The sequence below is a fragment of the Pinus tabuliformis genome, chromosome 7 (genome assembly GCF_031772625.1).
Source record: "Pinus tabuliformis cultivar Carrire ecotype Pingquan chromosome 7, CPIR1, whole genome shotgun sequence".
NCBI lineage: Eukaryota > Viridiplantae > Streptophyta > Pinopsida > Pinales > Pinaceae > Pinus > Pinus tabuliformis.
This window is the reverse complement of record NC_142293.1, coordinates 913,840,495-913,984,673: the sequence shown is the minus strand read 5'-3', so window position 1 is coordinate 913,984,673 and position 144,179 is coordinate 913,840,495. Positions and strand designations below refer to the sequence as shown.

Genomic DNA, 144,179 nt, shown 5'->3' with positions numbered 1-144,179 from the left:
AAAGGAGTCCTACTGCCTCCCCCGACTCAAAACTTGCAGATGATGAGGTCTGAGCCACGCAAGGAAGATCCAAACGTAAATATAGTGCTCTGAAGTCGAATCGCGACAGGAGATGACAAGGGGAAACAAGAAGAAGAGAGTACCTGGGTTTGCAAAGCCCTGATGAAAGAGGCTAAGTTTGATTTGGAGCGCACTCCGGAAACCTTCATGGAAGCTAAGGAGAGCTTTGTTGAAGCCTCCACTTCAGGAAGCAATGATAAGCCCGAGCCAGAGATGGACCCCTCCATGCTCACTACTTTCCTGGAAACCTGTATGAAGTTAATACACGGCAGTAAGGTTGTGAAAGGGTTACAGGAACTTATCAACATATGTGCTAGGACTGCGCCAGGTGAACCGCACGTAGTCTGCAAGATCGGAAAGAATAAGACAAGGACAGGGCGTGAAATGAGACTCACCGTGCAGATCGGAGAATACGAAATGGATCAAGTCATTTTGGATTTGGGATCAGATGCGAATGTTTTACCGAAACAGACATGGGAATGAATGGGGAGACATGCGCTGTAGTGGTCTCCAATTCAATTGAGGATGGCGAACCAATAGAAAATCATACCCATGGGGTGGTTGCAGGGAGTAACCATGGCTATTGAGGGAGCGAGCGCGCTGGCAGATTTTGAAGTAATAGAGATTGTTGATGACAACAATCCCTACCCCGTGCTCTTGGGAATTGACTGGGCTATTGATATGGATGGGGTAATCAATATGAAGAAGCCAAAGATGATCTTTGAGAAGAAATCATTGCGCATAATAATACCGTTAGATCCTGTTATACAGAACCGGTCTGCGATTATGAGAGTGATGATGATCTGGACTACATCTATAAGATAACAACGTGAGACCAAGACTGGGTGAATCCCACCATGGATGAGTGGATTACATGGGAGCGCGAGAGTTCCTGCACTTCAGATTCCGACGAAGAAATAGAACGCTGGAAAAATCAGTTGCACGAAGTAACTACATTGAATTGCAATATGATGACCCAGTCGCTACATTGCGTGTTGTCAGAAGTAAGAAATCTACCTACTTATGATGGTCTAACTAAGGTAGATACCTTCTTGGATGCATTTGAAAGGGAGGTGCCAGAAAAGCAACGCTTCCAGGCCTTGGATTGGGAACTGTATGCTACGCCCGCAAGATGGTGGGGTACGCACAAAGGAAGATTTGATGATTGGTGTGAATATAGGAGGATGATGAGAGCATGATTTGGGAAACCTAAGATGCCACTGACAAAAAAGTATGATGGGTAGGATGATCCGCACTCGCATTTGGTCAGATGGACACAAGCTTATGGAGAAAAGCCACAACCTAAGTGGGTGCACCTATTCTGTCACACCCTAGATCTTGTCCTAATGAATTGGTATATAGAAACAGAGCTCCGCCATGGGACAGGTGAATGGGATATCTTGCGCGAAGGATTAATGATGACATCCAGTTTTGAGGATGGATTTGAAAGCATTGATGAAGCGCTACAAGAGGTGAAAGCAAGCATCTTTAGGATACCACAGGGTCCTTTAGACCTAACTAAGCCTGAATGAGCTACTCAGTTGAGTCGCGTGCTGGAATGTTATATTGTAACTGCTGAAGAGGAGGATGAGGATCCGCGGAAGATTAACATTCTAGAAACAGAAGGCCACTGCGAGGTTCAGGGACCACAGATTGAGAACCCTAATATAACCGCACTGGTGAGAACTCAACAGGTAAACATTGGTACGGAGGCAGAACCCAAATTCATGAATATTGGAGACTACTGGGACGACGCGACAGTGGATAAGGTCGCTGAATTGCTTCGCGAATACCAAGACTTATTCCCTTCCAAGTTTATGGATTTGAAAGGAATAATCAAAGATCTAGTAGTGATGAAGATCACGTTAAAACCCAACGCGAAGCCAGTTAAGCAGCGGCCTTACCGCCTAAATCCGAAATACAAGGATAAGGTCCGCTTAGAGCTAGACAAAATGCTAGTGGTAGGCATCATTGAGCCTGTGGAAGAGTCTGATTGGGTAAGCCCAATCGTGGTGCAAGAGAAGAAGCAGAAGGATGAGATAAGGATATGTGTGGATCTTAGGAAGCTGAATGATGCTTGTGTCCATGATCCTTTCCCAACTCTGTTCACAGATGAAGTGTTGGACAATGCAGGTTGCCAGGAAGCATACTCCTTCACTGATGGGTTCTCTGGGTACCACCAAATCAAAATCGCACCGGAGGATAGGAGCAAGACAACCTTTGTGACTGAGTGCGGTTGCTTTCAATATATTGTAATGCCGTTTAGGTTGAAGAAGGTGCTTGCTATCTTTTCGCGTGTGGTTGTTGCAACATTCAAGGAATTTGTTCATAAGTTCCTGGAGGTATATTTTGATGATTGGAGTGTATTTGAACTGGTTAAGCGCCATGTAGCGAGCTTGCACTTGATGTTGGATACCTGTCGAAGATACCAGATAGCACTCAACCTCAAGAAGTATCTGTTTTGCATTCCTTTTGGGAACCTATTGGGGCATGTGGTTTGCAGACAAGGGCTGATGGTAGACCCCGCGAAGATCGCAGTGATTCTGAACTTGGAAGCGCTGAGAAGTGTGAAACAGTTGCGCACTACTCTGGGACATACAGGATATTACAAAAAGTTTATCAAAGGCTATGCCCAGATCAACGTGCCGATGGAAAAATTGTTGAAGAAGGATGTCTCGTTCTGCTAGAACGATGACTGTAAGAAAAGCCTGGATATATTGAAAGAAAAGATGGTTACCGCGTCGATTCTAGTCTTCCCAAACTGGAAGAAAGAGTTCCATGTACATGTTGATGCGTCATGTATAGCGCTGGGAGCAATACTAACACAAGATGGCGAAGAAGGCTTGGACCACCATATCACATTCGCAAGTTGCAGATCATCCAAAGCAGAGAAGAACTATTCCACCACTGAGCGCAAAGGGCTAGCTATGGTGTATGCACTCCAGAAGTATCGACACTACTTGCTAGGAGGCCACTTTAAGATGTATACGGATCACTACGCGCTAAAGTACCTAGTCAATAAGCCTGTGTTGGGGGGATGAAATGCAGATGGATTTTATTGTTCCAGGAATATGATTTTGAAGTTGTTGTGAAGCCTGAACGATTAAACACGGGACCAGATCACCTATCGTGCATTGAGACAGGAGAGGAACCCACTGATTTGGAGGAAGGATTACCTAATGCGCAGCATTTTGCTGTGCGCGTCACAGATGGATATTTTTAGGATATAATACACTTTCTAACAACTAGAACTGCACCAGAAGGATACTCTGTCCAGCAAAAGAAGGAATTAATGGTACGCACAACAAACTTCTCTGTCATTGTTGAGCATCTATACAAAATGGGGAATGATGAAATACTGCGAAGGTATGTACCTGAGTTTGAACAAAGCAGCATCCTCGCGGACGCTCATGGGGGCGCCGGCAGAGGACATTATGTAGGGAGAGCAACCGCATAGAAGATTCTACGCGCAGGGTTGTGGTGGCCAACCCTTCATCAGGATTCAAAAGCATATTGCAAGGCGTGCGACGTCTGTCAAAGAATAGGTAAGCCATTTCGGAGGGATGAAATGCCTTTGAATCCACAAATGATGTTGCAACCTTTCAAAAAGTGGGCAATAGATTTTGTAGGACCTATTCAACCTCAAGGGAAGACAGGCGCGAGGTACAGTATCACTGTGATTGAGTACTTGACTTGTTGGGTAGAAGCGTAGCCAGTGAAGGATTGCACAGGCATAACTACCGCGAAGTTTCTATTTGAGCATGTACTGACGCGATTTGACTGTCCAAAGATCTTGATGAATGATCATGGTACACACTTCCTAAATGAGACAATCAGTGCACTAACGAAGGAATTTCAGGTGTATCACTAGAAGAGCACACCTTATCACCCATAGGCTAATGGGACAGTGGAGGCGTTCAACAAAGTGTTCGAAACCGCGCTAACCAAGGTTTGCAATGATCAACAAAGTGATTGCGACCTACACATACCTACAATATTGTGGGCTTATTGGACAATGTGCAAGAAGTTAACAGGACAGACACCCTTTAGGCTAGTATACGGGGTTGAAGCGATGATGCCTATGGAATACATCGTGCCTAGTCTGCGCATAGCAACGCTCATAGGTATGATGGATCGCGGAGCCCTGGAAGAGAGGCTCGCGCAGTTGGATGAGCTGGAAGAAGAGAGATTTTTGGCTGGATTTCACCAGCAGGTCCAAAAGCAGCGCGAAAAAGCATGGCATGACCGACATATTAAGCTGCGCACCTTTAAGGTGAATGACTTGGTGTTGTTGTATGACAGTAAGTTTGATAAATTTCCAGGGAAACTTAGAATGCATTGGCTGGGGCCGTATGTTATTAAGGATATTACCGACGGTGGCACAATCCAATTGGTTAAGTTGAATGGAGATCCCTTCCCAGGAAAAGTGAATGGCAGTCGTTTGAAGCCATACACAGGTGGCCCAGCCATCTAACTATTCAACAGAAGCATAGTCTTAGCACTCCAGGCAGCTAAAAGGAGGCGTGGGACTATAAACTACACTATCCGGGTTGGAGAGCTACGCGAAGCAACGAAGTGTCACAGGGTTTGCGGCAGTGCGAAGACAGTTGCGCTAGCGCGTAGGTCTGCTGGAAAGTGACCATTAAAGTCACTATTCACGATTTGATGGTCGGTTTGAGACCAAATGGAGCGGGCGGCAGGCATTTAAGACGAACTTTATGGCTTAAATTCTTAAAAATTTGCCACCAATCTAGCATTAATGAACCAAATGTGGGGGGAACAGTCGAATTTGAATTCCAAAGGCCCTATAAATTACAAGTGGTTGTCCAACGAACAACACTTGGCATTTTGAGAACTGAGTTGTTGCACGCTCAAGTATACATAAACCGAGATCTCTTCGAGACACTGAAAGTGAATTCATTGTTTGAGCAACTACCAAAGACACTGCAAGAATTGTGGAATAGCGCTATGTCAGAACCCACAGAAGCCATGGACACAGAAGTAGTAACAACCGAGGAAGTCGTGCAGGAAATTGTGGTAGTAGAAGCCCCAGAGAGCGCCAGAATAATAGTTGAGGTCCTTAAATCACCCAGAACACCGAGACCTGAGAAGGATAAGCATGCTATGATACCGGTGCACGTCTCACCAAGAAACCCACAGAGGAACAAGCTCACCTTGCAGGAAAAGGGGAAGGCCATTAATCTAGAGGCAAACAAAGAGGAGTCTGAAGAAATCCTGGTGGATGAGGAGGGCGAGGAAATGGAAGTTGAAACCCACGGTGTGGACCCTATTACCAGGCTACCAGAATATGTTCCTCCATGCAAGGGCAAAGCCAAAGTGCCAAAGGACATAGATGAGAGCAAGAGCTCTCTGCAAACTCCACTGCTCCTAGACGTTATTGTTTTTTAGGGACCGAACTTGGGGCGAGTTATTGTGTTGAATTTTGAAGATTGGTACCTCGTAGACCACGAGAAGTTCCCGCATTTAGTGACTGAGAAGCTAATGCACCAGAGGATTGGCGCGACTACTGGAACAATTCAATTATAGCTCGGACATGGCTCGAAGGTGTAGAGAAAGTCAGGTTGCTAAACATGCTTTGGGTGCCACATTACCACCGCGCCCCAATGACCATTTTCGTCATCAGGTAGCTGCTCTACTTAGTGCATGATGGGTGTTTGTGGTTGGAGGAGCCCATTCCCATCATAGACCACTTAATTCATCGGATTACACGACTGCCTTACTCAAGGGAGGATCTAGCCAACATAACAGAAGGAAAAGGTGGCGAGTTGGCCCTCGCGGAAGCAATGAAGAAGAAGTTTAAGTTGGAGAAGAAGAAGCGAGGACATGCCATCTCCAGCATTAACAACCCTACAGTGGAGGTCGCGACACAAATACTAGCAGGGAAGGTGATGCAGAAGTGTCGCGTAGATGAGGTGCCCACGCCTATGGTTGCACTAGCAGCCCAATGTGCGGAAGGAGTCCAGTTCAACTAGGCGAACTATCTATGCGGCGAGTTCCTTACGAACTATTGTGAGGCATACGAGCAGGGAAAAACGTTTCAATATGCATGGCTCTTGTTGTCAATAGTACTGGTGGCATGGGAGCTGCCCGAAGATAGGCAATTCCCTTCGGTCCCGCTGGACCTTCCAGAGGCAGCGAAGTACGCTTCACTGTGGGCGACCAAGGAGGTGCAACGAATCAAAGAAAGCAAGATTTTTAGGTATTAATCGAGATGAATATGTGGATGGAGATCAATCGCAAGCCGCGGTTGTCGCCCACATTATACGCCAATCTAGAGAACTTTGTAGAGTTCAAAGCAGATTTTCACCATGTTTTTATTAGGGTGCGGAAGGACCCTACAAAGACATGGCATAACCTACCATACCTAGTGATTGATGATGTAATTTTCGTAGTCCTTGAGTCTTGGCCGCCAGAGTGGCACGCTCTAGCTGGCTCCGCGGTGGAAACAGACAAGTCCCTTATGCAGTGCAAGAAGGAAGAGACAAAGGTTCGAATGGTGCAGCTGGCAGAGAAGTGCATAAAAGAGGAAGCAGAGGCTAAGGCCCAAGCAGCGCGCGACGCTGCGAAATTGGCCGGACAACAAAAAAAAAACAGGAGAAGAAGAGCGCGAAGGAAAGAAGTCACCTTTGCCCGGGAATGAACCAGAGACAGAGACAGAACGAGGTGGAGTGGACCCGCATATGACATCCACCCAACTCAAGCGTCCGCGACCACGAGAGTAGGCAGTGCCATGAAAGAAAACGAAGGCATCTAAGACATCTTTCGACCCAATTACCCTCACTGAGGGGGATTTGCATGACATCGGAGAAATGGTGAGGGATGTCACCACAGAGGCCCTCCAACAATTTGAAGAACAACAACAACTCATATTGGGGGTGCTTTGAACAAAACTACAGGAGTTGCAGGTTCCCACTCCACAGGCTGCATAGTGTCCACTAGCCTTGCGATCGGCACTTCAGCTGCCGAGGGGATGTTGCACACACGGGTGACCAACACGATAGTGCTACGAGATGGAGCACTCACTATAGAGAATGAGGCTGACAGGCCCGTGGTCAGCAGTCTCAAAGGGGTAGGATTAAATATGGTCGCGCTCCCTCGAGAGACGCTCTATCTCTTGTAGGATGGAGTCATTGTAGAACTTTAGGCCAGGGAGAGTCACACTCTATAGGTAATGAGCGAGCAACGCATCAACATTGAGTAGTTGGGCCTGCAGCACAATGAAGCAGAATAAGCAGATAATGCAGGTAGTGTAGGAAGCCTACCGGATGGTCCTGGAGTTGGACATTTAGGCAGAAGAACCAGTGGAGGCATGCATCCGTAAGTTGGCCATAGGGGTGCACGACGCTTGAGCAGAGATGGCCAGGGTTCAGCTAGAGCTGAACCTACAAATCGCAGAATTGTAGTTGAAGGCAACTTCGCTGAAAATTAGGGAACAACGTACCACTGCAGTTTGACAGTGCAATGTCAGACTGCATGCAGCTTTTCGAACAGTCATTTGAGGTCCTAACCACCCTACAAGAGGACCCGAATGTAGAGCGCCTGGAGATAAAGGCACACGAGCTATAGCAGAGGTATGATGAGGTAAATGGGAGTGCACAGACAGTTGCCCTTACACAAAGGCTTGCACGGATGCAGGAGGTAAAGGCGCTCAAGGAACAGGTGGATGTCGCTCGGCACAAAGAAGCGGTCTTAAAAGCACGCTTACAACCATGGACAGACGAGGCTTACGCGATCACAACCTCCATTAAAGGAAAGCTCTCAAAACTGCAGGCAGCTCAGAAGAATATTCAAAGCAGTAGTTTCAGCAACAGTCACCGAACAACGCGTGGAAGAAGTTGAGCAGGCAACTGCTCAGTGCATTGTCGAAGTTGCGGTGATCCAAACAGAGCTGGGAGGTCTTCGCGCTAAGATCTCAACACCTGCAGAGTGACTCAAGGGCGAGTCACGATGTTTGTGTTGGGGGCCTGTTGGGCGCAGGAACCCCCAAGGGAAGTTTTGGGGCTTAAAGCCTATATTTTGGTCCAATTTTGTAATCCAAGTGTAAAGATTCCGCATTTTGTGGCCACGGAGCACATAGTTGTTAAAGAGTCACAGGGTTGTCCGCCCTTATTTTGAAAATGTAATGTCGGTTATAGAAGATCTACCCATGTTCCGTGGATCATGGATTCTATAAATAGAGCTAAGCTCTAAGTAGTTAAAGGCATAATAAGAATGGAATCAATGATCAAACATGTATGAGGCATAGCTCTGAAGTAGAAGTATAAGTTTTGGGTCGTAGCGTAGGTAGAGGCTCTGCAACTGAGTGCGCAGAGGCCTAGAAGTCCGCAGCTGAGTGCGCAGACCCCTACAGCTGAATGCGCAGGGCGGGTTGAGTCTGTAACAGTCTAGAATTATCAATAAAGAGAAGTATTCTACAATTTCTATGTATTTATTTCTTGTTTGTGCATCTGTTATATTGGGTATAAATTTCAATTATAATGCTTATATGATGCGGGAATGTATGTAAATGTATTGGTTAAGAGAACACAAGTAAGAACATCCGTTACACGAAGCTAACTAAGATATGTTAATAAATCAAGTAAGATACTTAGCGTAGTTTGTGAAATATCACAGTTCGCTGCCCTAGCAGCGCGAAAGCATATCAGCCTCGAGTTAGGGTTACGCAAAAACCAATTGTACCGTTTCGCGAAGGTGCTAAAGGACAAGTAGAGGGTTAAGCAACCTGCGCGTAGGCAGGTATAGCTAGGATAAATTGACATCACATCCATCTCAAGGGTGCAGAAACTTGGTTCCAACATCCCCCCATATTGCTTTGGGTGAGACTTAAGTCTGTCCTCTGTGGGCTAATGCTGAAAGGGCCAGTAGTGTAGGGATTTGTTTGGCAAACTAACGTTGAACCTGGGTCAGGCCCCCACAAGCCAACAAAAGCAGATAACATCCATGAGCGAAAAAACGAGTTGATTCATAAGTGGGTTTTCTTATAGTAATTTCAGGCATCTAGAACTTCCCATGGCAATAAAAATTCATCCATAGATGGTGTTTAATCAAAAGGGGGATCATTCTTGAGTGTTTGGGCATGTTATATCTTGAGTTTGAGTGCTAATTCAAGGTGGGTGGACTGCAAATTTGATGTTGGTTGGGTTGGAAAGCAAGCACTTGGAAGGGAGGTAGCTGAGGGATTGCATTGGCAGGTAAGGGACTCTTTTGTGTAGCTACAACTAGTTGGGAGGACATATGTATAATTCATATAAATCTTCACCCAATAGGTAAAGGGTGATTTCCATTATTTTCCTATGACAGAGAGTGCCTTTCACAATTTAAAATTCTCTTTGGAACCTCAATTTCCCTTAATGGTATCATGGCTCAGCTAGGAGGTGGTTAGTGGTAGGCAAGGCAAGCCTAATTGATTCTTTGGTTGGGTGGAAAGGTGCACACCCTTCTTCAACTGTAGGCAACTCCTTTCAAATAAGTCCATGCAATTGTTTTTGAATCTGATGCTTTTAGTTGTATATATACCTAGTCTATTATTTATAATGATGTTACCTATTGTGTATGATTCTTGATGATGGTTTGTGTATCATGACTAAATAAATTGGGTCATGGAAGAGTGTTTATGAAATTGTCATTGGGTTGATTTTTGGGTTTCAAGCTGAATTCCAAGTTTTATAAGGAGACTAAGCGGGTTATAGTTGTCATAGAAGATCTAATGTGCAATGAAATGTATTCACTAATCCACTCAATTTTACTTGCAATCTTGTTATAGGGGCTAACGTAGGTTGTTGAGCATGTGGGAGTGGGGTATTATTCTTTAGGGTCTCCTCTATATTGCCATAAATCTTTCTCATACACTATTCCTTAGCCAAGGAAAGCATTGAGCTAATGGATCAAGGCTTGTAATGGTAGATTTGTTGTAGAGGTGAAGAGCCTTGAATGATACCTTAAAGAATCCTCATACCCAATTTACTAACAATGGAAGACAAGCCATTAACCGCCTTTTTACCTTACAAGAAGACATCATGACCTTGCATAATGTACAATAGTCTTTGCTTACAATTTGAATGTCCATATTTTTAATCATGAGCCTCGCCTATAACAAGACTAGTCTCTCAGGTTCGTTATATGAATGTAGTCTACCTGTATGTACATGGTCACAAGTCTTCTAGTTGAATTCTTGAGAGATTATAATTTTGTGATATGAGTCGGATTTTATGAGTGGAAATTGACCTTAGGCAAACCCTTTACACTCTTGCTTTAACCTTTGTACTCATATCTCATTGTAACTTTGCCTTATGTGCTCTCAATGAGGGTTTCCAACACTGTTTGAAGGAAAGAGAATACACGACTATCTATTGGAAACTGCCCATATCCATCTACTAAAGATTTGGTGCCCATGAATCATGTGTTGGGGTGGGGGACTTGAGATGTGTATTTAATTTTGGCTCCCTTGCATTGAAAGCTAAAGAAGAGCTAGGCTTCACCATTTACTTTGAGCCTTCAACCTCAACCAGTAATGGCATGAAGGGTCAAGGGTCACTTTATAACACACCCCCACAAGGTTTAGCTTGATAGCATTGGATTTAATTGCACCAATATTCTAAGTTTTGTTTCACATGAAGTTTTTTTGTGGGGTCCAAGTTTACAATTATGATCTTCCCCTCATGGTTAGGAAATTGAGCACAAAGTGCTCACAATATTCATGTAAAAACATCGTTCTGTTGGCCAAAAGAATCAATTGTATCTGACTTTTTGAATATAGGCTGCAATGAACAGTTTTGATATCTCTATAAGATTAAAGAACATGATTCCCAATCTTCTGACACTAAGAAGTGAGGCTCAATTGTTCATCTTTACTACTATTTGAACATGAAGTGCTACGGAAAAATCCCTAACTCCAAAGTCTAGACTGCAATTTAAGTACATAATTTAATTCAATAATCTCAATTAGTACACTATATAGCTTGATTATCTAAGTAGAATTCATGCAATAATTGTGGCAAAGGCTTGGCAAGTGCCACCAAAACTGCATTGATAAAAAATAATTTATAACAACAAATTAAGGGATCAATAGAACTTATACAATGTCATTATGGGGAAAAGCTCGATGAATGCCTCTTAAAATGTGTTGATGAAATATAGTTTCAAAATGAGGATCAATGGAAATATGAAACTTTACGATGACTATTTATTGCGTAACTACATTATCCATTACTTAAACCTGGGACCACTAAGAACAAATTTGCAATTTTCATACAATATTTATAAGTGTCTATTTAAGATCTCCCAAGTCTTGTGGAACACACGAGTTCCTAGCAATCACAAAGTTACATCTAATTACCTCAAAATTAAATCTGAATGATTTCATTTGCATACAAGCAATAAACTTGTTGAGATTGGAAATATCTAGGCCTTGTAATAGTTCACACATGTGAAATAATTACTATCATCATATGAAATAAGTGACATCAGAGAGAAAAAACACAATCACATGGCATATGTCATTTTTTTGTTTCACTAGTTGGATGCTTTTACTTGTCTCTTTGATTTGACATTATGGTGTTATTGGTTACACTGGTTTGCATTGCATCATATTTCAGAGTCTAAATAACCCAGAGACCATTGCAAAGATCAAATGTAGGTGTAACTCATTATAACAAGGAACAACTTCATCTTATTATAATAAGTCATCCATAATGAAGCCTCCACATTAGCTCCAAAGTATTACACAATTGGACATTTCAAGACAAATTTGTAACGTTAATATGAAACATTTGAATTACTGAGGACAAAATTAGGATGAGTAATTCCAAACATAACAATTTATCATAGATATGCTCTAGTTAGTTGTCCCGTAATACTAATTTCCACAAAGAAGACTTTGCAGGATTTTGCAATTCTCTTTATAACACTTCCATGTAGACTCTAATTGAAGTTTTCAAAGCCATTGTCTTTGACAATATTTTAAAACGGCTTATTAGTTATCATTTTCTAAAAGAACAACAATATAAGGAAACCTAAATGTTCAAAAGCTACAACTAAGCCCACAACATTGTGCAATACTACAACAAGATTCGCAAAATTGAAAATAGCTAGCTTCTTCTTCACACCATCACCTATTTACCAAACTTGGAAAGAAGTTCCTAGCAACAAAATGACACCTTTGGCTTCATAGTTCCACCATAGCAAGGAATTTATGATAATGGATGCATGTATTTGAGTTTACTAACGTTGCAAATCAATAAGATAAAACCATGAAATTTAAGGCTCAAGTTTAAACTATATTGATCATGTGATTAAAACAGGGTTTGCAAAGCTGTTCTTTACTCAAAGAAACTTGCATTTGGACTTATATCAACCCATAACTATTATAGTCACCCAAATGAATTGCAACACTTGTAAATGCAAAGAGGGTTGATGAAACAGAGCATTCGAAGCACTTTTGAACTACTGTACAAATCGTATATGGGATTATTTTCTAAAAATCAAAACATCATAACACTTGAAACAAAGTACTCCACATGACTTGTAAGCGACCATCATTTCAATGTAACAACTTTGTTATATGAGTTTAACACAATTTTTCTCACCCAAGACCATAATCTTTAAGTTTAGTTTAACCCAAGATCGTAGCATCCTTTTTTCTTTAGGCTTTAATGGTATTTGTTGTTAACAATCTCACACATACAAGTGATTGGTGTTCAATCCTCTTTTCTTGAACTATTTGCCCAAAAGAAAAAAGAAAAAAACACATTTATTTAAGAGATACAACTAGAATATGCCCTAGACTATGAAAAGTCACCAAACAACAAAATATTGCAACCCTAGTCTAAATCATTGTAACACAACCTTGTACAATGTAAATCTAGAAATAAAATGCCTACTATATGAGGGTATGAACCATGGTCTACAAAATTGTGTGACTGTCCTTATTCATTGATTTATGGTTTCGTTTACCAATGGGGTATTGAAGGCACCCGAGGGTAGTATAGATAATTGATGGACTCGCCTTATACAAGATTTTCAACGGTAGAATGTGCACCAAAATGATCATGTGTCAAGATCTCCCCTGTCTAACAATGTAAATTATATGTTAAGAAACTAAGAAGGTGTCCGTCCTATAAGATAGTATCAAGTTCAGGTTGCCCTCCTACGGGACAATATCAAGTTTATCATATCTCACAGCAGAAATCATGCACAATATTATGTAAACTAATGTATCCACATTATTATAAACCTATACACAATGCTATGTGATCATCATATTATATGAACCAATGTCATATTTTTAGGCAACTATGAACAAGCATGACACCCCACACACATTTTATAATTTTAGTGACCACAAATTATTTATGCACATACAAAACATGAGCAACTCATTATCCATACCAATTAATTGTGACCACATTTTATAGGAAATTTACTGTACATATTCTTCTTCTTAAATACTAATGGGAAATGGAGTTTGGGACAATACTCAACTCCCAACTATTGACTTGCTGCAATCCAGCCCCTTGTGCAGTTGTCACCCCTGGGCTTGACTTCAGGGCATGAGAAGACTATTCCAAGATCAAGCTTCCATATGTGTTAGGGATTCCAAAGGTTTAGTTTACCTCCACCATTCAACCAAAGAGCATTTAGTTGCAAGCTAATCCAGGGACTTCATAGGTATGCAACCTCCACACACTAGCTAATTTATCGCCACGATAACTCCACGCAATGAAAGGAATATAGAGTTACATGCTAGTTCAGGGACTCCAGGGGTATGTAACCCCCACCCATTAGCCAATTTACTGCCACAACAACTCCACCCAATGAAGGGAACCCAAAGTCTACTACCAAAATTGATTGAAATGAACAAGAGAAAGTTGGGATCTCTCTCTACTTTCTAGGAATCCAGGGTGCTAACTCCACTTGGCTGTCTAGGGAGTCTAGAGAACACTATCCCCACCCTATAGCCCCAAGAATCCTGAGGTTTACATCCTCACCCAGAAGAGAGTTTGCCTATTCTCCTCTATTCAAATATCATTTCCTCGTCTCTTATGAATGTAGTTGCACTAAAATATTCCTTTTGCTCTATTCTGTAGACAAAAACTCCCACTAATGTCCATGAACTATTTTCCTTAACTTCCTAACTACCATTTGATTCAAAAATATATTCTACTAGGATTATTGTGTGCTCCTGGTGGACAACCTCCAACTGTTCTCTTTTCTCTACATATATATCTGATACCTCAGCTTTAGTTATCTTTCTCTCTCTATATCTCCATTTCTACATAGCTTGTTTCCCTCCCTCCCATTTCTCATGTTGAATCTTGCCTGCTAGTAATTAGTGTCTAGTATGGCCCAGGCCTTCTAGACCAACCAAAAATATTCCACTTGTCCTCTATCTCCAGATTTATTTATTTATTTGTTGATTGGCCCTATCATCATTGATTGGTTTTGTGTCTACTAGCCCAATCTTGCAGGCCAATCAACCTAATGCCACTTAGCCTTTTTTTCTCCTTTCCTATTATTTGTCAACAACAAAAATGTGTCTATGCAATAAAAAATATTATGAGTCTTGAAGTCAATTGTACCTTTTTTTTTCCCTTTGCCCATGTGTCTATATCCTCATATATATATATATATATATATATATATATATATATAGGGAGAGGGAGAGAGAGAGAGAGAGAGAGAGAGAGACACACACACACACACACCATTTATATAAAATACAAAATGACTAGAGAAACATTCACCCTATCTACGAGAGTGCAAAATGACCCGACAACATTTACAATGTCCTCACAAGTACCAGACAGGGTGTACAACAATATACATATATATTACTTCGAATTGTTTACACTATTTATGCTAGTGCAAAATGACGAGGGAAAAAATCACAATTTCTACAAAAGCGTAAGATGATTAGGGAAATATTTACAATGTCTACACAAGTGCGAAGTGACCAGGGTCATTACACACTTAAAGTAAATGTGCATCTTCAAAGAAGTTCTTTTTGTATTGCATAATGATTGTGAGCTCAATCTTCCCTGTGAAGTTGATTTGATAAATATATGGAAGTGATTAATTGTAGTAGGGGAATACCTTGATTGTGGCACAAGTATGGAGCATGTAAGAAGGTGTTTAAAACACTTAGTGCCATAGAAGTGAAACTATGATGAAAGACAATGAAGAATATGTATTGGGAAAAATGAATAAATGTATGGAGATGAGTGTTTATAGTGAAACTTTTCTACACCATATTGTAATGCAAGTTTTCATTGAATTAATATTCTATAGTTCTAAAGATTTTGGGCATGAGAATGGCCCAACGAAGGTCCTTTCCTTAATGATGTGAATCGAATCTTCATAGGCCTTTCAAAACCACATTTTTATTCAGTGATTCAAGCCCCAAGATGCAATCTTTGCATTTGCTTCTTTTTATTTTTTGAATGATTTGGGATCCCCATCAATGGATTTGCAAACCCCTAGATGATAAATTTTGTATCTCTAGAGTCATAAGTTGAGTATTAAGATTGATTCCATATCACAATTTAACTACACTTTGGAGCAATCCTCATGTTGGCAAACACACCTTTGGTAATCTTCCTCTTGGTGTGGTAAGCCCACGTTCCCCATTCCTCATTGGAAGGTGAGATTACCATGATTTCTTAAGCAAGTACCCCTTACATTGGCACAAGCCAATCTTTGCCTTAGAAAACCCATGTGATGGCTTGAACGACCTTCAAGTGTAGTTTTGTCTTCATTGTAGAGTAAACATCATAACCTTGCATGTTAAGAATTTTTTTCGTATCATTGGTTAAGTTTATACTTGCACAATATGTATCCTTCATCACTTGAGGAGTGGAATTTGGCACAATACACTATCCTGTACTGCAACAGAGTAAAAGTTGAAGTGACACACGTAGCTAGATCATATAGAAATGGAATTGTAGAGTGATGAACTCTTTCGTGCCTCCGAGAAGTTTAAACTCTAAGAAGAAATCAAGACCACAACCCTTAAATTAATGCACCCATAAGGACCATGCCTATTACAATTGTGCCCATAAAATCTTAGCGAGATAAAATTTGACTCATGCATAAGTTAATCCCCTCCCCACACACCTTGTTCACTACAACCATAGATTCTTTCTCATTCACTAGTTACTCAATCAAGCACATGCTAATATGTTTTCAATCACATAATACTATTCCACACACACACACACCTTGTTCACTACAACCATGGATTCTTTATCATTCACTAGTTACTCAATCAAGCACATGCTAATATGTTTTCAATCACATAATACCAGTCCACTTGAGGGTGAAGTATTGAAAAAAGTTTTGAATAAGTAAAAATGGTGTTATGCAACCAATTCACAAAATAGAAGAAAAGATAGAGCAACGACTTCAAAATCAACATCTTTGAGGGGGCAACCTCCTTTACATTACACAAATGAACAATTCTTGGATGATACAAATGACAAAACCTCCTTTCTATATATAGGAGTCTAAGGGGTCATAATATAGTCAAAGCCGACATAACAATAATAATGTAAGGGCACAACAATAACAATAGTGGGCTTCTATGAGGCACAATAATAACAATATGAGGACAACATGGGCACAACAATAACAATAAGGGCTACGATGACGATAATAATAAGGGGATACACTAGTATTATAGGGGCCAGCAAATGGTTTATGAGTTTATATATATATATATTACATGTTTTACTTTAAAAATGCATAATAACTATTTTGAAAAGTTTTCAATAATAAAAATGATTTATGATTTTAATAATATATTATATATTTTTTTATATTTTCATAATACTATGTGTCTATTTAAAAAATGCATAATAACTTTATTGAATACAATGACAAAATGGTGGTGAATTTATAACATCACATATGTAATTGAATTTTTGTCATATTTAGGGGGAGCCAGGAACGAGAGGGGTGCTTTATGGCCCCGATGGAAAAATGGAGAGGAAATTTGCTTGGGGGTTGGGAGCAACATCAAATAACCAAGCAGAGGTCTTAGCCCTCTAGCAAGGACCGAACATAACAACCTCGAGAAGAATTCAACAGTTATGTGTAGTAGGAGACTCAATGATCACAATTCAAAAGTGCCAGAATCTCTCCAAAGTCCTCGAAGATAATCTGTCACTGATATACTATCAAATTTGGATGCTTTCCAAGAGATTTGATGCTCTTGAATTTTATCATGTAAAGAAGGAGAACAATCAAGCAATGGACGAGCAAGACAATAAGGGAGTGAAGCTTGGGCAAGGGGTCATTATAAATGACCAAGGTGAAACAAATATATCTCATATTCCACGAATATGCAGGGTGCATGGTTTGTGTTCCACTCTACAAGGCAACAAAGAGAACCATGGGCTAGCAGGCCATTAATGATCTCCCCAAAGCCCAAGACAATGTAGGCCCTCGAGGAGTGAAACAATCATGCGTAGGATAACAAGGCTAAATGCTCCATTTGGAAGCCATGGTATAAAAATTTCATGTTGAAGGACATGTGGATTCTACTATGGGAAGTATTAGATCTTCACCTTAGACCATGCATGGTAGGTACTCCTTTTGCTCTAGAGAAGTTAGTTCTTCAAGTAAGTATAGAAAGAATGACTACAATAGGGACGGCATATCGAGAAAATTTGGTTCCGAAATAGAATGCCAGCATTCAATACACAAAGCTCAAATTTGGAGGAGGTTTGTATCACAATATGTATTATAAAGGAAGCTTGCAACTCACCAGAATGTTGCTGGTTCGCATTAGAATCAAAGCAATTGGTGCCATGGCATCTTCAATTAGTAATGGTGATGGGAACGTGATAGAGGAACAATTGGAGACGGTTAAGGTTGAGTTGTTGACTCTTATTGATAAGGTAAGTGAATAACTCATCTCAGAGGCTTTCTCCCACTTCGTTCTGGTCACTCATCATCTGGAGGATATGTGCGGGAATGTAGAGCATCTTCAACTTTTAGCTGATAATTTGGCCACCAAACTGGAAAATATCACCAACAAAGTGGACAACATTAAGGTAACAGTGGAAAATGCAACCCTAGGTGTCCTTAAGGAGGTCTTTGGAATAGCGAAAGATTCTCCTTAGGATGATCATGATGCTTGGTAGGCCGTTGAAGCCCCTAAAACGACACCTACATTCCCTCTCCATATGGAAATTAGCGAGGAGCCAATGAAAAGATAGGATGTTGAAAAGGTAGGAAGCATGTATATTTAAGTTTAATATGTAATTTTTTTGAATGTTCTATAAGTATGTAGTAATATGTGGAGTCTTTTGGAGGCTCTACAAGGTGACCGTTGTAAATAGCATAGTTAAAACTAGGCAGGGTAGATGCAGGTTTTTTTTGTGAACAAGATTGGAACTTTGATAATGAAGAATTGTCTCTGATTGTAAAGGAGCTGGTCTATTTCCAGTTAGATCAAAATAAATCTACCCGTTTCTTTAAAAAAATTGTAATCTTTATAATTGTTAATATATTTATATTTATTTTTCATATATATTTTTGTATAATGGTGATATTAACTTATGGTGCCTTATAAATAAAGGTGAAACTTAAACTAAAACGTATCACATGTTATTAATAATGTCTTACCCTCTATTTCATAACATCTATCATCTCTTGGTCCAATTTTTTTGATAATCATTATGTCCCATTTTATGTTCCATGATTTCCATTACATCTTAACCTACGTCTCATGATGTTCATCATGTCCAAGATACTTATTATTTTATAATTGGACCAAAACCTTGAACTCCATTATAATATTTTTACATCATTTAGAACATAAATGCATCATAAATTAACTCACTTAAACTACCACTTATTAAAATAACCACATTTTTTTTAAATCTACATATTCTATTAATTCATAAAACAATTACATCGTGAAGAGCTCGGGTTCAAAACGTCATCAACCTCATTCCTCCCAAACTTGTTGGCCAGATGGTAATGACAAAAAAAACGCTGAAAGTAACAACAAAAAACTTAAGGACCATAGACAGTTTGCCCAAAGTAACGAGAAACGCCCAAGGATCAAAATACAACCCACAATCATTTTTAATCAGTTAGACTACTCGAAGTCGAGTCATCCAGACCATTTCCATGTGGTAGACGAAAAGCTTTGTGTACGTGTGCCTCCATATGAGCCATCATACCTTCAAACTTGTCCAACCTCTCTTAAAGCTGCTTCTATCCTCGACGAAGAGAGATCAATTGATCCATTATGTGCCATTGATTGTGTTGGAGGTCGTTCATAAGGGAAATGATCTCATTACAATCATCACGTTGGTCATGAGCCAACTACTCCACCACTGTTGAAACCTGGCGTATATGTGCCTCTAAAGAATTGAAGGGTTGAGGTAAGTCATCTCGTCTTGACGAGGTGGCTGCCTGCTGCCCTACCCCTTCTCCATCAGCATGTTGCTCCACTCGATGCACTACCCCTTGGTTGCGAGGACCAATGCTTCTCTGAGCCCGTCCTTGCTGGTACTACATGGTGCTCCAGTTGGTCACCACACACAACCCACACAAAAAGTCCAAACTAGAAATCCAACTACCAAGAAGGATGAACTTCCCACATAACTAAGGCATCACATCGATTGACTAGCCTAATCCCCTCTCGAACAACCAAATTTCATAATTCCCTTTGTTGCAAAGTCTATCACCCTTTGACCCCTAAATCACATCAAACCAACTACCCCGCTCTCTAGACCCAACCCACCAACAACAATGCCCCAAACTTGCACTACTATAGGCCCCCCTACCCAACAATAAACATTCGAACCCCTCCACGTAAAATGAAATTATGAGAGCTCCCAATTTGCGCTCTGCTTCTCCAAAGACAAATGAATATAGAGACAAGGGGTGTGAGCCACACATGGACTTCCACCAACTTCTATGGTGTTAGGCCCCTATACTACTAGTGTAACCCCTTATTGTTATTAGTACAACCCCATTATTATATTGTTGTACCCATGTAGTCCCCATATTGTTATTATTGTGCCCCATAGAAGCCCACTATTGTTATCATTGTGCCCTTACATTATTATTGTTATGTCGGCTCTGATTATATTATGACCCCTTAGACTCCTATATATAGAAAGGAGGTCTTTTCATTTGTATCATCAAAGAATCATTCATTTCTGTAATGTAAAGGAGGTTGCCCCCTCGAAGACACTGAATTCTAAGGCGTTGATCTATCTTTTCTATCTTTTTGTGAGCTAGTTTCATAACATTTGGTATCAAAGCTTTGGATTCTAGGGTTTCGCTGCTCCAAATAGGTTATCGTGGCATTTTCGCTATAATTTTTTTTTGCGACATTTCAGAAGTAAACAAAAAAAACCCATTTGAGAAGAAATCACGCTGAACCTCGTGTCCAAGTTTCAGAGCTTTTCGTGCTAGATTTGCGGAGATATGATCTAAGGAAGTTGGCCTTTTTGTAGACTCCCGAATTACATTCCAAACATGTGACCTTGGGAAAATCATCATAACTATCTCTCTGGGCATTAGATTGCAATTTTGTAAGAAGTTACAGAAAGAGGACGAACTTTAGTTTCTTGTGTATAATTTTCAGATCCTAAGGTAAAAATAGTGACACGTGGCACTTCATACAAGTTCGCTCTTCTGAAAAGCTATATAATCAGGTCATGTTGGGAGATTGTGCATAACTCTTTCTTGGAGAATTTGAATTCGATCAGACTGGTGGCATTGGAAAGAGGACGCAGAGGGCTACAGCAGGTCGCAATTTCAGAACTTAAAGATCCGAAAGTACAGAGTTACAGTCGTTTCAAGATCGAGCTCCTAAAATCAAGAAAAAGCGAGATGAGTAAGTTTGATGGAAAGGATCCAATAAATTGGATACTACAGATGGAGAAATATTTCGATCTACATGAGGTGCAACTATTACAAAAGGTACATATTGCATCTTCATATTTAGAACCGGATCATTTTTTATGGTATAAAGGGCTTTGTTCTCATAGACCACTTGTTATGTGGTCAATTTTCACGGAGAAAATGATAGCACATTATGAGGATACAAAGAGAAACTCCTTCTTTAGCCAATTGATAAATCTCAAACAAAAGGGTTCAATGGAAGAGAACATTGAGGACTTTCAAAAATTGAATAGAAGGGTAAATTATATTCCAGAGAAGCAAATGATTGATGTCTTCATAGGGACTTTAAAGGATAATGTTCAACATGAGGTTCGTTTTTGGGAACCTGATTCATTGGAGGAGGCATTCGAGTTGGCAAGAAAATTTGAAAGCGAAATTATGGAAACAAGGAATCCCACCACTCATGACTATAATTATGAAAATGTTTCTTCTCCTAACCTTCCACAACCTACAAGGATTACACTGCAACAATTGGAAGAGAAAAGAGAAAAGGGGCTTTGTTACAATTGTGATAACAAATCCACTAAAGGTCATAAGTGTGCTGAGAAGAAATTATTTTACATAGAGTATGAAGAGGAGGAAAAAAAGGATCAAGAAACATCAAAAGAAGAGGCTATACGCTAGGAACAAACCCCAGAGAAAGAAGAAATGAATCTGACCATATCTTGTAAAGCATTGACAAGAATTACCACTCCTCAAACTCTCAAGATAGAAGGACATATCAAGAAGAAAAAGGTTCAAGAAGTGAGAGATCATATTGAGAAAGCAAAAATGAATCCAACCATATCTTGTAATGCATTGGCTGGAATTACCATTCCTCAAACTATCAATATAGAAGGACATATCCAGAAGAAAAATGTTCAAGAAGTGAAATATCACACCAAGCATCAAGAAATGAATCCGACCATATCTTGTAAAGCATTGGAAGAAATTATCACTCCTCAAACTCTTAAGATAGAAGGACATATCAAGAAGAAAAAGGTTTAAGTAGTGAAAGATCACATCGAGCATCAACAACAAGTTCTCCAACTTTTAAAGGATAATGCCACTTTGGTGCAGAATCGAATGAAACAACAGGTAGATCAACATCGCAGTGAAATTTTTTTTGATGTAGGTGATTGGGTATTTTTATGGCTACATCTCAAGCAAGCTATTTATGAGAAGGAAATGTTGGCAATACTACATGCACTTAAGAAATGGCGACCTTACCCAATGGGAAGACACTTCAAGGTAAAAATGGATCATGATAGTCTTAAATACTTTTTAGAACAAATATTATCTTTAGAAGAACAAAAAAATGGGTCACAAATATGTTGGATCATGACTTTGAGATCATCTACAGAAAAAGGAAGAATTTTTTTGTTTCAGATGCATTGTCAAGAAAGAATGAGGATGTGGAAGAATTGTTTTGTGCTATTTCTATTATCCAACCAGATTGGATAAACGAAGCAAGGGATGAATGGAAGAAGGACAAAGAAGTGTGGCCACTCATTCAAAAGTTGCAGAATATCCCAATTCAAACAATATTGCCAGAACTTGAAGAGGAAGGAAAAATCATATTGGAACCTGGAGCAGTCACAGAAACAAGAACCCGACAGCTAGGAAATCGATCAATTTCAGAGTATCTCATCAAGTGGAAGAACTTACCCGCTGAATATTCCACATGGGAGGACAAGAATTTTATACAGAAGCATCAAGAACTACTCAAGCGTTCAGGCAACACTTTTTGAAGGAGAGGGGCCTGTTTGGCCCCTATACTACTAGTGTAACCCCTTATTGTTATTAGTACAACCCCATTATTATATTGTTGTACCCATGTAGTCCCCATATTGTTATTATTCTGCCCCATAGAAGCCCACTATTGTTATCATTGTGCCCGTACATTATTATTGTTATGTCGGCTCTGATTATATTATGACCCATTAGACTCCTATATATAGAAAGGAGGTATATTTCATTTGTATAATTAAAGAATCATTCATTTGTGTAATGCAAAGGAGGTTGCCCCCTCAAAGAGGTTGAATTCTAAGGCGTTGATCTATCTTTTCTATCTTTTTGTGAGTTGGTTTCATAACATATGGCTACCTCGACCAAACACCACTACAAAGACCCTACCAAGCAAAAGTTGAACATAAATGAAAATCAAACAAGGAACTGTTACCTGCTCCAAAGAAAAAGAAAAAAATCTCCATGGTCGATGTGCAAGCAACACCACCACCTAGGTAACCCACACATTCCAACACCAACAATCTTCCCACAACTGGAACTACCCACAACGAACCAAAGTCCTGAATGGTTATACCTGGAACCATCTCATTGATAGAATTACCAACATTTAGCCTTGAATTCCTACTCAGTTTCGACCTTGCAAATTGGAGGGCAAGGTAGAGCTGTGATAGATAGCCACCTTGCACTCCAAGTACGAGAATCCGCTTCGATGTCTCACTGCCCATTCCCTGAGACCAATCGTCAAGAGCCGCTGCCAACCAAACTACACAAATAACTAGCACTGCTTCTCGAAAGTTTTTATCTCACTTGTCAGCGGAAGCTTCACCAACATGCCTCCACATTTAATTGCCGCATAGGAAGGGAGTAAATGCCCCCTCTTGAACCCCTATCCCGTCGTTCATCAGATAATTAAAATAACCACATTATAACAATATATATACAATCTAATAAATTCAAATCAAAATCATGACATTATAAATCACATGATAAGATAAATATATACCAACTAATAATTAAAAGTAGCTCTCATGTTATATGTTATTTTCATGCACAACAATATTGTAATGGCCCTAATAACTTTAGCAACTCTCAATGTGACTCAAAGTTAAGATGGACGTGTCTTACTTAATATACATAATTAAGACCTTTGTTCATAATGAACTTTTAATTTTCCATCACAATCATAAGTATGAAACCCATTCTAAAAAGAAGTGAGAGGGTGGGTGGGGTGAGTATTCATATATAGAGAATACAATATCTTATAATTGTCTATTTAAATTAATTTAGTGTCTGAGAAGGTGGGGTGGGAGAAAAAAAGTAAGTATTAATATATAGAGAATAAAGTATCTTATAATTGTTTATTTAAATTAATTTAGTTTATAGGGCATGTGTTCAATCACTTTCATATTGGAGGAAAACTAATTTTCTAGTCAAATAATTTCTCAAACTAGAATCTTAACATAGAAACACATCAATATAATAAAATAATTTGCTCAGAAATTGAATCTCAACTACAACTTTTAAATTCACAAACACTTTCTATATCAATAATGTCTTACTGTTTCCTTTTCAAAATTACAAGAAGCATCTCACAATCACAAGAAGTATATAAAAATCCAAAGACATCCAATTTTATTAAAATAACTCACATCATTATAAAAATAGTAATCACAAATTATTATTATTATTATCTAATTTTAAGATCACGGCCAGTGAATACACTAAAATTGGTGTATAAGACTCCTTTGTTTGTGGGACAAGGGATCCACCTTCGCGATTTGATTACTAAGTCTACAAAAATATACATATTCTACGCGATCATTTTGAATCTATAAACTCTTAGGAAAAAACACATGCTCTTAACCATTAACCCCACTCAAACTATATGATATCACATATCACATATCATAAACCTTAACATAAAAATTGTAAACAATATTAATACCAAGCACAATAAAGAAATTTCAATTTATGGAGAAAATTGTGCCAAAATTTTGAACTTGACAAAGGTTTTGGTATATGCTAGGGCTATTATCTATTTTATATTTTAACGCCTTTCTTGTAAAACAAGTTTTACATTTTTAAAGTTAAAGTTAATCACTGGTTAATACAATAATAAATCTTTACAAGAAGATGGTCGAAATGGTTGTTGCTGCCACGCGAATGCTAAAAGGTAAAGGTTAAAGCCGAGGGGACGAAAGCTTTTAGTTTTGGTGTAAGGCTTATGGCGAGATCGAAGGCAGGTACTAACAGTTAGTTAATTTTCAGAGGAACGGGCCGCGAAGGGGTCAGAGAATTCACATCCCGGCATTCTGCGTTTGTTTAAGGCTTTTCTTTGCGGATCTAGGTTTGTAAAATGGCCGCTCTCAAGTATCTGGAAACGCAGAGGGCAGCCCAGCCCGAACTGGCCGAATGGTACAATGCATTGGCTGATCTCTACGAGCGCAAGCTGTGGCACCAACTCACTCTCAAGCTCGAACAGTTCGTAGCCCTCGCAGTTTTTCAGGTCGTTGCTTTAAAGTTTTCCTTGCTTATTTTCTTTTCATCTTTTTCTGGAATTCTCTCTTTTTGCGTCTTCTTTGAAGTTTCAGAACCCTCAGTCAAGACATTATAAACCCTAATTCGAGGGAAAACAAGAATGTAGTCTTTATTTAACGTTCATAGAAACCCTAATTCCAAACAAATATGTGTTTCTTTCGGGGCATGAAACCCTAACCACTTCGCTTTGTCACATTTCATACATTTTAGGCGTTGGCCAGTCAAAGCATTAACGAAGCTGTTGTCACTTGCTAGACTCCACACTCCACAACCTTTCCGGAGACATTTTCTGGAGTTGGTACGATAGAATATTCTGAACTTGAAATTGTACTGTGCATCTTTATAGAAGAGGGAGAGAGAACACAACAAACAGAATAAAATAGAAATAGATAAGTAAATAAATAAAACTCATTTTCTAACGCCATATTTGGCAAGGTTTGCTGAACCAGTCAGTTTTGGCTTGGTACAATATATGTCTAGGTAAGAAATTCAAGGTCAAAATGGAGTGGCTCTTCCAAGAGCAAAGTCACACGAGAGTTTGGGGAGTTGATACCCAGCCCTTAGGTCTTTTGACTTTACATACTGAGTTTAAGCCTGTTGTTGCAGTCTGTCTGGATTTCCCCTTTCTTCTCAGGAACTTCCAGATGGAGGGCGGCTCAGCTCTGGGCTTGACTCGTAATTGAACCTGCGGCAGATGGCCTCACATCATTCTTTGGTTGGATGGTTCAATAGATCTAGCCGACGCTTTGGGCACTTCCACTTATCAATTCTTACGTCATGGATATCAGTGAGATCCTCCAGAAGATAAAATTTGAAAATTTGTTCAAATTTTAATGTAACTTATTTTTCTTAAGATTAGGGAACGTGAGGCCCTTATGAAATCATGCTGAAAATTTCTTAACTCTCTTCATAAGATTGTTTACCAAGGTGTCAATTTGGGTTATCCTGGGTGGTTGGGAAAGGAATGGAGTCCTCCCCTTCCTGGTTCAATTCCCACAAGTGACATGATGGATGTTAATGCAACTTGTGGATGTTAATGCTATTGGCAGTATGTATATTCCTCATATGGAATATTCGGCGTTGTAGCTGTGAAAAATAATTGTGTACCAACTACCAAGGCAAGGAGGATGAGGATTTGGTTGAACCTATCATCCTATTCTTAATTTTTTAGTGTTTGTGTGCAGCTGGTTTTTGAGGAAAACATTTTTTTAACAGAACTATTGAAACTGAATAAAAATATATGTTTGTAACCTCTAGGCGGTAGGGCCAATACTTGTGACCTAGAATTGGCCCTCCAAAAGTTTGAACCTGCTTCTATTTTCTAGAATATTTTTCCCCTTATTTATTAACAATATATGGATAAGTCTATTATATATAGAAAGCATAAAATCATCAATCTTTCTGTTTTATATTAGTCTTTTGGAAATCGTGAGCTGCTTTACAACTGCCCTGAAGGCATTACAAGTTACAACTAACCCGAAGAGATTGTGCATCACAAGAGACTCACTTCATGGGTGAAACAGTCCCCAGCGGTGCACCATTAATCACATACACATACATTTCCATGTAGCTAAGATTTTGTGACAGGGGTACTAAAGTTCACGAGAGGATTTCACTTTCACTTAACCAACTTATTTAATCGTATACATTTCCATGTAGCTAAGATGTTGTGACAGCGGTACTAAAATTCACGAGAGGATTTCGCTTTCACTCAACCAACTTATTTATGTCTCCGGAGAATTGAACCTTGGTGGGTGGCCTGACATGATTTTTCTGCACTGCTGAACGACGATCCCATTGACTACAGTACTTTGTTAATTTGATGCTAACTGACTATGGATCCTAACTGGGTTGAATCTGTGGATAACTTAAAGTCGTGAAAATTTAAATTATTACTGGTCTTTAGACAGAACAAAATTAAAAAGGTCTGACCCCCCCTTTTGGAAAAGTTTGATTTTTATATTTTGGTATTGTTTGTGTAAGATTCTTCAAATTGGATATACTGACTCTGTAAGACTAAAAGAATATAATCAGCTTTGTGGATTTCTTTAAATTATTTTTTCCCTGGAAGTTGTCTCGATATTCTTTCATTTTATATGCTAGTCTGTTTGGAGATGTTTTCTGAAGCTTTTTCTGAAGCTCTATCTGGAACTTTCTTCTTGTCCTCATTGAAGGCTCATCAAAGTTGCTTGGCTGCTACATATATGTTTTACTATTTTAGTTTTTAACTTCCAAGTTTTATTGAAATGCAGTGATTTGAACTTGATCTATTTGAGGAGCTTTTGCTACTGCCTTGATTTTCCTTGCACTATTTTTTTAATAATTATTTTAAGGTTTTCATTTTTTTAAAAAATCATAAGAGAAAATAAATAGTTTCCTATCCTCAAACTAAACATCATGTCAAACAGCACTTTTGAGGAAAAATGTTTACTCCATAAATATGATAAAATATCACTTTTGGTGAGCAGACCATAAGCATATTATTTTATATTGTTTCTCAAAAATGCCTCCTTGTGGCAGGAGAGTGCATTCCCTGGTTTTCTCTTGTTCCGAGGATGAAGGGACAGATCAAGTATGTCTCTTGTTGCCCTTGATTTATAGGTTAATTTGGAGGGATAACCTCTCAAAAATGGGGGTGATTAGATATCCTTCAATACCATTGGGAATGGCCAACCATTACCTATGGTGCCTACAACCACTCCCTACCCCACCACCAAAAGGGACAAGAAAAAAGGGAAAAACCATGTAACTTTGAATGATTGCTTTCTGGTTATATGCAAATGATATTATTGAATTTAATAGCACTAATCTCTAGAGTGTAATGATTTAATAAAAGTCCCATTGTTTTATATGGTATTGTGGTTTACTTTCCTCCATGTCGGTGAAATCATAAGACTGTGATATTGCGATCATAGTTTTGCAAAATTATAAAATTGTATTTGTTATTTGTCAATTTATGAATGTCTAAGATAATTTTTCATTATGTACATTTATGATGGGTATCGTTTATAAGTTATATTTTATATCAAGGTTGTATGAAATCTCTTCCCTTTGTCTCCTTTCTGAAAATATTTATGGGTATCAGACTCCGAAACATTGGGTGCATTTTCAAGGCATTTTTGTTTATGGGTGATGTTTGAAAGATGTTTGAGACATTTCTTCTCTAGAAATACCATGTATAACTTGTTTGTTTGTAATAAATAACTCGTTTGTGGTTAGTTTTAACTTTTCATTTATTCTATAAAATCGGCAACGTTTTTCTTTGGTGCTATGTCTATCTTGAACACAAGTCCTTTTGTTTGGCAAAGCTGTTGCGACAGGTTGTACTCTATTGTCAAAATCACCTAGGACTTGCACCTCTCCAATCACTTATTCCTACTCTTGAGTGAATTGAACCTAGGTGGGTGCCTTGACATGCTACCATCTTTATGACTGAACTATTGGAAAAGCAAATGAGTTTCAATACTTTTGTTAATATTAAATAGTAAATGCCAGTGCCATGTTAATATTAACAAGATATAACATGTAACAAAAATGTTCAGTGTTTCAACCACCGTAACCATTTATGGGTACTAAAAATGATGTAATGTTAGATGGTATGGGTGATGTCTGATAATGTATTCAATACATGGTTAGCCTGAATTGAGTCAACCTTTTGTCGTAATTGCTGCAGCCTTTTTTAAAGAGTGGCAGTTTATTTGTATTAAAAAATGATCTGTGACTTTACTTGGACAACCATAAACAGTCTTGACAGTTTTTCCCAATTTGGTTCAAAATATAAAAGAAAACTTATCAAAAGAGTATTTCTTTTGTTCCAAGGAAAACTCTTGGGATCTCTTTTGTATCATTGGAATATCCATATGGAGGGTGGCTCAACCACTAGCCACAATAGTTGGTAAACCTAGCAAGGCTTTGTGAGATTAGATTGAAAGACCTCGTGATGAACTCCACCTTTGAATGGTCTGCTCAAATTGATTAAGCTAACCCATTGGGCATGGTACTTTTGCTAATAGTCGGACAGGAGTACAGCCCAATAAAATGTCCAAGCAAAAAAAAAAGCACAATTTTATTGTAAATCATAAAATAAAGTTTATTTAGACCCAGTACAGCTTCAAGGTCAAGAACCATTGGTTCTCATATTTTTCTCATAGTCTTTGGTATTTAACATTAGCAATGGGCTCCTCTTTGGATGGGATATCAACAAAGTTAGCCAGGTGGGAAATCAAAGCTTGAGCAATAGAAAGACCAGCAATGAGCTTATTTATCTTGCTATGTTGGAGTGGAAGAGTGTCTGTCAACTCATTTTTGTAGTTTATAAGAACAAGAAATATGTTTGACAATATCCTTGTAGAAGGTGCCCTTATTCTTGGTAGCTTCATCCAGCTTGGAATCTGTGTGCTCTCTCCACTCCATCTCAAATTCCTTAGTGAGTTTTGCAGGGATCCTATGGTTGCATTGCTTTTTCTCCTCAGTACTTTTTATTTCGTCAACATCCCTTCAGAGACACTGGACAACATGCACACCTTGCCATCACTTCCAAGCACTCCCAAGGATTAGAGATTGAAATCCAAACCAGAGCATGAGGGAAGGAGCACTCCTTTCTTCAAAACTTTCCTTCAACAAATATAATGAACCATAGGCCAAATGATAATGAAAGGCAACATTTTCAGAGATGGATTTAAATCTTATCGTAGGAATGTGAGATTAGATTAAGTAAGCTTCCTAATCAGAATAGCATGTTTAGCATAGGCAAGCACCAGTGGTTGAAAGGATGAATGTTTTGAGGCTTCCTGCCTCATACATATAACCACCCTCTCCTCCCTACTGTGTTACTGGAGTCTCCACTTGAAGCAATAGAGAGCAGAGGGTGCCACCTATTCGCTTGAGCTAATAACATAACATCACATAGCTCCTCGTTGTGGCTTCACTACTTATACATGACCATACCTAAATTAAATTTCATGCTGGAGTCGAAATGAATTGGATGATCTACAATGACTATAGTTGTAAACAACTATCTTATTCTCTTCGTATACAATTGCCTTATTAATCAACTGAGAGCCGCCATATGATTCTTCGCTTTGTTGTATATATATAACTGCCATTTGGCTCCAGCTTTTTAAAGTCATCCTGAGTAGTATGATTAGTAATCGTGTTTTCTGGCCTAGTCTAAGGTTGCAATGTTTTTCCTGTCTCTGAACTTGAAGTAGAATATGGAACTGTTTCGTTGCAAGGGATGATGATGTCTTTCCTTGCTTCTTCTGAAGGTCCATGGGGGCTAGAATGATTAATGCAACTCATGAATCATCACAATTTGTTTGGATAAACATTTGGAGCTAGTGCTCCAGCAATAAGTGCTGTGCCTTTTTGTGAAGAATTTATAAAAAGGAATATCATTGAGTATATTTCAATCAAAAGCATCCATGCCCATTATTGAAAGGGCATACCGTTTTGAATATATTAAAACCTTCATTTGGAGGGACTCCACATCAATGAAACATGAATCTCTGATCACTCACGATTAATCACGAGTCAAACTCTGCTCTTCCCTCAAACGATCTGATTCAACTATGGGCGAGTCAAACTCACGGTGACCATGTTTGACTTGTGGTCAACGCGAGTTTCACTTGCGACTCACTGATTAATTGCGATTTAGGCGGCGACTAAGGTGATTTTCAACCCTCAACTCGAGGGGCACGAGTTTTAACTTTTAGGGTTCCCACATTTTTCGTTGTGTAGTTTAGTTAGGTTAAAAATTAAAAGTCGGTCTGTAATTGACTTTTCTCACTGCTCAGGGCTACAACTCATACATCGAAAAGGTAATAGAGGGTTTCAGTTTCAATTTACTCCACGTAATATAGTCGTAGTGTAATAGAGGCGTAGTGTGTAGTGTGCTGATGCTCCATTGTAGATTCAACATGTGCTTGGTCAGAGATTTCAGTAGCAAACCATTATCGTATCATTTTAGCAACAATCAAGAGATTTCAGTTACTGCTTTTTTACTGATTAGTATGCAGTATTTTATAAACTTTTAGAAGCAGATGCTTCTGGTTTGATGTAGTCACAGGTTACCGTTTTTTTCCTTATTTTTTCCCGATTTTTCCCTGATCCAATTAAAACTCTTTGCTCTTTTGCCTCCCCGATTTATTGCCGATTCCGAGTCTGTTAACATTGCTCCACATAGGCACAAATCTGAATATAAGTTTATTAGATTTGAATATTAGCAATATACATGATATAATGTTTATGTCTAGCCACCATAATTCTGACTTAATTTGGTTATGGGATAACTTTCTTATTTCTTTCATATACAATTGCCTTATAAATCAACTAAGAGTCACTACATAATTGTATGTGTAGCTGCTGTTTGGGTCCTGAGTAGAATGTTTAATAATCATGTCTCCTTGCCTAGGCTGAGGTTGGTTTCTGAACTTGAAGTATAACAAAAGCGGATTTCTGTTTATCACAGGTCAGAGGAGATCACTTATTTTGTTTCCCATATTGAATATTTCTCCATGCTTTTGGTTTTAAGGATATCTGCAATTACTAGAATGCATACAATGGTCCATTGAACTTTTTTTCTTTGCATATTTGCTATAGACTATAGAGATGTGGGGGTTAAGAGGCTTTTTATGATCTATGATATTTATTTTGAGCTGTACTTTTGGGAATCTTTTCTTCAGGAGATGGGTTTCTTGATTGTGTAATCTTATCAGGCCACCTTTTTTTTGAATTTTCTATTTTAATAATATATATTATGGAGCATGCTTTCTTTACCTTGAATAGATGTATCTACTATATCCTGACTAAGATATTTCTGATATGCAGGCTGGTGATGCGCTTATCCAACTATATCACAATTTTATAACAGATTTTGAGACGAAGATCAATCTGCTTAAGCTTGCACATTTTGCTGTTATTGTTTCTCGTCAGTACACAGAAAGGGAAGCTGCTATCAGCTACTTAGAGGGAGTAATCGAGAAGCTTCGTGCCACAAGGGATACACGAATTGAGGAACCAATACTATATGTTAGAATGCAAATAGCTGCATTAAAACTTGAACAAAGTGAACAGAAAGAATGTAAAAAGCTACTAGATGAGGGCAAACATACACTGGACAGTATGACTGATATAGATCCTTCTGTTTATGCAAGCTACCATTGGGTCTCATCTCAGTATCATAAGTCGAGACAAGAATTTGCTGAGTTTTATAAAAGTGCTCTTCTGTTTCTGGCTTATACTACTGTAGAGTCTCTTTCGGAACCGTTCAAGCTGGTATGTGGCTTTCCATTTTATCTCACTGATTTCAAATGTAGGTTGTGGCAAGTTTATGCATCCATAATTGGACATGTGGCTGAATATTCAATTCAAGTTTCTGGCTTCAGGGAATAAACCTAAATTTGCTTCAATTATTAAACTCTTTTATCATTTCTACTATGCTGAAACATTTGCGTTTTTGCTGTAGTCATTAACGTCAGGCTAGTTATATTAGTGCATCAAATGCTTTCTTCTGGGTTGTCCTTTCACAACATGTAGATTCTGTTATTGATTTGGAAGTTAGTTCCATCCTTTTGCACAAACAAAAGGGAAAGGAAAAAAGACAACATGGAATGTATTTGGCACTTGATCATCATGGGGCCGAATTATTACATTGTTGGCCAGCGGGGGTGTCATAGAATCAATTATGTGTTCAAGCACATTCTTTTGGGTTGTACATGTGCAAAATGAATAGAGTATGCTGTCCATTTTGAAGTTGTTAATTCCAATTTTAATTGCTATTCTTTTGTATGCAGATGATGCCATCCTCTTATTATCTTTCCCTGAGGGTTTACAAAGGTAGCTTGTTGCCTTTTATTGATTTCTGCGTGCATGTGGTTGATGGTCAATCTTAGCAAGACTAAGGTCATGGTCTTTAATGCATCAAAAAATGCCATATCAGTTTTTCATTTCCTTTTTAGAGGATGTGAAATTAACATTACCTCACCTTATACTTACTGGAATTCCAGTTCAAAGGCAATAAATTAGTTCAAGGCCCACTGCTTGAACCAAATTAGTGAGGCCTACCACTTGGACCAAATTAGTTAGGTCACGCTTGATGTCTTGTTTGAATTCTGCTGAAGTCTTTTCTGCGAGAGTTAGGCATAGATGTTCTTTCCATATATTAGATTGACAAACTAGTTTGGGCAGAGCCACATTACACCATTCTTCTTCTAGACCTCAAGTGCTATAGAGAAGAATCTGTGTTGTAGGAAATGTGTAATCCACCCATGTATCAATGTCCAGAACTCTTGGAAATGCCTTGAGCTGTGCCGTATGGTGCTTCGCAATTTGGAAACAATGTATGGTAAGGCTCAATTCATCTCAATGCATTTTTTAATTTCTTTGGGCCCATCCAAGTGCCCATGAAGGGTGTGGGACCCATAAGAATTCTAAGAACCCCTATTTTGTGGGAAAAGAAACAAATTAACTCTTTTGGTTCTTATTTTCTTCAAGATCGTGAATGGGCTTTTTGATGAACTGCATTTGTAGCTCAATGTTCTTGTTGTGTTGATGTTGAATTGGATTTTTGGTTGGTTTGATGGCACTATGATAATAACAATAGAGGGTGGTCATATATTGTTGTTGGAATATAAACTCTTTGTTGAAGCCCATTGCTTGGTACTTTGCTTTTGTTGAAGGAGGAGTAATAACATATTGCTTCTTACAAGCCCAAGTGACAGGGCCTAAACCAAGGCTAAAAACATAATCAAGAATCGTTTTTTGATCATCAGGGTTGCCAACCTAATCTAAATTAATGAACAACCAACAAAGGTGTCCATCTTGAATTGTAATGTATCCCTAATTGAACTATACTTGGATTTAGTGAAGTATCCTTTTTATTGCTTTCTAATGAATTTCATGGGGTGTTTTCATATACTAGGCAACACGACTATAACAACAAAGGAAATATCAAGATGGGTAACTAATTGATGGTACAAAGAGGCATCAACTTTGGGCATAATGCAGTTTGCCACAAGTCTGACTCCAGATTGAAAGGGAGAGGGGCTGGTTTATAATCTTCTATGTGAGAGCAACAAAGGTGGTCACATGCATACCTAAATTGTGAAAGAGAAATTTCTTCCTTGGTTTGCAATACTTGGAGGCTAAAGAAATGATGCAGGTAGTCGAAGTCTATCATTTCAAACTTCTTTTCAAGGCCAAATTTCACATGGATTAAAAGTTTAGGGTCACTGTCACTGTGATACTCTAGTGTGCTGGGTTCGAGGAGAAGGATGAGTGCGATGCTCCATAAGAGGAGGATGCGTGTGATACTCCAGTGTGCTGGGTTCGAGGGAGGTGCAAGGTGTATTGAGGGAGATAGATTTAGATCAATTGGTAAAGATTGGAGGATAGATCTACGACATGATTTGGTGGATAATTCTAGGTTTCTTGTTGTATATGTAATTCTTTGGTTGGGCTATTATCCTAGTAAGGGAGCTCGAGTAGGTTTTGAGAAGAATTTAATGAGAACTATTGATTGGGCAAAACTTGTGTGTAATAATTTTCCAAAGGGAAAAAACTTGTAATTTTATTTAACTTTAAAAAAGGAACGAATTACATTTTGTAGATACTAACTGCATTCAGTAAGAGTAGCCTCTCGACTTATCTGCGTAAACTAAAAAATAATAGAATATTGCGGAGTTAAGTGTGGTAGTAATCACTTAACTTCTTTCTTGCCTTTTTGTTTTTAGACCTTCTGTCATCCCTGAATCGGGGTCAATTGGAACCATTGCCAAATTGCTTTCAGTTATCTTCGATGGGATTTCTTTGTTTGAATTTGAACTTTCAAAAACATGAACTCTCTTTGAGCCCACTACCCCATTCTCTTTTGCTGATTTGGTTCATGGTTCTCTTCTGATTCTGTACCATTCTGCTTGTGGGTTGCATTGCCATTTTGGACTAGAGCATCCCCTTCTTCTTTATTTGGAGGGTTCTCCATGATTTCTTCTTCTTCTTCCTCCGTGAGATAGGGATTAGAAGGCTGCCATTGTTTTGTTTAGTGAGCCTGCTTCTTTTTCTTTTTTGGGTTCTTTTTTGCTTGCGGGCATGTGTTCTGCAAGTGTCTTGTTTGGTAACATGATCAACATTTGAATGCCGTATTTTCATAATCTAGAAGTTGGGTCCATTGGAAGTTTTTATGTTTTAGTTGAATGCGATTAGGTAGACCTTTACTTGGGTCTATTTCTACACAGATTTTGGTGAAGGTAAATAATCCTCCTTTCCTCACCCATACTAGCATTATTGAGACCACCATTGTTGTGGCATCAAAATTTGGGAACCAAGGGGTAATGAAGAGCCTTGCATTTCCCCAAAACTAGGGCCCTTCTTTCAATGCTCTCTCCACATCTTCCTTGGTATCGAATTGAACAATAAAGAAACCTTTTGACCAAAGGTATATGTTGCAGTTTTTGGTCTAGTTTGTGGAAACCCACTAATGCAAAGCATCGCTTTTGGGGCCAAAAACCATTGAATTTGGAAATCACTGCCTTGGATTGAAGTGCAAAAAAAGTTGATTTACCTCTATTAGATTTACCTCCATGGCTAGCACTTGTTGTTGCTAATCAACAATGTAAGGTCTAGGATTGTATTGTGGTAGATCTGATGGATTAGAGCCTTTACCTTGTGCCACATCCTTGTAGGAAACAAATCCTCCTAGGTTTTTGGCTCTCAAAGCACCCCCTCACAGCATTAGATTCAAGCTAATGGTGGAATTTCTTTAGATGTTGTAACCCTACAATTGAAAATGATCCTGTACCTACTTCCTTTCATAAGGGAGGTGCTATGTATCTATAGGATATCCCAATTGTTTCTTTATCTGTTGCTTGAGATTTGTCACATAATCTGAACCCAAAACCCAAAAAAGGAAGGATTTCCCATTAATGTCCTTAATAAAGATTTGAGAATTCCCCCCTGATTCAAACCTTTAAACCCTTCACCAAATCTAGATTGATTAGGGGATAGGGTATTATCTTGTAGATCCGCTGCATTTTGCGGGATGCACATATTTTGTGAGGCAAGATTGAGTTTAAGGCCCAATAAAAACTTAGAAGTGGGCTGAAACCAACTTGATTAGTAGCAGTAATAGAAAGTGGTCCTAAAAACCAGATATCAAAACAATACATGAGTTGTTGTTATGAGTGACATTGACCCTTGAAAGTAATGCAATGGCATCGTTGGAGCACAAAGTCGTGCCACTGCATACAAAATCTTTGACATGTTGGGTTGAGGGATTAGTGTTAGTTATGACGATGGTTGCCACAACAAGAGACCTTTGCTAATTTCTTCTTGTGCTAAAAGCCCTTGCTTCTCAAACAAAGTCATCCTTGTTTACACTATTGTTGTCCATTACTTTTAAGGTGAGATCAGTAACCCCCTCAACGACAGTGAAAACAAATTGCTGATTTTGCTTGGGATTTCTACCTTTATTGAACGCAATGCTACTCTTCTATTGTTGAGTTTGGCATTGGATAGGGATCCATGTTACAGAGGAAATCAATATTTTGCAGCCCCTCAGCGTTGACGGGCAACACCTTCAGAGTTCCCCTCTGCATCGTGATTCTCTTCCACTTTGTTGAAAATTTTGTGTATACAAATGTAATATGTTATTGTGCATGATCTAATTGTTGGTTTTATAAGTTATGGTGTGCTAAATTTGTTTCTGGTTAATTGCAACAGTGTCTCCTCACGATACTCTCTTGTTGACCACCTTCCATAGGGCCTCTTGACCCTTAAGGGGTCTAAGGACTCAACCTTCTCTTGTGAGAATCACTGTCTCACTGACCACCTTCCACAGGCTCTCTCAACCCTTAAAGGCGTGAGGCATACTTGGCATTCTCCTTGACAAGATGCTCTCTTGCTGAGCCACCCAAATGGATCACTCACCTCTGCACTTATACTTTTCCAATACCATGGGTTATCAAAATACTATGGGTAATACCATGGGTCTATAGGTGCAAAGCCTCATCACTTAGCTCACTTAGCTCACTTGCCCCTCACGTGAGAATATTCTTGATGCTACCCAAAACATCAACATCGATTGTTTTTAACTAACAATATTCTTCATTTATTGATGTATCCCAAATTAGATGGTTGGAACAATATTCCTTCATTTATTGATGTATCCCAAATTAGATGGTTGGAACAATATTCCTTCATTTATTGATGTATCCCAAATTAGATGGCTTGAAGCTTCTACAAATGTTTTCAAATCTTGAGTCTTTGAAACTTAAGCCAAAAGAGAGGAGGCTTGTTGGAATTTTCAATGTGTACGATGTTGATCATTGATAAGATCACCAATTGCTTCTTGTGTTGAACTAATCCATTTGGGAAGTTGTGATGTTGGTGCAAGTTGATGTTCAACAGACTCATTTGGAGGAACGCAAATCGGCAGAGGTGAATTTTCATTCTCACTATTATCATTTAAAGAAGAAACCAAAATAAGAATCACATTTCAAAGATGGCACAAACACTAAATAAGGTTTGTAGGCCAAGAATTTTTCATTAAATTTAACATATCCTTTAATAATTATTCCATTGGAATGAGGTTAATGAATTCTAATTGTTTACATCTTCAAAATATCGAACAAAAAAGTAGGATGTAATGTTCCTTTTCTTATTAAGAATGTGAAGTAATGTTTCACTACCAAGTACATGGTTTACATCTGGTATAATTTTAGTTAATACTTCTTCTGGTGCTATATTTTTTTAAAGCTTTTGTGGGAGTGTGATTTACTATGTAATTGGCACAAGTGATTGCTTTTGTCCAGTAATGAAGACTTAATCCCTTAGGTTGGATCATATATATGGGCATTTTCTTTGAAGTGCTATTTTTTCTTTCAACAACGCCTTTTTGTTGTGGTGTATATGTAATAGTATATTGTGTTGAAGGCCTTGTGCAATGTTGTAAGTTGTAAATTTATTGTTAAAATATTCACCTCCATGATTTCATCTTAAGGTTTGTAATTGATTTTGATTATTGAAGTTAGGCTTCTGTGATCCATATCAATTTTATTGAGAAGGTTTTCGGCGATAATCACATCAAAATTCATTTGTCAACGGGTTTCGAACTAGCAAGTGTGGTTCATCATCAGGACAAGATGAAGAACCAGATCATGGCAACAAGTTAAATAGAGAGATCTATCATTCAATGGTTAGAAAGAAACGACTACATTTGACCAAGGAAAGGATTGGGCACCGACTACAATTGACTGGGCCAAGAGATATGAATAAGATTAATTAGTTAGTTTGTTAAATTTATTTATTATTATTTTTATTTGTAACTATATAAATCTTATATGTAACTAATTTTTATGAACTTAAATTATTTGGTCTTTAATTTAATTAAAAATAAGAGGTTAATAAAGCTTCCCCTTTTTCATTTATTCATTAGGATATTTTTTAGTTTAAATTCTAAAAATTCGTGCTTGACCTAGTTTTTTTTTGAAATAAACAAATAATTTTATATAAAACATATTCATATAAATTAACTAATTAGTGGATTAATTGATAAACCCTTTGGTTTAATCCCCAATTATACGATGATTACTTTAGTTAATGAAAATAAATAATTTTAATAATCAAAATAACTAATTAATTATAAACAAATTTATATGTTAGAAGACCATGTTACAAATTTAGTTTCATGTAGCTTAAATAATTAAAAAATAAAGAAATAAACTAATAAACTAACTAATTATTTATTCTTTCCTATAATAATACAAGTCTTTATATAGTTTGTTTAGTTTTAAATAATAAAGAGGATAATAAAATAAAAATAAAAATTTAAGATTCAAGTTCTTAATTTAAGTTCATAAAAATTAGTTAAATATAAGCTTTATATAGTTACAAATAAAAATAATAATAAATAAATTTAACAAACTAATTAATTAATTATTAATTAACTAATTAATATCATTCTTGTCTCTTGGCCCAGTCAATTGTAGTTGTTGCTCAGTCCTTTCCTTGGTCAAATGTATCTGTTTCTTTCTAACTGTTGAATGATAGATCTCTCTATTTAACTTGTTTCCATGATCTGGTTCTTCATCTTGTTCTGACAATGAACCACACTTGCTAGTTTGAAATGCGTCGACAAATGAATTGTGATGTGTTTATCGTTGAAAACCTTCTCAATAAAATTGATATGGATCACAGAAGCCTAAATTCAATGATGTTGATATTGTTTTTTGACAAGGGTCTTGTTAGCCAAAAACATGTCAAAAATGTCATTCATAAGTTTTAAGAAGTAACCCAATTGTATTTGTAGTAGTCATCAATGAAAGTTAAGTACTTGCACCCAGAGAAAGAGGAGAAGAAGAAAGTAGGTCACACAAATTATTAGGAAAAAGCTACAAAATTCTTCTTATTGTGAACAAGCTACAAAAGATAGCGTGCATTTAAGATCTTTAAAAACCTTGATTACAACTTGGTGACGAGAAAACTCTATTGTTTTACCTTTACTTGAATGATTGATTTGTTACATGGATAGAAGGCTGCAAAGAAGATTTCAAACACATAATACATCATTTAAAATGACCATTATTTGCCTAAACTCTATCTTAGACCCTACAACACTAAGAGATATATCATCACCAACAAACATTTGTTGGGTGTTATAATCATTAAGAGTAGTGAGAATCACTTTATCCTTTAGCCATATGATGAGATGCTCCAAAATTAGTAATCCACTTGTAACAATTAGATGTTTTGTTGAAGGAGAAACTAGAAGTGGAAAGTTTACTTCAATGAGAAGTTTTAGAAGAAGAATTGAGGGTGATGTCGTTTTTAAAACATTTAGATTCTAAGTGACCATCTTGTCCAGAAAAAATTCAAAGCGTGTCAGTTTTTTTGTTCTTTGATTTTGGTTCTTATTTGGAGTAGAAGTTGGATGAGAGGGTTTAGGACCATTGTTTTGAAGATTTTGCTTATTGGGATGTTGGACCGCTAAGGCTTTGGATGTACTTATAGTGTTTATCTCTCCATAATGCAAGAGCTTGTCTTGCTCCCTAATTAGAATAACAAAAAGACTAAAGAGTGGGCTATTGATATTCAACCTCTAGAACTTCTTTAGTGTCATAAAAGTTTGATATAAAAACAAAATATGTAGTAAGCTTAGCAAAAATAACTTATAATGATATATGCATTGATCATCCTTCATATTGAGTTTACAATAAGCGTGTTTTGAACTTAAATAAATAATATTCATTGAAGGAAAAGTCATTTTGATGGGAATAAATTACATTTTGCTGGCTAACTATTTTATTTAGCTTTTCCCAAGTTTATTTGGATCAATTATTCCTTGAAGTTGAACCCATAAATTAGTAAAGATGGACATTATGATTAATCCACGTGCTTCATTCTTATCATTCCATTTGGCTTCTTTTTAGAATTAATGGGGCCTTTTCCTTTTCCCAAGGTTATCCATTGTAATTCTTTACTTTTAGTACATTCTTTGTAAGTGTTTTCTATGTTAATTAGTTGGTATTGGTAAGAAAAAAGTTAACTTGGATATTAAAAATATAGATAATTCACAAGTTGAAATTGGTTGTTTAGATGGAAAACTCTCAAAAAATTAGGTTGTTTAAAAAAATGCCATTGAAAGTGGGTTTTAGTTGTGAAGGTTATACCCTTCTTTAAAAAATGTAAAATGTTATGAAAGCACCCTTTGGTAGGTAGGAACGACTCTTATAAGACTCAGATAAGTCTTGACAAAATACATATTCCCTCCATTTTCTCTTTTCTCCACCTGATCTAAAAATAAAGAAAAAAATGAAATTTGCTATTAGTGGCAGGTCTTATACTAGTTTGTACAAGTTTAATACGAGTCATATGTGAGTCAATCGGTCAACACGAGTCTTGTGCGAGTCCAGTGCGGGTAAAGGTCTTATGCGCGAGTTTTATGAGAGTGACTCGTTTTGACATATGACTCATTAAGAACCGCGAGTATTCACTGACAGGTAGAAATGGACTCACAGTGATGGATGCAAAATGAGGTTGTTGAGTGAAAAAAATATTCCATCCCATCTCTAATTTTGCTTAAGTGAGAATCACTTTTACAATGAAATTACTTAAAAAATAAAATTGCATGTAAAAAGTAAATTAAAATAATAATATTAAAGTTATTTTATAGTGATTCACTTTTAGTACACTTAATAAAAAAAAGTATGAGATAACTCAATGTTGTATGAACTTTTATAAAGAGTATCTTAAAGAAAAGGGAGACTTGAACTCAATACCTCTTATTATTCAAACTAACTTTGAACCACGTGAGCTAATGTAAAATATATAAAAATTTAGAGGGGGGAGGGGAGGGGCTTTATTTTTGCCCCCTCTATCAAAGTGTGAAGCAGGGTTGTGGGCAAGCGGCGCCCCCTCCAAATCTGCTCCCAAAGAGTGACCTCGAGAGCGCACTACCTGTTGGAAAATCTTGAGACTTGTATATTTTAACTTACTGTTGTGGGCGAGCGGCGGCCCCGCCAAATTTGCTCCCAAAGAGTGACCTTGAGAGCGCACTCCCTATTGGAAAATCTTGAGACTTGTATATTTTAGCCTAAGTTGCAGGAAACGTTGGAGAAGGGCCTGTTTCTGGCCGGAAATGAAATGGAAACGAGAAAACTCGTACCGTATGGCCTGGAAACGCGTTTCCAGCCATATTGGCCCATTTCTCGAGGAGGAAACGTGGCTAGTACGGCCGGGAATGCGTTTCCAGGTCGTACAATGAAGTTTCCTGTTCCTAATTGACTTTTTCTTGTATTTTGTATTTTTTATTTTTATTTTTATTTTTTATTTTTGTTTTTTGTTGTTTTTGTTTTTCGCTTCTAATTTTTTATTGGGCGACTAAAATATCTTCTAGATGCCTCTCAAGTTATAAAAAAGAGTGACCTCGAGAGCGCACTACCTGTTGGAAAATGTTGAGACTTATATATTTTAACTTATTGTTGTGGGCGAGCGGTGGCCCCGCCAAATCTGCTCCCTAAGAGTGACCTCGAGAGTGCACTTCCTGTTGGAAAATCTTGAGACTTGTATATTTTAACCTAAGTTGCAGGAAACGTTGGAGAAGGGCCCGTTTCTGGTTGGAAACAAAACGGAAACAAGAAAACTCGTACCGTATGGCCTGGAAACGCGTTTCCAGCCGTATTGGCCTGTTTCTCGAGGAGGAAACGTGGCCAGTATGGCCAGAAACGCATTTCCAGGTCGTACGACGAAGTTTCCTCTTCTAAATTGACTTTTTCTTGTAAATTTTTAATTTTATTTTTTTGCTTCTAATTTTTTATTGGGCAACTAAAATATCTTCTAGATGCCTCTCAAGTTATAAAAAAGAGATTTTTTTTGAGTGGGGCAGCCTAATGTTGATATGCAGTTCATGGTAATGTTAAATTCTTAAAGTAAAAGTGACATTCTCCTTTATTTTTCATTTTCATCCTTTTACTTAAATTTTTAACATTACTATGAAATGACGCGGGATGTTTGAGAGTGGTTTCGCCCTTATTGGATTTCATATGGAGAAAGTAGAATTTTAGATCTCACTCAAAATCCAGCAGACTTATCTGTTTTTCAGGATTTCATGATTGGGGGGATTACAATGTTTCCATTTGGATTTTGTCATGTACCAGGGTATGGAACTTGTATTTAATGAAGAGAACCAAGCCCTTTATGCAGGGGAGACTCCCAATAATCAAGAGCACGTAGGATACTAGGGTATGGAACTTGTATTTAATCAAGAGCACTAAGGTCGTTCGACTATGTAGGAGGAGACTCCCTATCAAGCACGAGACAAGAAATTAGAAATTTCTTGTGGCTGATTTTGGATATTGCTATCTTCATTATGTGATTATTCATGAGTAAATGTGATGTAAATTTAGAGACTTATAGTTTATGTATTGACAATTGAATCATAATGTAATAAATTAGAATGTTTCATATATTCTTTATGATTGCACATATTTCTTAAATGTCCTAATATATATATATATATATATATATATATATATATATATATATATATATATCGCGTTACCCCGTTTCCAAAATTGGGGGGGGGGGGGTCAGGTTTTGTACCCGTGCCCATTTTGGAAACTCGTACCCGTCTCCCCGTTTCGTGCAACTTAGATTATAACTTATTTTCCTTAGCTTGATAATTACTTGTGATGTTAAATGTTCTTTTATTAATTCTGTTCATCAAGCAATTACTGAAACAAGATCACAAAGAGACAAAGTACACAATGACCTCGAGAGCTCACTCCCTGTTGGAAAATCTTGAGACTTGTATATTATAACTTATTTTCCTTAGCTTGGTAATTGCTTGTGATGCTAAATGTTCTTTTATTAATTCTGTTCATCAAGCAATTACCAAAACAAGATCACAAAGAGACAAAGCACACCAGATATAGGCTCCACGCTAGGGCAAAACCCTCCCGAGGGGAAAGCCCAGAAAATGCTTCTCTTCTTCTTTAGAATCTGCTTACAAAAGAGACTTCCAAGACACAAAGACCCAAGCCAACAAACCCCTCAAGACCCAAGTCAACCCCCGACAAGATCTGCTTTCGAAAAGCTTCCAGAACTTCAATATTGCAACCCAACTACTGCAACTTTGGCCCTAGCAGTAGAATTTCGGCCTTGCAATTTTGGCACCCAACAACTGTCCAAAAATTTCGTCCTGTTGTAGTTGGCAGCTACACAAACCCTAGGGAGACAGAGAGAAAGATAGTCTTTGACAAACTTTGGCTTCTACTTCTCTTCTTTGTCCTTTAGTTACTCTTCTTCCTCTTCGCTATTGCAAATCAAACTTGCTTGTGATTGTGTCCAAATGAGGTCGAGCTCCCTTCTATTTATAACCTTTAATTTCGTCCTGTTGTAGTTTCCAGCTACACAAACCCTAGGGAGACAGAGAGAAAGATAGTCTTTGACAAACTTTGGCTTCTACTTCTCTTCTTTGTCCTCCAATTACTCTTCTTCCTCTTCGCTATTGCAAATCAAACTTGCTTGTGATTGTGTCCAAATGAGGTCGAGCTCCCTTCTATTTATAACCTTTCTTCCTCCCTTAGGCTGACTTGTCCTTATTCTTGGGCCAACTTGGTCTTGGGTTTTTCAATTGCTTTTTCATGATAAAATAAATATATTTCTTCATTACAACGAGTCCAAATGGGACTTATGATATATGACCAATATTATTCTTTATCCTAAAAAGACCTAGAAGACCTAAAAGCACGAAGAACATGCTTTTGACTCAAACTTGAGTATGAAACCCATACTCCAAAATAAAATATAATTTCTCTTTCTTTATAAAGAACATACAATCCCATGATTACAATTACATCATAATGAAGACTGAGCTTGGTTATAATTTTCAATACTCTCTCTTAACTAGGGAGGTCTTCATGGTACAAGGAATCCCAATCTTGAAGCATTCTCATAACAAGAGTCAAATTGATAAGCCATCATTTTGTCAAGCATCTTTTCACCATAACCAACACTGTTATTGAAGGCCTTAACTGGACAAGCTCATTTTACTTATGAGCATGTTGGGAGGCTTTACGTGAGCTGCTACACTACCTCTCAAGGTACATACCCCATCTAGATGTCCACAAGATATATCCTTTTAAGACTATTCTTATCTTGGATTTTGAACCCTAGATCCTCAAAGAATATCGACCCTCTTCAACTACTCTTAACTTGGATGCCATACCTCATCCTCAAAGAGTATTGGTCACCAATTTCTTTTCTTGTAGTCTCCAATCCTTAAGAAGTTTTACTCTAGATGCTTATCTAATCCTACAGACTCCATTCCTTATTTATGGCCTTCACTAAGATTTATGGTTGTTAGTCCTAGTCTAGTGCCTGCCCCATAAAGACAAGAACTATCCAATATCACTCCCTTTCAACCAAGGAAGAGATATCCACTAAACCATGCTTGCCTCTTAGGTATCAAGCTTCTTGTTTGGTAATGCTTTAGTCAATATGTCCGCTACTTGTTCATCTATAGGTAGATAGTGTAGCTCTACGACCCCATCTCGTACTAAGCTTCTGATGTAGTGGTACTTGTTGTTTATATATTTTGCTTTGCATGAAACATCAGGATTTCCGTAAATTTTATGCAACTCTAATTATCACAATGTATCCATGTAGGGCTAAGCAGTCCTTCAAATAAGTTTGATAGTAACTTCCTGAGCCAAACTGCTTCTCGATAGACCTCGCTTGCAACAACATATTCAACTTCAACACTACTTAAAGCTACCGTATCTTTCTTTTTCCTCATCTATGAAACCATGGAATATCCAAGACTGAAACATCCTCCTTTTATGCTTCTTCCATCTGTCTCACTGCCACCTTAATTAGAATCTGTATATCCTGTAAGTTGGATTTCATTCCCAATATACTTGAGGTAGTGATGTATAGTCCCACCCAAGTACCTTAGGATATGCTTAGCTGCAATCCAATTATCATGTTTTGGATCCATCTAGAACTGACTGAGGACATTTATTGCAAAACAAATATCCGGCTTGGTATTCACCAAATACATCATGGATCTAATCAATTGTTTGTAGCAAGTCAAATCTACTAGACTAGACTCTAAACTCCTCAACCTCTTTAAATTTGTAATCATGGGATTGCAATCCATCATCCCAAATCTTTGAAGCATCTTGATCATATATTTATCTTGACCAAGATATATCTCCCATGGCTTCTCCCATACTTCTAGTCTCAAGTCATAATGCATTATCCCAAGATCCTTCATTTCAAACTTGGCTGCTAATTGCTTCTTACATTCTTGAATATGATGCTCTACTCCTGTGGATAGCAGGTCATCCACATACAATAGTATGATTGCTAGTTCTTCTTAGACCACCTTAATGTATAAATTCAGATTTGCAGAACTCTTGGTAAGACCAAGTCTCAAGAGGTATGCATCCATCCTTGCATACCATGCTCTTGGTGCTTGCTTTAAGCCATATAGAGCCTTCTTCAACCTGTAAACATGAGTTTCCCTTTGATTTATTTCAAATCCTTGAGGCTGTTCAATGTAGACCTCATCAATGGTCCCATTCAGGAAAGTTGTTTTGACATCCATTTGATGAATGTTCCCATAGAAGTAGCCAACAAAACACACGATCTTATTGTTGTATACCTAGCCGTGGCCCGTGGGAGCAAAGGTTTCCTCATAATCAATCCCTACTTTCTGTGAGAAGCCGCTTGCTACAAACCTTGCATTGTATTTGTTTATGCTCCCACTTGCAACGTGCTTTATCTTATAAATCCATTTTGAAGTGACTATTGATTTGTCACTTGGATTAGGGACAATTTCCTGCACATCGTTCTTCATTATGGATTGGTATTCTTCTTGCATTGCATTCCTCCATTCTTGATGCTTAGCTGCATCCTCATAGGAGGAAGGTTCTCCCTCAATTAGCCTTGTCATGTATGCAACATATCCAAAATACCTCTTTGTTCTCTTACTTTCCCCGGACATCCTTGATGCTGTATGTCCTTTTTCCTCTTAAAGAGTAGTTTTCAACCAAACATGCCTCTTTTGATTTTTTGGAACAATTACTTGTTGTATAAGCTCACAAGGACCTTCAACATCTTCTTGAGTAGGTCCTAGTTCTTGACCGTCATTGTCCATAGAGATATCCTCAGGGATACGAATTTCTTTTTCATCAGAGATAACTGGAACATCCTTTGATTTCTTGTAAGCTATGCTTTCGTCAAAGATGACATCTCTGCTTACCTCAATTTGATGATCCTCCTTAATATATATTTTGTATGCTTTAGATGAAGCACTATACCCAACAAAGATGCCCTTTAGAATAGTGGGATCTAACTTCTTCTTTTTATCCTTGGGTACGTGAATATAGACAAAACACCCAAATATAGAAGATAATCCACACTTGGCTTCTTTCCTGTAAATGATTCTTCCAGAATCATGTTGTTGAGGATCTTGTGAGGACTTCGGTTTTGCAAGTAAACAATTGTCAAACATGCCTCACCCCATAGGAATTGAGGAATATCTTGATTGTGCAACATAGCTTTGACACATTCTTCAACTGTATGATTCTTCCTTTTTGTTACACCATTCTGTTCAGGATATAGGGAACAATGAGGTACCTCTTGATTCTTGCTTCCTTGCAGAAAGCTATTAATTCTTTGGAGGTGTATTTTCCACCATTATCTGACCTTAGAATCTTGATCTTTCTCAGTTAGATTTTCCACTTCATTCTTGAACTCCTGAAACTTTTTGCATACCTTATCCTTTTTTTTGAGAAGGTGTATAGCCAAGTCTTTCTTGAGTAATTATCAATGAAGGTTACATGATACTAATGCTTGCCAAGAGACTTAATTGCCACAGGTCCACATATGTCTGAGTGCATGAGATCCAAAATTTCTTTAGATTTGGTTTCACTACTTGCAAATGGTTTCTTTACATTCTTGCCTAGAGCACATCCCTTATAGGTTCCTTCTTGATCATCCTTTATTTCGGGTGTGCCATTGACCATTTGACTCATAGATGGGAAAATTTTATAATGAATGTGCCCATACTTTCTATGCCATAGTTCGGAAAGACTCACTTCTAAATGAACTAGGGTTTGAGCTAGAGGTGTATAGAGCTTATACAATGTTCCCTCACGAACCCCAATCACCCTTGCTTCATTAATACTAGAGCCCTTATCCCAAACCAAAACCTTGCCATCAATAAAAGCAACTCTATTACCCTTATCCTCTAGACAAGAAATAGAAAGTAGTTTTTTCTTCAAACTTGGAACATATAAGATGTTGAGGTGAATGTTTCCACTTGACTTGAACTCCAACGATGTAGGCCCAATGCCTTTCAGTAGATAGCACTTGTTGTGTAGTTCGATAGAGTGAGATGAGATTCCCTTAGATAGGGTTTGGAGTTGACTACATTCTCCCGTCATATGTCTGGAGGCACCACTGTCAATAACTCATACATTCTCGTCCTTGAATGTGCAGGATAAAGCAGAGAACATAGTTCCATTTTCTACTTCCTTTGCAAGCTTGGAGATGATCTTTGATAGATACCTTTTGATAGATGTAGCTAGATTTTTAAGAATTTTGAAACTTATTCTTATAACCCTTGCCATAGAACCAACAAAGATGTGATCTTCACTCTCCTTCTTGCATCTTATCTCTGATACCATGTTGGAAAATCTTGGGACTTGCATATTATAACTTATTTTCCTTGGCTTGATAATTACTTGTGCTGTTAGATGTTCTTTTATTAATTTTGTTCTTCAAGCAATTACCAAAACAAGAAGATCACAAGAGAGATAGAGTACACAAGATATAGGCTCGAAGCTAGGGCAAAACTCGTCCAAGGGGAAAACTCGGAAAATGCTTCTCTTCTTTAAAATGCTTACAAAAGAACTTCCAAGACCCAAAGACCCAAAGCCAACAAACCTTTCAAGACCCAAGTCGGCCCCTAACAAGATCTGATTCTGAACAACTTCCAGAACTTTGATACTGCAACCTAACTATTGGAACTTCGGCCCTAGCAACAAAATTTCGTCCCTGCAATTTCGGCCCTAGCAACAAAATTTCGTCCTTGTAATTTCGGCCCTAGCAACAAAATTTCATCCCTGCAATTTCGGCCCCCAACAATTGTCCCATAATTTTATCCTCTTGTAGTTGGTAGCTACACAAACTGTTGTGGGACAGAGAAAGATAATTCTTGACAAACTTTGGCTTCTACTCTTCTTCATCCTCCAACCACTCTTCTTCCTCTTCGCTATTGCAGATTGAATTTGCTTGAGATTGTGTCCAAATGAGGTTGAGCTCCCTTCTATTTATAGCCTTTCTTGAGGGTCAAATAGCCTTCCCTCAGGCTGACTTGTCCTTGCTCTTGGGCCAACTTGGTATTAGGGTTTTCAATGGTTTTTTCATGATAAGATAAATATTTTTCTTCATTACAATGAGTTTAAATGGGATTATGATACATGACCAATAGTATTCATCTTAGAAAGACCTAGAAGACATAAAAACACAAAGAACATGCTTTGGACTCAAACTTGAATATGAAACCCATACTCCAAAATAAAATATAATTTATGTTTCTTTCATTTTTCTTTCTTTATAAAGAATATACAATGTGATGAATACCGAACCTAGCTACAATTTTCTACACTACTACTGAACTTACCATGAAATGACTTAGGATGTTTGAGAGTGGTCTAACCTCATTGGATTTCATATGGAGAAAGTAGAATTTTAGATCTCACTCAAAATCCTAGAGACTTATCAATTTTTTCAGAATTTGGGGGGAATTGCAATGTTTTTTCCATTGGATTTTGTCACATACTAGGGTATGGAGCGCATATTTAATCAAGAGCACCAATCCCTCTATGTACCTTGATGTTAGTGGCATTGGTTGTTGAACTCCTCTCTATCATGACTCTACTAAAAATGTACCCATCACTCAAACAAAATATTGTCTTGATATGCTACGCTTTTTCAATCTTATGTTAATGCTTAGAAGATGCTATTAATGACAAAAATCCCAAGATAGGCAATGATTTTGATGATATGTAGGTATTTGTTGTAGCATGATTTTTTTGGATGCTAGAGGCCATCTAGAGCCTATTTGTTGATGTATTTTCAGTTCAGAGATGGATTGCACTCATGCTATTTTGGTTTTTTGCACCCTTACATGCTATATAAATCAAAACTTGTAACTTGTGGACATATTGATGAAGATTGTAACTACTAGATGATTGATGTTAAATGGTTTAATCCATGTTTTTATGCTATTTTGGTTTTGTGCACCCTTACATGCTATATAAATCAAAACTTGTAACTTTTGGACCTGTGGCTGATGAAGATTGTAACTACTAGATGATTGATGTTATATGGTTTAATCCATGTTTTTATGCTATTTATAACTAATTCATTGTTCTACGTGCTTTTTAGATCATCTTTGTTATTGTTTGGTTACTTGTTAATGGTAATGGTTTCAAGTACAAGTTACAACCTAAGTTTTTTTGAAACGGATACAGATACGGGGTTTGAAACAGATACAACAAATTTTCAAAAAATCTGGATATGATACGGCAAGGAAACAGCATATATATATATATATATCATATTACCATTCATCTTTTAGAATCTAGATTCTATATCTAAAAATACATAATCATCTTCATGAATTCAACATAAACAAATCATCATCATCGATTCAGCATAAACATTGTCATCATCAATAGCGTTTATTATAACATTCAACATATTATCATCATCATTACTAATGTAATCAGAAATGCTACAACCTTTGTGATTTTGGGTCCAACTCCTTCAAAGAATGTGTCATGCATGGCAGATGGTATCTCTCTTCCTTGCATGACAATTAAAAGGCCCATGGGATCATTGCGATATTCTGTCAAGACCTATTTGAACATTTCAATCTTCTCAATGTCAGCTTGGTTTCTTGACTATATGCAGGCAAAAGATTGCTTAGAGAAGATTTGTTATATTGGAGGGATTTACGAAATCAAGAGCAAAATCAATGATAATTAACAAAACCTTCACCAAACTGAAAATTATCGCTCAAATAAATCTCTTTATGAAGACACTAATCAAACCCTTCTGCTTGTATTTCTGAACATCTATCTTTTTCTGTTTGTATAAAATTTTGAACAAATTTTCATGTGTTTTAACATTTTAAGGGTGGATTCCGATCACGTTTTAAATCTGGAAACGGATCCAAAAAAATTAAAAATGCTTGGAAACGTATCCAATTCCGAATCTGAAGTTTCTGATTTTTTGAAATGGCACAAAAACGTTTTTACAGCGTTTCGGACAAGGATTGTATCTATTTCCATTTCGGAAACGGGGATCCGCGTTTCCTGCAATTTCTTCAGGCGTTTCTGGTAACTTAGGTTACAACTTTAATGATCGATGATGATAAATGTTATATATTGAATTTTGAAAGCTTGAAACTTTAAGATTGATGAATCATGAGACTCGATATGTTGTATGTTAATAACTTGTGGACATGGTTGATGAAGATTATAACTTCAAGATGATTGATGTTATATGGTTCAATCCATTTTTTTAAATATATATATATATATATATTTTTGGTTTTGTTTTTGTTTTTTGTTTAATCTAATTCATCATTCTACATGCTTTTGCTGACATATATTCATCAAAATATATAAAAATATATATTATATAAAAATCCGCTCCTGATTCACTCCCGAACTGGGAGCTTTTGAAAATGTTGCTCCCTGCTCTTGCTTCTTCTCCTGTTCTCTCTCCTTGCTTCCGCTCCCACTTCTGCTCCCAAGCAACCTTAGTGTGAAGTGTGTGCTTATGCCTGAAAACCTTGTTTTTGTTTGTGAAAATTTCAACATGGTCACATACATAAACAAGTGAAAATCAAAACAATTTTTCTTAATCTCAACAAAAATGGGGGGTTAGATTTTGGTTAGCTGATTTGTTTAGATTGCATAGAGTGCACAACAAAGAGCATACACAGGTTGGGAATAAATACAATTGAAAGGTGAAACATTAATTTTGTAAAAGAAAATGAAATTACGTATTCAGACTGTATATCTTTGGATTCGACCAAAAAAGGACGTATCTTTGGCTAACAGAAACCATTTTGACTCTTGAGTCAAACAAAAAAGCATTTTTAACTGAAAGCAATGGTTTGGATGCCATATGGGTAAATTTGTTGTTACATGCCATGCCAGTGGTAAATTCCATTTGCATAAAATAGCGTGAGAAGAAAAATAGTTGTTGATTTAAATATCATATTAAATAAGATATACAACCAGATCTGATACGAAGCAATGTAAAATAGTATGGAAAATCCAGAGCTAAAATTCTATTAGTGACCAAAAGTAGTCTCTACAATTGTTTAGAAAATTCTATTTAAGATTATTTGGCACATAACTCTTGTTCTTTAGATTTTCGTTTGCAAAAAAATGCTTCAACCTAGGAAGAAAGAAGATAGTACAAATGAATCAAGTTTAGAATCTAAAAATTTGTACAATTAATATTATGTCATTGTAGACTGTAGCTTGGGGTATCCTTGAATTAGGTGCAATTCAGTTGGTATCTAATAAATATAATGTGAAATGTGCATCAAATATATAGTAAAAGGAACTACGATGATGAGAGAGCTTAGAGGCAGGCATAGATGATTTTGAAATATCCGCGATTGGTGGGGTTGTAATGATGCGTTTCATGTTTGATATTCCACATATTTGATAGCTGATAGATATATTGTGAAATATGCGTCAGAGATGAAGTGAAGGTAACTGATATGAAGAGAGAGCTCAAAGCCCTGCAGTGCCTTAAAATCATATACTAATAGCACATAATTTTTTCATGCTTAATTTCCTGAAAGTACTAAGTCTGGTCAAAATTCAAATTGACAACGTAATCTTCTTTAGGCAGAGGCATTTAATAGATAATTTTAAAATATCCTCCATAGGAGGGCTTGCAATATCACGTTTCATGTTTGACATTCTACTTTTTGTAATGTAATATTAAGAGCGTTTCTATGACATATTTCCTTTCTGAGTATATTTTTTTGAGTGTATCTGGTCTTGTAATGATGTGTTTATTGCAGGATTTAGCATTTGACTTGTCTCTTGCTGCATTACTTGGAGATAACATATACAACTTTGGAGAACTGTTGGCACATCCAATTGTAAGATATCATTATTTTCAACCTTTCAATTCTGCTTCTTGAATCATGGATATGCTTGGAAGGTTACTTTTTTAAGTTGTTCGAAAATGCTTGAACTGTTGCAAATTTCACTTGCTATCCTGCATTGTTTGGAGAATTTTGGACAAGAAAGTATGGCACATAGACTTTAATTTTGATTACAATGGAATGGAGTACAGGGGTGTGGTTTTCACCTCAGTGTCATATACTGGACAATTCTTTTGAATTGAATAAGAAAATATGACTGTTTTAATCAGAGACCCTTTAGTGGGATGGGCTCTTATATGTAATAAATTATGTGCATTCAGAAGGGGAGAGAGATCATATTATTTGGTATGAAAGTAAGATACAAAAATCATGTGTCTCATGAGAGATAAGTGAGATCATATTATTTGTTTTGAAAGTAAGATACAAAAATCATGTATCTCGTGAGAGATAAGCGAGATCATATTATTTGTTTTGAAAGTAAGATACAAAAAACATGTATCTCATGAGATATAAACTCCACATTCTTTACATCTGGACTCCAACAATCAGCTTTTGATTCTGCCACTAAGTGTGAGATAAATTTTCTAAAGTCAGCAACCGCCTGTCTGACAAATAATTATTCATTAGCCACGTTAGAGTCCAATGTTGGCTTAAAATTTCAGGTCAATGATCGCAAGGTCAACTACTGCGGATGGAGAATATTATCTGAATTCCAAAAATATGCTCTGACAACAAATCGTATCAGTTTGCAGGAGTCAACTACCAACCCTTGCGATCCTGCCTTAATCTCTAAAGAGTCATATCCTAAGTTTCTTCTTACCTGCAAAATCCATCTTTGTGGCCACATCCAACCTGCAAATCCACTAGTCAAATTGAATTGTTATGGGCGGCACTATCCCTGTTTTATGAAACTCTGCTGTTGGAGCAACGCACTATCCCTGTTTTATGAAACTCTGCTGTTGGAGAAATATGTTATTCAAATTCCATGTGTGCTTTCTTCCACTCATTTTTATCTTCTATCTCTTCATCAAATGGGGGTTGAAAATGATTAAACGAGCAAAACAACTAAACCAAAGAGTTTCTTCCTCTTCTTGCCCTTCCACTTGTTCCATAAGGCCATGGATGTTTTGTCCCTTTCACATCTTCAGGTATTCACTTTTCTGTATCAGGATTTCTCACTTCTTGAGAAGCATGTTCAATATAGCCCGCCTCCTTTGCAATCGGTAGATACTTATATAATGATGATTGTTTGGTATCCCCCACTTGGTCTCCTTGCAGCGAGTTAATTCTTCAGCTTCAAACCTACAACCAACATCCATTTTTGAGTATCATGTCCCTGTTTTATGAAACTCTGCTGTTGGAGCAACATGTTATTCAAATTCCATGTGTGCTTTCTTCCACTCATTTTTATCTTCTATCTCTTCATCAAATGGGGGTTGAAAATGATTAAACCAGCAAAACAACTAAACCAGAGAGTTTCTTCCTCTTCTTGCCCTTCCACTTGTTCCATAGGGCCATGGATGTTTTGCCCCTTTCACATCTTCAGGTATTCACTTTTCTGTATCAGGATTTCTCACTTCTTGAGAAGCATGTTCAATATAGCCCACCTCCTTTGCAATCTGTAGATACTTATATAATGATGATTGTTTGGTATCCCCCACTTGGTCTCCTTGCAACAAGTTAATTCTTCAGCTTCAAACCTACAACCGACTTCCATTTTTGAGTATCATGTAATCTGATTGAGTTCTGATTTCTCATCTATTCTCACATTTTGCTCATATTTTGAATTTTGTACAATTATCTAATGGCCTATAATCTTTTGCTTGGTCATAGCTTTTACCACCTGAAAATGGAAAGTGCAGTTTACTTTTTGTCAGTGCTCCAAGAGTTCAAGACGTGTGAATTTTGACAGAGCTTGGTATTACCTTTTCTTTCACATGGTGGAAGGATGTTTGCAACTTGTAATTTTTCAATCTATGTGTTGCATACTTGGAGGCATGACGTACCATCCGAGTGTCCTGACACATTGCATGGGGCATATGACTCATTATCTAATGGGATTTTTGCATGGAATATAAAGCAATGAGGCATTTTTTAGAGAATGCCCCATTAGGTGATGACGCTTGGCATTTGGGACTCCTCTTATATGGTCAAAGGTGCATTCTTGGAGTGCCTTACTTAGATACTTCTAGAACAGCTTGCTTGTCATTAATACATGGATCTTTTTGATGATTGGCATTGTGGTGGACACTGTGATACATGGGGACTGTTTTCAAGGGTGAAAAAGCGATCTTTTGGACAAGTATTATCATCTTGCGAGGATTTTGGGTAGTTGTGATAATGTTCTTTGCATATAGAACCTAGTAAGTCCACTCTTGCACAAATATTAATGGTATACTCTCTCCTTGGGTTTTATTGATAGTTGAAGTATTATAAGCACAATCTCGTGGAGTTCCCTAGCTTAAGAGGTGACAAGTGGCATCCATGAATGATTCAAGAGGAGCCCTTATATCTAAAGGATAAGGGTGGTATTCTTTTACCATCTTGGAGGGATGGATTTTTCTCAGAAGGGCATCCTAGATCCAAGGGCTATCATAACAACCCTGGCTTATCATTTGTACACTCATCAAGGTCACCCCTGTTTTCATGGAATTTATTATTATTTTGGAGGAGTTGGTCTGTCATTTCACACGTTAGATTTGACCCTTGATACATGCACATTCCCTGAGGGCATGGTTATGTGGGGGCTAATTTATGATGGCAGTCTAGATAAGGCCACTCTTTGCACGCTTCTCTATGGCACACCTTATTTGGAGCTGTTTTTACTAAACTTTGATTTGGTCCAAGAATGAAATGGCCCTTTGCTCACTTGTGGCATCATTTAGGAAGAGGAGTGCTCCACATTTGAGGTTCTTTGTGCATGCATCTCTAAGTCGCACGACTCCAAGAAGCTTTGATAAGTCATCTAAGGAAGAGTGCTCATATGTTAGGAGAGGACAAGTGGCATGTTATTGACCATGTCAAGCATATTTGCACTCTTCAATGCCAATTTCCTAGAATTCTGGCCTTATTTTATTATTTTTGTGCTGGTGTTAGTTAGATGGAAACGCATAGAAGGATAATATTCTCATTTGCAAGTTGTTTTTTTCCATTATGGAGAAATGCCCTAGAATGTTGGGCTGGATGCTGGAATATTTTTGCAGATTTGGAGCTTTGTTCTGGGCATGTTGAGGGCTGTCATTAGGAACTGTAATCTTGCTGTTATGTGTCTTTTCCTTGCCAGAAGATATTTCTGCTATTATAGTTTTTGTCAGACAGCATGGGAGGGGCCAAAAAGAGTAACCTGTTTGTCACCCTAAGGCTTGATAATATCCAATCTGAAATGTGGAATGTATGGGTTTGAGATTATTTATTGGAAAATTATATTTTTACTTCATATATTCCTCAATGGAAATGCTACAGGTTAATTTTTGTTTTTTGTTTTTTTTGAGCTTTGTATGTTAGGCAAGTGTAAATTTCAAACCTGTTAAGGCTAGAAATACTGCTGTTTATGGTATGTTTGTTGGTTTAATATACTTCATAATCAAGTTTCCAAATCAAAGAATTGTTTTGGACTCTGTCCAATGGATAAGGCACTCGTCTACTTGCTTCCATCACCATATAATAATTTCAGACATTAAAGTTTTGACTAGGGAAATCCTCCTTGTTCTGGAAAAGAACCAACCAAAAGTTAGAAAGTGCTTATTGAGGTGATGGTGGATTTCGTAATTGCCATAGGCTTTGCTCTTTGTGATTGGACTTATCTTTGTGCATATATTGGAGGTAACAAGAGCAATGAACAAGCAATGACTTACATGTTAGCTTTTGGTTGCTTTGAAGTTGTTTTAACCTAGTTAGCATAGTACAACTCCATGGCATGATGTAACACCCTCGGTATGACTGTGTATATTTGGATATTATGATTATGCTAGTGAGCCATGATTTTGATGGCCCTGCATGCCTAGGTAGATAATGTTTTGAGGCTGGAGTGTGTGTGATTTTAGGTAGGTGAGCCTATGTGATAAAAGGTTGGCTAGCCTAGCAAATGTAATATATAATCACACCCATATTAATAAAAGACACCATTGTTGTTAATCAAGTCAGACTAGAGAGACAGGGGTTAGGACTTCATTGGTAGGAAAGGGGGCTAGGACCCCCTTAGTAGGAAAGGGGCCCTAGGTTTAGGCCTAGTGCTAATTCAAATATTAAAATTATCTTAAGGTCATGAACCATATGTTTTTATCCGAAGTTCACAAGGAGAGTTCTAGAGGTGCCACTTGTTACTTTGGGCATAGACATTGACCTTGCTATTGCTGCTTGGTGTGAGTGCACTTTTTAAAATATTAAAATAATCTGAAGGTCATGAACCACATGTTTTTATCCTTAGTTCACAAGGAGAGTTCTAGAGGTGCCGCTTGTCACTTTGGGCATAGACATTGACCTTGCTATTGCTGATTGGTGTGATTGAGTCCCTAGGTTTAGGCCTAGAGCCAATTCAAATATTAAAATAATCTTAAGGTCATGAACTATATGTTTTTATCCTAAGCTCACAAGGAGAGTTCTAGAGGTGCCACCTGTTACTTTGTGCATAGACATTGACTTTGCTATTGCTACTTGGTGTGAGTGCACTTTTTTCAAATATTAAAATAATCTTAAGGTCATGAACCACATGTTTTTATCCTTAGTTCACAAGGAGAGTTCTAGAGGTGCCACTTGTCACTTTGGGCATAGACATTGACCTTGCTATTGCTACTTAGTGTGAGTGCACTTTTCTTTGGGTTGCCTAAAGTTGCACTCTTGAACGGAGAAGTGTAGGGATCAAAATTCTTATGTTAGGCTTGGTCGCTAGATACAAGGATCTAAGAATTTTTGGGCTGGCTTGTGTTGGAGCCTTGGAAGGGTAGTGGCATATCTTGAGGGATTGCAGGTGTAGAGAAGGTAGTGCACTACCTTGGATTGTGCAAGTTGATTGGGGATGAAACACTATAGGTTGGAGTGCTTGTAGGGTTTGGTACCTTGGCTTGGAAGGGTAGTGGCATAGCTTAAGGGGTTGCAGGTGTAGAAAAGGCGGTGCACTACCTTGGAATGTGCAGGTTGATGGGGGATGAAACACTGTAGGTTGGAGTGCTTCTGGGGTTTGGTATGTTGGCTTTGACCATGTTTTGTGTTGATTGTGGACTACAAATGACTTTAGGAGGGCTTTTCCCTATTGGAGTCATAGTCTTACCTCGTGGGTGACGTACTGTTGAGAGTATTGGAGTAGTGAGGTCTATGGTTGGGTGGAACGTTTGAGGTACTCACTAAGTTGATGCTTACCTTTAAAGATAAGTTTTCCAATTTGTTTTTTTATTGCTTTTGTGTTGCTTATTTTATATCTATGCTTGTTATGTTTTTGGTATATGTTTATTAGTTGTTAGAATCATAACTACATGTTTTTTCCAAGGAAAAAAACCGAGCTTTTCTATTATAAAAATAAAAGAGCTACAAACAGATGAGTTAACATCCAGCAGTTAGAGGACTGCCTGAAACATTCAGAATGTTGCCACATGGGCTCGCATCGTTAGTGAACTAACGTGCACAAAGAATAAGAAGGAGAAGAGAAAAGAGAACAAAAAAAAGGGAAAAAACCTGGCATCCGGCTCAGGTTTTTCGCCCCTTTTTCTTCTCAACCTTGCGCCACTCTCCCACAGTGGGCTCGGTCGAGACAATGACTAACTGGGCTGTTTCATTTTGTTGTCCTGTTTCTTTATCTGAGTCTGATGTATCTGAATGATGCCTCCCATGCTTTGATCCACGCTTGTCATCTGTTGCTGGGTCTCTGCCTGGAAAGAATGTGGCTGTAGTTCCTTGTTGACTGCTGTGTTTTCCTTTTGGGTCTCTAGGCCAACCTCCTCTATGTTTGTATCGCCCTCCTCTTCTTCTGTTTTTGCATCTTCTGATACTGTGGGAACTTTCTTTTCCTCGGTTTTCTTCTTTATGACATTGTCTATGTTCTGCCATCCTTTGTGCTTCCTTTGTTGTGGCTTGTTCTTGTTATGGCTTTTGCATGCATTGAACAAATGACCTGTTTGTTGACATCCCCTGCATCTGAATGCTGTGTTCTCATAGTCCAAAGATTGTTTCCATTGAGTATTGTTGAAGTTCAGAATGATGCTTTCTGGTAACCCCTGGCTGAGATCTACCTCGACGCAGATTCTAGCAAAGGTAAAGATCCCTTTTAGATGTCTCTCTGTATCTATCTTTAACATTCTTCCGAGAGTATTTCCTATGGCTGCTAAGGATGAAAAGTGCCAAAAATGCATCGGAAGATTATGTAGCCTTACCCATACCGGCATTTTTGATACCACCATGGAGTTTGGATCAAACTCCGGGAACCAGGGGGTAACGAATAATCCCGCACTGCCCCAGAACCATGGTCCTTCGGTAAGAGCTTTATCCTTATCTTCTTCGACTCGAAAGACTACTATGAAGAATCCTTTCGAGCATAGGTGAATCCGACAGTTTTTTGTCCATGTCATGTGTATCCATTGGAACAAAGCATCCGATCTAGGCCAGAAGCCGTTGAATCTACAAATGATTGCAGTTTTTTGTAGATCTGTGAAAATGCCCTTTACCTCTGGGATATCCAACAGAATGGAGGGGCTCTCTGGTGCTTCATCTACAATATACTGCCCTGGGGGTGTATTTACATTTGCATGTTCTTTCCCCTTTTGCGTTTCTGTCCCCTTTGCTGCATCTCTGTAGGATCCTGTAGGTTTTGATGTAGATCCCTTTGTTCCACCTCGCAGCCGGAGATTGAGAATAACAGTTGAATCTTTTGCAACCCTGTAATGCTGGAGGGTGTGTTGATCCTGCATGCATAACCCAGAAAATAATAGGTTTTGTGATGCAGCTGGAATGCCCAGTTTGACCTGTATCTCTTTTTTTAAGTCCAATACAGTCATCCATACCCAGATCTGCACACAAAAGTGCCTTCCTTCTGTTGATCTAATAAAGATTTGTTTCAGATCTGCTATGTCTGCCTTGTTCTGGTTCCTTGTTACTGGTTTGAGTTCTGGGTCTGGTTGGCTTTCAAATGACTTATGCCTAGATCTGGCCAGATCCAATCGTTCCTCCTCGTGTTTATAGTGAATGGCCCGTTCAGTTGAGCCGTTTCCCCGATCTGGGCATCTGAGAGGATTCTGGGGGCTTTGTATCATACGCCCAGAGGGCGCCTTGTAGATGGGCTTCTCGTGGCTAAACTTTCCGGCGGTCAAGATAGCCGCCTCCCTCTCCAGTACCCCCAAGAACAGGGTGACCAACCCTTTGGAGTACCGGCTCCCGCTTTCCGTCCCGGAGTAGATCTTTAACCAAAACCTTGGAAAACCGCCGTGTTGTGGATCGAAACCGCAGCAATCCCAGAAGGGGTTCCCCTTTTGCGCGGGCAAGGGTATCTGTCCAAGGTGAGCAGCCAACGGTGGAGGTCTCATCACTCCGAAAGAGAGTGAAGGGCGATAGATCTGGGAAATATATCCCCAAACAGTGAAACGCATTGCCCCGATTCGCCCTTAGACAGGCAGATCGAGCCAAAGGAAGAGGAGAGATCTCGAGAAAAAAAAAGTGTTGGATCAAACCCTGCAGCTCCTCTTCGTTTATGGATCCGGGCCATTTCCTGCAAAAACGATCGCAAGCTATGAAGCCCACGTCTTGGTTCCAATCCGATCCTGCATCCAATAAACCAGTGGGAGCATCGCCGGCGGCCACAAGACCTGCTGAAACCCTAACTTCGAATACGCCGGCCATTGTTTCCCTTCGATTGTTCATAACTACATGTTACATTACATGTAATTGCATTAGACGTGTGTATATGGAGGTTAATTATGGTATGAAGAATACATAAAGGGTTGGATTAGACTTGGTAGAGTGACCAAGAGGCATATGGGCTAGGACTTCATTGGTAGGAAATGGGGCTAGGACTCCATTAGTAGGAAATGGGACCTAGGTTTAGGCCTAGGGCTAATTGAAATATTAAAATAATCTTAAGGTGATGAACCATATGTTTTTATCCTAAGTTCACAAGGAGAGTTCTAGAGGTGCCACTTGTTACTTTGGGCATAGACATTGACCTTGCTATTGCTGCTTGGTGTGAGTGCACTTTTTAAAAATATTAAAAGGGTTAGATTGGACTATAGATGACTTTAGGAGGGATTTTCCCTATTGGAGTCATAGCCCTAGCTTGGAAGGGTAGTGGCATAACTTAAGGGATTGCAGGTGTAGAGAAGGCGGTGCACTACCTTGGAATGTGCAGGTTGATGGGGGATGAAACACTGTAGGTTGGTGTGCTTCTAGGGTTTGGTATGTTGGCTTTGAACATGTTTTGTGTTGATTGTGGACTACAAATGACTTTAGGAGGGATTTTCCCTATTGGAGTCATAGTCTTACCTCGTGGGTGATGCACTATTGAGAGTATTGGAGGAGTGAGGTCTATGGCTGGGTGGAACGTTTGAGGTATTCACTAAGTTGATGCTTACATTTAAAGATAAGTTTTCCAATTTATTTTTATATTGCTTTTGTGATGCTTATTTTATATATCTGCTTGTTATGTTTTTGGTATATGTTTATTAGTTGTTAGAATCCTAACTACATGTTACATTACATGTAATTGCATTAGACGTGTATATGGAGGTTAATTATGGTATGAAGAATACATAAAGGGTTGGATTGGACTTGGTAGAGTGACCAGGAGGCATATCCGATTTGTTATTAGAGAATTTAATCTTATGTTGTTGGTGCCTTGGTGGGCATGATTACACATGGCATTAGGGATAATTATGGATGGTTTAAAAAAAATTGAGTTTATGGTATTAGAGGTAGATTTCAACAATAATGCCCCTTAGCTGGGTTTCTATGGGGGTGTTACACATGAAGGGATTGTAGTATCCTAGCCCCTTTGTTTGTTTGTGACTTATATTTTTCTTTATATTTGAAGAGCTTAGATTGGGTTTGTGCTTTCTTTCGGATCGGTTCTAGGGAGGCACACTTCTTGATGTTTTTGCAGTTTGCCCGTGTATTTGACATATTTTTTGAGGATGCACTTGTTGAGAATGATGGATGTCACATTTGTAATAAGCACTTTGGAGGGTGTTAGGCACTTTGTGGTTGTGTTCCACGCCCTATGAGCTTGCAACCACCTTCCACATGGTTTGGGGAGTAATGCTTTTGATGGGGAGCCATTGATTAGAGAACACACTATCTTGGAGGAGGAGCCCTTGTTCATGTGGAGCCTTAGCTTGGAGGTTGCATCACCTTGGGGTTGGACAAACCTTAGTGTGACATGTGGACACCTTGCTTTGAGGGATTCCTGATTTGGGGCTTTATTATTAACTTAGCCTAGGGTTGCTTGTGTACTTATAATGTTTTATTGTTTTTCTTTTTAGCCCTAGTTTAGAAGTTTATATTATCGAAGTGCTAACAATGCTATAGAACGCTATTGCATAATACTGTGGTCAAATGTTTATGCTAGAGAGGTAGATCCTTGCATTCGAAGTATTGAATTTACATACTTTTGTTGGCAAGGTATTTGAGAGGTTCTTGTAGTGTGCTTTTAAAGAAAACACCTAGTAATCTTGTAACTTTGAAAAAGCATACAACTAGATGGAAAATATGGCAATTGGTAGCTTTTTCTTGGCCTACATCTGACAAAACAAAATTCTGGTTCTTGATTTCCAAGTCCTCAACCAATTGGTCCACTATGTCCACTTCTTTTAACACCCCTTTTGCTGTATTCATGAACATTCACGGGTTGGAGGTTCATGATTATTCATCTATGTGCATATTAACTTTTATGTTTGTTATCAGATTGCATTCAACTTTTAAAGTTGCAATTGGTTGCTTTTGTTGAAGGGTACCCATAATTGGTGCAAGTTGAGATAAATTGGGGTTCATTGTCATGCACATTTGTAATGATTGAAAATATGAAGGGTCAATTAAATTGGATCATTCCTTGTGAGAACATAGAATTCTCTTGACTTCTTGAGATCCATATAAAAGGCATCTAGATGAAAAATGCCAAATTGAGTCTAGATATATATCAAAGGATGGAACCAAGTAAACCAATATGCCCATAGAACCACAATGAAAACTCACTCAAGTACACGACAAGAACCCCTAAGTGCGAAACCAAGCCAACATAAGAGATAGAGGACCAATGCAAATACCCAAAAATAATTTTCTTACACTAGAGACTATTTCCTCCAGAAGATTCCAAGATTGATGAACTTTTCGACTCCAAAAGATTCCAAGATTGATGAACTTTTCGACTCTAGGGATTTTATCCCAAATTCCTACATGTCACATAATTGATTCCCATTGTTTGAATGTAATTGTTCAAAATGCTTATAAAATTTCTTCTTAGAAAAGTAGAGCCCCAACTTAGTTTGAATTGGAAATCTTTCTCCACCCCTTGCACTCAATAACAATAGCCCATCTAAACATCTACCTTAACAAAAATTCATTTGCCCAATACAATGTGCTAGTAGAAGGAGGACTACAGAGTCTTGTACCAGATGGAGATTGCTTGAACTATACTTGAATTTATTCTTCCTGCAAATCTTCATAAGATTGGTAATCGTGTTTGTGATTTTAACACCATCACACGATTTAGTGTATTGTGCCCCTTTCCAATTTCTATAGCTTTTCTTATGCCCCTCTTTGAGAAGTGGTTAGGTTGTGCTAATACTTGGGGTCTTCATGTGTCTTATCTGAGAATAGATCATGCATGCTTTTTAAAACTAAGGTGAATTGAAGTCTGACTTGAAGCTAACCAAAAATTGCTAATTTGAGAACAATAAAGTGGATATAATTGAAGGTGGAAAAATTGGAAATGTGCTTATATTGGCACATGCATGCTTTGCATGTTTGCTCTCCTATTTTACTGTGCTTCCCTTACACTTTGTTGGGCACCAGAATTAAGGCAAATTGTTGCCATACTATAGACCTTTAGTAAATACATCTTTGTTGTTATTGTTGTACTTTTTGGCTAAGTGCACCTTGGTACTATGGTGAACACTATTGGAGCCAATCAAGGTAAAAATTTATCACTCCCTCTTAGCAAGGCAAGTGTACTCCATAACATCCAATTTTCGGTCATCTCAAATTTCCTTTTTGGTAGTGGTTTGAATTTTATTTAGAGCCATTGTTTCCTTTTGAACCTTGTCTTAGAGTCAGATGTATTTGATGTAAGAGTTCTTGGAGTGGTCATGGAACACTGAATTCTCAATGTTGGATATTAATTGTCATAATAGACCATATTATGTTTCGACATCTCAGTTGTGATCTCTACCATCGACTTGTGAAAATGGCTTCACCTCATCCTTGTATTGAACTCAATTCCTTTGATTCTTGCGTCTTGTTGAACCATGTTAAAATTGGCAACTAGGGCTAAATTCCATCTTTGGACAACTCATTTGATGGAGATGATGATTGCATTGTATTCCTCTTTTTGAGAGGTCCAAGATTGATATAAAGATCATCTCATTCGGAGAAGCAAAAGTGTGATTTTGATTTTATGCCCACACATGTGCAAATCGTTCATGTCGGCATCATCATCATGTAGGCTCAAGAAGCCCAATGGATGTGTCTCTTCACCCACAACAAATTGTATAAATACAAGAGACCTCACACCTCATTTGGCATACTCATCACTCATATTCTTCTCTCTCTTCTTCTGATTGGTTCGTACAACATTGGGCAACTTCTCTCTCTCACACGTGGCAAGGAGGATGAGTTACTGTGCAGAATTGAAGACCGAAATTTTAGAGTTTTGGGACAGGTTTGACCTGTGTTGATCGAGGACTTGCTGACCTAGTTTGATTATGTTTTTGAGGTCAAAGGTTTGGTTTTTCTAGGCCGCATCTCCAGGCACAAAAACCAAGAAATTTTGGTTTGTTTGACCTCGTTGACTTCAAAGTTGACTGTTGTTTGACCGCAAAAAGATACAACAGTTTTCTCTCACCTTTGATTGAGTTTGACTGAGGAAGACCTAGTTGCTTTGAGGATGATCTGTTGTTGTTTTGACTAGTGTTAACTTTTTGGTTAGGGCTAAAGTTTGATTGTAGCATAAATTTACAAGGATGTTTTGACTTTGTATTGGGCAAGTCTTTTGTACTCTCTCTCTGTGCTAAAATTTTGATTTAATAATAAGAAGAATTGATCAAACGGTTTTCCCCACATTATGGTTTTTCCCTGGCATCTGCCAAATCTGTTGCTCACTTGTCTTGGTTTGTCTTCTGCATTTTGTTTTATGGTCTATCTGCTTTTACTATTAATGTGATTATTGTAATTGCTATTGGAAAGTGGAAATTGTTATTGGGCTACAAAAGAACATTGAAGTAAATTGCGCTAAGCATAGAACATACTATTGTTAACTAAACTTAACTTGGTATTAGAGCCCAGGTGAAGACAAAGCCCAAGCAAGAGCGAGAAAGGAAATCACTAAGGGAAGATGTTGGACAAGAATATTGGTCTAGCTTCAATGATGACTACATCATATTTCAAATTCGAGGACAAGCTAAGGACAAATCCGACTATCATGCATGGAAGATGACTTTGGATTTGACTTTGGAAGAGAATGATGCTATGGACTATGTAAAGGGAAGAATGGTGGAGCCTTATTAAAATGCACTTGCTATTGCAAAGACAAAGTACAAGAAAGGTGAGGTCAAAGCTAAGAAGATTATTGTAGACTCCATTCAGAAGCATTTGGTTGCCTAAATTTCTGATTTGGAAACATCTAAGGAGATGTACGACAAGTTGGTTGGGATGTTCAAAGTAAACGATGCAAATCAAGTCCTCTTTCTCAAGAGCAAGTTGAAAGACATCAAGATGGATAAGAGAGTCTATTAAATCCCGCTTTATGAGGATTACCAAAATCAGAGCCCAAGTGAAAACAAAGCCCAAGGAAGAGAGAGAAAAGAATCACTAAGGAAAGGTGTTGGACAAGAATATTTGTCTAGCTTCAATGATGACTACATCGTATTTCAAATATGAGGACAAGGTCAAGGACAAATTCGACTATCATGCATGGAAGATGACTTTGGAAGAGAATGATGCTATGGCCTATGTAAAGGGAAGAATGGTGGAGTCTCCTTCAAATGCACCTGCTGCTGCAAAAACAAAGTACAAGAAAGGTGAGTTCAAAGCTAAGAAAATATTGTAGACTCCATTCAAAGGCATTTGGTTGCCTATATTTCTGATTTGGAAACATCTAAGGAGATGTATGATAAGCTGGTTGGGTTGTTCAAGTAAACAATGCAAATCAAGTTTTCTTTCTCAAGAGCAAGTTGAAAATCATCAAGATGGATAGGAGAGTCTATTCAATCTTACTTCATGAGGATTACCAAAATCAAGAGTGGTCTTCTATCTATTGGAGAAGTTGTTGGTGACATGGAGCTCACTCTTATTGCACTTGGAGGCCTTACAAGAGCACGAGGTTTGTTTAACACCACCATCCTCAATAATGACATGTTAAAATTGGCAGCGAAGGCCAACTTCCACCTTAGAACAACTCATATGATGGAGATGATTATTGCATTGGATTCCTCTTTTCAAGAGGTGCAATTTTGATATAAAGGTCATCCCATTCTGACAAGCAAAAATGGGATTTTGAATTTATTCTTTCTTATGGTCAAATTGTCAAGGTCGACCTCAGTCAAATGTAGGCTCATGGAAGCCCAATGGATGTGTCTCCTCACGCTCAACGAATTGTATAAATAGGAGTGACCCTTCTCTCCTTTGGACATCACTCATCTTATCTCATCTTCTCTCTCCTCTCTTGATTGGTTAGTACATCTTGGAGGTTCTCTTCTTCGCACGTGTGGAAGGTAGATTTTTGGACTAGTTTTGGAGGCTGAAAATTTGAGGATTAGGGCATGTGTTGAACAACGTTGACTTGGAGTATTTGACTAGCGTTATTTTTGTTTTGGGGGCAAAATTTCAATTTCTGTAGACCACATTTGTTGGCACAAATTTTGAGGTGATTAGGGATTGTTTGACCAAGTTAACTATTGTGTTGACTTTTTTGCTTTGATTGCAGAATTGCAATAGACTTTGACTGGGTTGACAAAGTAGGTTTTGGGTTGACTTTGACTCCCTTGGCAAGCTATATTCTTCTACTATTGACCGAGTTAATTGGAGGATGTTTTGTGGCAACTTTGACCATTGTTGACTTTCTGGTTAGGGCTGCATTGATTGTTGATTTGGCAGATTTGTTTTGGGCATGTATTTCTGATATTTGTACTCTATCTCTCTTTGCTGAACTATTGAAGAATAATGAGAAGATTTTATTAAGGGGTTTCCCCACATAATTTCGAGGTGATTGGGGATTGTTTGACCAAGTTGACTATTGTGTTGACTTTTTTGCTTTGACTGCAGAATTGCAATAGACTTTGATTGGCTTGACCGAGTAGGTTTTGGGTTGACGTTGACTCCCATGGTAGGCTGTATTTTTCTGTTGTTGACTGGGTTGATTGGAGGATGTTTTGGGGCAACTTTGACAACTGATGCCTTTTTGGTTAGGGCTGCATTGATTGTTGATTTGAATGCTAATTTGGCATATTTGTTTTGGGCATGTATTTATGATATTTGTATTCTCTCTCTCTCTCTCTGTGCTGAACTATCAAAGAATAATAAGAAGATTTGATTAAAGGGTTTCCCCACATTGGGGTTTGTCCCTGGCATCTGCCACATCTTGTGTCCTCTTGTCTTGGCTTGTCTTCTGCATATGTTTTTATGTTCTATCTACATTTACTGTCAATGTGTATAAGTTAATGCGATTGCTACTAAAGATAACTGGAAATTGTCAATGGGTCGATAAGGAACATTGAATTTAATTTTGCTAAAGCATAAAACATACCATTGTTATCTAAAATTAACATGGTTTCAAAGCTCAGGTGAAGACAAAGCCCAAGCAAGAGTGAAGCAAAGCAATCACTAAGGGAAGCTGTTGGCCAAGGACTTGGAACTAGTCCCAATGACGACTACATCTTACTTCAAATCTGAGGACAAGCTTAAGGACAAATCTGACTATCATGCATGGAAGATGTCTCTAGATTTGACACTGGAAGAAAAGGATGCTATGGACTATGTCAAAGGAAGAGTAGTGGAGCCTCCTTTAAATGCATCCGCAGCTGCACAAACAAAGTACATGAAAGGTGAGGTTAAAGCTAAGAAAATTATTATTGATTCTATTCACAAGCCTTTGGTTGCCTATATTTCTGATTTGGAAACATCTAAGGAGATATGACAAGCTAGTTTGGATGTTCAAAGTAAATAATACAAATCAAGTTCTCTTTCTCAAGAACAAGTTGTAAGATATCAAAATGGTTAGAGGAGAATCCACCCAATCCTATTTCATGAGGATTACCGAGATCAAGAATGATCTCCTATCTATTGGAGAAGTCATTGGTGATAGGGAGCTTACTCGTATTGCACTTGGAGGCCTTACAAGAGAATGGGATGTGTTCAACACTACCATCAACAATGACATGATTCCGGGATTTGATGAATTGTTGGCCATATGCACTCAAGAAGAAATAAGGATGATGGAAAGAGACAAGCCCTCAAATGGAAACAATCTTACCGCCTTCTCCGCTCATTCTAAGATGAAGAACAATGCTAGTCTAAGGAATCAAGGACAAGGGTTCAAGTCGGGATTCAAAGAAGGAAGGAAAGGAAGGTGCTTCAATTGCAATAGGTTTGGCCACTTTGCTAGAAAGTGTCCTCATAAGAAGGATACTCCAAGAGATGATGATAGTAATAACAAAAATTCTAAGGGCAATGGCAATCAAAGGAATAACAGGTTCAATAAAAAAGGAAAAAGGAATGCTCCTGCTGCTTGAAAGTGGCCGTCCTCCCAAGAAGTCGAGAAATTCCAGGTATGAAGAAGTTAATGTTGTAAAGCAAAAAGAATTTTATTTTGTTTCTGCCCTCTCCACCCCCCTCTCCTCTGGATACATTGGATCATTGGTTGATTGATAGTGGTGCCTCAAGGCACTTCACTGGGTACAAGGAAGCCCTCTCAAACTTGGTTGAAAAGAAGACGAATATGGTGACTATACTTGGGGATACTGCCACTTATCTCGTGAAAGGAATTGGCACTGATTACTCTCCACTTAAATCAAGGTCAAAACCTCCACTTACAAGAAGTGCTATATGTACTTGAATGGTTCATGAGGCACAATACTTGCTAAGGTTTTGCAAATGGGGTAGCAAGCTAAGTGGGCTTGATTGTGGGTAAAACTCCACAGTTAAGCGCGCTTGAGCCAGAGGCGATCTGGGATGGTTGACCTCCCGGGAAGTCCTGGTTACCGGGTGCAAGCCCCGAAAGTGATGATTGACGCCATGTGATTCATTTCACTAGTTTCAATCCCACTTTTTCACCCCTGTGAGCATCACCCGATGCAATGAGTGCTAAGTGAACTATTCAAAAATCATGAGAAATTAGTCAGTTACGACTACCTCTCATGGAAATGGTCATACGTGAATGACTTACTTAACGCAGTTGAATCCCAAAAATGATATCTAATATATGTACTTGGTCTAAAAAAGAACTTGGTTTCTATTTCTACGATGGAAGACAAAAGTTTTAAGGTGACATTCATTGATGGAAAGCTTCATGTTTGGCAAAGGAACCCACGAGATGCATTTACTCTTGGATTCAGGGTTGAAGGTCTCTATTAGGTTGGAGGAAGTTCGTTGGTAGAAATGACTTGTGATACTTCTCTTCAATCCGAATTATGGCATTGAAGATTTGCTCACCTTCATTTCAAAGCCTTACCCGATGTTAAGGAAGATGGTCATAAGAATGCCCAAATTCAACTTAACTCATGAAGGTGTTTGTCAGGGATGTGAAGCTGGAAAACATACAAGGGGACCATTCCCCTCAAGTGAGACTCTCATTGATATTCTTCAACTGGTCCATTCTGATCTATCAGGTATGTTGCCCGTGACATCTTTGGGTGGATATTTGTATTATGCTATTTTTGTGGATGACTTCTCTCACAAAACATGGATCTATTTCTTAAACAAGGATGAAGTATTCAAATGGTTCTGTTCCTTCAAAGCCTTGGTCGAGAATCAAACATGGAAGAAGATTAAAATATTGAGGACTGATAATGGGATCGAATATGAGTCAAATGAATTCAAAGACTATTGTAGAGAAGCTGACATTAAGAGGGAGACTACTACCGCATATACTCCAGAACAAATGGTGTTGCTGAAAGGAAGAATTGTACTATCATAGAAGCTACCCATGCTATGTTTCATGATCAAGGTCTTCTGAAGTTCTTATGGGGAGAAGCTTGTATGTCCAAAACTGATGCCCACATCAAGCTTTGGACTTGAAGACACCAGAAGAACTTTTCACCAGTAAGAAACTTGATGTTTCTCATTTTAGAATTTTTGGTTGTCCCATATATTTTCATGTGCCGAAAGAGAAAAGAAACAAACTAGATGCATCTAGGAAGAAAGGAACATTTATGGGCTACAGTGGAACTTTGAAGGCATATAGAATCTATGTGCCTGGTCAAAGGGAAGTGGAATTAAGTTGTGATGTTAATTTCGATGAAGATTCTGCTCTTAGTAAGATCCAAGATTGTCTTATCCCTAGGAAGGACAATGATGATGTTGATGCAAAAAAATAGGATGAACCTTCGTCTGATGAACCGATGCTCGATGTTGAAGGTCCAGTGGATCCCATTGATCCACCTCCTAGTGAGTCCTCTACTTCAAGAAAAAGGCCTTTGTGGCTCAAAGATACTCTTGAAGATGCTGAGAAACATATTGCATCGAGGGGGACATTTTGTGAAAGCAAGAAGCTTAATAGGTACCAAGGGTACTTAGCTACCATGAGTACCATTGTATAATCTGAGCCTTGCACATTTGGAGATGTTGCGAAACAAGTTTGGAAGGATGCGATGAACAAGGAGTATGAGTCGATCATGAAGAATGATGTCTGGGATATGGTTCCTAGACCCAAGGACAAGTTAGTGGTCACTTCAAAATGGCTCTACAAGATCACATGGAGCTAATGGAAGTGCTGAAAAGTTCAAGGCCGGCGTTGTTGCTTGAGGCTTCTCTCAAAAGGAAGGAGTAGACTATGATGAAATATTTGCACCAATTGCCTGATATAGCACCAGCAGTTCGATCATAGCCATTTCCGCTTCGCAAGGATGGAGCCTACACCCAATGGATGTCAAAATTGCTTTCTTGTGTGGTTCACTTAAAGAGGAACTCTATGTGGAACAAATCGAGGGGTTCAAAATTCAAGATTGTGAGTCACATGTATGCAGGTTGAAGAAAGCCCTCTATGGGTTGAAGCAAGCCCTTAGGGCTTGGTATGAGAGGATCGATAACTATCTTATGAAGTTGGGATTTATAAGGAGCGATGCTGACCCGAACCTATACTTCAAGGTTGAAAAGGAAAAACCTCTCATTTTGGTCCTTTATGCGGATGATCTCTTTCTGACAGGTGATGACCCTCTCATTCATCAATGCAAGAGGGAGTTGGCTTTTGAGTTCGAGATGAAGGACCTAGGACTGATGCATTACTTCCTAGGGTTGGAGGTCTGACAAAAGTCAGGTGAGATTTTCCTTTCTCAAGGAAAATACATTGTGAAGCTACTTGAGAGTTGCGGAATGGTGGATGGCAAGTTCGTGACTACTCCTATGGAACTCAACTTTAAGAAGCTATGTGAAAGTGTTGCTAGGCTCGGATTGGTGAACCCTATTGAGTATCGTCAACTTATGGGGGCCTTGATGTTTTTAGTCAACTCTCATCCTGACATATGCTTCGCTGTGAACATGTTGAGTCAGTTTATGGTCGAGCCTCATCACATTCATTGGATTGATGCTAAGAATCTCTTGAGATATCTTCGGGGCACAATCCACTATGGACTAAGGAATTTGTGGCTTCATGGATATTCACATGCTGACTGGGCTGGCAGTGTGGTGGATTGTAAGAGCACGTTTGGGTGCTGCTTCTATTTGGGGTCTGCTTTTATATCTTGGATCAATAGGAAACAGAAATTGGTTGCTCTAAGCATCGCCTATGCCGAATACATTGTTGCGAGTATGGTCTGTTGTGAAGCAGTTTGGTTGAGGAAGCTCTTTAGTGAGCTATTTGAGCACGTTTTGGATGCCATCGTGATCTTCTGCGACAACTAGAGTAGGATTTGTCTATCAGAGAATCCCGTGTTCCACGACCACTCTAAGCACATTGATATCAAGTACCACTTTATCTGGGATATGGTACAACGGGGAATAGTTAGGCTCCAACACATCAGGACAAATGAGCAAATTGCAGACATTCTCGGAAAGCCTCTGGGGAAGGTCAAATTCTTAACCTTCTGAGAGAGACTTGGACTCGTGGAACAACCCTCTTATGAGGGTCCTGTATGATTTGGACATAGAGCTTTGGGAGCTCCTGGGGGCTTGGGGTACTTCTTGGAGCTAGCTATGAGCGACCATAGGGTGAGTGGTTCACATTCCCCTAGTGGGGCACTGGATGCAGGGTGAGTGGTTTAGCTTCTCCTGTGATACCCCATTATGGTTGACATGTGTGTAGGGTGAGTGGTTCACCTTTCCCTACTCGGACACATGCATGTAGGGTGAGTGGTTCAGCTTCCCCTATAATTGACATATGCATAGGATGAGTGGTTCACCTTCTCCTATGGCATATGAGCAGGATGAGTGGTTCACCTTCTCTTGTTGATGCCCCAACACACATCCTACCCAAGAGTCTAAGACTCATGGGAAATACTGCTCATCTGGCCAATGAGTTGGGAAAAGATGGTTAGGGGCCATAGCACTACTGATGGACGCATTGTGTACCGCTGTACTCCCTACGACTAGGATGCATATGTAATTATGCTTGCCTTATGACTTGAAACAAAGTGTTTCATGTACGACAAGTTAGGGTAAGGTATGAGGTACGAAGTCACTCACTACGTTCAACCCGGAAGTCGAGGTGCATAGTTGTGTCTCGCCCGACCTATAAGAAATACGAGTTCCTCCTAAAAGAGTGTATGCACACAAGGTAGGGGGGCAACAAGGGTTTAAATGCTTGCTTTCTTTTCCATTGGGGGGTAATTATGTATATAGAATCTAGGAGGCATGTATTTGGCGCTAATTGCTCCTACTCAACCTTTCCTATCCAACTGAACATAGCAAGAGTCAAAGTGAAGGAGTTGATAAGGTTAAGTCATCATCCCACGAAGCCACACCTTGACTTTGACTCCTCTATGATCCTATTCCAAACACGCCTTTACCCAATAGATCTTACCCTACCTTATGATTCTTGTTATGACGTATTAGATTTTGGTTTGGCTGAACCTTTATTATACGATTCATCCATTTGAACCCACTATGGCTAGGATGCACAAGTAGGCTCGACCATGAGGGAGAGGAATAGACTTACCTTTCTTTTCAAACTTGATCTTGGGATCAAGGACTGACTTTTGTTAGTGGAGAGTGGTATGATCTTATGACTCACTCTCGATCTCTTCTTTTTCATTATTACTTCATGGTTTAGCAGAGCAGAGTAGAGCAGAGCAGTACAGGGTAGTGTGACAAGGATGATATAGGATGACAGATTGGCATGATTGGCAGTTGGAATTCTCCCTAGTTAAGAGGGAGTGTTAAAATTGGCAACTAGGGCCAACTTCCACCTTAGGACAACTCATATGATGGAGATGATTATTGCGTTGGATTCCTCTTTTCGAGAGGTACAATTTGGATATAAATATCATCTTGTTCTGATAAATAAAAATGGGATTTTGAATTTGTTCTTTCTCATGGTTAAATTGTCAATGTTGGCCTCAGTCAAATGTAGGTTCAAGAAGCCCGATGGATGCATCTCTTCACCCTCAACAAGTTGCATAAATAGGAGTGACCCTTCTCTCATTGGGACATCACTCATCTCATCACATCATCTTCTCTCTTCTCTCTTGATTGGTTCGTACATCTTGGAGGCTCTCTTCTTCGCACATGTGAAAGGAAGGTAGATTTTTGGACTAGTTTTGGAGGACCAAAATTTTAGGATTAGGGCATGCATTGACCAGTGGTGACTTAGAGGATCAAGTTGGAGGAAGTCCTTTGGGAGCCATGTCTTGCGATACTTCTCTTCAATCTGAATTGTGGCACCAGAGATTCGCCCACCTTATGTATGCCTGATTTCAACATGAGAATTGTCAACAGGTATGAATGATTTCAACATGAGTCATGAAGGTGTTTGTTAAGGTGTGCAGCTGAGACACTTACAAGGGGACCATTCCCCTCGAGCGAAAGTCAAACTTCTGCCTCAGTCAAATGTAGGTTCAAGAAGCCCAATGGATGCATCTCTTCACCCTCAACAAGTTGCATAAATAGGAGTGACCCTTCTCTCATTGGGACATCACTCATCTCATCACATCATCTTCTCTCTTCTCTCTTGATTGGTTCGTACATCTTGGAGGCTCTCTTCTTCGCACATGTGAAAGGAAGGTAGATTTTTGGACTAGTTTTGGAGGACCAAAATTTTAGGATTAGGGCATGCATTGACCAGTGGTGACTTAGAGGATCAAGTTGGAGGAAGTCCTTTGGGAGCCATGTCTTGCGATACTTCTCTTCAATCTGAATTGTGGCACCAGAGATTCGCCCACCTTATGTATGCCTGATTTCAACATGAGAATTGTCAACAGGTATGAATGATTTCAACATGAGTCATGAAGGTGTTTGTTAAGGTGTGCAGCTGAGACACTTACAAGGGGACCATTCCCCTCGAGCGAAAGTCAAACTTCTGAGATTCTTCAACTGGTCCATTTTGAGCTATCTGGTAAGTTGTCCGTAACATCATTAGGAGAATATTTGTATTATGCCATCTTTGTGGATGACTTCTCTCGCAAAGCATGGATCTATTTCTTGAAGAAGGATGAAGTATTCAAATGGTTTCATACTTTCAAAGCCTTGGTGGAGAATCAAACAGGGAAGAAGATCAAAATATTGAGGATCGACAAATGGGACCGAATATGAATCAAATGAATTCAATGATTATTGTAGAGAAGCTGGCATTAAGAGGGAGAAAACCATTGCATACACTCCTGAGCAAAATGGAGTTGATGAAAGAAAGAATCGAACGATCATGGAAGCCACTTGTGCCATGCTTCATGATCTAGGTCTACCGAAGTTCTTATGGGAAGAAGATGCAAATACTATTGTTAATGTTCAAAATAAGTGCCCACATCAAGCATTAAATTTCAAGACTCCTGAAGAAGTTTTCAATGGGAAGAAACTTGATGTTTCTCATTTTAGAGTATTTGGTTGTCTCATGTATTTTCATGTGCCTAAAGAAAAGATAAACAAGTTGGGAGCATGCGGGAAGAAAGGAACTTTTGTGGGCTACAATGAAAACTCAAAAGAATATAGAATCTATGTGCCTGGTCAATGAGATGTGGAAGTAAGCCATGATGTTACATTCGATGAAGACACTGCTCTTGGGAAAGCCAAAGATCTCCCCATTCTAGGAAAAGAGAATGATGATGCTATAGGAAAGCAGGATGAACCTCCGTCCGATGAGCCTATGCTCGATGTTGAAGCCCTGATGGATCCCATTGATCCACCTCCTAGTGATCCCTCTACCTCAAGGAAAAGATTGTTGTGGCTCAAAGACACTCTCGACGATGCTGAAAAGCATATTGCTCCAAGAGGGACATTTCGTGAAAGTAAGAAGCCCACCAGGTATCAAGGATATCTAGTTTCTATGAGTACCATTGTTCAATCTGAGCCTTGTACGTTCGAAGAAGCCGTGAAAATCAAGTATGGAAGGATGCGATGAATGAGGAATACCAATCCATCATGAAGAATGATGTCTGGGATGTGGTTCCTAGATATAAGGACAAGTCTGTGGTCACCTTTAAATGGCTTTACAACATCAAACATGGAGCTGATGGGAGTGTTGAAAAATAAAAGGCCAGGCTTGTTGCTCGAGGCTTCTCTCAAAAGGAAGGGGTGGACTATGATGAGATATTTGCACTAGTTACCTGATATACCACTATTCGTTCAATTATTGCTCTAGCTGCCTCTCAAGTATGGAGCTTACAACAAATGGATGTGAAGACTGCCTTCTTGCATGGCTTGCTTATGGAGGAAGTCTACTTGGAACAACCCGAGGGGTTTGAAGTACAAGATTGAAGGACACACGTATGCAGATTGAAGAAAGCCCTCTATGGGTTGAGGTAAGCCCCCAGGGCTTGGTATGTGAGGATTGATAACTATCTTATGAAGTTGGGATTTACAAGGAGTGAAGTTGACCCAACCTATATTTCAAGGTTGAGAATGACATGCCTCTCATTCAGGTCCTTTGTGTGGATGTTCTCTTTTTGACAGGTGTAGACTTTCTCATTTATAAATGCAAGAGGGAGTTGGCTTCCGAGTTCGAGTTGAAGGACCTAGGACTGATGCACTACTTCCTAGGCTTGGAGGTTTGGCAAAAGCCAGGTGAGATTTTCCTTTCTCAAGGAAAATACATTGTGAAGCTGCTCGAGAAATGTGGGATGGTGGATTACATGTTTGTGTCTACTCTGATGGAACTCAACTTCAAGAAGCTATGTGGAAGTGCTGCTGGGCCCAAATTGAAAAATCCTTCAGAATATAGACTAGTGGGGGCCCTGATATTCTTGGTAAACTCCTGTCCTGACATATGCTTCGTTGTGAACACGTTGAGTCAATTTATGGTCTAGCCTCATCACATACATTGGATTGCTGATCATAATCTCTTGAGATATCTCCGGGCCACAATTTATTATGGACTGAGATACACTACCAAGAATTTGTGTCTGCATGGATATACAAATGCTGATTGGGCTAACAGTGTGGTGGATCGTAAGAGCACGTCTGGATGTTGCTTCTCATTAGGGTTTGTTTCAATTTCTTGGATGACCAGGAAGCAAAAATCGGTTGCACTAAGCACCACAGAGGCCGAATACACTGCAGCTAGTATGGCCTGTTGTGAAACTGTTTGGTTGAGGAAGCTATTTAGTGAGCTATTTGAGCATGTGTTGGATACCACCGTGATCTTCTGCGACAACCAGAGTGAGATTCACGTTTTAGAGAATCTTGTGTTCCACGACTGCTCCATGCTCATTGATATCAGGTACCACTTTATCTAGGATATGGTACAACAGGGAGCAAAAAGACTCCAACACATCAAGACTAATGAGCAGGTCGCAGATATCCTAAAGAAGCCTTTGGGGAAGGTCAAATCTTAGCCTTCTGAGAGAGACTTGGAGTCGTGGAAACATGAGGGTCCTGCTTGAGTTGGACACTGAGCTCTGGGAGCTCCTCTGGGCTTGGGGTACTTCTTGGAGCTATGAGCGACCATAGGGTGAGTGGTTCACCTTCCCCTATGTGGCGCTGTGTACAGGGTGAGTGGTTCACCTTCCCCTACTAGAAACATTTGTGTAGGGTGAGTGGTTCACCTTCCCCTACTAGACACGTGTGTAGGGTGAGGGGTTCATCTTCCCAACGATTGACATATGCATAGGATGAGTGGTTCATCTTCTCTTATGGTATATGAGCAGGATGAGTGGTTCACTTTCTCCTGTTGATGCCCCAACATACATCCTACCCATGTAGTTCGAGATTCATGGGTTGTACCTCTCATTTGGGGAACATGGATAGGGACCATAGCACTATTGATGGAAGCATCATGTACTACTGTAATCCCTATGTTTAGGATGCATTGTGTTCAACAACTTGATTTGGGATTATTTGAGGTTCTACCTCTAGACTGAATTTTGTCAGTGGAGAGTGGTAAGTCTTGTGACTCACTCTCGATTGATTCTTCTTCATTATTACTTCATGGTTCAACAGAGAAGAGATGAGATGACAAATATGGTACATGACGACACGATGGCATGATGATGTCAGATGGATTGGTAGGTGGAATTCTCCCTAGTTGAGAGGGAGTGTTAAAATTGGAAAATAGGGCCAAATTCCATCTTGGGACAACTCATTTGATGGAGATGATGATTTTATTGGATTCCTATTTTCGAGAGGTCCAAGATTGATATAAATATCATCTCATTCAGACAAGTAGAAGTGTGATTTTGAATTTATGCCCACACATGTGCAAATTGTTTAGGTCGGCCTCAAGAAGCCGAATGGACGTGTCTCTTCACCCACAACGAATTGTATAAATACAAGAGACCTCACACCCCATTTGGAATATTCATTACTCACACATTCTTCTCTCTTTTCATTTGATTGGTTTGTACAACATTGGGCAAATTCTCTCTCTCACACGTGTGGCAAGGAGGATAAGTTTTTGGGTAGAATTGCAGACCGAAATTTCAAAGTTATGGGATAGGTTTGAGTAGCGTTGATCGAGGACTTGTTGATTGAGTTTGATTGTGTTTTTGGGGTTAAAGGCTCGATTTTTCTAGGCCGAATCTTTGGGCACAAAAATCGAGAAATTTTGGGTTGTTTGACCTGTGTTAACTATTGTTTGACTACAAAAAATTACATTAGTTTCTCTCTCCTTTGTCTGAGCTTGCCTGAGTTGTTTTGGCTGAATTTATCCTCTTGATCAGGCTGAGTTTGACCGAGGAAGAGCGAGTTGCTTTGAAGATGATTTTTTGCTATTTTGACCAGCGTTGACTTTCTGGTTAGGGCTAAAGTTTGATTGCAGTTGACTACACAAATTTACAGGGATGTTTTGACTTTGTATTGGGCAAGTCTTTTGTACTCTCTCTCTCTGCTAAATTTTTTATTTAATAATAAGAAGAATTGATCAAAGGGTTTTCCCCACATTGAGGTTTTTCGTTGGCATCTACCAAATCTAGTGTCCTCTTGTCTTGGCTTGTCCTCTACCTTTTGTTTTATGTTCTATTTGCTTTTATTGTCAATGTGATTATTGTAATTGCTATTGGAAAGTGGAAATTGTTATTGGGCTACTAAGGAACATTGAAGTAAATTGTGCAAAGCATACAACATACCATTGTTAACAAAAATTAACAAACCATGATACCATTCTTGAACCCAAATTGAAACAACGATTTGAACTTTTGAAGTACTCTTCTTGTCACTAGGCATCCCCTACCTAGTGAGAATCAACAAATCCTTGCAACATAAGTCACCACCATTGCTCCCGTGCCCCTTTAAGTAATGGAGCACATGTTTAGCAGCCTCCGAGTGAACTTTTCTTTGCCCAACCATATATATTAGTTCAATTAGGTCATTGTAGAATATATGTCACGAATAGTATCAAGTTGATTCATTAAACAATCAATCGATTGTTTATACATTGAATGATCTACCAAATTTGGTTCCAAGTCCATGTGCAACATGATTTTTTTTATTATCATAGGAGTATGAAAAACCTCTTTAAAATCTTAATTCCAGACTTGCCTTGTTTTGGGAACACAACTCACTTGGACTTTGCCAAGCGTTTACACTCAATAAATAATGTATTGATCTCGATCATCTTTACGTCACATGCTAAGTTTGACTTGCACCTTGCTATGAGCTTCTCAAAACTTCCTTTGGGAATCAAATCTATCAACTAAATAACAAAGATTAGGATTTGTGGAAGTTTTGGTGAATCCTAAACTTAATAGTTTCTAATCAATTTTGGATTACCATGAACGAGTGTTACCAGACTTGGAATCGACAATAAATTGGCGAGGCCAAAGAGCAAAGAGTTTTAATCGGGTCGGGAAAATATCAAGAAAAATCAGTGAATTCAATAAATATAGATATACACATATATTGAATTAAAAAAACATTTTTCATTGATATTAAATAAAGCCATGTCCAAACAATGCATAATATCAATAGATGTCCAAAATATCATGAATGAATAAGTATCTCATATATGTTATGAGTCCAAACATGATCCAAAGTACAAAGTCCTAACTCCTAACCAGTAACTACATAGAACTAGAAACCTCTGCTTCTAAAAGTTAGTTATACTGCATACTAATTAGTAAAAAATCAGTAACTAAGAGTCTCTAAGAGAGAATTAGAAGTGATTCCTCCCACTCCTTCGCTTGCTTCACTCTCAAGGTTCTCCAAGTCATGTAGGCTTAAAAGAGGAGCTTCCTCCAATTGGACCCAATTTGCTGCATTTGTAGTTTGTAGATCTATCTCTTCAAGGTCGTGAATGATCCAAACTTGTAATTATCATTAGACATTGAAATGTGAATTAAAGTTTGAACTTTAAAGTGCGAATTAGATTATGAAACCTTCAAATTCATGCTCTCACCTATTATTTGCTTGTTGCGAAGTTGTTGATTGTAATGGACAAATACAAGGTCATTTAAGCACTTATGTGTCAATTGGTTGCGCTTCTTAGAATATATTTTCTCGAACATGTTCGAGTTGTGCTCACAACCTGAAGCACTACATGATTGGTTTAAGAAACGAATGGTGAATCTGTTTAAATTTGGCGTATCACTACCAAATTTTTGCCACCAAAGACCTAGCAAGTGGCAAGGGTTCGTGAGTAGTTAGTACTAAATACTAAATACTAAAAACTTAAAAAGACAACAAAATTTAATAAACCATTTAACATATAAAATAAATTTTAAACAAATTTAATGAATTGATGAAGCCTTCAAGCCTCAAAGGGTGCCTGGAAACATCTTGGTCCTTTCTCGTATAACACTGGTATTGGCAAATAAGTTAGCTGGCGCCTTATAATCTTGTAGTTGGGCAAAGACACAACTTTGAATTTCTGGATTAGGGAAGCACCATTCAATGCATGTCATAAGTCCTTTGCCAACCTCCCCATCCTCATTAAATTCTCTTATCAAAAAAATACTGTGGGTTTAAGAAGTACCCAACAACATGTAAGGGGGAATGCAATTTCCTATCCCAACGTGCATCAATGGCGTCCCAAGGAGGCATATACTTTACCTCCTCATCCCTGTCTCTTCTTTTGATGGCCTCCTTTGCGAGATCCATCACCTCATAAATGTAACCCATAACGGGTTTGTCTCCATCAACCATCCTGAAAGTTCAAGCTGTCAAATTGAATGAAATATGAAACTTTGAAAATAAAATGAAGCTTGAAATGAAAAAGTTAAAAGACTTGAAGTACTTGAGAACTTTGACAAGGGACTTTGTCATAACAATAATCTCTTCGACATTTTCTAGAAACCATCATTAAACACAAGTGCAACAATTTCAATCCCTTTAAGGGCCTTGTAATGTTTAGATCTCATCCACTCAGGTCCCAAGAAAATCCTCTTCAGAGCTATCTTTTGCTCAACCATAGATTGCAAAAATATGAAATTTGTTGCAAATTTGGCCACTGCAGGTTTGCATCTCAAACAATTTCTTTACCTTTAGTGTATTTTCTCCTGGTGTTTAGGACAATAGTGTGGTTGTATAGGTATTTGTTTATGGATTTGGCCTTCTCCACAACCTCATGTATCCAATGAAGCTTACCAATGTCCTCAAGCATTAAATCTATTCAATGGGCAGCATAAGAGGTCGAAAAAATAGTGGGGTATGTTGAAGAATGTAATTAGTGCTGGTCTTCATAATTGTATTTGAGTCATAATGAAATATATTTGTCAAAAGAAAGAAAAAGAAATTTTATTATTAAAGAAATTGACTTATTAAAGCATGGGTTTCATGCTTGGGCTAATTGTTTTTAGGTCAAAGCCTCGAGGCTTCTAGGGTTTATGTCAAGTGTCCTTGTCAATGTCATAGTGTAAAGAACCCTTCTTGGGATTTATTTGTCAAAGAAAAAAATATTTTATTGTAACTTAGGTCTTCTAGGCCTCCTCCACAAAGTCGGCCTCAAATTGGACAAGTTGGCCTAAACAAAGGGACAACCTCCTATATAAAGGCAACAACTCGATCTCATTTGTCATTCACACACAAGTTCGATCCCCAACTTTTTGGGCTAGAAAAATTGCGAATTTCTAAGAAAGAATAGGAAAGGGCTAGCGTAAGAGGACCTTATCAAGCAAGAGAAGTCGAGTTTTTATCTCTCTTATCTCGCTTGTGTGAAGTTCTAGATAATTGTTGGGGACCAAAATTCTGCAATTGCTGGGGAGGTAGAAATTCTAAAGCTGCTTGTGATGTTGGGGCCGAAATTTTTGGGTTGTAGCTGCTAGACAAGAAGAAACTATTGAAGGTTATTGTATCTCATTGGAAGGTTGACTTGTGGAGGAGGAAGGTTTGTAGGTCCAAGGTCTTGGTCTATCTCATTTTGAATTATTGAAGGAAGAGTTCTTGACTGGGTTTCCCCCTACATAGGGGTTTTAGCCCTAGCTGGGTGCCTACATCTAGTGTCCATGATCTTCATGTTTTTGCAGATCTTCATGTTTTTGCTTTGATGGTTGCTTGATGAAAAGAAGATAAAGGAAGGGCATTAAGAAATTAATTAGAATATTATAATATCACAAGTAATCATCAATATAAAAAAAATCTTTCTACCTTTCCGATTTTCTAACAGGGTGCCTAATCTCAAAAAGTCTACCAATAACCATAGAATTAGCTGCATTGTCGGTGACAATTTGTACAACATGTTCTTCTCCCACTTCTTGAACGACTTCCTCCATCATTTGGCAAATAAGTTGGGCAATTTAACCTTGTCTGAGGCATCCATTGATTTGAGAAACATTGTGCCTAGGACAAGATACAAGGATATTTATTAAAGTTTTATTTCTATGACCTGTCCATCCATCATTGGTGATGGTGCACCCTGTTTCTACCCATGATAAATGAAACATAGATAGCACAAGCATGCCATCTTCAACACTCTTTAACAACAATTTGTCCCAAGGCTCTGATGAAGGGGCTTTGAACCCTGGACCTGCAACAACAATTGCATCAATCATAGCTTGCCAATAAGGACTTTTGGCACAGTGCAAAGGTATGTCAGAATAGTACCAAAAGTTAACAAGGGCCTTGGTTAACTATGGATATTTTTTTTCCAACCAGTGGCATCTAAGGTAGGTTGGGAACTAGGTTTTATGTTGGGAGCAAAAAAGTGTTTCCATGAGGATTCATTGGGCCTTGAGTTTGACTGAGACTTGGAGGCATGTGTGGGAAACTTGGGCACAACATTGAGGATTCAACAAAGGGAGATGACAAGGGGGTATTGGAAGAAGAATGGTCAACTCCAAGAGTTCCTATTTCTTTATTTTGCTTTGCTTTCTTGGGATTATGCTAATGATCGCTTGGTGTTTGACATTCTCGTCAACCTTGTCACAAAGACCTATATCATGGCTGGGTATCTGTGAAAGATGGTAGTTGAATCTATAAATGCCTCCACTACATTTCGTTTTGTAAAATTTACAAAAGAGCCCGCGGTCTCCGGGAATCTTTTCACACTAAGCCCAAGAAAAGTCCTTCTCCCTTGACATTGTTGTTGTTATTTTGGATTTGTAGTCGTGACTTCTGTTCAATTTGGCTTCTGTACAAGACAATAAAAAATTAAAATTAAAAATGCCATATATAACTTCACAAAAAAGAGGGTTGGTTTTAACTTTTAAAGGATATGAGGTTGTGTTTAAGATCAAAGAGGAGTCTTTCCAGCAACACAAGCACATTTCGACTTGCTATATCATTGTGACCTTGAAAGTTGAAAGTTGAAACACAATTAGGTTTATATGAGGAAATGGTACCTAAAGGAAATACTATCAGGCTATCAACAAATAAATTTAATACCCAGGTACCAAAAAATTATTCAAATAATATAAGAAATTCCAACCCTTTGGGATTACCTTTCTTTAGACATGGATTCCTAAACAAAAAAGCTACTTCTTATAAGGTTCATAACTATTTCATAATGGATTCAAACAACATTCAAATTTCTTTTCAGACAACAACCCCTCTAAAAATGGATTCCCTTGAAAACAATAAAAGAAGCCCCTCTAAAAACTTAAAAGTTAAAAATACATAATTCAGATCTTCAAATGGTAAGAAGTTTGTAGTACTATGGTAAGAAGTTGAGATATCTGAATCATGGTCTAAGCCATAGTTTCAAAGTATAAATTTTAAAATGATATGTAGTTAGTGGTCACTAGTGCCCACTAGCCACTTCTTTTGTTAGCTTAAGCCGTGTCCACTGTCACGCAACATGCTTTCTTGTTTTTGTCTTTTGATTTCAGTTGTTGTTTTAGCTAGTGGTTCAGCGTTGAGCCAAGCTTGATACTATGGACCTCGCGAATCTAGAATGTTTCCATCTAGAATGGTAAGTGATAGAATAGACAATGTTGAACATACCTTGATTGCTTTCACTGGAAAGCGGCTAAGCCTAAGGTAACACACATTGAATGTAACACGCGGTTGCTCGAGGGTCAATATGGAGTTTGGACAGAGGCTCACACTGGCGGTTGCATGATATGGAGTCGACTATGTGATAGTGGTCTCGTTGTATGAGTTGCGGGCTTGAACATTTGAAATGAATTTGGGAGCAATTGTCGTTTAATAACCTAAACTTGAAAAACTCGTGAAACTTGTGCTCGCCGAGTCAAGGCTGGAAATCAAATCAATCGAGAATAATCACGAGAATCGACATCAATCAACGACTTGTGAGTCAAACTCGCGTTGACCCCTGACTCTCGTTGACCAGGAGTCAAACTCGCGTTGACCCGGAGTCAAACTCAATGAGTGCGAGTTTGACTCACATAGTCTTAGATCAGAGAGTTTGGCAGGTGAGCAAAATCTGACTCACGATTACTCGTGACTATTCCTTGAGTCTTGTTTCACTGCAATGAACACAATGTCTATTTCAGCTCATAAAGGGCTTTCTTCATCCTACTCACATAGGTCTCTTTCCCATCTAATAATCGCCGACCAAAAATTGATGCTAAAGATGTGATAGGTGACTAGAGCACATGTCTCCTCATTCAACTCCCTCCCTAAAGTGTGGTTCCAACCTTATCTAACTTCATATGGGTAAGGTAAAGTTTGGTATCCCACTCAAAATTTAGTAGACATAGTAGTTTTTAGGATTTTAGGACTGGTAGGAATGGAATATTTTCTTTGGATTCTATCATGTATGAGGCGAAATTCATATTTAATCAAGAGCACCAAGCCCTTTATGTACTGTTTACTCGAACCAAAATCATTGGTTAGGCATGGTAAGCATTTTTTTTACCATATGAGGCTTCGATTAGGATTGATTAGGCATGTTAAGCCTTTTCTACCATATTATAAGGCATGAATTAGGTAGTTTCATAAAAATAGGGTGGCGTTGATTGATGTCCCTAGAGGATCAAGGTAGATGCAACGATTAGACAAAAAGCAAAAGGTGATACTAATGTTGAGGATCGCAATTTAAACAATGGCGGAACGATGCTTGTCAGTGAAATGTTCTTGCTTATTTTTTCTTAATGCTTTCTTTCAAAATTTCAATAATTTTTTGGAATCATGGCTTGGAATCTTTAAAATATAATTTAATGTATTTTTAGTAAATTGAGTCATTGAAATTAGATCGGTTCAAGCTAAGTTTCCTGACACGTGGATTCGAGTGTCGGATACATACACGTTGACTCCCCGGAACAGTACATGTTCGGATACATTATATTTATATATATTTAAAATTAGATATTTCTTACACAAATTCTCATTCATGATACAAATTCATTGATTTCAAACATAGATCTTCATCTAGATGTAAGTTTTATTGTTTACAAAGTAACATTATGCATAGCATACAAAATTCAAATACAATTGTAATTTGTGACATGTCACATAAATGATAAATGATAAATGATAAATTCTGAATTCATAATGCATATTCAATTCATCAATGATTCAATACTAGAAAGACAAGATAGTAAGATAAAGATACTGACAGCTGTAGTTTTCTAATTAAGTCATCAAAATCAAAATGTGTCACATAGGTAGTGCAACGCCAATGGAAAATAGAAATAGAAAATACAAAACAACTACAAGTATACAAGCCTCAAGCTAGTAGGTAGCTCATGAGTCATCAATCCTCATAGTCATCATCAAAATCAACATCATTGTCCTCATCATCATGGTCACCACTGCTCTCCTCTGCTGCATCCTCCTCCCCTGTATCCAAAGTCATCTCTGCATCTGCTAGTGTGGAGGATGACCCCTCTACAATATCACCATCATCAAATTTGACAGGCTCTAAGACTGGATCATTGATCATGTTGGCCAATGCCAACTCAACACTGTTGTCCAAACCCATATCATCAGGAAGACATCCCACATCTTTGTCTTTTCCTTCAACCACTCATCCCTCTACCTGTAAATAAGACGAAGGTTGCTGTGCACATACACCATTGTCTTTGCCCTGGACTACTTCAGCCTACTCTTCTTAACAGTATACAAATTCCCATATGTGCCTCAATTCCTCTAGCAACAAGAGGATGAAGTCACCTGAGAGAGGAGCCTCATGGCTAACTGCTGTAGAGGAGGGCTTGTTGCCCCATGATTTGCTGACCAAGAATAGGCTTTAGCCCCCTGGCTCTAATAAGATCATATCGTGCAAATTGACCAGTGCCAGTGGAAAAATCTGCAAAGGCATCCTCCACCTCATCAAGCAATGCTTTATCCTGAAAAACTTGCGTGAATGCATCTTTCCTCCCCGGTGAGATTTCACCATCCATGTGAGGAGGGAATCTGCGGGAAGGTCCACCATTCAGCCACTCATCGCTGTAGTATTTTGGGTTCAATGAGTGAGCCAAATAATGTAAAGGTGTGCAATTCTTGTCCCATCTGCTGACAAGAATATCTTGTATAGTGGTGAAGAAGGCAAGAATATACTGTATAGTGGTGAAGAAGGCCTTTAGTGATGTCTCATAATGCTCCTCATAGACTCAATCATGGAATCCCATCCCTCATAAAACTCTCCTAGGTTGGGTTGGTCTGTATCTGCAAATCGAAGCAAAGAAATGATAGGGTCCATGATCTGAATAAGTAGATCTACCCTCTCCCACCAAGCATCATCTAGCACTGTGTCCATCACTCTTTTAGAGGCTGCTTGATCTGTCCTTCTCCAAAAAGACCAAAACTCTGAAATAACCATGGCCCCAAGAGTGGTCTTGACCTCCCTCAACCTCTTCAACATGATGAATGAAGAGGCAAACCGTGTATCCGCAATCTTCAACAATGATAGATTCAACAATGATAGATTACTGTACTCCTTGTAGATAGTGAGGGCGTTTGTATGATTTTGTACAAAGTTACGGATATGCTGTGCATCCTCAATAATGTCACCAATCCAAAGCACATCAGAAGCAATGGATTTCGGTGCTAAGTTCAATGAATGGACAATGCAAGATGTCCAAAACACTTGTGGATATTTAGCTTCCACAATCATGCCAACAACCTTGCAAACAGGTGCATTATCTGTAATCATTTTCACACAAGAATCAACACCTACATCTTCAATAACTTTAATAAACAACTCACCTATATTGTGCATCCTTGTATTCTCCAAGTGTATCCACTGCTTTCAAGAAAACTGGACCATTCAAGGAAGACACCATGAAGTTGATGAGTGGGTGCCGTGCTGGATTTGTCCATCCATCAGAAACAATGCTAACCCTAGATGTTGGTCATGATGCTTTAATAGGCTCAAGCATTTTTTGCAACTCCTTTTTTGCCTTCGTCAACAATGTGGTTCTAAGCTTTTCTGAACGAAGAGGCACATACCTGATGGAGCCCCTTGAGTTAGAGCTCGGCACATCTCAATAAATTGAGGTGAGCGTGCAACATTAAAGGATATGAAGCTCTGATAGAAAAAAATTAAAAAGGCAATGGTGACCCTTGAGTTAGAGCTCGACACATCTCAATAAATAGAGGTGAGCGTGCAACATTAAAGGGTATGAAGTTTTGATTAAAAAAAGGCAATGGTGAGATCAAGCTCTTCCTGTTTCTCCTTTTGAAAAAACTTGTCCATTGGACCAAGTGAAATTGCCTTTCTTTTTGCTACTTGTCCCTCACTAGAACTCTCAAATGGGAATTTGTTGTTGCCTTTTCTAAAAAATTGAAGGGGTCATCATTTTTGGTTTTTTTTTGATTTTGCAGCCACATTTGCAATGCCAACATTGGACTCAATGGGAATTTGTTGTTGCCTTTGCTAAAAAATTGAAGGGGTCATCATTTTTGGTTTTTTTTTTTTTTGATTTTGCAGCCACATTTGCAATGCCAACATTGGACTCTCTTTCCATTTATTTCCTCTTTTATAAAGCCACTTTTGTACAAGTTCCAACTCCACAACCTGGTAAAGCCAACAAATGGCCTTTCACACGGAAATATGTGCTCGTGAAAGTATTGTGGCAAAAGTTGCATCTCCAATTCACATTGCCTCCTCCCTTCACCTTGCTCCTTGGCCCTTGCTCTCTTGTGACATATTTCCACAAAGGATATTTCTCAATGTTAGCTTGAGGAGGAAGTCTTCCCTCCACATTACTTGCAATAGAGGGGATACTTGCAGCCCCTTCCCTGCTTCCCTTGATTGAGCGATGAATACTGTAAAAAAATAAACCAAAAATGCCCAAATTTGTAAAAAAAATGCATATGCAAACTGCTGTAATAATAATGCAAAAAAATAGAGGAAAAAAAATAGAGAGGAAATGCACTGTTGCTTGAATCTCTTTGAAAATGCTCCCACACCCTTTGCTTCTTGCTCCAAAACACTCACAGCCAACCCACAGCAAAACAGGGAAGTGAAAGTGAAACAAAACAACAGCAAAATCACCTTTTTAATGCCATGCGGGTGACTTTTTCCAGATTCGTGTCCGGAGTGTCCCAATCAGACACGAAGTTTCCCGATTTCTGGACATGATTTGGCACGAATCGTGTCGGATTCGACGGATTCGTGACACGGCGGCCCTTTTGAACGAATCTAATTTCATAGGGTTCAACTGTTGAAATTTCACCTACAATGTGATTATCTCATGTAGGAATTTCATCAAACACTTAGTCAACACTCAGATTTCCAACTCCAATAAAAACTTCAGCAATAATGTATTTTAACTCAAACACATGCAATCTGATTTTTATGAGCAGAAACACTGAAGACTAAATCTGAACTTTAAATGCTGAAGATAACAGTAAAAACCCACAAAAATTGACACATGAGATTTTTGGGCAAAGCCCTTGGAAAAACCCCAAAGGGAAAACCAGTAGAGAAGAGGACATTTTTATTAAATGCTCACAGAGAAATTTCTGAGTTTACAACAATTAATTTCCAGCAAAAACCAGCTGTACTTATCTCAAAAATTGTGCCCAATATTCTCTCGAAAACCATGCCACATGCTGTCTAGAATTCTGTGCCTCCACTGTACGGACTGCATGGACTGTGGACAGCACTAAATGCACCAGAAAACGGTCTAGAAAACAGCACCCTTGCTGTCTTGATTTTTGTGCCAATTTTTCTGTACAAAACAGCAGTGTTTCTCCTTGAAATTCTAGCCCTCAGCTGAAATTTTGTGCCCAGATTTACTGCAGTACGGCCTGCATTGATGGCTGAAGACCTTTGAAGTGAGAAACACTCCTTGATGAGATGGTTATCTCATGTGGCATTGATGTATTATATGTGGTGTGTGTGTTGAGGAGGTTGGTTGGCTGCATGGATGTTGGATTTACCATGGGGTAGCAGTGCTTGGCATTAAGAGAGAGGGAGCTTGGCCCTAGCAGCATTGGGATCACTTGGCATGCCTTGGGTGGATGAGTGCTTTGACTTGAGGATGCTTAGGTTCAGGGTTCATTGCCTTTGTTGTATGTGGAGTTTGTACTCATATGTTCAGGAGCAATGGGGCATTGGATGATTGCCTTGGACAATGAGGAGTCTTGTGATGAGCACCTGGCACTCACAGACCATGTATGGAGAGTGCACCACTTGATCAACATTGTCTTTAATGTGTACACCTTGAGAGAGAGTGCTTCACTTTGATACATTACCTTGAGGAAAAGTTTAAGTTGGACTTGGCCCACTTTACTATTGTTGACCTTCCTTACCTATTTTATGAAAGGAAGGAGAGATTTGTGGTAGTGAGAGTTCATTAAATTATATGTATCTTGAAGATAAATTTGTTTGGAGTCTTTGTACTTGTCTCTATGCAAGGGAGGAAGGCACTAGGGCTTGTGAGATGCAAACCCTAGAGGAGACTTAAGTTCTACAGTTTTAATAGTTATGTGAGAAAGACCTATGGCTTGTGGCAAAGGGAATTTAGAGGAGACTTGGAGTGCTTTGCTTGAAGAGCTTGTCTGAGGCAAGCTTAGTGAAAGATCAAAGGTGGACTTGTTGATGTTGATGCTAGCTTGTTGTGCAGACTTTTGTGTGGTCAGATAGCTTGGTGGGATGCTTTGCTAGGCCTTTGTATTGTTGGTTAGGATTTGCTGTTGATGGTGGATGCCATATAGAAGATGGGAGGGAAGATTTATAGCTGTTGCAAGTCTACAGTTAATAGGCTATTTTCAGATCTGTTGTTTGTTGGGAATTGTGCCCTAAAGGGCTGGAAACATTTTTCCTTTGTACAATTTTTTGGTGTTTATTTAATGGGCTTTTTATGTCGTTGGTTGCATGTAAGTGGAGGAATTTGAATTTGCATTAAGAAATGATTTCTTGAAAGTCTCCATGTCCTTCGATCTTTTATGGACTTAGATGCCCTTTGCAATGTGTATCTTTCTGTTTGGATTGAAAAATGGTTAATAAGTTTATATGGTTGAGTTGTCTGAACCTCTTTAGATGACACTACTTAAGGTTAGTTGCAAGTTGCACCCATATGTAATGGTACTATGTTGACATTGAGTTAGATAATTCATATTAATATCCCATGAGGCCCACCTTGTCCTAAAGATTTGTGTGTAGTTTGCTTTATTTTTCTAATTATCTTTATTAACGGAGATACCATCTGGTATTTCCTTTGAATGATTGGATGGGCAAGTTGCAAACATATGTAATGGTACTATGTTGACATTGAGTTAGATAATTCATATTAATATCCCATGAGGCCCACCTTGTCCTAAAGAGGTGTGTGTAGTTTGCTTTATTTATCTAATTATCTTTATTAATGGAGATACCATCTGGTATTTCCTTTGAATGATTGGATGGGGAGGAGTTCAGTGCGTGTACATGGTTAGGCATGATCGATGGTCCATAACCAAAAGTGTAAATGTGAATCATGTAGATAACCTTTTGGTGGTTTCTCATGAGCTTAGAATGGAATGTTCTATCAATTTTTGGCATATTACATTAGCAAATCTCAATATTGATTTTGCTCTAAGTTCAAAGTGTAACCCTTTGAGACTTGTCACTTGTGATTGTGTAAGTGCAGGTTGCAGTTTGTTTCGTCAGTTGTCTATTTCAATAAGATGATGAATTGAAACTTGTTGCAAGATCTCACATTTAGAGTGTTTATGATAATGGAGTCCTTTCTTTTTTTGGATGGAATTCTGTATTGGATCTCTCTATTGTCAAAACATATTTTTATTTTAACTATGCATGTGTATAGGTGAAGAGTCTTCTGGGTACGAGTGTAGAGTGGCTATATTATATTTTACAAGCATTTAATGCTGGTGACTTAGCTCGGTATCAAGAACTATGTCATGTTCATAGGGATGCTCTCAATGCACAACCGGCGCTTGTAGAGAATGAGAAAAAGTTGCTGGAAAAGATTAATATCCTATGCTTGATGGAGATCATATTTAGGTAATATTGGAGACCTTTCTCCTTTGAATTTACTTGAGATTCTCTCTGCTGAAAATGTTTCATAATGGGCCTTTCAGAGAATGCTTTGCAGGTCTTTCAGTTTCAATAAGATGTATCCTTTTGTATTTGTCATGTTGCTTTGTAAACGAGTAGACTAGTTTCTGTGTTTCCAAAAATTGGTGTTCATTCTGACCGTTTAATTTGTTTTGCAGCCGTCCTTCAGAAGATAGAACAGTCCCACTGAGTATCATTGCAGACCGAACCAAATTATCAATTGAAGATGTTGAGTATCTCCTCATGAAAAGCCTTTCTGTGAGTTTCATACCTTGGCTTGGTAACTATTTTGTTATTTTATAACAATTTCAAATTCCAGCTTCTGGTTTTATTTGTCTTTTGTTATTACTTTTATGATCACTTTTATTACTTTCATTTATACATTAGCAGACATTTCTTCATATAAATCAACCATAATAGTAGATATGTACCATTAATATAACAATCAACACTAGGAGCTTCCTCAAATCCACAATTATTGGACTGACTGTCCAATAACCAAATTATCCACAGAACAATAATACTGTTGCCCAAACAAACCAGATCCAACTATAAAATCAAATTTAGCTCTGTCCTGTAGCATTAATTTACTCTATTTATCTAAATAGACCCTGGACTGCTCGTTAAGCTCGCTGGTCTGAGAGTCTAATCCCAGCAGGTTCGGTTGCCTTCCCGAGATACTGCATTTTGGTCCTGCAACAGTTCAGACCTGCAACTCGGACCTGTGCCTCAGAAAAGCTCGAGTTTCACTTCAGAAAAGCCTTGATTTTTCCCAGAGATGCCACAAATTTCTGTCCTAGAAAGGCCATGAGTTCTGCTGTTTTCTCAGATTGGTGGATCCCATGATTTCCAGACCAGAATAGAAAGGTAAAGAGGATTTTACTAACTAGGGTGGAATCTTTCAACACTGAAATTATTAGAGGAAAAGGGGTCTTTAAATCCTCAGAGCCACAGCTCAAGAAAACAGGTGTATTTGATCCAATTTGATGATGCTAATTTGGTTCCAACTCTCTTCTATTTATAGATTCCTTGATGGGCTCCCAAATATGAGGGGTTGTGAATGCCACCCCCAATTTTAGGTTTTTTGCCCCAGCTGATCCAACATTTTCACAATGTTGCCCCAATATTGGAAAATTTGGGTTTCACCCCTTTGTCAAGGCTATAGCATACAGGGTTGGATAGGCTATTTTGTCCTCCCTTGGGCAATTAATCTGTAGGGAACATTACAATTGAAAACCATGGATCCAGGATGGCTCGCTAATCATTCTACATTGACAATTTGTCTAAGATTCCCAATCAAAATCGATTTCCATTTGCTCCCTTTCCTATTTCATTTTGTTTAGCATGTTTCTGATGATTTTTTGAGTCGTGTCTCAATTGACGGATGTACTCATTTGGGGAAAGGAAAGATTAAAATAAATTGTTTGCTTAGATGCACTATGCCCATAATCTCACATGCTATATTTATTGGAAAATGTGAATACAGGTTCATTTAATTGAAGGGGTTATTGACCAAGTTGATGCAACTGTGCATGTATCTTGGGTACAGCCTAGAGTGCTGGGAATACCCCAGATCAAATCCTTAAGGGATAAGCTTGACAATTGGCTGCAAAAAGTCCACACAACTCTGTTGGCTGTTGAAGCTGAAACCCCAGATTTAGTGGCAGCATGATTGAAAAGGTAATCGTGTTTAAGTATGAAAATTGTAGTTTTGCTTCTACTGATGAAATGTACGATGTTTGCTTACCTTTTGCTGATTCATGGTTTCAGCCTTTTTTCAGATTCCCATGGCATTGACATATACAACTAAAACTTATAGTCTGTCATTTTGTGTCAATGACATAAAATTGTCTTTGTGATGCTAAAAAACAAGCTGCTGAAGTGGCATAATAACTGGAACAGTAATAGTGCTTGTAGTAAGCAGTTTATGAAGTCAAGTATCAGTAATAGTGCTTGAAGTAAGCAGTTTACGAAGTCAAGTAAACTTGATAGTTGTGTTTTTTCCAATAAAATGGATGATGTTTGACTAGCTTTTATCAATTCATGGTTTGAGCCTTGTCTTTGAAGTAGATTATATAGTCTAGTAAATTTGTAGCTTTGCTTCTACTGATGAAATGGAAGATGTTTGCTTAGCTTTTGTTGATTCATGGTTTCAGCCTTGTTTTCAGATTCCCATGGCATTGCCCTTTACAGCTAAAACTTATAGTTTATCATTTTGTGTCAATGACATGAACTTTGTCTTTGTGATGCCTTTCGTAAGTGTGAGTTCACTAAAAAAACAAGCTGTTGAAGTTGCATCATAACTGGAACAACTTATAGTTTAGCATTTTGTGTCAATGACAAAATTGTCTTTGTGATGCCTTTTTTAAGTGTGAGTTCACTAAAAGACAAGCTGTTGAAGTGGCATCATAACTGGAACAGTAATAGTGCTTGAAGTAAGCAGTTTATTTTTCAAGTAAATGGTTTTGTTTTTGCCAATAAAATGGACGATGTTTGATTAGCTTTTGTTGATAAATGGTTTGAGCCTTGTTTTCATTTTGGTATGCTATTGTTCTTTACGGCTATGACTTACATAGCTCGTCATGAGTGTTGACTATATAAAATTCTTCTTGACATGTTCTTAATGGTTGAGCCTTGTTCCTATGACTATCTATCTAGATGTATTATAGGTTCTCCACATTCTGAAAGCTGATAGGGAAAGGGGGAATTAAATTAAGAACAGTTTGCATTTAAGCCAAAAGTGCCTGGAATCTGACTATTAATGATTTCTGACTTTAGATGCATAGGTGAAATCTATATGCTTTTTATATAGGTATTCTAGTTTCTTTTCTTTTCAAGGATTTTATTCTGTCCACTTACAAAATATGGCCTGCTTAGCATTTAGTCCCCCTCATTTGAAACTGTACTAGCCTGCATAAATTTGTTCTACTTTCTTTAAGACACTGACACGTTTGGTGCTGTTTTACATGCAGATAATTTGTTGTAGGTCAAATTATCATCATGATTGTTCTGCAATCTGTATAGAATAATTCTCTTGTTAGCTCATTCAAAATACGGTTGCTGAAAAGACAATATTTTTCATGGTTCTGGGTCATGTTGTAGTGTTATTTTGAAATTGTTGTTAAATTTGAACCCAGATTTATTTTTGATGGTTGCTTTCTTTTTTTCTCCAGTAACGCGTAGGCGAAGGCATCAAACGAAAGCATGGCCATTTTAAGTTGTTGACAATTGTCAATGAAGTCTTCCATGGAGATGTGATAATTTAACCCCATCTTTTCAGCCGTCTGCATTGTTGTTGTTAGCTTTTCAAAGATAGTAATTTGTGCCTTTCTTTGAGGTCAGAGAATTCATGCAGCAATTTGTCCTAACAGAGCATTTGTTTTCAGCACTGTCAAAGAAAGACTCAGTTTGCTGATTTTTGTAGGGATCAAATTTGTAACTTTGCTGGCCATGAATATTTCACTGAGATCAATAAAGTCCCTCTTTTGTGTGTTGAATTTCAATTTGATAAGAGATGTAATATTTGGGAACAAATATTATTCTGTAGCTGCTAATAATTCGAGGATATTTAATGCTACTCCTAATTAGTTTTATATTTTTGGAATTAAAAAATCTTGGTCTTTGATTCCTTCCACTTGTTTACTCATGATCAAATTCTATTACCAATTGAAAATTCTATTACCTACATTTTTCATTTTTCTGGTAAGGACAAATCATTTTGGTCCACTGCACTGCAATGTATCGTCATGGGAAACCGTCCTGAGATTGCGACCTTGATTTATGAGAAGAATGAAATGAGCCCATGTTAAGCGTGGCCAATCAGAAATTACAAAATTACATGTGATCAAACGGAACGAGAACTTAACAATCTTTAGGACTGAATGGTTGCTACATTGTATAGGACGAGGATTTTGGATAGTATTTTCTGTATCCGTCTATAGTGGAAAATTATTAAGATGCTTGTTTGCTGAAGAGCCCTGTAAATAGGAATGAGTTGATATTTTTTTGTTAGATTTGTGAACGTTGGTAAGATTTGAGTCCATGATAAGCCTGGTCAATGAGGGTCAATCAGAAATTCTGTGATCAAATGAAATGAGAACTTGCTAAGTTCTATTGGGCTCAAATGATTGTAACATTTTATAGCATGAAGATTTTGGATTGTATTTTGCATCTATTTATAGGATGTTGTCTAACACTTGTATTTTTTGTTTTTTTTGGCTGGAATTTGGTGATACAAATTTGGCGAGATTGTGTTCTTTTATTATTTAAAATGTGTTTTTGAATACGTAGATGGATTCAGCGCCCTCTAAGACCCTGGGTACTTGGATAATGCAGACTACACAGCTCAAACTTGTGATTCTAATAAATCTTTGCCAAATTTTGGGAAAAATTGACTGGAAAATATGCCTGGAAAAGAGTCAAAATGCGGAAGAGTTAGACCACAAATATCTATAGTGGCAAACTCTAAGATGCTCATTTGCAAAAGTGCTCTGTAGATACAAATGGGTTGATACTGCTTGCGAAGATTTGTGCACCTTGATGCAGTTTTCTATAATGTATGAATGTAACCAAAGCTTTCATGAAACTACTTGTTGCTCGGTTGCCCATTGGTATTCAATGGACCAAAGGCATCGGGGGCGCGATATTCTTGTGAAAACCCTTTTTAACGTTATTGGATCACTGCATTTTGCATATCTTTGTTTCGATTCCTATGGTTTGATGGTGTATTAGTGAACACTATCCGTTATTCAGCCTTGTCGTTGATTGATTGTTAATTTGTTAGGAATGCCAAATTTGCAAGGTTGATTCCATTGATGGATGTAGGTACATGTGTCAGTATTTGGATGCCCTTTCCAAATCTCAAAGGTGAGTTTGCATGATTTAGGTGTATGCAATTCAAGTGATGTGTTTATGTGTATGAGTGTGCTTGATGAGTTTGTGTTTAACACAAAAATGTTGAATTCGATAACGTGGAATATTAAAAAGCTGAATTTGATAAAAGGAGTTGAATTTGTTCTAATTTTGCGAGGACAGTAAAATTTCTCTAGCTTAATTTATCGTCTTCTTTACAGCTAAATTAATTTTTTTCTAACTTAAATTTATCAAATTTTGTGGGTTAAATCTGGGTTCTAGCGCGAAAATTTATTGAAATATACAAAAACTAGTAGACTACTAAGCAATGCCAATTAATTTTTTTCTAGCTTAAATTTATCAAATTTTGTGGGTTAAATTTGGGTTCTAGCGTGAAAAGTTTATTGAAATATACAAAAATTAGTAGACTACTAAGCAATGCCACTCCTAATGGCATCCTTGTTATTGAAATCATCATTATTTAGAAGTGCATTCTTCATATGCATAGTCTCTCTAGGTACGGTACTGGTTCATGTCTGAGGGGTATAACATTGGGGAACTCTACAAGAGCTTTTGGATCAATTCTTTGTCAATGAAACCCTAATAGTTAATTGGGTCAACTTTTTGGAAGGGTTTTCCTTGTACGTGGATGTTTTGATAAATAAACTTGATCATTATGAATGCTAAGTAGGTTTTTTAGGCTATCCTAAGTTGAAAATTATAAAGATGCTTGTAACCCTGTAAATAAGAATGTGTTGATACGGTTTACTATATTTTTGCACCTTGGTAGATTTGAGTCCATGACAAACCTGGTCAATTAGAAATTCCATGTGATTGAATGGAATGGGAACTTAACAATCTTCTATTGGTCTTGAATGACTATTACATTGTATAGTACAAGGTTTTTCGATTGTATTTTCTAAATCTGTCTATGGCGGTAAATTTTGAAGATGCTTGTCCGTCGAAGTGCTTTATAAATAGAAATGAGCAATGTTCCACCAAGTCTCCGGGACGGGGAGACGCGGGTGCGGGGAGACGCATAAAGGGGACGTGTGGGAGAACCCTGAAATTTTAGGGAAATTTAGGGGAGACGGGGAGACGTCGAGGTATATATAATATAATTTTTAATTATATATATTATAAATTTATATATATGTATATAATTTTGAAATTTTCATGTTCATATTCATTGTTCAATAATGCTAATTCATCAAGATTCAATACCATAAGATTCAATAATAAAATTCAATATGAAATTCAAATATTCAAATACAATGTACATTGATCCATATCAATTATAATTCATCAATCATCATTCTATAATTTACATTGAAAACCAAAATAATAACTGAAACTAACATATATTCCAAACAGTTGTTTCTATATGATTAAATCAAAAAGTTATGAATAAATTAACTTCTAATATATCTGACCAACCTCTGCTATTTCGCTTTGGTTTTCACTAAAAGAATGACGATAGATGAACCACATACCTGTAATCTTACAATGCTCTTAATTTGTTCACGGTCTAGAGGTTGGAAAACAATATACTCATCAATGCGATTCATGAACTCAGGGCGGAATGTCGTTTGAGCCACTTCCATAACCCTGTTCTTCATTCTCTCATACAGTTCCTCTTTTGAGCCAGGTTCATCATCAAGCCTACTTAGAATGTACTGAGAACCAATGTTTGAAGTCATAATAATGACAGTGTTGGTGAAGCTCACAGTTCGACCCTGAGAATCAGTGACCCTTCCGTCATCTAAAATTTGAAGTAGAATATTGAAGGCATCTATATGTGCCTTCTCAATTTCATCAAACAGAATAACTGCATAAGGCCTTCTACGTATAGACTCAGTCAATTGTCCCCCTTCTTCATAACCCACATACCCTGGTGGTGCTCCAATCAGCCTTGAAATTGCATGCTTCTCCATGTATTCACTCATGTCAATCCTCACTAGAGCTTCATCAGTATTAAATAAATAGGATGCAAGAGCCTTAGCTAATTCTGTTTTGCCAACACCTATTGGGCAACCACTGCTAAGTGCTAACAGCAAGCCGCTGCGTGGAGAAGAGTGAGGATGCGCTGAAGCTCTCGTGGGCGCAGTGAGAGCAGATGGAAGAAAAAAATGCGTTGAGGTAAGAGCATAATGAATGGCCGCAGAATGAAAACTTGAAAAGTGGAGTTAACCCTAACTTGTTCATGTAATTTTTTATTTGTAATTGTTAATTTAGTTTATTTTTATTTTTTATGTTTTTTTAATAAATTAATTTTCATTTTTTAATTTTTTTTTGGTTTATAAAGGGTAATTAGACAAAAATGAAGGGGGGACGCCCAGAAGAACCCCATTTTCGGGGGGACGCCCAGAAGAACCCCATTTTCGGGGGGACGCCCAGAAGAACCCCATTTTTGGGGGGGACGCCCAGAAGTACCCCTTTCGGGGAGTCGAGTCTCCCACATTGGGGAAACGCACCCCCTTGCGTCTCCTCGAGTCTCCCCAAAAGGGGGACGTGGGGAAACGCACCCCCGAGAGTCTCCCCGTCCCGGGTGCGTGGGGTGCGAGGGGTGCGCGCACCCCACCCCGGGGGACGCGTCCCCGTGGAACACTGGAAATGAGTTGATACTGTTTGTCAGGGCAACGTGGTGTAATTTATATCACCAGATCTCTCTAGGTACTTGTTGCCGGACTCTTCTGTAGGGACTATAGCAGTGTATTTGTTGCCATTAAACTGTGGCTCTTCTGTAGGAATTATAATAGTGGGCAACTCTATTAGAGCATTTGGTTCAATCCTTGTCAACAACGACTATTAATTTTCCTTGTACCTGTAGTGTTTTGCAAAAGTAAATTGGCCGTTGTGAATTGTATAACAAGTTTGTTTTGGTTGTCTTTGATTCTAATATTCTTTGGTTCACTATGAAATTTGAGAATTAATTGTGGCAAGTATAAACACCTTTGCAGTGAGTCAAATGAGGTAACTAGCAACACTTTTTGCAGTAATTGTTCACAGTTATACATGGCACGCACCATTTTATTGGTTCAGTGAAAACATAAACCTATGCTATACCAAATGCATTACCATTTTATTGGATTTTAGTGAATACATTAGCCTCGTCAATTTCAAACTCTGATAAACTCCAACTATGCTTGCCATCATAGTCAAGCAAGTCTTCATTGCAATTATACTATGAAAGTGCTTACATCGTCACTGTATCGAATGAAATACAGGAGCCTCTCCTATTCCAAAATCTATTGAAGTCAGTCGTAATTGCAGTTATATTTTCTGAAAGTATTTACAATGTTACTGCATCCAGTGAATACAGGAACATTTCCTATTCCAAAATCAGATTGGCTTCAAATGATGGATGCTAACCATTATAATACAGTAAATCTTTACTGCATATATTTTTCTTGTTTTGATCTCTTTTTTTACTCTGTTTTCAAGGCATAAATGAAAGTAGTGTTTAGTTTGTTCCACCATATTTGTAGATGTGTTGATATCATGTTTAGCTTCTCTAAAACGTTGTTTTCTTTCTTTGCAACACATTATTATAAGTATACCGAAGAAAAAAATTAGCTGGGTGCAAAGCAGTTATAAATGTTATCAATTTATCATTGAAACATATTAGCATGTAATGATTGTTGTTGACGATTTTGCTTTCTTCCACCTGTCATGTATGAGCGGCACTGACTTTGAGTATAAAATGCTGCCTTTTTGTGTGATTGTGCTAGTCTACATTTTCATAGATTTCCATGAAACACGGTCTCTTTTTTTTAGGTGTGATTGTGCTACTCTACATTTTCATAGATTTCCAAGAAACATGGGCTATTTTTTTGTTTGTGAGAAGCATGATATTATAAATAGATGCATCAACGCGGTTAACGTCTCAAAAAAATTCATAAATAATGTCATGGCCCACCTTAAAAAAATTCATAAATAATGTCATGGCCCACCTTAATGGTAATGTTTGAATATGTCAACCACTTTGTTCATATCACTAACTACATTCTACATATGTAATAATTATGGAGGAATAGGGTTTCACTGAATATATGTTGGACATTGGATAAACCAATGCTCCTTGCGTGTTTTGTGAGATGGACTCACTGCCTCTCATGGATCTTTATCTTTGGTGATGCTATCATTGACTAACACCTACAGGGTTTGGTCTAATGACAATCATGATTTCCAAAAAGTGGTATCGGAGCGTAGTCATGAGTTCGATACACACTCGACTTGCGTTGGGGGCGGGGAGGAGATTGTTGGACATTGGATAAACCAACGCTCCCCGTTTCATGACATGGACTAATTGCCTCGTGGATCCTTATCTTATGCAATCGTTGACTAACACTTGTGGGTTTTGGTTTAACGACAATTGTGATTCCCAAATATAAAATATGATTATAATTTAGTATTGTTCACTGTAGAGTACACGACATAGTTGTGGACACTTGTGGCTTTTGGTCTAACGATAATCGTGATTCCCAACAATAAAATATGATTATAATTTAGTATTGTTCACTATGGAGTGCACGTCATAGTTGTGGAGTAGAATGCATCTTGACATAAATAGAAAATTGATTAAATTAAACAACTTTTTTATTTTCACTTACTGGTTCACGGATACCCGGGTCAGTGGGTAGCCGCTACGTCCAGGGTTTTAAACACTGAGTGGACGCCACCCGAAGGGCATCAACACTCCTCGGCCTATTTACTGACCTAACCCCAAGAGCTTTCGGGATTCGACCCTGTGACCTCCCATTGGCGAGGCACTTGATTTGACCGATTGAGCTAACTCTTGGGGCATGATTAAATTAAACAACTTTGTTGATGCAAAGTTGTAATAAATGCTTGTCAATTCCTTAGGGATACACATATAAATATGGTTGTGGAACTATGAATTAACTTAATCAATTTTAGTCAAGTGCCAATAAATTCATAATGGTTGCATATTTCAATGATGCACATAATACAAGGCTTAATATATGTTTGTATGGTATTTGCATCATTAACAAGCTAGCTTTGCTAAGGGAGTTACATTTTTGATAATTTGTACAATGTTAATCAACCCAACGCATTAATAACTTGACATATTTGGTCCTTGGAAAGTGAGCCATCTGAATATGCAATGATGTTCAAGTGGTTGTGTTGGGCATTTCTATGCTCCATGACCCTTCTAGTAGTGCATACTCTTCTCACAATGAAACAAGATTGCACAAAACCACAAAGCTTAGTAGGCATTACATTTTTGAAGGGAGAATGCACAAAACCTCGAAACTTAGTTGTGAAGGGAGATACATTTTTGATAATTTGTACGACATTATATGATCCACCTCATAATGGCCTAATATAATTGATAAGAAGGAAAAAAACCATTTTTTCTCCATATGACATGATCAAATGTACCAATAAAATGGGGATCTAATGTTGAAGACGCAAGTATGTTCAATTGGTCATTTTGGGCATTTAATCATTTAGTGACCAATAAAGAGTCACAAGTCCTTGTATCTTTTCGTTCTTAACTATAATAGCCATAGATAATAATTTGAACATTGCATGTTGAAATCCATCACTCCACATAATCCCCCCACCTCCCTAAACATTGTCTAGGGTTCATTTTGTTGCCGACGTCGTCATTGATGTCAAAGGAGTCCTAAATCGAAGTTTTGGAGAGTTTGGACTTGACAATTTACGACCTCAATGTTGATCTTCTTAGTAGCATTGGCATGCCAAAGGGTTATGAAGGCCAATACGTATAATTTGTGGCTTCAATATTGACTTAGATTCAAGAAGGGGCTTGACAACAATTTAAACTCAGATCATCAATGTTTCATAAGCAATGTTTGTGATGCTGTTTGTCTCATAATCCAAGTAAATACATGGTATATGAGATTTGGAGAATGTTTTATTTCCATTGAGTATGAATATTATCATCAACTTACAATATGCTATAAGCCGAGTTAACATTTCCAAGAAGTGCACTCTCCTAACTTATATCCAAACCATGAACTCTTTGATTAGTATCCATATTTGCAATCTAATTCACATGATCATGTTGTTGGCGCTGAAGGCGCTTGAAGTTGTTGAAGTTGAAGTTTGTTGCAGATTTGGGAGAAAAAATCTGATTTTTCCCTAATTCAAGGAACAAACACAAATCAAAACTTAGCTATTTGCATTTGCAGCCCAAATTGCCAAAGACAAATCGATGTCCACAACCCAAATTACCAATGGGTAATCAGCGTATGTGCCCTGTAGCATGGATAAAGAAATTCATGCCTTGACTTATGTAATCATTGTTGTTGGGTTATATCACTTCATTTTTTTTGGGTTTTTTTCCCTTAATATTATAAGGTCCATTTGGCTTGGCTTGATTTTCAAATATGGGAATGAATACAAAGAGATAGTCTTTCACTTCAAATCTTTGCATTGAAATACAAACAATCAGCGAGCTATGTGCAAATACAAACAATCAGCAAGCTATGTGTATTAAAAGATGCATTTTTGAATGGTAGAGAATGTTGTGAGAATTACTTCATGAATTGCTTAGCAAAGAGAGAGAGGAAGAGGAGCACGAGTGAAACAAAATTGAGTAATACAAGAGACTCAATTGTAAAGGGAACAGGGATAGAATATAGAACAATGCCAAAGAAAATGAACTCAAAAATTAAAGAACAGGTAAACCAACAAAGCAAATTTGTAATATAGTCAGGGGATTGCTGTCTCCTTTCACATATTAGCCAAAAAATAACAAGTTGAAGCCTATAAGATGTGGGAGTGGGTGCTTCTAGCAAGTTGTAGCTTGCAAAAGAAGAGATGTTGAAGCCCACTGTAGGTAGGAGCTGGTAAAATTGATGTAAAAGAGCGAGTGGGTGCTTGCCTTTACATCACGAAACAAAATTCATGGTTTTCTCCTTTTATGGGTTTCCACTTATATTTGATGTCTCAATGTGTTTAATGTGTTACTTGTGTGTGTGCGCCTTTAAATTCATGGTTAATTGTTGAACACTTATACAACTTTGCTAATTATAAAAGAAAATGTTAAAATATTGATAAAATAGTTTGAAATTGGTCATTACAAAAAGACATAATCATTGATTCACCCCCCGGTGATTACCTAGTTTTCAACAGTTGGTATTGGAGCATGCTCCTTTTGCATCAACTTAACAGATGGAAGGAAGATCTAAATCATAGAAATTGTCGATCTAGAAGGGTATTCTATAAATAAAGCTTCTTTGTGTAATGGTACTCATTATACTTCTTAGGAAGTAAGGATGAAGACATATATAGTGGAGAATGGCTATTTAGAGCCACCTGTAATAGGTAACAAAGAAGGCAAACTTGAATATTCATTCAATGCCAAAGTCATGAATGCTATCCTTAGTGGATTGATTGAATCCGAATGTGTAAAAGTAGTGCATTGTAATATTGCAAAGAAAATGTGGGATAAACTAAGTAACATTTGTGAGATGTTAAAGTGAAATTAGCTAAATTACAAGTTTACAAAATGCAGTTTGAGTCCTTGAGAATGAATGGTTATGAAGGGTCTGGTTGAAAAAATTAAGGAGTCTACAATAGTCTAGAAAGTGTTGAGATCACTCCCTACTAAATTTAATCCCACAGTATCAACGATTGAGAAAATGTTTAACTTTGAACTCTTAACAATGGATCAATTGCTTGGCTCTCAAACAACATAAGAAATGAGTATTATAGGAGGAATGTCAGCAACAAGGGATGCGACATTCAAGGCAGATAATAAATCTACAGAACAGAGTGTTCATGTTCAATTTCAGATGAAGAAGCAAAATTTGTGAGAAGATTGAAGAAAGGGTTTGGTAAGTATAAAAATAAACATCCTAAGTGATTTAATTATGGAAGAGTAGGCAATTATGCATCAAAATGTCCAAGGACAAAAATAAATCAAAAGGTAAGGAAAAGAACAAATATAACAAATTGAAGAAAGTTAAAGGTTTCAAAAAGAAAAACTTTGTAAACAAGAAGATAATAGGTCCTTGAATATACAAATGAATCTTCTAATGAAGAGGGAATTAGTGAGTTCATGCTTGTGGCCCTAGAGACTCAGGTTGAGGGACATAATAAGTGTGAGTTAAGCGAAGAAGAAGGTGAAGTTGATCACGAGAACAATTTTGGACATAAGTCTTATGAATCTCAACTCAGAAACTTCAGACCACAAACTTGGCATAATTATAGGATAGAGGAACCCATGTTGTGGAAAAAGACAAAGGAAAATAAGAAAACCAATAAGTGTGGTCTAGTTCTTTATGCTCAAAACTAGAACAATCAATGGTAAAAACCAATCAATGAAGAGGAAGAACAGGTTGAAGATGTAGACGAAGTAAAAACCCACTCGAAAGCCATTTTGAGGTATGTATAAAAGAACCATCTTGAAAATCAAATCATTCTGATCATGGAATCATATGAAGAAATTTTTGATTTGATTGAATATATGAATGAGATCTTGCTGAGTTGATTCTATGCTCATGCCTCTATGAGCATGTGGATTTCCATCTGATCTACAAAAAATATTTAGTTCAATCATGTTGCTGAATCACTTTTCAAAGATTTCTTCTTTTGACGAAGGCTCGATCTTTGTGCTTATACTGCAATGCTGAAGGGTTTAGAAATATCCTAGTGATGCATTGAAATATTGCAGTGTCCCCTAGTCACATTATGGCTTTATGATTGTAGACCCATCTTCAAAATTTTCTCTTGATTATTTGCTTATCTGCTAAGCCTTTTCGGATAGAATTTGCAAGTGATATGGTTGAGATGATGACCTCATGATGCTTCATGATGAGGGTTATTAGTAACCAAACATATAGATGTATAAATTCGCTCCTTAAGATGTGATGACTATGCTTTTTCTTTCATATAATTGCAGAGGTCATATTTTTGCTTATTTCATAGATCACATGATAGTTAAATACAAGGGTCATCAAGATTTACATTGATGCATTCCTCACAAACATTTAGAAGATGAAGAGTTTAGAGAAAATACTGATGGTGCCAACATGCTTTGTCTATCTATGCAAATGTTCATTTGAAAGCATTTATTTACACACTTATATGAAGGATATATACGTGTACAATTAAAAAAAAAACTTTGCATTAAAGAATGGTGCACTTGATTAATGTTTCTTGCGCTCATGAAGAACATGACTTGATCTCATACTTTTATGATGCCTTTGTTCTTGCTACTTTTTAGCTGCTTCAAATTCTTGTCAAAATCATATGGTTCATGTTCCTCTTCTTTACTACTTTCTGCGCCTGTAGTCTCCCCCTTAGATCGTGCATTCAATTTCAGGTTTTAGATTCTCCTTTTGAATTTACATCATTGAGAAGCACCTGCATCCACTATCCGTAGCTTGTTTCTTAGATACTCAAATGGTTCTTTAGCAAGAGGTTTTGTAAATATGTTTGCTATTTTTTCTTTTGTCGGTATGTACTCCATCTTCACTATTTGCTTAACCACTTTTTCTATGAGAAAGTGGTATTTTATAGGGATATGTTTAGTCTTCTAAAGAAACACAAGATTTTTTGAAATGCTTATTGCACTTGTATTGTTGCATTTGATAGAGATAGGCTCACTGAAGTTTACCTTCATATCCTGAAGTGTCTGCTTCATCTAGAACACTTGTGTGTAACACGCTGTAATTGCTATGTATTCAACTTTTGCTGTAGATAGAGAAACTGATGTTTGTTTCTCGCTCAACCATGCCATCAAGGACTCTCCTATGTAGAATGAACCACCACTTGTACATTTTCTTTCATCCACACAACTGGCCAAATTTGCATCCATGTATGTTTGTTGATGGAAAGTCCGTCCCTTTTGGATATCATAGACCATAGACTGTAGTCCCTTTCAAGTATCCGAATATCCTATTTGTCACTAATAAATGACTTTTTTTGGGCACTGATTGATATCTTGCTACTAATCCAATTGCCAACATTATATCTGGTTTAGAAGCTGTTAGGTATAACAGACTTCCTATCATAGATTTGTAAAGTGTTTGATCCACATCAGGCGACGCATCATCTGCACATAGCTTGCATCTAGTAGTCATGGGGATTGAGACAAGTTTACATTCTTCGATTTGGAACCTCTTCAACATATCTCTTAGGTATTTCTCTTGAGAAATGAATATGGCTCCAACTTTTATAGGATTTGAAGTCCTAAGTAGAAGGTAAGCTCTCCAATCATTGACATCTCGAACTTAGAATTCATCTCTTCAACAAACCCTTTTACTAGACGATCTTTATTGTTTCCAAACATGATATCATCCACATATACAACCACACTTAATAATTTATCTCCATCAACCTTTATGTACAAATTACTATCAACGCCCCCTCTCTTGAAACCCTGTTTCTGAAGGTACATGTCCAGTCTAGAGTACCATGCGCATGGTGCTTGTTTAAGACCAAACAATGATTTCCTTAACCTGCAGACATAGTTAGGCTTATCTGTTAATGCAAAACCTTCAGGTTGTTCCATATAGACTTCTTCCTCAAGATCACCATTTAGGAAGGAAAACTTCACGTCCATTCGCCACACTTTGAAATCATTGTAGCACGCAAAGTCCAAAAACATCCTGATTGCCTCGAGTCTTGCGACTGGTGCAAAAGTATCTTCATAATCAAGACCTTCCACTTGTGAGTAACCCTTACACATTAGTGTGGCTTTGTTTCTAACAACTTGACCTGTTCATTCATCTTATTTTTGAATACCCATTTTGTGCCAATGACATTCTTTCCAACAGGTCTTCGTGTTAGTTCCAAAGTCTTGTTTTTCTCAATTTGTTCTAACTCTTCGTTTATAGCATCTATCCAATTTTTTTATTTGCCTCATCAAAGTTCTTTGTCTCTATTTGTGACAACATAGCTATATGTACTTGCTCAGATCTTTTTGCTAATTGCCTCCTTGTTTAAACTCCTTCACTTTTATCTCTATTAATTTGATTTTTAGGATGGTTCTTTTGAGTGTGTCTTGAGGGTCCTTTTGAATTAGTCTTTGTATATTCTAACGCTTCATCTTGTACTTCATTCTCTTTATTGCCATAATGGTGATGATCTGAAGGATTAATAAAATCTGTCTTTTTTATTTATTTATTTATTTTTTTTGATTTTGATTTTTTATATTTATTTTTTTTTTTTTTTTTTTATTAGATAACTCTTCATCAAACCTTACATCTATGCATTCCACAATCTTATGCAACCTCTTATTATAACATCTATATCCCTTACTTTTTGATGAATATCCCAAAAATATTCCTTCATCAGATCGAGCATCAAACTTTCCTAGCTTTTCATCATTATTTTTGATATAACATTTACTCCCAAATACTTTAAAATGCTTGATTGATGCTGGTTTCTTGTGCCACAGTTCATATGGTGTCTTATCACAATTTGGTCTGAGATGTGCCTTATTGAGAATATGTATTGCTGTATGCACCGCTTCTTCCCAATAGGTTTGAGGAATGTTTCTTTCTTGCATCATGGCTCTGGCTATTCGTTGAACATACCTGTTTTGTCTCTCTACAACTCAATTCTGTTGCGGTGTGTTTGCAATAGTATATACTTTCTTTTTATCCCAAATTCATTACATAGGTCTGCAAACTCATCTAATCTAAATTCACCTCCTCTATATGATCTTATGCAATTTATCTTACACCTTGTTTGGTTTTCTGCCAGTTCCTCGAATATTTTGAACTTTTCAAATGCTGCTAACTTATTTATGTGGAATGCCACCCATGTCAATCTTGAATAGTCACTAATTATCAACATGAAATATTTTTCTCCTCCTAGTGCATCTTTTCTGGAAGGCCCACACAGATCCATGTGAACTAGCTGCAAAGGCTTACTACTTGATAGTTTATCTTTGACTTTGAATGATGTTCATGATTGTTTGCCCATTTGGCATGAATTACAGATAGTGTTTCGAGGCTTCTTTATTTTTGGTAGATCTCTAACTGCTCTCTTCTTTTTGAGTTTGATGATGTGATCAAAGTTGATATGCTCCAATATCCTATGCCATAGCCAAGATTCATCATGTTTGTTGATGTAACATTCCTCACTCTCTTCCTTCAATATATATACATTATTCTCTATTCAAACTCCTTTAGCCAGAGTCTTTCTTGTAGATGTTGACCTGATTTCACAGTCTTGAGCTCTAAAGAGAACCTCACAACCTTTGTCACACATCTGACTTACACTCAACAAATTATGTTTTAGACCATCTACAAACAGTACATCCCAAGCCTTTCCTCTTCCATTATTCAAACTAACTGTACATTTTCCTCTAATTTTTCCTGCTTCATCATTTCTGAATGTGACATTTCCAATTTTATTTTCATCCAAAGATACAAACTTGCTTTTGTCTCTTGTCATATGTCTAGAGCAACCACTATCCACATACCATTTACTGTTTTGATCTTGAGCATATAGAACTAGGTCACACTTATCAACTTTCTTTTCTTCCTTCTTCTTTCTCCATTGCATGCAACCATATGTTCTATAATTATTCTGAGATGAAAGTCTATTGTCCTTAAGCTAACATTCATATGACTTGTGCCCAAAGTTGTGACAATAGAAACATTCAGTGATATCAAGGAGAGGAGCATATGCATTTTTATATAGATTCATGTTTGTTTTGATGTATGTGAATCCAATATTAGCCTTACTTCTTTTAGAATTTCCAAAATAAATTCTTCTGACATAAGCTCTACAATCCATGTTTTATAACTATTATGAGATGAAAGTATATTGTCCTTAAGCTGACATTCATATGACTTGTGCCCAAAGTTGTGACAATAGAAACATTCAATGATATAAAGGAGAGGATCATATGCATTTTTATATAGATTCATGTTTGTTTTGATGTATGTGAATATATTATTAGCCTTACTTTTAAAATTTACCAAATAAATTCTTTTGACATATGCTCTACAATCTATGGCTTTATGTCCAATTTTTTTTATAGCAGTAACAATATCCATAGAAAAAATATCTGTACTTGTTAGTGGATTCCGTTTGGGGATATAACTATCTAGACATGTGAAAATCCTGTCTTCTGAAGACGTATGGTCTCTGATAGTTTGTTGTTTGATTGTTCATTCCTTTTATCTCCTAGACTTTTCCAACAATGTTTCTTTGTAGATTTGATGTTGAAGTTTTTCTCAATTTTTTGTTCTCAGATTGATAAGAACTATCATTGTCTCCCATGAAAACTTTTACAAAGTGATTGTCCTTTTATCCTTAGCCTTGATTCACTAGATTCTCCTTTATAGCTTAACCCAGTCTTTACGAGTGGATACCTTTGAGCATTTAATATCTCATTCAACTATTCAGAACCTTTTATATGTTGAATGTTCATGATTATTTCAATTTGTGCCATTTCTAGTCTCCTTCAGACTTACCACCTCTTCTTCCAATATTTCACACTCAATATTTCTACACCAAAATGTCTTCCACCTTTGCTTCTTCAAGTTCAACTTTCAACTTAATAGTGTCTTCTAAATTTGATTCTTATTTTACATATTTCAATAAGATCTCTTTCTGTTTTCTATTCTTTAGTTTAAGCCTTTCTATTTCATTGAGGGCACTAATCAACTCCCCCTTAAGATTTACCTCACCTTCCTCACCTTCTTCATATTCCAGGAATTTTTTTTCAAGTTCTTCGAAGGCCATCAACATGAATTCATTGGTTCCATATTCACTAGAGGATTCATTGGTGCTTTCATATACACTACTATCTTCTTGAGCATAAAATATTTTTCTTTTAAACCTTTTCTCTTTCTACATTTTATTAGATTTGTTCTTTTCTTTCCCTTTAGGCTAATTTTCTTCTTTCTTATATGGACATTTTGAGGCATAATGCCCCACTCTTCTACAATTAAAAAACTTAAATGGAAGTTTCCCTTTGTACTTACCAGTGCCTTTCTTCAACCTTCTAACAAATTTTGCTTCTTCTTCATCAGAACCTGAGCATGAACATTCCTTTTCTTCTATGCATTTGTCTGCCTTGAAAGCTGCCTCCCTAGTGACTGACTTCCCTTTTGGAATTATCATCTTGTATGATGTCAAGGAACCAAGTAGTTGATCCCTGTTCGTCTCAAAGTTTGCTGTCTCTTCTATAGCTGAAACCTTAGGATTGAATTTAGATGGTAATGACCTCAATATTTTCTGAACTATTACACTTTCTTTGATTGTTTATCCTAGACCTATCATGATATTTACGACTTCATCAAATCTTTAGAAGAATTTATGTATATCTTCATCTTCATTGATTTTTAAGGTCTCAAACTGTCTTCTATAGGCTTGCAATTTGGCCATCTTTACCTTTTTTATCTCCTTCATGAATACTTTCTAATTTATCCCTTATTTCTTTGGCTATCTGACAATGCATTACTTTGATAAATTCAGACTCACATAGACCACTCAGAAGTGCATTCATAACTTTTGCATTAGCTATGAAATCCAGTTTGGCATCTTTGTCACTAGTCTCTTCCTTTGGTTTTGTTGTAGTGGCTACAACCACCCTCCAAAATTTTGGTTCGCATGCAAATTTCAGAGCTTACCTTGGATCTTGTGATCAATCGTTCCTTGGTCACTTGTTGGTAGGTTGATGATCTCAAGCTCCCCTCCTTGATATTAATATTTTTTCTCGTTCTCATCTCATGCAATATGTGCCATCTTTGGGCATAGGGATTATTGTTTGTCATGCAAAGGGGATGTTGTTCTACTGTAAGGGGAATCTTTGTGCGTATGGTTGTTCTCATCACAAAGACATGTTTCACACTCACTTCATGCACTCTTAACACGAAGGTTGTTGCATCAAGAAAAGTATGTTTTATACATTCTGGATGATATATTTTGTATCACTAAGTGTTCGTGTGTGATCATAGTCAAATCCTATCACTGTTTACACTAGTTTCACTGATCTCACACTTAGGCAGTTTCCTGAGCAACCTAGACTCATCCAACTTTTCAGAACTCCACACTTTTCTTCTACAACCCTCAATATTTTTCCTTGCCCGTTAGAACTATGCAATGCGTAGAGACCCCAACCTCCCTTGGCATCCACAACTACGCAGTGGTTTTTTCCAGTGTCCTTCCCAGCGGGAACCCACTGTCTTCAGAAATTGCGCAGTGTTGTCCCTCAGCTTCCCAACCACCACCACTCTCCAGAAATGCATAGATCAGTCAGGCAGTCAGCACTGATCTCCAAAAATTCACAGAGAAGTCAGGCAACCAACACTTCTCTCCAAATATGCATAGAGCAGTACAACTAACCTGCATTAAGAAACTGCGCAGAGGTTTCCTCCCAGGACCTATATCACAATAGTGTCTTGCAGATCAAAACCACACATTGTTGTCCTAGATGTCCAAACCACCTTACGCTTAGAAATTGTGCAGAGAAGACAACCAACACTTGGCACAACATTGGTAGAACCCCAACTCTGTGTATGGCCCTTGTCTCATGGAGAACATGTCTAACGCTTCTGGAAGTATTTTTCAGTTTATTAAATACCATAGCTTCTTCAATTAGCTTGCATTAAAGATATAGTCCTTACCATTCTCTTCATCGATGACACACTTAACTAAGCCAAGTAAAACTAAGTTGTTTCAATTGGGGATGAGGAGTATATAAATACATAAGTGAAATTTTTTTTCTAAGTCTTAGTTTTCATCTTTGGTGTTGCTCTGCTACTAGTAGGCCTTGGCAATACCCCGACGGAGTCACTGTAGGAACACAAACATTTCTTTGATGCCAGTGACCTTGGACAATACCACGATAGATTTTCTTGCTTTTCCTCTCTGTGCAAGAAGAATTTCTCTTCTTTCACCCTTATTTTATTTCTTTTCATTTTTTCATTTTTTCAAAGAACTGTGCATCGACACTTATTTATTTAATGAGGCGAAAGATGGATCCTAACTTATTGATAGAAAAATAGGTTGTCCCTCTAGAGAAGGATATTTATATATACCTCTAACACACTTGTTAAATTTTTCCTCCCCTCCTTACTCTACTTGTATATATTTAGGTGAAAAGGAATTGAAAATAAAAGATCGACAAGAGTAGGCGGTACCAGTTATAGGTTCAAGCATCGTGATTCCACTATGGTTTTCTCCAAGAAAGAATGCATTCCACTATCGTGATTCCATCAGAGTATCATCGACTAAAAGAATGCAAGATTCACACAAAGAGAGGGAATAAACAGTTAACCAAGCGTTGATAGTAGCACAATTTCATCTTGGACTTCACCATGCTTGCTCCAAAAACCAAACACAGTCTCATGCGGAAGCTAGCCTACAACTGAAAAGAAATGAAAGAAAAGAGTGGAGAAGAAAGTAAATTAAAACAAAACAAAACAACGAAAACAAACAAAAATACTCCTACTCCTAAACTAACCAAGAATAGGCGAGGCCTACGTAAAATGAAATTTGCAGTGTAACCACTGATGCATCGGTTAGACTATGTGTTACAAAAAATATTGTCACCATGACTATTTGCAGTCAGTATGGGTCTATCATCATTCATACTGTCCTCCTTAGCAAGTCTCAAACCCCAGCTCTTCATGTCAAGCTTTAAAAATGAGAGAAAGTCCTTAAAAATCAATAAAGCTCTGGTTCAGCACTTTCTCTTACTGTTATCTGCGGTCCTACGCCCCATGGTCATGTTACCTGCGGAGCTGCCCGCTCTGTCTCTAAAGGAGTGGGTGCGGACCCCTGTGAAAGTCAAAAAGGCGAAACTTTATTCTTAAAAACACACTTTGGGTTAATTCTGGATGATTCTAGAAGGAATCTTGACGTGGATGGTTCACTCCTAGGTGGTTCATGCATCCCAAAAGTAAAGGAGCTAATCCCTTGATGAGAGGAGCTTATCCCTTTGAAGGAGGGCTTTATCCCTTTGAAGGTGGTCCTAGTAACTTCCCTCCATTGCACTATAAATTAAGGCATTGGGCTAGTTGCTAGAGAGGTTAGAAGCTGAACTGTTTTGAGGGTAAATGTTGTTGGAATTGAGACTTCCTAGTTAAGCTTGAGAGGAGAGATTACATACCTTTTGGCTTCATTTTGAAGAGAGTGAAACTTGTCAAAGTAGAGGAGATTCTTGCTAGACCCCGGGAGGAGCTTGTATAGCATCAAGGCACCAAGGTTGTAAAGTTCTTCTTTGATTAAAGTTAATACAATTAGATTCATTTTTCTCAACAAATTGTCTTATATGGTTTGTTTCATGAATTCCTTGATCATCAAGATAAATATGCTTTGTTATATTGGCTTTTCAGGTGTTATTTAATGTGCGTGCTTGTTTGTGTTTGCAGATTCTTTACAAGGGAGATCATTTGGATCAACAGAGCGTGGCTTCCACAAACTTGCACTGGACCCAAGGTAGGCCTAAAACACCTATTTGCCTTTATCTATAAATTGCATATTTAGAGAAAGATAGAATTTGTTTGGTTTGCTTATCGCTAGATATCATTAGATACTAGGGAGGTCGGTCTTGTATGCAAGAACGACTTATCCGGCCGACACTATGTAAGCGAGGGATTACATATCAAGAAATATATTCAAGAATAGCATAAAAAAATAAATATAAGGCAATACATACCAAGACATTCTAATTTTGAAAATGCACGCAAAAAAGTATGAAAGAAAACCACATGTGAAGCATTGTGTGGATGCATTATGGTGGTCAGAAACATTGCGACTCAAAGGCATGCAAAGACAAACTTTTGAACTTTGAAAATGGGTGAACATGAAGAAATAAGAAAAATTTCACTTTTCAATAGTTCTCACCAGGTATGACTCCTCCAATGACTGAATGATAGGATCATGCTAATCAGATTGAGTGTGCAAAAATTGTGAAACAGAATGATTTTCAATTTGTGTGGAAGAGTGATGATGAGCCTTTAAAAATATGTTTCTATTCTGATTAGAATTGGAACTAGTCTCAAGACTATGAGTACCTGACATAACCATCATCTTGGGCTGAAGTGCCTCGACAGCTTGTGGAAGTTCCAAATCATCATATGATAGGTCATCATAGACCAGTGGCTTAGAAAAATGAACAGTGGAAAAATTAGAGCCTTTACGAGATGAATGGGTTAAAAGGTCATGAAAAACATGATCAGAAAGTTCCAAATGAGAAACAGAGGCATCCTCATGATCTGATGAATCATAAAGAGGGGAAGATTGAAAATAAGAAATTTCACCCTTCATTTCTTCAAAATGATGAGATGATAGATTAGGAAGAGAAAAAAGAGAAAATTTATCCTGTTTGAATTCGGCTGAAAAACTAACATTCCATGAGTTCTGAGAGTGATCGAAAGTAATAATATCATCAGAAGGTAATTCTTCGCAAGATTCAACAGGAATGACATAATTGTGAAAAAATTCTGGATAATGAGGGAGAGGCGTGGAAAGAAAATAATCAACCTTCATCGCAGATTCTTGTTCAGATATGGACTCCCACTCATAGTCATCGTAAATGATATCGCAAGTTTGGTTCTCAACACCAACTCCATCCAGAACTTGATCCTCATGAACATCAAAAGAAACATTTGAAATGGGTGACACAACAACTCACAATCCAGAGGACAAAAGGAACCAAAGGATGGAGGATGAGGAGATAACACCATCGCAAACATCAAATTCACAGTTCAAACTTGTGCTAGAATTCTGAGTATGTGGGGTGGGAGAAGATGGTGGTAAATCAACGGATGAATTCTAAACTTATCCTACCTCCACCCGTGGAAATGGAGTTGTTTTATTAGAGCAGAGGGAGAGTCACTTGGTACAACAACCTCGTCTGTCACAGATTTAGAAGCTCTAATATGAGGTATGTTGAGAGACTTTCGAAAGATTCATATTCGTGCAGATTCATCGAAATGTGAACAAGAAATTTGAATGTGTCTTTCAATAAGGGCCAATCAACATCATCTCCAGAAAATTCAAAACAAAAATGAAAGAAATGATCGTAAAAGTCATCAAGAGATTCAATAGGTGCTTTTCACAATTGCATAATTTTCTTGAACATAGATTTATAATCATACCTATCAAAGGTGCGGTAAAGCTCTATGGAAAGGTGTTCGAAAGAGTGTATAGAGGCGACAAGCAATGTGTGACTCGATTCCCTTATGTGCCCTTCAAACGTGAGAATGAACAACCTACAGGCAACATAATCGCAGTCAATAATGTTTTTGTGCAAAAATCTAGAAAACAAAAGGTGTGCTCGAAAAAGGTTGTTTCGCCCTCACCGTTGAATTTAAGATTTGACAAGTCATCATTGATTCTCGCTAGCACTTTCATATTTGTGGTTCTAGAAAAAGATGTCGGGGTTGTGATTTGGGGAGAATCCATTAATGAGTGTGGAAAGTTCAAACTGACCTCATGGGCTCAGCTTGTCATCTGACCCTCCTTCTAGCACCATAAATGTCGACAGTTCTGAACCCACCAACATTTTGGTGATTTTCCCAATATGAAGTCCCAATTAGACCTCACACTATTTAGTGTAGTAATCCCATCTGGAATATGGCCTGGTTGCAAATCAAGTGGGTTTTAATGATGTATCTTGGCTACAATAATGAATAGACTGAAGTATGATGACTTTGGTGAGAACAAGTGAGTGACCTTGCGAAGAGTCAAGTGTGATGCATGAAGGTTCTACCACACGGAAGGTAAAACAAGTGAGCCCCTCAAAGTCTTGTAATAGACTTATGCAACTTGAAAAAAACACATGAGCATAAATCACATCACAAGCTAATATGCGAAATTAGTCAGTTACGACTACCTCTCATGGAAATGGTCATTGATGAATGACTTCCTTAACGTAGTTGAATCCCAAAAAATAATATCTAATATAATGCACTGTGGAAATCCCTCAATACTTAAATTCAAAAGAGTGAAGGGAACTTTACTTGAATGGTTGATGAGGCACAATACTTGTTAAGGTTTTGTAAATGGGGTAGAAAGCTAAGTGGGATTGATTGTGGGGAAAAATCCATATTTAAGCGCGCTTGAGCGAGAGGCGATTTGGGATGGGTGACCTCCCAGGAAATCCTCGTTACCAGGTGCAAGCCCCAGAAGTGATGATTGACGCTATGTGATTCATTTCACTAGTTTCTATCCCACTTCTTCACCCATGTGAGCATCACACGATCCAATGAGTGCTAAGTGGAATATTCGAAAATCATGAGAAATTAGCGAGTTACGACTACCTCTCATGGAAATGGTCATATATGAATGACTTAATTAATGCAGTTGAATCCAAAAAAATGATATCTAATATAATGCACTGCTAAAACCCCTCAATACTTAAATTCAAAAGAGTGAAGGGAACTCTAATTGAATGGTTCATGATGCACAATACTTGCTAAGGTTTTGCAAATGGGGTAGCAAGCCAATTGGACCTAATTGTGGGGAACACTCCATAGTTAAGCGCGCTTGAGCTAGAGGCAATCTGGGATGGGTGACCTCCAGGGAAGTCCTAGTTACCGGGTGCAATCCCTGGAAGTGATCATTGACGCTATCTGATTCATTGCACTAGTTTCAATCCCACTTCTTCACCCCTGTGAGCATCACCCGATGTAATGAGTGCTTAGTGGACTATTCAAAAATCATGAGAAATTAGTCAGTTACTACTACCTCTCATGGAAATGGTCATAGATGAATGACTTACTTAATGCAGTTGAATCCCAAAAAATGGTATCTAATATAATGCACTACGAAAACCCCTTTAAAATTATTTCCTTTTCCATGACTTTGGAATGGATTCTTCTTACCCTCTTATGGTACATTTTTCCCTCTTTCTTCGAGGTGTGTAGCTTGAACACAAACTTCATCAAGATTCGTGGGATTAAACATAAGAATGGTGTGTCAAAGATAGCTATGCAAACCTCCTATATATTTCAACAAAGTATCTTGTGACTGCAAGTCCACTCCTATCATAAGAGCTCTTCTCCTAAACTCATGAGTATACTCTTGCACATTTTGACCTTTTAACTGTCTGAAATTTTTCCAATTCATGATAGCTTTTTGCATATGGGATAGATGGTAGAATTGTCTTTTTATAGCAGCAATGAAATCAGACCAAGTAATAGAGATCTTACCATGTTTTTTGATCTCGTCTTGAGTCCTTTCTTCCCACCAAATGAGTGTTGCACCCTCCATTCTCAATGAAGCCAACTAAATTTTGATATCATCCTCTTGAAGGTTTTGAATTCTACAATACACCTCCAACTGACAAATCCAGTTATCAAGCTTCTCTGCATTCACTTCACCATTATACATGGGCAACTCAAATTTAACATCAAGCTTTAGAAAAGGTGATTTACCAGTTCCTTTTGTAGAATGTTGATGAGTATGAGTAAGGGTTGTTTTAGTGGAAGAATGTGAAGATGCTTGTGAAGTAGAAGATGAAGAAGATGGGGGAGGGGGTGGAGGTTTGTCTCCATTTCCATTACCTCCTCCTGAAGAGCCTTATCCTTTGGGAGGTTTGGAACTTTCTCCTTGCAATCTACTATTCCTCTTTTCATAGAGGACCTTCACGATATCTGTCATATCAAAGAAAGACTTTCTGAAAGACTTCCCATCTTCTGTCACGATAGGTTCTCCTTCATGAGACATGGTCTCTGAAGACTCAACTGTAACTTCTACAACTTGAGGATGTATTGGTGTAGAGGACTTTGGGAACCTTGCTCTTCTTCCCCATGAGCCAACTATAGGGCTTTCAACCATCTTTCCTTCACCTCTTTTGAGTTTTAACCTTGTTACCATGACACAAAACTAGCAAACAATACTCCTTTGAACAAGAAAATCTAATAAGAAAAAACCAGTCCTCTGATACCAACCTCATATGAAATGGAGCAGATTAGTAATGTTGTGCTCATTCCCCATTTAGAATAAAACCCAATATGCTTATCATTTTCTTATCAAGTGCTTAAGGATTCACCATTTTTGCTAATTAACTTATTCCCATGGGAGTTTCTTATGTAAATGTTATAAATAATTTTAACATAAAACATATGCTGAACAACAACAAAATAACAAAAAATAAACATCAAAATACAACACGCAACACATAGAATTGATGAGGACTTCACCCCTCCTAGGCTACGTCTCCTTGGTCTAGCTTCCAATTCTTGGGCCTCTCTATTATGCTCAAAATTACAATAAAAGTGTGTTTAAAATGCTTAAAATCCCTCTGAAACCTATCTCAATGAGTTCATAATACTCAAAAATGGCTATCTAAACTCTTTTTGCATCCAATTTGGATAATAACTTAAGAAGTTATGACTTCTCCTAGTTCTCCCACTATTTGTTCCACAAATTTCTCCAAAACCAACATGATTCTACAAATTAGCCCCAAAAATGCTAACTGGACGAAAATTTCACCGCGTGGTGGGCTATAACCTGTCAGTCGTATCGCAAATCACTATCGGTGAGGTTTGGTGGGCTTAAGGCCTTGTTAACTCAGTGATGATGGTGCGATAAAGATATCGTGGACCCTATGAGACATTAAATTACAATTCATAACATCTCGCATTTGAAACTTATCACATTTCGCAATTAGCAGATAACCATCGGCAATCATAAAGAGGAACTTGTGTTTATCTATGATATGAGATTGCGATCCGCGATCCATCGAATCGAAACCTAGCTATCTAGACTCTTTTTTCATCCAATTTGGATAATAATTGAAGAAGTTATGACTTCTCCTAGTTCTCCCACTATTTGTTCCACAAATTGCTCGAAAACCGGCATGATCCTACAAATTAGCCCCAAAAATGCTAACTCGGTGAAAATTTCAATGCGTGGCGGGCTATAACCTGTCAATCATATCACAAATCACAATCATCGAATTTTGGTGGGCTTAAGGCCTTGCTAACTCAGCGATGATTTTGCGATAGCGATATCATGGACCCGACGGGATATTAAACTACAATTCATAACATCTCGCATCCGAAACTTTTCGCATTTCGCAAATGGCGGATAATCATCAAAATTCATAAAGTGGAACTTGTGTTTACCTGCGATATGCGATTACGATCTGCGATCCATCGAATCGTAACCTGGTACCTACTAGATTCTGACATGTTTGTGATATGCGATATGCGATCGCATCGCAACCCTGAACATGCTGGGGGCCGATTTGTAACACCTTTTCCACCTGCAACTTATGATTTGTGAAATACGGGGGCCAATGACGGACTGCCACTTGGCACCTCCTCATTTGCTGAAGGGCTTTGCCATGTCATCCAATCCTGCCATGTAGACAAGTCAAACTTGAACTTTTACTTCCCCCAACTTCTGCATACAAGCTCGAATTTGAGTTCTGTTTGCACCGTTGGATTCAAAATGACAAACTCTTTGATCTGAAGCTGAGTTTAACAAGATTATGACACTTTAATTTTTGAGCACCTGATCACCAAGAATAATGGAAAGCATGTCACTAAGTGCAACTTAAGGAGTGGCTATCATCAAAGTAGAATTGTTGAAGGAGACACATGGAAGACGAAATTTAAAACAAAGAAAGGTTTGTTTGAATGGCTACTTAGGCTTTTTTGTCTTTTCCATGCTCCTACTGCTTTCGTGCGTATGATGAATGATGTATTGGAGCCATTTCTAGGTGAGATAGTCTATTTAGATGACATCTTAGTTTTCAAAAAATCTCTTGATCAACATGTCATGCATGTGAGAAAAGTACTTGATTTCTTAAAGAAATAACAGTTATTTTAGAAGATGTCAAAGTGTGAATTCGGTAAAACTTCTTTGTTGTGCTTGAGGCATATTGTTGGAGGAGGTGAGTTGAAGATAGAGCCCTCCAAGGTCGATTTCATGATGAATTGGCCAACGCCCAAGACTATCACTAGAGTAATAAGTTTTTTGGGAGAGGCCCAATATTGGAGAAAGTTTATTGCTAACTTTTCTTCTATCGCAACTCATTTTCATGCATTGACTAGTGTGGAAAAGGTTTTCTAGTGGGTAGGCAAGCAACAAAAGGAATTTGATGTCTTGAAAGAAAAGATCAATTCAACTCATGTACTTGCAAGTGACTATGCCATGGGCACACTCCTCATGCAATATGGCAAGCCCATTTCATGTCATTCAAAAATTTTCAATGGTGCAGTGACAATGTTGCAACAATCAAGGCACTTTCGATGGATGGGATCCTTACAACAATTCCACTTGGTCAGCAGGTATAAGAAAGATATATACAACAAGGTCGATGATATGCTTTCTAGGTCTATTGTTAGTGCAATTACTTTAATCAATCATAATTTTGTTTTGCAGGAAAGTTATGATCAACAATATGCATACTTTAAAAATGTACATTTAAGCTTGAGTCAAGAGAACCAAGTAGGGGAATTTGATTACCATTTGTGTCATAATTTGTTGTACCATATTGGTAAGAAGGATGTTTCTATTGATGGTAACATGGAAAAAGACAAGAAGTTCATTGAACGATTCCAAATGGCACCTCAAGTAGTTCAAGATCAGCTTGAAAAAAGCCAAGGCAAGTACAAAACAAGGCACAACAAGCATCGGGTAGATCACAAGTTCCAATTCGGTGATGAAGTTTGGCTTCACATTAACAAAGAGAGGCTCCAAGGAGAAGGTAAAAAACTAAAACCAACTCGTTAAGATCCTTTCAGAATTCTGGAAAAGATTGGTGATAATGCCTTCAAGTTGGATTTGCCTTCATATATGAAAATTTATGTTGTTGTTAATGTTGAGAACTTAAGCTTGTATGAGCCTACTTTGATTGAATATCAAGGAGAGAATGCCCAGATTGCTTCCATTGAGGATTTTTCTCCTGAATACCTTGATGAACTACAACAAGACACCATTCTTGACAGAAGAACAAGGTCTTCAAAACGAGGGAGTGTGGACTACCTTCGAGTGGGGCTCAAAGGAATAAATTCTTCCAAGGCTAAGTGGATTGAGATTAGAAAGGTGAGGGAACTATACTCTCACCTGTTGGACAACTAAAAGTGATATTTTGGTTCCAAAAGCTTCTAGTGGGGAGGACTAATCACGTGCCCAAAATTTTTCTCAAAATTAAAAGTTGTCAGATCGGTGTGGAACCTGAATGACTGCGTAGTGCTCGTCGTTCCAAATCTAGTGCAACTCGTTTCACGTGAAACAGACTCCATATGCTCCCAAAAACATGTTCTGTTCGTTTTCCAAAATAAGCGAATTTGGCAAAATTGTGACAACCCAGTCAGCAATCCATACTGCTGACGTGGCCTACTGACTGGGCATGGTTGACTTGGTTAACTGGTTCGTCGGACCAATCGGGTCGCACCACTTGGCATGATTTTATTGGTTTGGTTGGCATTGATGTGGCAATGTTTTATTGGTGGTATGTTGGCCAACCACATGCTGCCACGTGGCCCAACCAGAAGCTGCCACGTGGCAGCACGGGGGCTACCAAAATTTTGGGTCATGTTTGAACTCGACTCCTCAGGGATCGATACCATGACCTTTCAGAAAAATAGCGTCGCACCCTAACCACTCATGCTAACCATGGTCCTTGTTAACCATATGACAAAAACATATTTTAAATTGAAATCGGAGGAGGTGTTGGGGGAAGGGGCCAGGGCTTAGCCCCAATCACCCATTAAACGTTGCCATGTGAACACTACCGTGACCAAGGGCCAAATGTAGAGGGGCCAGCCATGAGGGGCCAATCTCGGCCATATGATGTGTCAACAAAATGGCAGACAAAGGAGTGGGGGCTCGAATGATAGTGGTAGGCCATTAGCCTTAGCCCCGGGCACATGGCCCCTACATGAACCTATTTTTTGGAGTTAATGGCTTGGCGGCCATTTTAATGCACCTACGTTTTTCGCTGAATTTCAGCTAAATTGACGCTCTGTTAACATAATTTGGGTCGAAATTGTAGGACTGGTGCTGAATTTTTGGGAATTTGTAGAGCGAATAATAGCCAAGCTAGGGAAACTCAGAACTTGTTGAGTTTTTGTCCAATTTGGGAGGAGGAAGAGGTTAGAAAACCATTTTTGGGTCTTCTGAAGCCATTGGAATAGGTTTCAGAGGCATTTGAGCACTTAAATGTATGTATTCACACTTTTGAGCATAATTGGAGAGGGCCAAGCCATTGGAATATGGACCAAGGAGACGTAGCCCAGGAGGGGTGAACTCCTTCATCATGTGTTGTTGTGTTACTTTTTATGGTGATGTTTATGCCTGATATATGTTGTTGTTCATTGTTTCAATTATGTTAATTTTCTCATGAAATTTACATAAAAACACATAAAACCTCATGGTTAACTTGTGATTTACCTCATAATCCTCAAGCACTTGTTTATATTCTAAATTGGAATTTAGCACAACAAACACTAACTTTCCCATTCAGATCAACTTGCTTCACTGAATTTGTTGTCTCCAAATGAGGCCGAGTAAGGGTATATATACAAGTTTGATCATGACCTCTAGGTCGACATGATCTCTTGGAGGGAAGCCAACTTCTTCTTATAGATACATCTCTTTCTTGTAGGTCGACATCATGAGGGCTAGTGACAAGGTCTTGGAGGATGACTTTACATAGACAAGTGTGACTCTTTACAATGTGTAACATGACAATGACTCTTTTATTCTTTTATGACTAGATCACAAAATTCCTAAAGGCTCTCAATGGGAGCCTTGACTCAAAAATAAAATATCTTGCTCATGAAACCCACGACAGAAGCATTACAATAATTTTATTTTTCTTCTTTTCAGCTCTTTACATAAAAACACAAATATATTTTATTATGAAGACTGAACCTAGTTATACTTTTTCAACAAGAAGTCCCAAGGTGAGGTTGAATCCATCCAAGAGGGGAAGAAGAAAGACTTGTCCAAAATAAAATGCTTCAATTGTCATGAATTTAGGCACTATGCTACAAAGTGTCCACACAAAAAGTCTATCAAGAAGGAGTTTGCAGTAGTAGCATCAAGCGAAGCTTTGGCTTCATAGTTTGAGCTAGATTTCACCCTTATTGTATGCATGGCCAAAACTGTGATGGGGAGTGTGTGGTACTTGGATTCGGGTGCCTCATTCCACATGACAGGCTGTAGGGATTTTTTCAGTGACTTGGAGGAGAAATATCTCCATATGATTATTGAGTTTCGAGACGACGAAAGATACAACACGACTGAGATTGGTATAGTCACCTTTCATAGGGAGTCAGGATCCCCTCTTCGACTCAAGAATGTCATGTTTGTTCCAGGCCTAATGAAAAATATCACCTCAGTAGTAGTTTTGGAATACCTTGGTTATGATGTGATCTTAAGCAAAGGAAAGGCATTCCTGAGACACATAGCCACGGGATAGGTGAAGCAGATTGGGGTTCGAGTCAAAAAACTGTATTTCCTTGAGGTAGAAGATGCATGCACAACATTGAGGAGCAAGGTAGAGACTAGAGACATGGTGGTTGAGAGAGAGCATGTTAGATCTCTAAAAATGGAGCCTCGGAAGGAGCCTCTTGAAGTTGTGGAGAATCCAAAAATGGAGAGTTAGAGAGGATGCAGAGTGGAGACATCCACTAAAGAAAATGAGGGCTTCTAAGAGGGAAGTTGACTTCGTCTTCTAGATACACCTCTTTCTTGTAGGTCGACATCATGAGGGTTACTGACAAGGTCTTGGAGGATGACTTTACATAGACAAGTGTGACTCTTTACAATGTGTAACATGACAATGACTCTTTTAGTATTTTATGACTAGATCACAAAATTCCTAAAGGCTCTCAATGGGAGCCTTGACTCAAAAATAAAATATCTTTCTCATGAAACCCATGACGGAAGCATTACAATAATTTTATTTTTCTTCTTTTCAAATCTTTAGATAAAAACAAAAATATATGTCATTATGAAGACTAAACCTAATTACACTTTTTCAACAAGAAGTCCCAATGTGAGCTTGAATCCATCCAAGAGGGTAAGAAGAAAATCTTGTCCAAAATAAAAGGCTTCAATTGTCATGAATTCAGGCACTATGCTACAAAGTGTCCACACAAAAATTCCAGCAACATCAATTGAAGCTTTGGCTTCACAGTTTGAGTTAGATTTCACCCTTATTGTATTCATGGCCAAAAATGTGATGGGGAGTGTGTGGCACTTGGATTCAGGTGCCTCATTCCACATGACATGCTGTAGAGATTTTTTAAGTGACCTGCAGGAGAAAGATCTCCATATGATTATTGAGTTTGGGGACGATGGAAGATACAACACGACCGAGATTGGTATACTCACCTTTCAGAGGGAGTCAGTATCCCCTCTTTGACTCAATAATCTCATGTTTGTTCCAGGCCTAGTGAAAAATATCACCTCAGTAGTAGTTTTGGAATACCTTGGTTATGATGTGATCTTGAGCAAAGGAAAGGCATTCCTCAGACACACAGCCACGGGATAGGTGAAGCAGATTAGGGTTTGAGTCAAAAACCTGTATGTCCTTGAGGTAGAAGATGGATGCACAACATTGAGGAGCAAGGTAGCAACTACAGACATGATGGTTGAGAGAGAGCATGTTAGATCTCTAAAATTGGAGCCTCAGAAGGAGCCTCTTGAAGTTGTAGAGCATCCAAAAATGGAGAGCTAGAGAGGATGCAGAGTGGAGACATCCACTAAAGAAAATACCTTCGATAGGGGTGGAGTTCGATCCAAGTGGGAAGAGGGAGAACATGCAGCTATAACTCCAGGAGGGAGGTGGAATGATGTAGATCCTTAGTCCAAGAGTTGCATAAATTTGGGTAGGGTCCATTGAGGCATTCTCCTCATGGATCATTACCTCTCTACAAGGGGGCCACAATATTCTGTAGTATGAGGATCAATTTCAGTCAGATACTAAGGAGTGCAGAGGAGTGTTGACAACAGAGAAGGAGGCTGAGTAGCAGAGTTAGTAGCAGCACAAGTTTCCTAGTAGATAGTTGCAGACACAGTTGATTCAATTTTTTTTGTTATGTTTATTTTTATGCTTCTCAGTTGTTGGTGTTGCATTAGCAGCAACAACGGTGTGAAGTGTTGCATGCATTACATTCCACAAGTGCAGGATAAGGGTGGTTGATAATCCCTTTCTTGGTGAGAGGGAGTGTTGAAAACGCAACAAGAAAATCTCAGTTTGACTTTGGCTTAGTCAAACTAGAGAAAATTAAAATTTCCACATCAGCAGAAATCATGGATGTAGTTAACCGAGGTAACATGTCACTTTCCACTCAGTTAAATCAATTAATTTGAGTTGGAGGGCTTGAGTTCAATTAAGCATGAGTGATTCATAACTTGTAGCAATTTAATTAAGTTATATTAAGTTATGTGTAGTTAAATAAGTTCCTAGTGAGCAAAGATAGGTTATTCACTTGCAGGGTGTGCTCAGTTGAGAAAATTAATTGTAATACATCTCTGTTCATCATATTATTGCAAACATGTATTGGGATTTTTAGCAGATTACTTTCCCCGAGAAAAATATTGTGTGCATGTGTGTTATTTCTCATTGCATGTTTGTGATTGATGTTCTAAATTTTGAATTAATTTCCACAAAGTAGTAGAGTAGATTTGTGTCTTGTGATTTTTATTAAAAATTATTGAGCAGTTGCAAGTTTTCATCATAATTTCTACATGAAACTACACTACAAAGATTTGAAGAGGCTAAAATTAAGCCTTGAGTGCAATTTTGACCTCGTAATGTTGCGAAGAAGGCCAAGATAGTGATATGGAGCTGAGTAAGAGATTAGGGAAGTGTTATATCACATCCTTGAGGTTGAGTTCTATGATATAGGACTACATAGAGGGTCAATATAGCACTATAGAGGCTGAAAATGGTAAAATTTGAGGGAAAACATCAAATTTTGGCTAGGATTACATATGTAACTCTACATTAAGGGTTAGTGATGTGCTACAACACTAGGAAGAGGATCAATGTTGTGCTACAAAAGGTTTAAAAGCACTTAAAACTTGCAAGGAAGCTGAAATAAAGATTTTCGCTAAGGATTACCTCAATATGCTAAGAGTTGGAAGGTTCCTTTGTGCCACTGGATCGTTCAAAAAGCCTCATTCAAACTCATAAGTTTTCCTATGTTATCTTAAGTCATTGTAGGGATGATCATAATACACAAATGTTGGATAGGCTTTTCTAGTTGTCCTTTGAAATTATTTGAAACAGTTGGCCCCTAAGTTTCGTCTAGACCTAAGGCAATGAGAGGAATTGAAGAGGGTTGTGGTAGGGGCTACAAAAAAGCTTTACTATTTGAGCATGTCTAATACTTGGTAGATAGCTTGCAAAGTGTCCCAAGCATCTATTGTGGCACCAGGAATACAGGAAAATATTAACACATCCAAGATAGATTTTATAGCAAATGGAGACTTGTTATTATTCTTTTTAAGGTTATCTTTTGACTAATTTTAATGATTTATGATAATAAAAAATTATAAATTTTGATGTGTAAAGAGTGTCCACCATCTTCGAACAATCCAAAGAGGGTTGTTGTATAATTTTTCATCTATATTTGTGCTTTGTCCCAGAAAATTTTGGTGGAATTTGTTTGCATTTCCCATTTTTGTGGTAATTCAAGTATAAGTTTTTGTTAGAAGCCCTCTAGAGGCATTTTGAGCCATCAAACAACGCTTATGGGGTCAAAGCTTTCTCAACATAGCTCTTAGCCCCTTAACAGCATTCTACACACAGATTTTTTAAATAGTGTGGTATCAACTTTAGTAGAAATATATATTCATGTGCTATGCCTCCAACAAGTTGGACTAACTGTTTGATCACCATGGTACCGAGTAGATGCCCTGTTAGCGCCCATCACTCACTCATGCATAGTACTTGCATGTGGTCTTTCAAAAGGATTGTAGAAATTCGAAAGCCTAGCATTAATTTAGGGTTGAGAGATGCAAAATCACTAATTCCTATATATCTATCATGCTATGTTAATACTAAGCTCCTAGAAGGAGAGAGGTTCGATTATTTAGTATCATACTTGTTCCATGGTTGAACAAAGCTTCTAGGAGTTAGATTTGAGAGCATAACACAATAAGATGCATATTTTGTAGTAGGAAACTAAGCCATAGTCTTAAACTTTATAGTGAGTGCCTCTTACTTTGTGTTTGCATTTTCATAAGTAAATAAAAGAGAGAAAAGCATATGGCTCACCTTCTCCCTAGCTTTTCTCCTGGGGTCACATGTTCTTTTGGTTGTTATTTCATTTTCATTGAGCATTGAGGTTAGTAATGATAAATTTGCAATGTAAGAGAATCAACTAAATAATAAAAAAATTCAAAATATTGTAAGGATCATTCTAATGAATGTAATATCTATAACACTTTAGAACACCCAAAAATTCTAAGATATTAATATATTAGATCTATGACTTTTGTGATCCATAATGTAGAGATAAGTATTTGGGATTAAGCACATTGTTAGGATTTGGTCGAGGTTTCGAACCAACTAATGTGGTTCATCCTCAAGACAAGGTGAGGATGAACCACATTACTTGGTTCGAAACGTCCACCAAATACTAACAATGTGATTAATCCCAAAAACTTATCTCGATATTAATATAGTCATTTTTTTTTATAAAATGTAAAATCTATAACAAAAACACCCATATCTTTCTTACTATAAATTATTTCTTTTATAAAACGTAAAACTCATAAGAAAAGTTTTGAGACTCATATTTTGTTGTTGCTGTAAATCTTAATATAATAGTAAACCAAAAAATTAGTAAAGGAAAAAATAACAAGGAAACCGAAAAATCTAATATATCATAAATAAATAAAAACTTCTTTCTAAGATAACAAAAATAAAATTTGCATGCAAAGAGAACAGAAACTGATATATCATAACCTGTAAATTAAACGGCGGAACGAACATCATGCGAGCGAGGAAAGGGGAGAAAAAAACTAATATGTTATAGGAATTGAGAATTTACAGAGAATTCAAGAAACTTGTACGAGGAAAGGGGAGAAAAAAATAATATATTATAGGAATTGAGAATTTACAGAAACCTCAAGGGAGACATCTATATCTCTACTTTGCCTTTCATTTTCAATTTGATGGAAGAAGAGTTACGCAAACAAATCTATTGTTATAATCGTCCCGGAAACAGTAACTTTTACAAAACAAAATTCAATGCCAAGTTTACATTTGTGAACTTAATTACTCAACCATCCTCGGCCACTTCACGAATGAATACAAATGAGCATGGTTTCTGCCGTGGGAATAACTTTGACAAGGACTGTTGAGACGTGGGAATAACTTTGACAAGTACTGTTGAGACGTGGGCCGTGGGAATAACTTTGACAAGGACTGCAGGTTGCATCTGACGATAGTATATATGAAGGTGCAAGTTTCTGCAACAACAACTATATCTCAGAGAGCGCAGATTTGCCATAAAAGTTACTGTAGTTCGTTTAACGACAAAAAATAATACAAAATAAAATAACTATTTTCCCTTAGAAGCCCTCTTTTCCATGCTATTCGGCGTCTTAGTTGCGATCACAAACAATCCGGGGCTGCAGAGCGCTAATTACAAAGATTCTAACATAGCCCCGGGAAGATTCTAATTAGAGCGCTAATTACAGGGATTCTAATTGCAGAGGCAGTTAACTCCGCTTCTGTTGAGACGTGGGCAGTGGGAATAACTTTGACTAGTCCTGCAGGTTGCATCTGACGATGGTATCTATGAAGGTGCACGTATCTTCTCTACTATTCCCCTCTGGAATATCTGTCACAGAACATTCCACAACATTAGTCCAAACACTTCCCTCCTCCACGAACTCATTCAATGTCGTCACAGATTGATAATTCCGAAGGCGGTGCTCTCCTCCCAGCACCCTGAAACTCAGAAGGCGCTCAATGCTGTTCTTCGCTGGAAGCCCTGATATGACTTTGACTTCCCTGAGGCATCCCACCTTGACATCTCCCTTCACGGAGTAGCTGCTGATGAAGGGCTTGTACGTTTCAGGTTTATCGAACCTTCAAACAACCGACCACACTGCGCTCTCAGGGGCATTGATTCTCTGAATATTTACGGAGGAGCACTGCTTATCTTCCTGGTCCATGCAGTGAGACGCAAAACACCACCCTTAATGTTGGAGCATTCGTGGTTTTTCAAACTAAAGGGGTTGCCATCCAGAATTTTGATTTCAATCTCAATTCTCACAGTACAAATAATATCTCACGTTTATATTCTCACACTTACCAATTTAATAATATCTCACGTTTATATTCTCACACTTACCAATTTATCTGTGGTTAGGCTGTACAGACACACAGACATATATACATACACTTATACATACACATGAGGAATGGTGGCTTCTCTAATTGGGTTGGCTGTATAGACATATATATATATACACATGAGGAATGGTGGCTTCTCAACCAATGTTCCTTGATGCTCCAAAGTTGTTAACCGCATATTGTAGTCCCCCTCCCATGTGCCCATTAATTTGGGTGATTGCATCCCGCTTTCCCCTCCTGTACTGTCAAGCCCCCAGGTCGGCGGTAGTCTTTCAACTGTGCTCAGCGAGGTGCGGCACCACCGAACACTTTCTTTTCACCAATATTTATGTTCGTAGACTACGCCTAACCACTTATCCTACTTAGTTTGTGTTTTGCAACAAAGTATTATTAATGTTTCCTTTATACCAATGAACACCCATACGCATTCATTATCAACAACGATTATACAAGAGAACGCAATTGCACAGTATAAAGGGAGGGGCAACTACCTGAACAATGAGTCTGCCCAAATAATATATTATACAGTCTTTCGATATCACAAAGCTTTACAAGTATACTTGGAAACACCAAGTTTCATACTTAGCCAATTTTACAACTTCATCACACCTCCGTGTGATAACCAAGATTTCCTTGCCCAAGGCGGGCAGGTGCGCCCTTACACGAGCTACCTTTCCACACTTCACAACTAAACCTTGTTTTCGTGCATGACGGGCGGGTGACTCCACGAAGTCACCAAGACACCCTGTTAGGGCCTGCGGTCCGTGCGACGGGTAGGGCGACTCCACCGTGCGAAGGACGTGCGAAATATGAAACGAAACAAGCCAAGAAACGAGTTTATAAGGTGTTGGGCGAGTTGAGGGGGCGGTCCCATGAGTTGGGCATGCCGACCCTCCTCTTGGGCGAGACAACACATGTTGAACGAGTCGGCTTGGACGTTTGGTGTGGGTCGGTCGGGTGACATAACCTGCCACCCGCCCATATATATTGGACGGTGTTTGGAGGAAAACGACAATCATTCAATCACATGAGTTTAACAAGGAGTTCTACAGTGCGTGGATGAGCCCACATGGCGGGCAGAACTCGGGTGTAAAACTCGTTCGGAAAGTCATTCGAGAAAGTCATTCAAGGAAGTCGTTCGAGAATTCATTCAAGAAAGTCGTTCAAGAATTCGTTCGAGGAAGTCGTTTGAGAATTCGTTCGAGGAAGTCATTCGAGAAGTTGTTCCGGAAAGTCATTCAGAAAAGTCGTCCGGGCAGAACTCGGGCGAGGACATTCGGGCGACCCGGGTGAGGTCGTGTGGCGACCCAGGTGAGGTCGTTCGGGCGACCTTGGTGAAGTCGTGTGGTGACCCAGGTGAGGTCGTTCGGGCGAACTGGGTGAAGTCGTGTGGCGACTTGGGTGAACGAGTTGGTGAACGGGTAGACGTGCGGACGAGCAGCCGGGCGAGGGCGCGCGGTTCACGACGAAACAAAGAATCGTGCGGATGGGCGACCGGGTGAGGGCGCGCCGTGCACGACGAAGTGGTGGAAATGGTGAAGTGTTGAGATTGTGAACGAAGATGTGACTCGTGCGGAGGCGCCCATGTGTGGCGACTTGGTTACGACGAGGCGCACCCAAGTTGGGCAAACAACATGATCATGCGACGAGGTGAACGAAAGGTTGGTGAGTTGTGCGGCGACCGTGCGGAGACGTCGACAAGCTAGGCAACCGAGTTTGCTGAAGTTGGAAAATTGGCTAAGTGTAAATTTGCGGTTTCCCAAGATTTAACTTGTAAAGCTTTATAACATCAAAGATTGTATAATATATTGATTCGGGCAGACTCATATTGCAGGGAGTTGCCCCTCCCTTTATACTGTTGTGCATTTCTCTTGTATAATGTTGTTTATGTGAATGTTATGGGCTTTCACTTGTATAAAGGAACATATTAATAATACTTGGTTACGAAACACAAACTAAGTAGGATAAGTGAAATATTAGGCGTAGTCTACAATCGTAAGTATTGGTGAAAAGAAAACGATTGGTAGTGCCGCACCTCGCTATAAGCGATTGAAAGACTACTGCAGGTTTAGGGGCATGAAAGGTGGTATCAGAGCAGGTTCACAATGGGTGAAGCCGGTGTATGACGAAGATCTAGTTCCGGGGAGCTGGTGCTGGTGTTGAAGCATTGAAGCTGATACACACCTGCATATCATGACAGGTGGTATCGGATCCTTGTCCAAGTTTTTCAGGAAACTTGGTGAACTGAATCAAGGAGCTGATTCTATGAAGACCAAAGACTTGAAAGGGAGTTCAAGTTTTGCAGGTGACAAGTGGGATATCAGGGTGATTCAGGTGAATGGTGAAACAGGTTTAGCAGAGGAGAAGCTTCGTTCTTGGGCCAAGCTGAACGACAAGGCATGGCAAGTTTGGAAGAATGCGAAGGGATGCTCTTGCTTACCTTAAACAGGTTGAAGTGAATGAAAGAAGAGAACCCCCAGATTCAAAAGGAACTTGAAGTCTTGGAAAAGAATGTTGAAGAGGAACTTCTTCAACTTGGCTGGACAATGGAGGAGGATGAAGTTGCAGATTTTGCTGACAAGGAAGAGGAAGCTTTGATGATTGAAGATGTTGCAGATGTGACAACGATGGAGGATGAACTTGAGATTGATCAAGTTGGACCAGGATCATGCAGTTTGCAGACATGGATGGATGAGGATACTCACATGGAGGAGCCTCATGATGATGATGAAGTAAGTGTTGATACTTGTGTTTCACTTGAGCATTTGGTAGATGGACTGTATGCAGGGAAGGGCAAAATCAGTTTGTCGATGCTAGGGAGGATCTTACCATGGATGTCTATGATGAGACCTTGTATGGAGAAGCAAGGATTGTTGACCGTTGCAGGACTTGTTGGGGTTGTTTGTGACCTTATGATAGAAGGTACAAAGGCCCGTGACAAGGGAGGAACATGATGATCGTTGTGGAGGATTGGGTCATGCTTTAGCCACATGGAGAATTGGCTAAGTGCCCGACATGACTCATGGACAGATTGAAGAGGGCACACACTTTAGTTTCTTGGGTATGATGATGCTTGGGTGGACTTCTCATGGCCGAGACCAAGAGATAGACTTGGTGGAACCTTTAGTGGGGGAGCTATGATGGAAGGGACTCGTGATGATGATGATATGGTTGAGTGACTGAGTTCACTAGACCGGAGATTGTAGACTTGGATGAGGATGACCGATTGTTGTGATGGGTCTACTTGGACTACATGGGCAACTTAGTCATGGACATCAGGTTGGAGACATGGAGCATGGCAGTCTTATGCAGGTACATTGTGCAGGATCACTTGTAGAGATTTCATTTATGGGCATCCAATGAGGAGTGCCAAGGCAGGGATGTTGTGAAGGTGGATTTACTGATGTGACATGGAGATGTTTTACTTATGAGCCAATGGAGAGGTTGTGCACTTATGTACAACAAGGCCATGGACTTGGATGGAGTTGTGAGGAGACTATGGAGCATTCTTACTACATGGAGAGCTGATGCATCTTGCAGAGACCTTTGGGCCGAGACATGTATGCTTGCTAGATGTTGGTTGGAGATGACTCATAGAGCTCATGATGACATGAGGTTGTGAATTTTAGGGACTTCATATATGGTGGACTTGGAGGATCTGATGCATTGAGAAGCTGAGGTGAGAGACTTTGATGCAGGATGGGGTGCATACTTTCAAGTACATGTATGGGAATGGCTTGAAAGAGTGACTTGATGTGGAGGATCGATATGAGACACTTTGGAGGATGGAGTTACAGTGACGATGATGCCTTGGTGGCAACACTTGGGCATGGGTTGAGCCTAGACTTAACCACTTTTGACACATGGGAGCTGATTGATCTATGATCATGGGTAGCACATGGATAGATGAGACAGGTGTATACTTGTTTCTATGGCAGACTTGAGGGATGGCACATTGCAGATATGATGGAGGTTGCTTCATGGACCTGGATGTGGCACATCGAGAGTCGGAGTTTGATGAGATGATCTCTTGACTTTGAGGAGATGGATATTTTATGGATGATGATGTTGGATAGAAAACATCATGGATAGCATGTTGCAGATGAGATGAGGGCTACTTCATGGACCTGAGCATGGCTTACACTTATATGGAGATGGATTCTTGATCGAGTTGAGGATGTGACGGGATGTTCTGAGAAATAGCTGATGATGGCATGAGGATGTTCACTCTCATGGTTTGAGCGTGACAGTTGAACTGATCACCTGACTAGTTCAAACATGGGGTCCGGAAGTGTACAGAGATGTGTTAGCATTTGTTGGAGTATCATGGCAGCAGTTCGCATGAGGACGACACATGACGGGGTCGACACGTGATGTTGTAGTGGGCATGTAGCTTGAGATGGAGGGACCAGCCTTCCACGATGGGGAGCAGCATGTGGAGATTGTGACAGGGTAGTTGATGGTCATGGATTGAGATGATTTCCGATGTATGACATACCGATGGGGTGTATACCTTGGTATGGTGACCTTGGTGACAGATGGTTGCCGGGATGAGATATTGTCGAGGACGACAATGACTTCCAGTGGGGGAGGATGTTAGGACCTGCAGTCCGTGCGACGGGCAGGGCGACTCCACCGTGCAAAGGACGTGCGAAATATGAAACAAAACGAGCCAAGAAACGAGTTTATAAAGTGTTGGGCGAGTTGAGGGGGTGGTCCCACGAGTTGGGCGGGCCGACCCTCCTCTTGGGTGAGACAACACATGTTGAACGAGTCGACTTGGGCGTTTGGTGTGGGTCAGCCGGGTGACATAACCCGCCACCCGCTCGTATATATTGGAGGGAGTTTGGAGGCAAACGACCATCATTCGATCACACGAGTTCGAACAAGGAGTTCTGCAGTGTGTGGATGAGCCCGCACGACAGGAAGAACTCGGGTGTAAAACTCGTTCAGAAAGTCGTTCGAGAAGTCGTTCGAGAAAGTCATTCGAGGAAGTCGTTCGAGAATTCGTTCGAGAAAGTCATTCGAGAATTCGTTCGAGGAAGTCGTTCGAGAATTCGTTCGAGAAGTTCGTTCGAGAATTCGTTCGAGAAGTTCGTTCGAGAATTCGTTCGAGAAAGTCGTTCGAGAAGTCATTCAGGAAAGTCGTTCAGAAAAGTCGTTCGGGTAGAACTCGGGCGAGGTCGTTCAGGCGACCCAGGCGAGGTCGTGTGGCGACCTGGGTGAGGTCGTTCGGGCGACCCGGGTGAAGTCGTGTGGTGACCCGGGTGAGGTCGTTCGGGCGAACCGGGTGAAGTTGTGTGGTGACTCGGGTGAACGAGCTCGGGTGAATAAGTTGGTGAACGGGTGGACGTGCAGAGGGGTGGCTGGGCGAGGGTGCGCCGTGCACGCCGAAACGAAGAATCGTGCAGATGGCGACCAGGTGAGGGCATGCCATGCACTACGAAACAGTTGAAACGGTGAAGTGTTGAGATTGTGAACGAAAGTGTGACTCGTGTGGAGGTGCCTGTGTGTGGTGACTTGGTTACGACGAGGTGCGCCTAAGTTAGGAAAACAACACGATCGTGCGACGAGGTGAACAAAGGGTTGGTGAGTCATGCGGCGACCGTGTGGAGGCGCCGACGAGCTGGGCAAGCGAGTTTGCCGAAGTTGGAAAATTGATGAAGTGTAAATTTGGGGTTTCCCAAGATTTAACTTGTAAAGCTTTGTAACATTGAAGATTGCATAATATATTGATTCGGGTAGACTCATATTGCAAGGTGTTTCCCCTCCCTTTATACTGTTGTGCATTTCTCTTATATAATGATGTTTATGTGAATGTTATGGTATTTCACTTGTATAGAGGAACACATTAATAATACTTGGTTGTGAAACAAAAACTAAGTAGGATAAGTGGAATGTTAGGGGTAGTCTACAATCGTAAGTATTGGTGAAAAGAAAACGATTGGTAGTGCCGCACCTCGCTATAAGCGGTTGAAAGACTACCGCAGGTGTAGGGGCGTGACACACCCCTTCACACAACCGGCTTCACCAACGTTCCACCATGCACCCGGCTTCACAATGTTCCACCGTTCACCAACTTCGCACCAGCGGGCGACTCCACCAAGTCTCCACTGTTTACCAACCGACGGTTACTCCTACCCGCGCCCTCACCCAAAACCAAGAAGTCGTGCTACCTTCGTGCGGCCTTGCCCAAGAGCAGGCGCATCACCAAACCTACGCCTTCCCTTCTATTGTTGTGGCTACACAAGATCTGTGCACTCCTCTTCTACATTCGATGATGAGCGAAGTTGTTCGATGCCAAATGAGCTCCACGCCTTGCTAACTTATACACCTTCATGGAGTGGTCGTGCCATCTCTCGGCCGACTATCAGTTTACCTCAACCAACACCTTTGTTAATGTTTGTGGTTGGTCGGCCCATCGACTAATGCACCCCAAACACAATCCTCTACCATCGGCTTGCCATGTGGATTCCCATGCTCATCCACCATATAAACACATGGTTTGCCTTCACATTTTGCACACATGCCTTCACCATGTTCACTTGTTTGTGTGCACTTTGTATCTAGCCAACCTTCGCACTTCATGTTTGTTAACTCGCGCGCCCGGTTGTTGAACCAACTCATCGCACTTGTGCCGTTGGGCATGCCAAAGACCGTAGGTCCTTACATCCTCCTCCACCTGAAATCATTGTTGTCCTCGACAACATACCATCCTGGTAGCCATCCACCAAGATCGACATCAACAACTGTCTCATCCTCGGTCCATGATGTCAACTCCTCCACATACTGCAAACATCCCTGCAACATATGTAGAATTCCCATCTCCATCATGTGTCGTCCTGTAAGGACCTGTGGTCCAAGGCATCACCGCCGGGCAAACGCGACAGCACGCGGTTGGACGAGTTGAGTGGCAGAGCGAGACACTTGTTGCATGTGTGCGAAAGTGAAGAGCGAGCCATGTATTTATATGGGAGTGAGCTGGGCATCGTTCGAACAGGCCGACCTCATGTGATAACAATTCGGGCAAGGTTGGATGGGCTGATCGAATTGAAAGACAACCGAATTAACATGTGAGGGCGTCGGCTGAACATAAAACGCAGGTCGGCCAAGGGTGGCACGACCGCTCACGATGGATATATATATTGCAAGGCGTTGGAGCTTGAAGGCAAGTCATTCGAACTTCATCATTTGAGCATCAATTTAAGAGGTGCGAAGAGGTGTTAGAAGGCCGAGAGGAGGTGCAGGTCTATGCGCCCGTTCTCGGGCAGCAGTGCACGGTGATCGCACAAAAGACTTGGATGTTGGGTGAGGACGCGGGTAGGAGCTCCCGTCGTGCAGACGAAGAGCGCGGGTGGAGACTCGGGTGAGTCGCCCGCCTGGCATGTAAAGTAAAACAGTGGAAGCTTTGGTGAACCCGCCGTGCGAAGGAGTAAATGAGGGTGTCTTGGGTAGCTCGAGTGAGCATCTGCCCATCGTGTAAGGCTAAACGCGGAGGTGAACGGGGACTCAGGTGAGGTCGCCCGCCCACCGTGTAGGAGCAAATGAAGGTGACTTGAGTGACTCGGGTAGGTCGCCCGACCATTGTGCAAGGTGAACAAAGTTTGGTTGAGGAGTGCGGTTGGTGGTCCGGTGTGAGGACGCGCCCGCCCAACTCGGGCAAGGAACTTGGTTGGCACACGAAGGTGTGGCCTTGATGTAAAATTGGCTAAGTATGAAACTTGGTGTTTCCAAGTATACTTGTAAAGCTTTGTAAACATTATAATATATTGTATTCGGGCAGACTCATTGTTCAGGGAGTTGCCCCTCCCTTTATACTATGCAATTGTGTTCTTCGTTTATAATTGCTGATGATAATGAATGTGTATGGGTGTTCATTGGTATAAAGGAAACATAATAATTACTTGGTTGCAAAAAACAAACTAAGTAGACTAATGGTTAGGCGTAGTCCATGAACATAAGTATTGGTGAAAAGAAAGTGTTCGGTGGTTCTGCACCTCGCCAAGAGCGGTTGAAAGACTACCGTCGGCCTGGGGGCGTGACAGGTGGTATTAGAGCTAGTGCCGGGGAGCTAGTGATGGTATTGAAGCTGATTCAGGGTTGAAGAAGCTTGACAGTTGATGACAGTGGAAACAAGTACTTGCAGGTGAAGGAAGATGGTTTCACATACAAGTGGAACAACGGCTAGTCCATGATTGCAGGGAACCTTGTGAAGCTGGTGGATGGTCTATACTAGATCACAAAGAAGGAAGAGAATCCCTGGATTCGAAAGGAACTTGAAGTCTTAGAAAAGAATGTTGAAGACGAACTTCTTCAACTTGGTTGGACAATGGAGCAGGATGAAGTTGCAGATTGTGCTAACAAGGAAGAGGAAGTTGTGATGATGGAGGATGTTGCAGATATGACAACGATGGAGGATGAACTTGAAATTGATCAAGTTGGGCCAGGATCGTGCAGTTTGCAGACATGGATGGATGAGAATACTCACATGGAGGAGCCTCATGATGATGATGTAAGTACTATTAATACTTGTGTTTCACATGAGCATTTGGTAGATGAATCGTATGCAGGGAAGGGCAAAGCCAGTTTGCCAATGCAAGGGAGCATCTTACCATGGATGTCTATGATGAGACCTTGTATGGAGAAGCAAGGATTGTTGATTGTTGCAGGACTTGTTGGGGTTGTTTGTGACCTTATGGTAGAAGGTACAAAGGCCCGTGACAAGGGAGGAACATAATGATCATTATGGAAGAATGGGTCATGCTTTAGCCACATGTAGAATTGGCTAAGTGCCCGGCATGACTCATGGATAGATTGGAGGGCACACACTTGGGTATGATGATACTTGGGTGGACTTCTCATGGCTGAGACCAAGAGATAGTCTTGGTGGAACCTTTAGTGGGGGAGCTATGATGGGAGAGACTCATGATGTGATGATGATATGGTTGGGTGACCGAGTTCACTAAACCGAAGATTGCATCTTGGATGGGGATGACCGATTGTTGTGATGGGTCTACCTAGTTGGACTACATGGGCAACTTAGTCATGGACATCAGGTTGGAAACATGGAGCATGGCAGTCTTATGCAGGGACATTGTACAGGAGCACTTGTAGAGGTGTCACTTATGGGCATCCAATGAGGAGTGCCAAGGTAGGGATGTTGTGTAGGTAGATTTGCTAATGTGACATGGAGATTTTTTACTTATGAGCCGATGGAGAGGTTGTGCACTTATGTACAACAATGCCATGGACTTTGGAGTCATGGAGTTACAACGATGATGATGCCTTGGTGGCAACACTTGGGCATGGGTTGAGCCGAGAATTAACCACTTTTGACACATGGGAGCTGATTGATCTATGATCATGGGTAGCACATGGATAGATGAGACAGGTGCATACTTGTTTCTATGGCAGACTTGAGGGATGGCACATTGCAGATATGATGGAGGTTGCTTCATGGGCCTGGATGTGGCACATCGAAAGTCGGACGTTGATGAGATGATCTCTTCACTTTGAGGAGATGGTTGTTTTGCAGATGGATGATGATGTTGGGATAGATGTGGCTGATTTTATGCAGCACATTGACACCAAACATCATGGACAACATGTTGCAGATGAGATGAGGACTACTTCATGGACCTGAGCATGGTTTACACTTATATGGAGATGGATTCTCGATCAAGTTGAGGATGTGACAGGATGTTCTGAGAAACAACTGATGGTGGCATGAGGATGTTCATTCTCATGGTTTGAGCGTGACAGTTGGACTGATCACTCGACTAGTTCAAACATGGGTTTGCGAAGTGTACAGAGATGTGTTAGCATTGTGTTGGAGTATCATGGCAGCAGTTCACACGAGGACGACACATGATGAGATTGACATGAGATGTTGCAGAAAGCATGTAGCTTGGATGGAAGGGCCAGCCTTCCATGATGGGGAGCAGCATGTGGAGATTGCGACGAGATGGTTGATGATCATGGATTGAGATGATTTCCGAGATATGACATACCGATGGGGTGTATACCTTGGTATGGTGATCTTGGTGACAGATGGTTGTCAAGACAAGATATTGTCGAGGACGACAATGATTTCAAGTGGGGGAGGATGTAAGGACCTACGGTCCAAGGCATCACTGCCAGGCAAACGCGACGAGTTAGCAAAGGCAAACGAGCTCGCGCTTGGACGAGTTTTGTGGCAGAGCGAGACACTTGTTGCATGCATGCGAAAGTGAAGAGCGAGCCATGTATTTATATGGGTGCAAGCTGGGCATCGTTCGAATAGGCCAACCTCATGTGATAACAATTCGGGCAAGGTTGGATGGGCCGACCGAATTGAAAGACAACCGAATTAACATGTGAGGGCATCGACTAAACATAAAATGCAGGTCGGCCAAGGGTGGCATGACCGCTCACGATGGATATATATATTGCAAGGCGTTGGAGCTTGAAGGCAAGTGATTTGAACTTCATCATTCGAACATCAAGTTAAGAGGTGCGAAGAGGTGTTAGAAGGCTGAGAGGAGGTGCAGGTCTATGCGCCCATTCTCGGGCAGCAGCGCATAGTGATCGCACAAAAGACTTGGATGTTGAGTGAGGATGCGGGTAGGAGCGCCCATCGTTCGGACGAAGAGCATGGGTGGAGACTCGGGTGAGTCGCCCGCCCGGCATGTAAAGTAAAACGGTGGAAGCTTTGGTGAACCCGCCATGTGAAGGAGTAAACGAGGGTGTCTTGGGTAGCTCGGGTGAGCGCCCGCCCGTCGTGTAAGGCTAAACGCGGAGGTGAACGGGGACTCGGGTGAGGTCACCCGCCCACCGTGTAGGAGCAAACGAAGGTGACTCAGGTGACTCGGGTAGGTCGCCCGCCCATCGTGCAAGGTTAACAAAGTTTGGTTGAGGAGTGCAGTGGGCGGTTCGTTGTGAGGATGCGACCGCCCAACTCAGGCAAGGAACTTGGTTGGCACACGAAGATGTGGCCTTGAGGTAAAATTGGCTAAGTATGAAACTTAGTGTTTCCAAGTATACTTGTAAAGCTTTGTAAACATTATAATATATTGTATTTAGGCAGACTCATTGTTCAGAGAGTTGCCCCTGCCTTTATAATGTGCAATTGTGTTCTTCGTTTATAATTGCTGATGATAATGAATGTGTATGGGTGTTTATTGGTATAAAGGAAACATAATAATTACTTGGTTGCAAAAAACAAACTAAGTAGACTAATGGTTAGGTGTAGTCCATGAACATAAGTATTGGTGAAAAGAAAGTGTTCGGTGGTGCCACACCTCGCCAAGAGCAGTTGAAAGACTACCGCCGGCCTGGGGGCATGACACGTCCCATCCTGTGAACTATCCTCCTTCTTGCCTGCCTGATGCCAACATCTCTCTGGTACACTGCTAGCCCTCATGACTTGAACTAGTCGGGTGATCAGTCCAACTGTCATGCTCAAATCATAAGAATGACCATCCTTATGCCTTCACCAGCCTATCTCAGATTTTACCACATCCTGGACTCACCAAGAATCTCTCCCATGCTCAGGTCCATGGAAACTCCATCCCATCTACAACATGTCATGATGCTTGATGCCAAGCCATCCTGCACCATCTTCCATACCTTCTCAACCTGTTTTAAGGACTCACTGCCATGAGCAGCTAACAATGAGCCCCATCTTCTATGTCACCTAAGAAGATGTAGAGGGAGTAGAGCTTGAAGGCTCACCCTCTCTAATCATCTCAATCCATCTGTCAGGATTCTCTATCTCCATCCTCTGTAAATAAGTGACCCGATCCTCCTCTCGGACATTCGGCCTCACATAAGCCCCCTCATCATCATCATCATCCTCAACCACTTCTAGCCTTCTTGACAAATCCAAGATACTATCAGATAGTGTCCTGTTGACCAATGATTGCTCGGTAAGCTTTGTCTCAACAGTAGACAACCGCTTACTCATGTCTTCCATGCGCTTCTCATCCTCCATTTGCATCACTGCCAACTTACAATCAAGCTTTGTCACACCAATGGTTGGAACACCAATGGGTACATCTTCCCTTCCATCGTAAATGTACAGCTTCTTCAAATGTGGAACAATCATAGCATCAAATTGTTTCAAGAATTCCATCCCCAGCACAGCTTCATAGTCATCAATTTGCACTATAGTGAAGTCGACTTTCCCGATCCACTCACCTAGTGTTGTGTCCACTTTTTCAGCTACACCAAGAACACAATCAGGAGGAGAATTCACTGTCTTCATTTGTGCCTTTACCGATACAAACTTCAGCCCAATTCTTCTCGCAGTATCTTCACTCATGAAGTTGTGAGTAGCCCCACTATCCACCATAGTGAGTATATCAGCACTCCCAATCTTCATCCGAACATACTCCAAATTGTTCCTCTCAGGGTCTCTCCAAGAGACCACCTCTGTAGCAGCAACAGCTCCAAGAATCTACATCATCCCCACAGAAGCTTCTTCATTCTTCGTATTAGATTGTGCAATAGCAGCCACTTTCGATCTAGAAGGACAATTCTTCACCGTATGTGGTTCAGCACATATCTAACACTTCAAGGCTTTCTTCGTCTTCGACTTATCATCCAATTTCGAAGCATCATCCTTCTTCTTCTCTTTCGGTTTATCAGACTTCTTCTTCCTATCATCAGAAGTCTCATCATAATGCTCCACCAACCTGTCCACAGCAGCAAAAGCTTCCTCAAGTGTTTTAATATTCTGCCTCTTCACTTCATTGCATGCCCAAGGTTTCAATCCAATAATGAAATTGAACACCTTGTCCCTCTCTGCCATGTCAGGAAGTTCCAGAACTGCACTTGCAAACTCCCGCTGATATGTCTGTAGGTTCCCTATCTGCTTTATGAACTTAATCTTCATCCTTGCTTCCCACGTTTCATCCTGAGGACTGAAATGGGTCTGCAAAGCTTTCTTCATCTCATCCCACGAAGTAATGTCACCAGCACTACAATTGGCACTCTGATCCATCCTCCTTCGCCACCACATATTAGCATCCTTTTTCAAGAACTGAGTAGCTACCTTCACCTTTGTCTCATCATCAGATAGACCCAAGCATTCCAAGTATTGCTCCATATCCCATAGAAAGTTTCCAAGAGTCTTTGCACTCCTTGTACCGCCATAAGATTCCGGCTCTTTGACTTTCACATGAGGCACTCCTCCACTTGAGTTATGCCTCACGACCTTCTTCAACACCGCGATCTCATCTCTTGCTTCATCAAGAGATTTCTGCAAGTTCACGATCTCTGCTAGACCCTGATCTCTTGCCTCTTCAATCTGCTTGACCTTTACTTCAAGTTATGTACACAAAAGATTAGTGTACTCGTGTTGAGTCCGGAGTTCATCGAGCTCTTCCCTAATCTTCAAATTGGCCTCTTGATTCTTCTTGACCAAGTCCATCTTCTTATTCCAGTAAGCCTCTAAGTCCTCCATCCTTTCCAACACTTTTTCAATGAATGCCATAGTAGCATCCTTCACACCATGACTAGACCCAACCTGAGATTCACCTGCCATTGCTAACAGTTTCCTTCTTCTTTGCGATCTGGTTTCGACCATCCAACAACTTCACCAAGTTGCCTGCAACCACGAACCAGCTCTTGTTCCACTTGTATGTGAAATAGCTTCCTTCACCTACAAGTACCTGCTTCACTGTCACCAACTTCCAAGTGTATACCACCTGTCACTTCGTCACGAGCAACCTTGCTCTGATACCACCTGCACTTCAGTGTAGGTGTGTAGCAGCTTCAACCTTCAATGCCCGAATCAGCTGCTAGCTCTGATACCACTTGTCACTCCCCCAGGTCAGCGGTAGTCTTTCAACCGCGCTTGGCGAGGTGCGGCACCACCAAACACTTTCTTTTCACAAATACTTATGTTCGTGGACTACGCCTAACCACTTATCCTACTTAGTTTGTGTTTTTCTCCTTTATACCAATGAACACCCATACACATTCATTATCAACAACAATTATACAAGAGAACACAATTGCACAGTATAAAGGGAGGGGCAACTCCTTGAACAATGAGTCTGCCCAAATAATATATTATACAGTCTTTCGATATTACAAAGCTTTACAAGTATACTTGGAAACACCAAGTTTCATACTTAGCCAATTTTACAACTTCATCACACCTCCGTGTGATAACCAAGATTTCCTTGCCCAAGGCGGGCGGGCGCGCCCTCACACGAGCTGCCTTTCTGCACTTCACAACCGAACCTTGTTTTTGTGCACGACGGGTGGGTGACTCCACCAAGTCACCAAGACACCCCTTCGCACAACCGGCTTCACCAATGTTCCACCGTGCACAGGGCTTCACA

General features: G+C 38.9%; 1 protein-coding gene and 1 pseudogene across 1 annotated transcript; one reads left to right on the top strand and one right to left on the bottom strand.

Annotated features, from left to right (window-relative positions):
• The first annotated feature begins 24,876 nt into the window (after positions 1-24,876).
• LOC149250641 (26S proteasome non-ATPase regulatory subunit 13 homolog B-like) lies at positions 24,877-95,335 on the top strand. Its single transcript, XM_089459157.1, has 7 exons — positions 24,877-25,240; positions 32,101-32,547; positions 52,895-52,975; positions 91,492-91,688; positions 91,901-92,000; positions 93,229-93,422; positions 94,916-95,335. The coding sequence occupies exons 1-6, from the start codon at positions 25,091-25,093 to the stop codon at positions 93,412-93,414; spliced, it is 1,161 nt and encodes a 386-aa protein (XP_089315283.1). The 5' UTR covers positions 24,877-25,090; the 3' UTR covers positions 93,415-93,422; positions 94,916-95,335.
• A 2,700-nt stretch (positions 95,336-98,035) lies between these two features.
• On the bottom strand, positions 98,036-115,052 carry LOC149250640 (chaperone protein ClpB3, chloroplastic pseudogene; annotated as a pseudogene).
• Positions 115,053-144,179: the final 29,127 nt, after the last annotated feature.

Excerpts from the sequence above, each read along its gene's own strand:
- LOC149250641 (XM_089459157.1), top strand. The coding sequence starts at position 25,091 with ATGGCCGCTCTCAAGTATCTGGAAACGCAGAGGGCAGCCCAGCCCGAA. Across the intron at positions 52,976-91,491 it reads AACTGTTGGCACATCCAATT|GTGAAGAGTCTTCTGGGTAC; the intron begins GTAAGATATCAT and ends GCATGTGTATAG. Across the intron at positions 92,001-93,228 it reads TCCTCATGAAAAGCCTTTCT|GTTCATTTAATTGAAGGGGT; the intron begins GTGAGTTTCATA and ends ATGTGAATACAG.